General features: G+C 43.8%; 12 protein-coding genes across 14 annotated transcripts in view; 5 read left to right on the forward strand and 7 right to left on the reverse strand.

Moving 5' to 3' along the window:
• LOC131294228 (esterase B1-like) overlaps positions 1-2,137 on the reverse strand; it is a 3,071-nt gene extending 934 nt beyond the window's left edge. The window contains exons 1-4 of the mRNA XM_058322273.1: positions 1,574-2,137; positions 1,369-1,496; positions 1,125-1,261; positions 1-33 (exon numbers count right to left, since the gene is read on the reverse strand). The exon at positions 1-33 is cut by the window's left edge and continues 559 nt beyond it. Of these exons, the coding sequence (XP_058178256.1) occupies positions 1-33; positions 1,125-1,261; positions 1,369-1,496; positions 1,574-2,137 (862 nt within the window). The remainder of the gene's footprint in view (positions 34-1,124; positions 1,262-1,368; positions 1,497-1,573) is intronic.
• A 919-nt stretch (positions 2,138-3,056) lies between these two features.
• On the reverse strand, positions 3,057-5,050 carry LOC131294230 (carboxylic ester hydrolase-like). Its single transcript, XM_058322274.1, has 4 exons — positions 4,826-5,050; positions 4,215-4,702; positions 4,005-4,141; positions 3,057-3,943 (listed from the first exon to the last, which is right to left on the reverse strand). Exons 1-4 carry the CDS (start codon positions 5,048-5,050, stop codon positions 3,057-3,059), a joined length of 1,737 nt encoding a protein of 578 aa, XP_058178257.1.
• A 9,382-nt stretch (positions 5,051-14,432) lies between these two features.
• On the forward strand, positions 14,433-74,323 carry LOC131294231 (DNA-binding protein D-ETS-3-like). Its single transcript, XM_058322275.1, has 10 exons — positions 14,433-14,437; positions 15,770-16,027; positions 16,114-16,265; positions 16,386-16,667; positions 41,383-41,433; positions 46,858-46,910; positions 53,353-53,404; positions 64,147-64,336; positions 70,980-71,185; positions 74,187-74,323. The coding sequence occupies exons 1-10, from the start codon at positions 14,433-14,435 to the stop codon at positions 74,321-74,323; spliced, it is 1,386 nt and encodes a 461-aa protein (XP_058178258.1).
• Positions 74,324-74,364: 41 nt separating this feature from the next.
• LOC131294232 (UDP-glucosyltransferase 2-like) lies at positions 74,365-82,482 on the reverse strand. The gene is made up of 9 exons (XM_058322276.1): positions 82,376-82,482; positions 82,069-82,298; positions 81,701-81,992; positions 81,075-81,624; positions 80,632-81,002; positions 80,214-80,302; positions 77,408-77,513; positions 74,426-74,738; positions 74,365-74,391 (listed from the first exon to the last, which is right to left on the reverse strand). The coding sequence occupies exons 1-9, from the start codon at positions 82,480-82,482 to the stop codon at positions 74,365-74,367; spliced, it is 2,085 nt and encodes a 694-aa protein (XP_058178259.1).
• Positions 82,483-83,750: 1,268 nt separating this feature from the next.
• LOC131294233 (uncharacterized) lies at positions 83,751-90,023 on the forward strand. Its single transcript, XM_058322278.1, has 11 exons — positions 83,751-84,397; positions 84,466-85,015; positions 85,086-85,474; positions 85,673-85,682; positions 85,932-86,494; positions 86,556-87,105; positions 87,162-87,528; positions 88,275-88,368; positions 88,428-88,940; positions 89,013-89,562; positions 89,640-90,023. Exons 1-11 carry the CDS (start codon positions 83,751-83,753, stop codon positions 90,021-90,023), a joined length of 4,617 nt encoding a protein of 1,538 aa, XP_058178261.1.
• Positions 90,024-90,750: 727 nt separating this feature from the next.
• Positions 90,751-92,628, forward strand: LOC131284075 (pyrimidodiazepine synthase-like). 2 transcript variants are annotated; one of them, XM_058312933.1, is made up of 4 exons: positions 90,751-90,898; positions 91,305-91,894; positions 91,966-92,087; positions 92,598-92,628. In XM_058312933.1, exons 1-4 carry the CDS (start codon positions 90,871-90,873, stop codon positions 92,626-92,628), a joined length of 771 nt encoding a protein of 256 aa, XP_058168916.1. In that variant the 5' UTR covers positions 90,751-90,870. The 2 variants fall into 2 exon arrangements, with proteins under 2 accessions (XP_058168916.1, XP_058168924.1); XM_058312941.1 differs by lacking the exon at positions 92,598-92,628 and having other exon boundaries at positions 91,966-92,307.
• Positions 92,629-93,641: 1,013 nt separating this feature from the next.
• Positions 93,642-96,747, reverse strand: LOC131294234 (uncharacterized). The gene is made up of 5 exons (XM_058322279.1): positions 96,684-96,747; positions 95,951-96,551; positions 95,731-95,827; positions 94,243-95,595; positions 93,642-94,182 (listed from the first exon to the last, which is right to left on the reverse strand). The coding sequence occupies exons 1-5, from the start codon at positions 96,745-96,747 to the stop codon at positions 94,069-94,071; spliced, it is 2,229 nt and encodes a 742-aa protein (XP_058178262.1). The 3' UTR covers positions 93,642-94,068.
• A 5,654-nt stretch (positions 96,748-102,401) lies between these two features.
• LOC131294235 (uncharacterized) lies at positions 102,402-105,468 on the reverse strand. Its single transcript, XM_058322280.1, has 8 exons — positions 105,066-105,468; positions 104,783-104,992; positions 104,448-104,666; positions 104,127-104,348; positions 103,925-104,045; positions 103,723-103,819; positions 102,961-103,653; positions 102,402-102,898 (listed from the first exon to the last, which is right to left on the reverse strand). Exons 1-8 carry the CDS (start codon positions 105,433-105,435, stop codon positions 102,701-102,703), a joined length of 2,130 nt encoding a protein of 709 aa, XP_058178263.1. The 5' UTR covers positions 105,436-105,468; the 3' UTR covers positions 102,402-102,700.
• An 840-nt stretch (positions 105,469-106,308) lies between these two features.
• Positions 106,309-109,237, reverse strand: LOC131294836 (myoneurin-like). Its single transcript, XM_058322884.1, has 6 exons — positions 108,471-109,237; positions 108,200-108,326; positions 108,034-108,130; positions 106,953-107,963; positions 106,598-106,880; positions 106,309-106,524 (listed from the first exon to the last, which is right to left on the reverse strand). Exons 1-6 carry the CDS (start codon positions 109,207-109,209, stop codon positions 106,376-106,378), a joined length of 2,406 nt encoding a protein of 801 aa, XP_058178867.1. The 5' UTR covers positions 109,210-109,237; the 3' UTR covers positions 106,309-106,375.
• A 2,741-nt stretch (positions 109,238-111,978) lies between these two features.
• Positions 111,979-114,681, forward strand: LOC131294829 (uncharacterized). 2 transcript variants are annotated; one of them, XM_058322875.1, is made up of 7 exons: positions 111,979-112,277; positions 112,385-112,515; positions 112,816-112,903; positions 112,976-113,072; positions 113,146-113,997; positions 114,108-114,243; positions 114,327-114,681. In XM_058322875.1, exons 1-7 carry the CDS (start codon positions 112,066-112,068, stop codon positions 114,389-114,391), a joined length of 1,581 nt encoding a protein of 526 aa, XP_058178858.1. In that variant the 5' UTR covers positions 111,979-112,065; the 3' UTR covers positions 114,392-114,681. The 2 variants fall into 2 exon arrangements, with proteins under 2 accessions (XP_058178858.1, XP_058178859.1); XM_058322876.1 differs by having other exon boundaries at positions 112,819-112,903.
• Positions 114,682-115,317: 636 nt separating this feature from the next.
• Positions 115,318-118,271, forward strand: LOC131294236 (uncharacterized). The gene is made up of 5 exons (XM_058322281.1): positions 115,318-115,559; positions 115,629-116,110; positions 116,354-116,450; positions 116,517-116,613; positions 116,681-118,271. The coding sequence occupies exons 1-5, from the start codon at positions 115,333-115,335 to the stop codon at positions 117,926-117,928; spliced, it is 2,151 nt and encodes a 716-aa protein (XP_058178264.1). The 5' UTR covers positions 115,318-115,332; the 3' UTR covers positions 117,929-118,271.
• A 1,064-nt stretch (positions 118,272-119,335) lies between these two features.
• On the reverse strand, positions 119,336-120,539 carry LOC131294237 (uncharacterized). The gene has a single exon (XM_058322282.1). It carries the CDS (start codon positions 120,537-120,539, stop codon positions 119,337-119,339), a length of 1,203 nt encoding a protein of 400 aa, XP_058178265.1. The 3' UTR covers position 119,336.
• Between the last annotated feature and the right edge of the window lie 1,391 nt (positions 120,540-121,930).

Here is a 121,930-nt window from a genome sequence, read left to right on the forward strand (position 1 = left end):
CCAGTTCCTTCACCGGCACCTTCTCGAGCGTTTCTGTGGGGAGGATACATTTTGATTAATGGTTGCCTTTAACCAAACTCGTCCACGCTGTTGGTTTTTTGTTGTTTCAATGGCGTTTTTGGCGGACCATAAAGTGATGAAGCATGTCTTCAAAAGAAGGAGCTGAAACTAGAAGTCGAACAAGTTCGAGGAAGAAAAGAGTAGCATTGAAGTGACACACAACAGATTTTTGTGTATTTGTGTAGTTCATAAACACTTCGTTTTTATGAAGCACCAAAGCATTCAGCATTTGGGATCTTTTTCGTAAAAAGGTTTTAAGGTGACCCGAGCTTATAAAAAATAAAATATAACAAAATAAAGGATAAAAACCAACCCATCGAGAAGGGGGTGGGGGGGGGGGGGGGGGGGGGGAATCATAAAGAACTCAATGCAGCAGGTGACTGTGAAGTCACGTATTCTGAAGTGTCCATGTTAAACACCCTTTTTCCAGATCCCAGCGCAATTTGACAACTGACTGATGCAGTACTTGAAAGTGAATTCTTCTTCTTCTTGGCGTAACGACCTCTTGGTCATGCCTGCCCGTTAAGGGCTTACGAGACTTGTTTCCCTGTTGTAGTACGTGGATATAGTCAGTCCTCTCGTACAGGAGAGGGTCCGGTCTCGGTTGGGATTCGAACCCACGCCGTCGAGGTGGTGAGCCCCGGCGCTCATGGGCCGATTTTCTAACCGGCGCTACCGCTCGGCTGTCGCAGACCCCCCAAAGTGAAAGTTAATTAAATGTACCATATCTGCAGCCAGCTTGCAGATATTTAAAGTACACTCACTAAGTTATTAAATGATAATTTGAAATTTACATACTCTGTTGATACTACTGATTCCTATTAAGGTCCCCCCTCATCGAGATATCTTAAAGTATGTAGATAAATTAAAACTTTTCCTAATCTTTTAATAAGCTACACATATCGCTTCCAAACTGACTGATTCTGATAAGATAAGAAGTTAAGGTAGTCAAGTCAAGCAAACATTACCGAACGCTACCCACGATAACGTTGGATTATATTCCCTGTAGTCCCTATTTATAAAGTGTTTACCGTTCGAGTGCGTTGACTTGTACATAAACTTACCTAAAACACCCTGATCGCTGTCTCCGGTGTAACCGAAGAACCGTGCCAACTTCCGAGCCTTCTCCACCGGTTCAACCTGGAAGAAGGCATCCGAGCAGGCGACTCCACTTTGGCATATCACTCGTTGGAAGTATTTCCTAAAGCCAGCCGGGGGAAGAGAAGGAAACCGTGACTAGGCAGTAGATAACGCCATACCCGCCACATGCTACGTATGCGCGGCATTGGCCGACCTTTTGCAACTTACTGTGAGTTCGGTGAAAGATAGTGCAAATACGCCGACATGCTGCCGGCACTTTCGCCGAACAGTGTCACATTGTCCGGATTGCCACCGAACTGGGCAATGTTTTCGTTTACCCATCTCAACGCCAGTAGCTGCGTGTGAGCACACAAGTTAATTAAAAGAACAAGCAGTGGTATTTGTTGTTGCCCGAAGACATCCGGATGCGTACCTGATCCTTGAGTGCCGCGTTACCCGGGATACCGGCACCAGGGAGACAGAGGAACCCGAGTGGTCCGAGTCGGTAGTTAAACGTGACAACGATTACATCCTGCTGAACAAAGTAGTCCGGATCGTAGAAGAAACTGCTGCCGGAACCGCTTTGGAAGCCACCGCCATGGATAAACACCATCACGGGCAACCGTGGGACACCCTTGGTGGCGTCGGCTTCACCGGGAAGGCGTGGTGTAAATACGTTCAGGTACAGGCACGACTCAGCCCCACTGACATGGTTTGAGAGGAAATCCTTCTGCATGGCGTTGGCCCGTTCGGCGTAACAGTCGACGATCGGTTTCCGGAAGCGTTCCAGCGGTACGGGAGGCCTAAAGCGCAGCTTCCCAACCGGTGGTTCCGCGTACGGAATACCCTTGAAGAAGTGGTACTGAGCCCCATTGGAGAGGGTCGAGGTAACGCCACGCACTTTACCCTGCTTCACGATAACCACGGGGCGCACGGATGGAGGTAGTAATCGAATAAGCCGATGCCGTACGAAGAACCCGATCGTTCCGCACACCATACACAAAATTGTGTACACGAAGTCAAAAAACACACGCGCCCTGGTTAGAACCATCGCGAAGGGTTTACAGGGCAGAAGAAGGAACTTGAAACCGGATAGGACCTCAATGTCGAACAGATCCGTTTCCGCGTCGATGTAGAACTAATCGCAGGAATTGCAGTACCACGCTCCAGACTTAAACTCATCGACAGCATTCGCCGAGTGCCCCCCCGCCGATCCGTTCGTCGTGTGCCTTCAAGTGGGGACATTCCGCGATATATCCGTCTCTCTCTTGCGCCAACAGCTACATATAACCCAGGAACCATTATCTTATCGGTACCCACGGCAAGCAGCCTCGATGGGGAAGCATCCGTACTCGCTGTAGCCGCCCGGCGTTGGCAAGGAAATAGCGGGGGGAGAGTGGCGGCATAGCAGGAAGGGCGAACCTAAGCGATTAGCGGGAGCACTTGTTTTGCGCGACCGGTTCGATGACGCCGGCTGATCAAGCGGTTGGAGCTCGGTGGGGGGTTTTTTTTTTTTGCTTTCCGGTGCCTTCCCAACACACGCTACGGCAGGTCCAGAGTACGCAGAGTTCGTGTTCGTGGATGATTCAAAGTAATTGCGTCGCGTTAGAAGGTGGGAAACGAGTGGAGTAGAAGGGGTTTGCATGAGAGGTAGATAAAATTAAATACACCTCACCAAGCGTGGTACAGCAGCATGTGACGGGGCATGGTCCAACCTGACGCAACAGTGTCGTCAGAAGGCTTCTTTGAGGTTGGATAAAACGATGTAATTACAGCCGGTTCCTCAGAATAAAAATCCAATGAAATAGGATCTGTCCAGTTGGAGTTTTCAGATAGTTCTCGGCAGCATTTCGATTTCACTAATAAAGTTATGTTTATATTTGAAAAATACTGTAAATTGTAGTAATTCCTTAAACCTAGCTGGACAATTTCCGGGAACTATAACCATAGGCGTGGAAAAGATCCCGCCAGAAGGCACACCTTCGCCCGAACGGATCCGATGTCATCCTTAGCGTCCGATCAATCTGAAGGCAATCCAAACGGAACCGCTCACGCTGCCCAACAGCTACTGGCTCCCAAGTGGGTAATTCCACGTCCCTGGCGGCCGGCGTGGGATTCCCGTGGCGCGCAAAATTTGTCCACAGCTTAACGATCCACTGGCGAACCCGGTTTTCATCTGCGTCTTCAGGTAGAGCGCCACAGTTTAGCGCCGAGTGGAACATGTAGAACACATCGTCACCGTGGCAGACGCCCGGCAGGTGAGACATGTTGAGCAACTGCTTGGTATTCCCGTACCGTCCGTCGAAGCTGAAGTAGTAGCAGTAATGGGGCACCTGCGGTTGATACCGGGACATCAGTTCCGCCGCGGTTACCGTCGCCATGAGGTACTCGTTGTCCGAGAGCAGATCCATCAGCTCTGGAAGCGTCTGCGAGCTTATAGGACGTTGGTCGAAGTAAAACTTCTTCACCTTCTCCCCGATGCCGATGATCGTGTCCGTCTGGAGGCGAATGCTGGCCGGCACCAACCGTTCCGGGTGGCGGTTGTACTGGGTGAGGTTTTTCTTCGCCTCCACTAGTGCCACCATTCCTTCACCACTGTTGCATCCGGTTATGATAGGGATTGGTGGTTCGAGTATGCTCGATCGAAGCGCGTCGAGCGGATGCTCGGTTACGATCGCTTCCGGGTAACTGCCTTCGACAACTGGACGGAAAGGGAACTTTAATTCCTGGAGCTGTTCACTCGCGTCTAGCGTTTCCATCTGGTATCGTATCAGTTGCGCAGCGGGTGCTTTCCGAAGAACATCTGAGGGAAGAAGCAGTAGGGGGTAAAGTAAACCCACCGTAAAAACTCGTATTTTACTCACCAAAAGCCTCACTGTCGGATGATCCACGGTAACCCAAACAGTTGGCCAGCTTTCTGGCCTTGCCACTCGGGTTTACCTGCAAAACAAAGTCTGAACAGGCAACTCCGCTTTGGCAGATGATGCGATGGAAATATTTCCTACAAGAAGTAACACATTTGTATAAAACCCACAATCTCTGTCGATAGATGTAGACGGCGAGACACGTCTTACCTGGACACTGGAGAGAGATAGTGAAGATAGGCCGCCTTCGCACCGGCACTCTCTCCAAAAAGTGTCACATTGTTGGGGTCACCACCGAAGGCGGAAATATTCTGCCGGATCCACCGCATTACCAACAGCTGGTCCTTCAGGCCAGCATTCCCCTCGACGCCGGCTTCGGGGAAGCTAAGGAACCCTAACGGCCCGAGCCGGTAGTTGAACGTTACCACCACTACCCGGTGCTGCAGGAAGTGTACCGGATCGTACAGAAACGAATCTCCACTACCGCACATGAATCCTCCACCGTGTATGTACACCATGACCGGCATCTGGGCCGTCATGCTCCCATCCCGTGGTAGTTCCGGTGTGTAGACGTTCAGGAAGAGCCCATCTTCGGAGCCTACTAGCACCTTGAGTATCTGATCGTACTGCAAACATTTGCTGCCCTCCACAAAACAATCCACTACGGGACGTTGGAACGACTCCAGGGGAACCGGACTCTGCGTGGATACGAAGAAGGGAAAGACGTCATTAAGCCAATGCCAGACTGAACCTAACCCATCACTAACATCGCGTCGATCGACGATCGAGCGTTGGTGTGCGTGTACGTGGTTCCAGCTTACCTTAAACCGGAGCTCACCGACCGGAGGCACGGCATAGGGAATGCCCTTGAAATAATGGTAATGAACACCCCGCGGACCCCGCGCCCTAACGCCGCGCACCTTGCCCGGTGCGATCGTAACGGTACTGGTGGTCCGTGGTGGCACCAACCGGTACCAAACTCTTTCGCACCAGACGTACCAGAGACCGACGAGCAACCGCAAGACGGCCGCCAGGAAAGGTAGCATTTTGATGACTGAACAGGTTGTCGTGCCGTATGGGCCATCTAACCCGGGCCCCGAGAGAGCCATACGAGCGTTTTCACACAACGCCACCTTGGCTTGGGGCGGCGGTAAATATGTGTCTGTTTACAAGCACATAGGCCGTGAATTGTTTATGTGTCCCACAAATAGACTTTCCATCGGTAGCGAAAGTGTCATGCCGTTTGTTTTGCTGTGGCGGTTCTTCTTCCACCGGCCGACGTCGCTTTTGAGCCGTTCCGCGGCGAAGCACAGGGGGGTTGTAAACTTCCGGAAAAAATTGCCTGCGGAAAATGGAGGAAAATAGAAAATGTGTGCAATCTGTGGGCGGGTTCAGCTAAAGCCATTTAGCTTGAATGAGTTGCAGTAAAACCATGGAATCGATTAAATTAATTACTTTTTCGTACAGCGTTTCAAACAGACTTATCCGATGTCTGATCCGATGGCAAACAGACTTATTCCTGTTCATGTTTTATTTTTTTAGTCAGTTGTTTTGAAGGGTTTTGAATTTCTTGACGTTATGGTGGACTGATTAAGCTCCTACTTGGATAATTTTACGCAGCAAATTGGTGCAAAACTTCATCTTGGTATGGAAAAGATCGAAACGTTCATCGCATTGCATATCGTTGATTCCCATAGCAATCAGCTCGCTTGAGGAAAATGAAAGGATGCTTGGATAACTAGAGTCATTGCCAATTAAATCAGTAAGCAAAAGTAGTGTTTAAAACGATTTCTGACAAGAACAATTAACCAGATAGAGCCACGCAGGTTCTCGTCAAATGAAAGGTATGTGTGTGGAATTTAAAAAAAGAATGATATGTTTATTATTTTGGTTGCTTGGGTAGCAGGTAGGCCAGTTGGGTCGATTTTTCCCCCAATAAAATCCCCGATTCATCTCAAAGATCTGCATAGAAGAGGGGGATCTGAACTAGCTGAACGGCCGTAGTTAGTGAAACGACTAATGTAACACTTGTTTGTATGCCTTACTGTGATACCACACACAGTTTATTGTGCTGTACTTTTCTGGTAGCATAGTAAAGTGTCGTACAGCATCACTATTCGTTCAGCAACACCTTTCGAATGTTGCCGATGTTATTTCATGTATATTTGTATAGTATAATTTTAACTTAAAAGTACAGCTAGTGATGAAATAATAAAAATTATTTCATTTCTTATTTATTCATTATAGTATGACGGACGTTGCCGTATTGTAATTATTTAATTTCTACTGATGAATTCTCTTCTAACCCTCTTAGATATCTTTTATGGTCGTCATAAAACATACTCTTAACGTTAAAATTCACTCGAAATTATGTTTGATGAATAATATTTGTGCTATTTTGCTAATTGTTAACCAATTTTTCTCTTTTGTTTTTACATCGCCGGTCTATGAAAATACTCATTCGCATAGCACTGATGGTGCCGATATGCAAAGTGTGCGTTTCATTGGTATTCGATACAAGATTGGAAAAAAGTTTTCTCCAACTTCCACCACGCAATAGGTGTTGTACACTTTATAGGTATAGCGGTATGACTCTTTATATTGTACTACCACATTTGATTTTAAAGTACGTTTGTGGAGCCACTCTTTATTGTGCTTCGTGTGTTGGGAAGCACAGAAGCACACGATTCAACACTACAACATATTGAAATTCCTATTGTGTTTGAACAACTCTTTTCATGCATGTTTTATATACTTATATTACCACATTTTTATTTCTTTCTTTACTAATGCTATATTATCGGAAAAAGACTGGTGTAACCGAACCTGTTTAGCTAGTAATGATAAAGTTTTGTGTTGAATTTAATTTGCATTAAGAACATACGTGACACTCTTACGAAAATACGAATATACAATACGAAAGGTCATTCTTTTATCATAATTGTGTATAAATTTCTGTTTAAATACTCATATTCAGAAAGTTTATCTATAAATAAAGATATAGGCATTACTTACTTAATCAAATTTTCTTTAACACGTTAAGCGCTACGTCGGCCCCGTGGGGCCGACAGTGTTCTTCCCCGTAAGCCGGCGTCGGTCTGCTCGGGCCGACAGAGCCCGTTGGGTAGTCCGGCGTTTCTACGAATCGCTGGCAGAACGGGAAGTAATACAATTTGCGCGTAGCGCTTAACGTGTTAATTAAAGTTTAGATAGTGGAACACATTTGACATTCATCAGCTTAACGACTCCATGAAATTTGAATTCTATCTTCTCACAAAAACAGTACCTTAGTAACAATGCAGATCTGAAATTCGGCAAGTTGAATAATATAAATAAAATATAAAAAAGGTGGAAAATCATACCGATGAAATTTTGCCCTATTTTTTAATTAAATCGCACATGACAGTATTCAAAAATAAATAGTTTAGAGCTGTAGCTCTGAAAAACTTGAAAAAACTAACTATGCAGTTTTTAGCATTTAAGAAAATTCCTAAATAGTTTCAACGGAGTGAATTTTTCAATAACTCCCAGTATCCAATTCAATCCAAACCTCCCTTTTTCCTATTATTAATGCCGTAAAAATGAACGGCACAATTGAATCCTCTGTTCGTTTTTATAAACGAAAAGTAACGTAAAACCTTTCATAAATATCGAACCCTTTATCTGGAGATTTATGCACAAGCAATAGCACACCATAAACCACCCGTGAAATGGATGGATCAAGAGATACGAACTTAACGAACAAACGGATCCACTTCTAAGGCACGGGACCGTTGGATGGAATAACGCATGGTACAAAGTGTACGTCCCTCGAGAAAAAAAACAGTGTAGTACAACTGCTTTATTGACACTTATCACGTGATCGAAAACTCGCCCACCCAATATTGTATCGACCTCGGCCACCTCATCTAAACATACAAAACATTCATCAAAGGTGATGTAAGGGATTTACAGAGGGGAAACCGACGAACGCTTACCGTAGGGAGACCACAGATCGTTCCACAGAGTACGTTACCAACGGTGTAGCGGCCACTATCGGCAACAGATAATCGCAAGAGATTTTAACAAAACATTTAAACTGCCTATTAGCGCACCCTCCGCTCCCCTAGCGGAAAGGCGGACGGATGCAAACAGGATATCACAAAAAAGGGGCCAAGGATCGGGTGCGACCCCTTCCCGAGCCGCAAAGGTAGCGCGTCACCGAGGGTTTATGTGCGGTTTGGCTTTTCGGGCGTTGATTGAGGGGTTGCCCGCCGGGACATGCCAGCAACTCTATTTCAGGGTGTTTGGCATGGAGTTAAACGTGCATCGTCTACACACGTCAGCCGTCGCTTGTACTTGCCCAGTTATACAGGTTTACCTACACTTACTAGGTCGCTTTATCTTGGTATCGCATTGGAACCGTTAGGAAATAGTCCGAGTAAGTGCCCTTCTTGCGTTGTTCTTTTGAAAGCCATGGATCTTTTGAAATCCAACATAACCACATACTTATTCTTCTTCTCCTTTGCCACTTTCAAAAAAGTTGCGTACCATACCATTTCAGAACCTGAAGAAACCCAAAGCATGTACTCTTCGCATTGGTATCCTTGTACGCTCCGACAACATCCGAACCTCAGGAGCGTCCTCAGGAGAGATAGCGTAAGGCCACCTGATAAAACGCACCTCTCGGACGTGGCAAGTAGGGCACAATTTTCCGCGTGGCTCCGGCTCGGATCTTTCAACTCGGTACCTATAAACCTGCTTATTATTGGGTCGTAAATTGAACGAGTTGTGGGCAAAAGGCTTTTTAGTATGTTTGGTGTTGTTGAAGATGGTTATAAAAAGGGCCGCTATACAAAAGGTAGAGTCCTTCGGCGATTACCAAACGGTACGCACATGGTTCGAAGTAAGCGTTCTGGTGCGTTTGATGTGCCTCGCCCTTTTCTGGTCCCTCCGTTTCGCCGTACCGCACCGAAGGAACTTCTTCCGGATGTCGGGTGACAGGCACGGTTGAAGTGATTCATGTCGGGCAGCCAGAAGGAACGAGATGTGACGCACCGACACAAACACCCGTCATGAATGTGAGCATAATGTGGAGTGTTTCTGCAGGCTGGCTGCAATGCCCAAGGAGGTTCCTTACAAGAATTGGACCCGTTTGAGAGAGAGGAAAAAAATCCCTTTAACTACCAACAGTTAACGACAACGAGCACCGGTTTGAAGTATTCGCATCCATCAACGAAGAGGCATCATGTTTATGGAATGTCACCGAGCGTGGAAAGTCCTTGTCGACAGTGCGGGCGTCAGTCAATAATGTCTTCAGGAGAGCAACGCGTCGTTGAAACTTTTTCTATGTGTGTTTTTTTTTTGGTTTTGTTTTGATAAGTCACGCATAAAATTCGTAATTGCTCACTCCTAATGACGCGCCATCGCAATGAGGGGGACGTTCTGCGCGAATGCTTCTGAACGACACCGGATGAGGAGCTCGCTTTTCAGTTCCTTTTTTGTTTGCTACTCTTTCCAGTTGTTGGACTACAAAGATGCTAATAGAGAAAAGAGCTAATAGGGAGGGTGAAGCAATTAGGCTTGCAAATCAAGACAAGTTTTTCCACGCTATGTTTCACCGTGGGACATGAAACTATGTGGAGTTGGTTCACATCTTAACATTATTAATAGCTACTAACTGTACCCTTACAGGACTTGCTAAATTAAACGGTTGCCAGCATACAATCTTACTACTTCGATTAGATTCCACTAAGTAAAGGGCTTTGATGTATGAAAACCTACCAAAATTTTGCTACTTCAGCATTTATCGGTTTTTCTCGGTGAATTTTTAACTGACATAAATTAATAAAATAATTTGTAGCTCAAACAACAAGTAAAGAAACATTTTTTATTTATCATTTTCAAAATAAAATACAACTTAAGTATTGAAAAGCTAGAAACTAAAGAAAAATGTCAAATGTCAATAATCAAAAACTGAATAAGTTCTTCAGATAAAACACAAAGTTATTCTCTTCAGGCCACAGATTCAGCATACTGTTTTAATAATTACTTGAAGTACTTATTTAAATGTTTAGGATACTAGTTGTTACATTTCTTTTTTATAAAACATTTACAATTCTTTTACAAGATGATCTCGTTGCCTTCGTAGCAATTCTACGCCTTCAAACTGGATCAAAATACTTTAATTTTCAGATCGCATGTTCAGCTGTCTGGGATTTTTCTCAATCTCCCCTTTAATACATCGATTCCGTTCAAAATGATCCACATAACCCAGTTCAACGTACCGGAAACCGGCTTAAACTTCAATCGTCCTTCGTTGCTGATGAGCAAACGCCACCTTCACCTCCCACCGAGCAGAAATGGGAAACCCACCCACAAGCGGTGACTGACGAAAGACAAATATCGGTTGTAAAAATCGGAATCGGCAAGCATATCGCCCGGGACATTGAAACAGTTTCGAGCTTGGACTGTGAGTGGTTGGAAATCGACATATACTCGGGAATATGTTCGCTCCTGTGTGTTGTGATTGTGGCGCAATTTATGCTCGGTTCAGCCCAACGTAGTGCATTTTGCTATTTGGTTTTTAGCTTTCGACCAAGTGTCGTTCGGTTTGGTAGAACGAAGGGCTCGAAAGGAGTGCAGCGGAAGCAAGGATAGTGGGGCGTTAACGACATGTTTCACCCGTTTGCTGGTGCAAAATAAAATAAGTAAAGAAATAACATTCCACTCCGTTTGCAGCGAAACGACACGCACGACAAAAGGCCTGAAGAACGCCGCAAGACGCATCCTTCCAGCCTGTTGTCGAACAAAAGTGAAATGAAATTGTTCAGTGTGGATGTACTGTTTTTGTTTTTTTTTGTAGTTGCCCCGTTTTCCACCGGTAGACAGCAGTGTTTTATTTTCGTATATGTGTATCGTAAACGAGCAACCTGTTCATCGCCATCCGAACGCCATTATGCCGCCACGGGACACAAACAGGTTCCCCGGAATGGTGTTCCAAGCGCCAGGGCGAGGAGTTGTACCCCTGGGAGGCAAGTAGGAAGGAAAGAAGGAAGGAAGGAAGGATGAGTCCTGCGAGCGGAGGCCACAGGGGCACCGCTCGCGTGTGTTGGTTTGTGCGAGGAAGCTGTGACGTTGTAAGCCGTTACCATCGTCAGTAGGCCACGCCTTTAGTGTCGTTACTATGTCGACATCCCAAAGGAAACAATTTGCGCGCCTGCTCTGCTAGAGCATCATCTCGCTCTCGTTTTTCCTGTCTCACTCAAGTTTTCCACCCTCTACTGTCCCTCTCTCTTTCGCTGTTTCTCTCGCTTTCTCGTTCGGGAAAACTCCCGGCCGGGCGCCATGATTGAACCGCGTGTCTTGCGTGGGGGAAAAATCGTGCGTGGTTGAAAAAGGATGCTTCTCCACCGAGCGCGTCGTCGGCGTCGTCGTCGGAAGTGGCTGAGGTTTTTCCAAGACAGTGCGCGCCGCTGGCTCGCTCATCCCGCCTTGGTGCCACCGGCGGGTGCGAAAGAGTCGAACCCAACGGGACGCACGCCTTACACGTGCAGTTTCCCGCGAACGGGAAAACCCACATCGAGTGGATGATCCTTCCTGTCGGTCGGTCGGTCGGTCGGTCGGTGCGGGCCTTTTTGGAGCGGATATCCACTTTACAAACGCCACCACGGGTCGGTCCAAGGTCCCACGCGAGCCAGATCCGGTGGCGTCCGACATTGAAGAGTGCACCGTGTGCTCGTGAGGCTGCGTGTTTTTATCACTCCCGTCGAAGCGCATCCCGGAATCCAGCGGGAAAACTCCTGACCGCGAACGGTGGCAGTGTACCTGGTACGTGTTTGTGTGCGCTCGTTTTTCGGTGGCGAACTCCCGACGGGCAATTTATCGGAATCCTGTAGCTTGCCCTTTGGGGTTTTTATCCCGGCGGACGGACTTTTCCGGTGTGCTTTTTCTTCTGGCCGGACTTTCGAAGTGAACAAGTGACCATCCAATCTCGACCAATTTTGTCGTCCCTCGAAGATGCCCATAATTGTCCTGTTTGTTCCTGTTCCGTGAGGTGGCTCTGCGTGAATAATTTGCCGTGTGGAAAAAACCCGTACGTACCGTCCACGAGAGCTCCATGCGCATTGGAAAACCCAATTGAAAGGAAGTAGAAAACAACAAGAACCAACGGGCAGGGAAAACAAACAACACGACAGAAACATAAACCAAGTGGGCAATAGTGTTCCGTTCTGGTGGAGCATCGGAATCGAGATAACCTCCGATCGATCGGGATGCTTTTGGCAAAGGTTATTTATTAATTGCCAGTTGTTGCACATACCGCGGTTCCTTCGGTCGGTTATTGGTTTCGTTTGTTTTCGTTTCCTCCTTCCGTTGGGTGGTAAGTGTGGTGTCTCGTTGGCAAATTTGGTGACCCGGCGCGCCTTTCGATAGTGATTGTTGGAAAGTGTAGTTTTTGTAGTGCAAACACTGTCGAACAGGAAGATAACACCAAAGGGAATGATAAAACAAATTGTGGGCGACACATCTCCACCGTTTAAACGGTAGTGTATTTTTGTGCGCAGAAGGTACATATAAACGATGAATAAACTATTCGTAGATGGTACAAAGTGCTAACCAGATTTGACATAGCGTTTGGTGGACAATCGGTGGCAAAAACAGGTGCTGAACTTAATTTAAGAACGATTCATTGAGAAAATAAGGTAGGTGCATCTTGTTATCTTGTGAGACTTAGTTCTTAAAGCCCATTTTATGTTCGTCTTTCTAGTGAAATTTAAATTAAGCACGACTAACCCCACCTTAGCGATTCTTACCATGACAAGCACAATACGTTTAAGTTCTGTTTAATAGTGGATTTATTCGTTGAAACAAAAACGAGTCGAAGGGGGTGGTTAAAGCATTTACAGATTGTTTATTAAACATTATGCTCATAAATCACACTAACCCCAAGCCGACGTAAACGGCATGTAAAATTACAAACCGTGCCCCTTTTCAAACGATTGTAGGCTAATAATTTATTCATTTCCTAAATTGTTTTGTGTACTGGAAGGTTTGTTACATTTGAAAGTAAATGAAAAGTTGCAACAAACGATAAACTGCCATCAAATCAAATAAGAAACAAGTTTAAGATTTAAAAATCAATTCATTTTATGTTTGTCCAAAATCCAGAGATTCAAAACCATACAGAATGGAGATTCAGCTTTAAAATCAGGGCACAAAAATGCGAAATAGCAAGTACTTTCAAGTTTTTTTTAAGAAATCCAGTTTTGATTGCCGCAAAGGGGGGGTCTTTTTAGACCTGAAGTGTTAGGGGTTTTTTAAACATTTAAAATAAATAAATCTATATTTACCCTCTTATACATTTAAATTATAAAAGGTAAATATAACATTTAAAATAAATAAATCTATATTTACCTTTTATAATTTATGGCGATTTTTAGGAAAGTCAAATATTTGGCAAATGTCTATTTATCTATTTTATTTATGCGAAAAAAATAAGAAAACTATTGGTTGTGGATAAAATATAAATGAGGTTTAGAAAAGCGATGTGAACATAGTATGGAGTAACAGATAAATAAATCTTTTTGAATTGTAAAATTCAAAAATAATTACAATGGAGACTAATCGTGTAGGTTGGCGTTTTCTTATGAAATTTCTGTAACATAGTCAGCATATTGGTGGTATGCTTGACTGTTTTTGTTGATCTAACCGATCTAGCAGATTTCCCGTAAATCCAGAAAAAACCGATCTTCAAATACAGTAGAAAAAAGTAGATTTTACTATCGATTCAATGGAATTACTTTACGATCTCTTTGCGTTAGAACCATCAATCTGTCAACCACGATCTGCTCGGTTTGCTCTGTTGGATACTTTGGCCACTTGCTAACCACAATTGCAGCGCGTGTATATGGGTGTGCAGCGCGAAGCAACCCAAGCACACAGACTCGCGTAATCGCTGATAAAAACCCAGCGCCATATATCGGAAGATGGCGCGTTTGTGCTCGAAATTCGATTTACGTCCGGCACCGGAAGCACTCAATTGTGCAGCAAAACATAGTGTGCACCTCCCCGCCGAGCACTTGCTGTTTGTTTGTTTGTTGCGATGTTGAATCTGCCCACAGCTTTTTTTGTTTTGTTTGTCCTTCTGTCACCTCAGTTCCTATCCGGCGACCGCACGAGATACGGCGTGTGCGCGGGTGGCGTCGTGTACTTGTTGACTTAGTTGTTTGTTTTGTGTTGCTTTTTCTTCAAAATATTGTACTGTTTGATAGCAAAGTTCAATGAAGAAAACGATCCCAAAACGACGTGTTATTTAGTTTCTGACTGAGGTCTTACGTGAATTTTTAGTGACAAAAGCAATGTGGCAAAGGATAAGCTTTCATTATTTTTCGTATCAAGGCAAGTTTGCAAAGAGTGGTGTGAAGTTGCTAACCTCAATAACCGTTAGAAATGAGGTGAGTTCATAAGCTGAGGATAAACAATTTCATGCCTCTTATCATTTCATACATCATATCGAAATTGATGATCATGTCAGGCGCAACATCTTTCCATGTCACTCGTCATAAAGTGCATTAGAAGTTAATTAAATTTATCCACCCATTTCGCCACAAGAGATCGCCCACAGCTCGTTCAGCACAATTCAACACATTATTGTATAGCTATGCTTGCTTCATTACTGGATTTATCTCTCACCAACTCCACTGTAACGACCATAAAGCGCTCATCGTCCTTACGGGTCATTATTGTTAGTCGCCCACCGACCCTTCCCCGTCTATTGTAAATCCCAGGGCAAGAGTTGGCTTATCTACCGGTGCTAATCGTTCCACGACCTGTTTCCAATTCATTTGCTCGCGCTCAGCCCACCGGAATGCATACGCACATCCGTACAGCACGTGCAGGTGGTGGTCGTGGTGAGGTAAACAACGTGGACAGGACACATCGGATGTGGACACATACATTTTGCTTTCATGATCATTAAATCGGAACGCCACGGTGGATCGGTTTTGGCCGCGGTCGTCGTCGTCGTCGTTGTCGATCGCCCCTCGGAGGGGCTAACTCTTGAAGGATCCAAAGTGCGCCAATCGAGTGAGTCCCGTGTGTGGGGAGGAGATTCCTTCCTCCGAATCCCCGACAGAGCTCACCCACACGATAGACACTGAAAACGGCATCCCGTCGTCGTGAGGTTGAGTCAAGCGTGGCGCGAGGAGATTTATGCACGTAAATCAAACTTTCCGCTTCCGGTGGTATTTTGAATATTCATGATAGGACGAGAAAGGCGAAGTGGGGGGAAGCCGGTGGCAAAGCTACCACACCATTTTGGCCCGGTGAATAACGGGCTTTGTGAACGTGGCCCGCCTAGCCTAGCTGATGGTAGGCAGAAAATGGCAGATGGAAATATATCATCATAGGACTGGGGAGACCGCGGATGACGCCCAGAACTTTATCTTGGCTCTTCCATCTAGCGTAGCATGGTTTCGGACAATGGTAGTCATGTTCAGCAGCGTTTGTTGAACGGTTACTTGGCCTGGGAGGCCTTTAATATGTTGGATGTAACTTATACCTTTAACTTCCAGTATCTTTGGGTAGTCACCGTGAACATGATGAGTATATCCACTTTATAGCAATTCTATGGTTGAGTCGGTAACAAAATTTGAAAACTACTTGTTGTGAGTTACAACCAAACAAATCGATATTCCCTTGAGTAGTATTTAATACTTAAGCTTAATGACAATTGTACCAAAGAATTACTGTAGAACACACCCATTTATTTCCATCCTCTTGATCAGGGTCAAACGGCAGTACGGCAGCAAGATGTACGAAAGCTCTTGTTCGTACCAGACGGCGCTCGATCTGAAGCGGGGCGCATCGCCACTCGTAACGCACCAGGTAAAGTCGGAGGACTGCCTCGGTCTGACACAGTGCACCGATTGGGGCACGTACCGCTTCCATCAGTCCACCTTCGAGCAGCTGAAGCAGAGCGTCGAGAAGGCGAAGGCAGCCCTGCAGGACAGAACCTCCTTTCTTGGCAGTTCCAGCGCGTTTAGGTAAGTACTAGTTACATAGAACACAGGCGAAGTTTCCCAACTCTGCATGACCAACTATCGCAACTCGTTCGTTTCCTCCACCTTAGCGACATTTACTCCTCGCCCCGGTTGACGGAATCGTTGGAAAATGTTATTTCACATACCAGCGGTACCAGCAACAACCACGGCACAGCGGGCAGTGGCAACGGTGCCAACAACGGCAATGGAACCACCACCGAAAGCAACCCGGCCAACAATGGTGCCTCGAGTAACGCCAGTAACGCCACCAGCTCCATCAACGTAACGGCACCGAACGCTGGCAGCACTGGCAGCAGCCATGGCGGCGTTACGACAGGCAGCACGGGTGTTGGTGCTGGAGCTGGTGGCGGTGGTGGTGGTGGTGGGGGTGGTGGTGGAAGTAGTGCGGGCGGTGGTGGCGGTGGAGGTAGTAGCAGTATCAGTGTGATAAACGCCACCTCGCTCGTATCGCCGTCGAATCTGCTCGGAAACGGGCTGTCGAGCCAGCGCCACCGGAGCGATCTGCTCGGTGCGGCCAACCTGAACCTCGTCTCGTCCACCCAATCGCCCACCACCACCTCCACACCATCGTCAATCCTGTCGCAGAACCTGGAGTCTCCGGTGGACGCGAAATCGCGGCAAGGTGAGTCACTTCAAACAAGTTTCTTTTTAATCCTAGAGAGGGTTTCCTTAGGAGATTTTTTTTTCGCAATGTAGAATATTCCCAAGGGTATTATCATTCCACTTACACTCCCCCAGAAGTACTTGTTGGAGCGGATTGTAACTCCTCCTTAAAATTCTTTCTCCGTAGTGCAGTAAGCACACGAACAGCGAATCAGTTGCGTCGCGATTGTCGTGCCCGAAGCGAAAGGATTCCTTGTACGCTAGACCTTCGCCAGTGCGCATGTTTTCTCTTTCGTATTATCCAACATTGTTATCCGAGGAACTGAGCTCACTTCAAGAAATTCATCGTGAAAGTGAAATTTAGTTAACAGTTTAGTGGTTTTCTATTGTCAAGTCATTTTCGATGTAATGTATGCAATGTTTTAATATCTTCTATCAAATTCCAATAACTCAGCAACACATGGAAACAGAAGGTAATAAGATGGCCGACGTAAAGAAACGTCCCATGAAATTTGATTCATTGGATCAAAGTCTGATTTTGACAGGACTCTTTCGTGTTAAAGGAACTATGTAGTCTAACTATAAAACTTCTTCACTTCATTCCTGGCATTGAAATTGAAAGACTATCATAAAGTTTGTCTGCGTATGTGTGTTTGTTTTCTTTTTCATAAAATAAAAACGAACCCCAATGCACTCAACCTGAGCACGGGGAATAAAAAAGCAGTAGATGTCTTGCGGTCTATTGATTGACCGTGTCAAACCGGGCATCTTTTTCCCTCGCCTAGTAAACGTCTCGGCAAACAACATATTATGTTCCGTGTCACCGATAATCCCGCGGGTTTTTTTTTCCCATCCTCCCCTCCTCCTCAACATTCCCTCTTTCGCGCGCGCTTAGATAAACAAAAGGACAACTCCATCAAAGACAGTGAAAACACATGTAGCTTCACGCCAATTAAACAATTTGATAGGCTACACCCTATCAATTACGCGTGTGGAAAAACTAAAGCCCGATCTAGTGGAGGGGAAAGTATGGAAGGAAATAGGGAATATGATGAGGGGGGGAATGTGAATGCCGGCTTTCCTTTCACTTCCGTAGCGAAAACGAACGTTCTCGTCCTTATCGCGAACCACACACGAAGGACATGCACTATCGAGAAACATATCTGGTACACGACTTTAGTAACAATCGGCTTATGGAAAACACAGTTCCCGAACTCGGAACGTTTTCCGGGTGGTTCTGGTGTTTTGGGTAAAATTTCCCAACTGGTATCTGACAGGAGGCAAAAAAAAGCTACCGGGATGTTTTCTCTCACCATTATCACCATATTCAGCTAATCCAGGATAAACGCTCTTTCCATCAAAGAGGGTGTGGTGCTGCTGTCTTCCCCTTCACACCCATACACACTCCTTTTGCGACGTTCACGCGCCGGAGGCCGTTTTTCCGTAAAGGGATCGCACGCCGTTTCACCCTCCGAAACCTACGGAATAACAATAAAAACTTGCCACCAGTTTTCCCTTCGTTACCCGCCCCGGGAGTCGGACGGACGGACGCACACAACTTCCGCCGATGATGGCCTTTTGTCCGTCCGGGTTTCGGGCGTTTTTTTTTTCGGCTTTGTTTTCTTCAAAAGATCCCGTGCAGGCTGGTTGCACGAGGCATTTTTATTGTTCCGCTATCATTTTCCGATACACACACACACACACGCGCGCAGACACGCGAAATTGATGCGTCCTTGTGGGATGGGTGGAAAAATACGTCGTTTTCACTTTTGCTGTGATTGCGAGAAAGGTGGAGAAAAAAGCGATGCGAATGCCTATCGATTTCCGCCTTTCGGGGGGAGTTAAAGTAAACGATTAAAAATAAAAAGACCAAAGCATAAACATACGTTAAATCTATGTTGCTGCCCAGTGTTGGGTAACCAACTGGATCCAACACACAAAAGACACACACACACACACCTTCAACCCTCCCCACCCAACAGTGAAACGAAAAGCTTACACAGGATCAATGATGTGCATTTCCTTCGCCCACGGGTCACGTGCGTGTCTAGTAGTTTTGATTGGTTCGGGGCCCGACAATCGATGCCGTTGGATCTTTTCCGGCTGGAAGCAACCCGGGGAGCCCTTTTTCCAAGCACAGAAGCATAACTGCGACACCGTTCCAACGTCGAGCCACGTGTGCCGAGTTGCACTGATAATTTATGATCCTGGCGATCTTTTCACATTCTTGTTTATCTTTTTTTGTCGTCGGAAAATCCTTTTTGAAAGTTACCCATCTGTGAAGAGGTTGGCTATTTATTACTTTCAATTTCATTTATTTACTCCACGTCAGGAAGAGGACTCTCCCATCAATTAGGTTTATACGGCTTGTTGTGGGTAGATAGTTTGGAGATTTAAAACATAGTTATGTTGTGACACACAAATTTATTTTGCACCTTCAACACAATAGTTGAATTTTAAGCAAACACTTTGTTACAAATTGTGAAAGCTTTCCGCGCAAAATACACTTCAACGATAAATGATACGATAAAATTTTCCAAAATATTTAAAACATTCTTATAAAAAAACATACTTTCCGCGAGGTGATGGACGATCAAGTAAAAAAAAAAAACCGATTTATGTTGAGAAAATTACAAATGATGTAACTATCTCAGCCATAGGAGAAGAGAGGTATCATTGTTATTATGTAAAAAACATTCAAGTATAACATTGTTGCAGGAAGTTTAAAATATGCGCTTGGATTTAAACTATAAAGAAATCATGTGGCATTAAAAAAAAAAAAACAAAAAATATGAAAAACTGTTTTGATAGAATTATAGCTTTATAAGCTAATGGACGCTGTTAGTGTGTTTCTATGCTCTTGAAAAAAAAAACTATTTAAAAAAATTGTACAATAACGCAACATTTGTAATATAGCTGGTTATTTTTAAATTATTTTAGAATCTAGAAAGTCTGTTTCGATTTACGAAAATTTGTTTCAAAAAGTTTCAAAATACGGATTTGTTACCAAAGGCTGGAATTATTCTCAAAACTTACCAATGTTTGTTACAAAAAAATTGTGCGTTAACTTAACCCAAACGTAACGAACAAACCAAACAAATAATAAACAATCCACAAAATGAACATTCGATCGCTTTGGCGCGAAATGGTTCTTTGTTGTAAACATTTTCCCATCAATAACCCCCGATCCCGATTCCCACCAGCCACACGTTTCAATAATGCACCGTGCATCATAACAAATTAACACCACTTCAGGTCCCACGATGTTCGTCGGCACACGTCCTTCCGCTGAGTACCAGGGAGTGGTCGTGAGGTTACAAAATAAAAATCCTTTTCGATGCGCACAAGCCGCCATTATTCACGCTGCTTGTGGATTACTGTTGAGGATAATTAAGTCCGCTCCGAAAACCGAACCGTGTTGCATTTATTGTCATCGCTTCAAAATGAGCCCCTGGTTTCTCCCAGGTTTGTTCGTGGATTGAGTTCTTTTTAGTTGTTGGAAAACCTTTCCACCATCGCGGAAGGGATGGTGGGCGTTACTAATTGAGAAACGTGCGGTATGAAGATTTCCGTTATTTGTTTGTAGCAAAAGGCTTTTGCTGCCTCCTTTCGAAAGCTAGAAGGTCTTTTTTCGGCCCGAGCCTTGGAAAGAATTTCATGGGAATAGAAAATCGACCAAATCGGGGCACCCGGAAATCTCTTTCATCGTTCCCAACCGGTGAGTTTTTACGACCTCGAACGACGGGAACATTTGCATCTGAAAGGCGAACGAATGACATTTGCTTCCCCCTCTACCTTCCCGCCTTCCCCGTCCTCTCACATCCACCGAATGACCACCTCGCACTTCTCGATTCACCTTGAAGTCGTTTGTTTTCCCTCCGAGGCGCGAGCGTTAAGGAAAAACTGAATGGTAATGAAAAGGTATTCGAAGGAAGTCTCTATTTACAACCGACGGGCACCGGACCCCCCCCCCCCCCCCCCCCCCCCCCGAGGAAAGGGCCCGCGACTGGGAGACAACCGAAAGGGAAAGGTGGACGAAACGTATCGGATGTAGGTAATGAATTTTTATGTCTTCTTCTGTTTTGAGCGTCCTTAGCCGATTGGAGGTGAAAACAAAAACACAACCGAATTGTTGGACCCATAAAGGACACAGAAATTATTCAAATGACCAGCATTGCCAAAAACGACCCCCGAGGGATGGGGGGCGGGAAGGGACCGGGTGGATAGGCAAACGGTAATAATAGCGGTTGAAAGCAAATTCATTACTCAACCACGACGATCAAACGGTCACAAAGCGTAGGCCGAAGGGAAAGTCTGGAAAGAAAAACCCCAGGCACCGAAAAAGGAGTCACAAACCCGAACTAAAAATTTACATCCGACATTTTGCCAAAAACGGTCACCCAAACGTCCATTCTACTGGTTTGACAGAGGGAAGGCGGTTTTTTTTTTGCTCCAAAACTGCACTCTCTCATTACTCCGAGGTTTGGTAATTTGAATAAACATTTTCCAATGGCATGTTGCAAACATTTTGGTTCCCTTTCGGGAGTTCATTTACATTCTCCCGGTGGAAAAAAATTGAACGCTGCCAATTTTACTTTTTTGGGTTTTCCTCTGAGGGGTTTACTTTTAAATTCATACTTTCTTCACTCTGCGTCCTCGTTCGACTGTTTTACATATCTGGCGCGTCCAGTTGCAGTTATTCAAATTAGTGTGGAAAAATAGCTCACAATGAAGTATTATTCGTTTGTATCCATTTCGATGTAGAGTCCCAATGTGATTAATTACACTGATTTTTTTTTCTCTTAAATTTTAAGTTCAGCAGCACGACGCGTTATACAACTTCAAACTAACTCAATAAAAAAGTGGTAACGGTAGCGAGGGCATGATAAGTCACTTTAGTATTTTCACATAACTACTAACTCATCACTTATCTTTTTTTTTCAATGCAATGACAAATGATCGGACCAATTGGGAGGAAAATGTTTTGACAGCTCGCTTTTCGTGTCGCGTGCTTCATTCCGCACAAAAGGCGCATTTATTGGGTCTCTTTATTCGTGTGTGTTTTTTTGGCTGTATGCCATTTTCTCCATGTCGTCAAAGTGATGTAGTTCATTAATCATGTTTCTAACCACGAGAAAGTGACCTTTCGCGTTGCTTGCTCGTGCATCCTAATACTAGGAAAAACCCTTCATTTTCTTACACAAGTTTTACTTGTGTGCTTTTATGCTGGAAGGTTGATGAGTGCGCGATGATGAAATTGAGTGATCATTCTTATTTATATCTGAAAGAGATGTGGAATGTTAAACATAAACAGGACAAAAAAATAATACTAAAGTTGCTACGTGATTCGTATTCCTCCCGATCGATTAGCGCCAAACAAAATGGCAGCTGGGAAAGGAAAACCGATTTTTCATTCCATCCCCCCCTCGCACGATTCGGAAACCGAAGAAAGGTTTCCAGAAGGCAACTCCGTTACGCTTCGATACGAAAAGTGCGAGCCGAAGGGAGGAGTACGCTCCGAGAGATCCATTTTGTGCTATCTCCTCCCAAACCGTAGGTCACAGACCAAGGATTCCCCAAATTTACTGCCGTTCGCGTTTTGCACACCAATAATAATCAACCACCAGCAGCCGGAAACGGATCCCAAAGATCCACGATACAGACGAAGGTTGGATTCGACGAAGGAGCACGAAAAGAGAATGTCGGAGGGAATTATCAGACGCTTGGAATCCGTCCCTCCGAGTCACCGGGAGTACTAAGAAATAGATAAACTACTCCATCCAATGGATCCAAGGGATAAATTTTGGGTGTGTGGAGGACGGGTCGCTTAAGAATTATGTTAGGAACTTTTGGATAAGGGTAAGATAGGTATAACATTCCAAAGCGTCCTTAGTACCAGGAGATATCGTGGGATATTACTAACGAAAGGGCTTACGAAAAAATAGAAGTTCTCTACCTGTTTACCTTGTCTATACGGGGTTTTCATACTTCAAACTCCTGAGAGAGGCATTCCTGCTGAGTATAATGGTTTCTGACTTTCGCCCGAGGACCTAAGACTCAGGAGGACCTTCAGGAATCTCAAGAGTTACCCAATCGTTGCTCCTTTTCTCATTCTTTAACGCAGCATTACGACTGCCACACAAACACGACTAACTTTCCGCCAGTCAGTTCCTGTTCGATTTGCTTACTCCCTCAGAAAGTCATCACGCCCCCGCACGTCGGTCCCTTGCTTCCGCACGGTGCGGCCTATTATTTCCCTGAAACTGTTTGCCATAAATCATCTTCACTAACAATGATAAATGGATAGCACCACCCCTTGCCCGGCTCAAGCTCATCCTTTCGGAGCGTCCTATTGATGGTTGGCTGATTTGCCTATCCCTCTGTATGCCCCAGCATGGACACAGACCCTATTACTGGTTCGTTGCGTTTTCTTCGACGGGTTTCCCATGCAATCGATTAGCTTCTCGCCATCCATTTAGCGGGCGGGAAAGTCCAACACTTTTCACAGTGACCCAGCAAAATCGTCCTTCCTTGATAGGGCTACGGACTATTTCTTTTCTTTGCTTTGCGTACCAAGGTTGGAATAATTGGAAGTGCTTTTTCATGCAAGAGAATAGCGGGGGGTTTTTTGTGGGGGGAAGGAAAATGCGGCCAGCACTCGCCAAGAAGACATCAGCTAAAATGGAGCCACGAAAGGAAATATTGGATGAAGGATTGGTTCCAATCAATACTAATGGCTTCGGTTTCGTTGCAGTAAAGAATATAGGGAAGTTAACTTTCTATCAATCGGTCAGTCACGGAAGATTTGGGTTCACTCGTTAGTGGATCGATTTGCTCCGCATTACAAATCAAATTGCATATGTAATCGACTTATTTCGAATGTTAGTTTTAGGTATTGAATTTAAGCTTCAAATTTGATCATGGATATGCATTGAGACAGTCAAGTTTTGCGATTTAAATAGATAAATTACTTAAATTACGCGATTTGGTGTGTGACTTTGCGAAAATATATACTGGTTGTTGAACAATAAATGTTGTCATCTATTAAATTGCGCATTTAGTCTTTTACATAAACTAAACAGTAACATAAACTTAACAGTAGTTGATCTTTTTCATACTTTTCTGAAAATTTGATGAATGATCACAGTAAATATTTTACTGAATGTGTCATCTATTTTCTTAAACTTATTCCTTTTTTAATGTACTTAATGAACTAAATAAACTTAACATGGTAAAGCATGTTCTATTTTCATTAAAACATGTTCTTTCCTTTCGTTTATTTAAACCAGTCTAGACTATAAATATTTAAGTGAAAGTTCATTAATCTATGTATTATATTTTTTTAAATTATCACCGTTTTAAAATATTTCCGGTAAAATGGTAAAAACGGTTCAAAATTGATTGTCCCTAAACAAAACGGAAGCTTATGCATTTAGTAACACATTTAACACCCGAACCCGCAAAAAAACCAAATTAAACGTTTGTCAACTGGCTGCACGCATAAAACGGTATCCTTCTTCGCACCTTCCTGTGATCCTTTCTGTCCTTGTCGAGCGTTAAAACATTCACACCAACACTCACCCTACGAAGACGAAAAATCGTGGCCGATGAATAATTAGTGACGCTAAAAACGTCCCTGACGTAATAATATTTACGATTTTCCGCGAAGAAGTGTTAACATAAATATTAATAAAACGGTTTCGCAACCACCTGGTGGTCTGTGTGTATGTGTTTATGTGTTTGTGTGTGTTTGTGTTTTTTTACCGTGAGTAGAAAATAGCATCAACCTATAAACGTGTTCTGGGGATGTTTAAGGCTTGGCTTGCTTAAGGTACCTCTCGGGAAAAACGCGAAGTGTTCGCGTTCGGAAAGCGTGAAATGAGCGGAAAAAAAGTTAACCCCCGCTCTAGGGGGTCCTGCCGGACGGTGGACAACAGCCAACAAAAGAAAAAAACAAACCACACAACATTCTGCGACCCCGGCATGGCGCGTTGGTCAGTTTTGACTTTTGCCTTCCTTCCCGGGGGCGAATCGGTTAAACACTCTCTCCACCTTCTGATGCCGATCCTGGACGATTCCCACACCCAGACTGAATTAATTAGTCACCGACGCCGTCGCGAGGCCGGGATCTTGATGTAGCATCGGCACGACACCGTGTTTTCCATATTTCTGTTGACCATTTTTCTTGTGTGTACGGTTTTCCCCGTTTCCCTTTGTTTCTGGCACCGAAATCAGAACCGTGTCGTGTTTGATATGCTCGAATCCTTCCTGATGGGTGGAGAAGCAAGAGAAACCTCCCCAGCAAGCGGCATAGGATGGTGACCGGTGGCCATAATTTCACCCCAACCCCTCGAAAGGGTTAAATTTTTCAATTAAATACAAAACTGTTTCTACCGGTCCGGGACCCCGGATGAGTTTCATGTGTCGTTCATAAATCACAAACACACACACAAACACACCCACCCAAAGTTAGAAGCAATATGAAGTTAAACCACGTGCCGAAAGAACGGGTTACGCCTCGACACGCGAAGGCATTTAAAATTCATACCCATTAAATATAATTCAATTTTTATCTAACACCTAACCCGGCCTCTAATCTCCGGGGCTCGTGTAACGATTCCAATCGTCTCAGTCAGCTGCAGTCAAACGATGATCGGTATGTTAATGATGTTCTTATTTTTCTCTTCGTCCATCGGGATATGATATGATTAATAGTCATTTTCATTCTGTGCCCGTTTTACTCATCGACGAAAGCAATAGATCAACATTCTGTATATTCCTAACATCCTAAATAAGGCCTCATTTTAATACATCTCATATAAAAATGGGTATGTCTCTTTTAACCAACCCCTTTTTTAGTATTACTTATTATTCTGTGTACTACTTTTTTTTTTTTTATGTGGCACGACATCCCCTAGTGGGACAAGGCCTCTCTCCGAAGAGAGTTTGTGTGACCGAAAGACGGTATATTATAGATCGGTGGTCAGCCGTTCGTAATACCGGGGGGTGCCAGACTCGAGATTCGATCCCACACCTGTGGCGTGGTGTTTCCTCGCGCTACCGCTGCGCCATGGGCACCCCCTATCTGTGTACTACTATTATTATAAAATTTTAAAACACAGCAGTTTGTTCAAAAATAATACAGTTTCCAAGAAAACTCCCTAGATGACGCTAGTGTGGCACATGAAACATTTCACCACAAGACCAGTTTTCTAATTTGAAACGTAACGGGCAGTAGATTATAATGTTCATTTATTCCCAAATTTATTAATCCCAAAAAAAAACATTCCGAAACACGAGATTGTTTGCAGAATAAGTATTAGTTCCTTTGAACCTTCGTTCTATTCTCTAACCGCAAAATTAGCAAAAGCTAATCGTAAACATAACTGCCGCTTGCGCTCATCTATTCGACATAAAGATACGAGGGTTGCCTTTAAAGTTTCGGGATTTGTAAAAACTGGTGATGCAATCTGTTAATTGACAATTTTATCGTAAAGTTTGACATTTTAGAGGTTATCCGTTCTTAGAACGTTTTGACACACGAACGCTGTTTGTGTTGTTAAAAAAATGTTTAAAGTTTCAATCGACACGAGTCTTTTTTGAGAGAGCTTCGCTTCTTCAGGTGTTGAAAAACGTTGAAATCTCAGTTTATTTTTTACGTACGGGAATTCAAAGATGTCATTTGGTGCTAGATCCAGGACTATATGGCGGATGACTCATTAAATCGATGTTTTGAGTACTTAACAATACAGTTGTTTGAACCGATGTGTGAGAGCTCGCATAGTCGCGGTGATGGGTGATCCGTCGACAGCGGTTGAATTTCCTGATTTCTTGGAAGACAACTGGCAAACAAATGGTTATGTACCACTCAGAATAGACTGTTCTGCGTTGTTCTAGAGGTTTGGTTGCGATATATCCAGTTTTTCCGAAAAACATGCGACTATTTGCTTGGAAGTGCTTCGTGCGTGAACAACTTTGGTTGGATTCGACTCATCTTGAAACACCCATACAGTCCATTGCAGTTTAGTTCCGGGCTCATTCGCGTAAATCCACGACTCATCACTTGTCACGATATTAAAGACGAGTTTTGAAGCACCGCAATCGTATTTTTCGAGCATTTTTTCCGACCAATCGACAAGAGTCTTTTTTTTAGAGATTGACAAATTTTGTGGAATCCAACACCAGCAAATTTTTTTGACAGTTAAATGTGCATGCAATATTAAATATATGCTGGTCCCAGTAATACCTAAGGTAGTCTCTATCTCACAAAAAGTCACATGACGATCTTGCAATATCCGTTCACGCACAGCATCAATTGTTTTCGGAACGACAACTGATTTTGGACGACCTTCACGAAATTCATCTTGGAGTGAACTCCGACCACGATTAAATTCTCCAAACCATCGATAAATACTGATCATTGATGGAGCTTCATCACCAAAAGTTGAATTAAGTTCATTCATGCACTACTGCTATGTCAATTCACGTCGAAAGTTGCAAAAAATAATCGCACGAAAATGTCCACGACCCAATTCCACAATTTGCCGGACATTGACACTTTAAACATTTTTTTAACAACACAAATAGCGCTCGTATGTCAAAACGTTCTGAGTACATATAACCTCAAAAACGTCAAACTTTACGATAAAATTGTTAGTTGGTAGATTGCATCACCAGTTTTTTCAAATCCCGAAACTTAAAAGGCAACCTACGTATTAAACGTGGTACCCAATTCGGTAAGGTTTTCGGTTAACATCAATTGAGAATTTTTAGAAAAGTTTTTAAATTAGCTAGAAATAATTTTTCCGCATTTTTATTGTTCGATTTTCGTTTGAGACCTTTGCTAAAACCTTTAAGAATATTAAACATCCCATAGATTTAGTGAATACGTTGGAACATTTTCGTTCGTTTTTAATCCACGTGAATTATTGAGTGAATTTTAGATCATCTTTAAGCTCGGTCAAATTTGGGTAAAACAAACGAAATCACTCGCAAATGCTTTTTCAAAATCGAATTACATGTTTCATTCATTGTTGCTCCGCGGTCCATGTACTCGGCACCAGCCACCGATCCTTTCTTCGCTACGCTCGACAGAAACCTTTTAACCCGAACCCGGAAACGGAAGATCGTTACTTTCCCACAAACTTCCTACATCCCGGTCGGAATGGTTTCGGTGGCGCGATAAATCGCTCGCTCGTTGAGTCGATCGCATGGCAAACGCCAATCGGCACCAAAACGGGGGTCCCGAATTTTCCGACTGATAATCGAACCGAACGCGCGCGCACGCACGGTGTTCCTCCATCCGCATGTCGTCACGGTCGAGCGGTCCGCAAATCGTCAGCCCATGCCCGAGGCCCTGGTAAACAGGACGCAAATGGTAAACAATAATTAAAAGTCAATTGTTCGTGACTGCAGGACCGGGAAAAGCCAGACCAGTCACCGAGATCGAAGGGGTCACACTTCAGTCAGTCCTGTCCCTTCATTCCAGTTCGATTGCGTGATCGCATTTGCTGGCCTTTTCCCTTCTCGGGCATCGGGAAAGTATAGCCGACAGGGTTGTCACTCCACTCGCAATAATAATCACTGCCGGGTCGAACTTTTCGGTGCCTTCTAAATTACTGGCACACTTCTCCGGTGGCATAGGTTGAGCACGCGTTACAGTTCCTCGCATCCCTTCCTTAACTATCCCTCATTCGCTCGTTCCAACCAGTGCATTCTGAAGGTAGTTCGCGGTTCCCACGCCAAAATAACGCAACACTTCAGATTACAATCGCACCGACAGTGCATTATCTGTTTCGGTGTCGTTTGTTGACACTGCACCTCCTCTGGTGCACTCCCCTTGGCTGATTTTATTGCCAATATTCCATTACAGTTCGGAGCGGATTTTGACAACCATTCTGGTAAACTATTTGCAGTAGATATAAATGTTTTGTATTCAAGGTATGGTATACTTCTATGAAACAATCGATGGTTTTAAATTGAGTACTTCAAATTTTTTGCTTGATGCATGAAGTATGCTTGATTGACACTGCTACATAATGAGAACATAATCACTTAATGAAACGATAAAAGCGATGAGTGAAAAGAAGGAAAATTTGTAGCTGATTTGTAGCGATTTAAATGAAAAAAATTGAAATTTGTTTAGAAGGTGGCTTTTACCATAAATATTTGCTTTCGAGCGTACTCTTTTACTGATTTTACATACTATATTTAATAAATAAAAATAAGAGTTCAAAACAAACAAGTTATGGCGTGTAAAAAAGATGGGTGTTCTCGGAACTGGTCGAGCAGAAACATATAATTTTTTTAGATGTATCTTTGGATTCTAAAAAAACATTTTGTTTACATATAGAGTCGTTTAACAAATATTAAATACAACATTTGCGTAGCGATAAAAATGAGCGCTGTTTGGATTATAGCGTTCAATTTTAAAATTTCTGATTTTTAATAAATGTTTCAGTCTTGCGTTCCCTGAAACAAAGCATTTTATACACTTTTCTTTATTTTTTCTTCATTTATTTATTTTTCGATTTGTCCATCGGATTGTGATTAATTGAATATTTCAACCAAGTGGGCTTAAAATTTAAAATTAAACCTAAGTTATTGTCAGGGTTTATCTGCTATGACAAATATAAATCCTTTTTTAGTGTCCCATATCAAATGTATTATTACTTTTTTTTATAAAAGTGGACTATTTAACAATATTACAAGGTTACTACTAAAAATTTCAATAACTGTTTTAATAAGAATTATACTTTGAAGAGTAAAATAAACCAAGGCTCGTTGTTAGAAATGTATGTCATAGTCTGAACGACGCAACCCGACGAAATTTGGAGCTCACTGTAGTCATTGCATCGTCACCGGCCATAAGTTTTCCTTCAGTTCAAAAAACAAATCACGCAATACCAGTAAACGAGGGGTTGCACACCACTCAGGTCCAGCTCGCTTTCCCAGGCAAACGCGTTCTACACCCCTCCAGGACGGACTCAACTCAGCCGTCTTCCTCAATTGCAAGCGAAGAAAAGGACTCACCCTTGCCGATCGAGGCGCACCGAAACACGAAAAACTCACTCACTAATCGACGGACAACGTAACAATTGACGCGACTTAGTGAAGATAACTACCCCCTTCTTCCTCCGGACAGGAGTCAATTGTTCCCCGGTGAAGTTCTCGGTCGCTAAATCACGCACGGCACCGATTGTTCGCAGACAGTGCTGTATTGTGCTGCTGTTTCTTCTCCCTTTCCTACATTTTTCATTTTTTACTCGTGCTCGGACGGTGAATAAAAGGGGTTTGTTTTCTTATTTAAAATCAACTAGGAAGAAGTGGTTTATTTTTGAAATCCCGAAAATGATGTGCTCTGTAAACACGATTACTGTTGGCAGCAATCACAATAAACAAGTAATAATGGAACCAGCAGTTGTCAAAGCCGGGATCAGAAACGTCGTTCCACATGCAATCGATTAGAGGGCCAGAAGGAAAAATACTGTACAGAGGAATGTTTGTGGGATACAATAAAGCTTCCTGTTGCGGGGAAACCAGTGTGTGACTTTTCCACGCTTCGGTTCAATGAATGTAAATGTCCCATATTGATTTCTCTGGTAACGTACAACACGGCGTTACACATCACCGTTACGCATGTATGAATATTTACTGAGTTGGAACACATCAACATCGACCAGAAAGGAATCAAAGAATCTTCTCCAACCGTGCGAGGGGGAGGTGGAAAAAAAACCGTAAAGCTCCAAATCAGGCCACTCCATTTTATGTGCCACCCATCGTTAGAAATGTCTTTGTACGAGAAAAAACAGAAAGGCGACAGAAAACTCCATCACATTTATGTTGCGCCGTGTTGATCCACCGAAAACTCGTATCGCACCGTAAACGCATCCGTTGTAATAAAAATGGCGAAAAATATGGCACATTCTTCCATTGGGGAGCATGGGAGCGTTAAAAAAAGGGACTGAAAAATGACGCCTTTCAACCAGCACCATGTCTTTTTTTTTGTCAGAAGAAAAGTGATAAATATTTATATATTTGTTATGAAAATGTCTCAAATCGAGGAGGCACAGACAGGAGGAAAACTAAACCCAAGGCAAACTGAAATCGACCACCATAACGCACACGCACCCCGTCGTCTCCTCCCCGACACGTGTGTGTATGTGTCACGGTTGGACACGTTCGGGCAAGAAAATATAAAAATTTATTGTTTACTTTGAAGATGTCCCGCCATGGAGAAAGGTGGCACGAAGGACACCCCGTCGGTTTGGTACGGAATGAGGTTTTTCCTTCTGCGATTTTCCATCCAGTGACTCGATTTGGAATTTTTCCGTCCGAGTTTTCCGAGAGCCCAGATAATCATTACCCGGGCACCGGGGAATGGCGCACGAGACCTTTCACCGATGAGTCGGCAACCTTTTGGATAATTTATCTTCTCGTGTTATTTTTCGTTTTGCTGTTGGTGTGTTTTCGGGAACTGCCCACCATCCAGCCCAGCTTCCCCTTGCTGCGACTTCCAGCCCCGTACACCGACGATCATAAGTGGTGATGTGGAAAATATGTTACTTAATATTTATGATCGGAACCTACCGCTCGAAGTGACAACGAGAGAAGGAGAGCGGCTCGAAGGGGAATCGATTTGTGTAGACACACACACACACACACACACACACACACACACACACACACATAAGCGTGCGTGGGACTTTTATCGCACCACCGCTCGGAGACTCCTCGGGAAAGTCATCACTCCACTCCACTGCCGGTGTGTGACTTTTCTGGGGTGTCACTTTTCCTTCGATGAATTATTGCTCACTCGGTGGTTCGTCGGAAACGGGGCAAGAAGGGTCTTTTAGGGGATGATCCAGCTTGTCCGGCGCGCATCTATCTCTCTAGGGTTGTGCTATTGAGTGTGAGAAAACTATATCCCTAAAATCCCCCAAGAGGCCGTCGATTAGCCGGTGAGCCGATGAACGACGATGAAACTTGATCGGTTTCGCGAGGGACAAATAAAACCCATTTTCCCAAAACCAGCAAGGGTGTCAAAAGCCGAGGATTACCAACGGATTTGTCGGAACGATTTTTGATTGTCTCGTTCTTGGTGATAATGGTCGTTGACATCTTCACTTCACAGAAAGACAGGTACAGTTTTTGAGGTTAGGTTGAAAAGTGGAGTTTAAATGCCATTATTTATTTATTTGCTAATTTGTGTGCAATCCAAAATTTCACATTTCTGTTTTGGAAGCAATATACAGTTATTTTTCTAAAAACATAATTGAAATACAATGTGAGATAATTTCTTGATTTGTATATACTAAAATAGTGAACTGTGAACTGTAGAAAACCACTGCTACAAAAATGCTTACACTATCACTGCAATTATTTAAACGATCCAAGTTTAGCAAAACAAGTGTTGAAATTCTTTAAGCAGAATTTGTTAATGTTTTAGCATCATTATTATGTTTTTGGTAAAAACAAAACTAGCGAGCTTAAAATAAGTAAAATCTTAAAGGATGTTTGTATATCTTTTTCTTTTTAAAAATAGATCTAGTGAATCAACGAATGATTCGAAGCAACATTAAACCTTGTAAAGAGAGAGTAAAGATAGAGTGTGTTAAAGTTGAAAAATATTTTTACAGCAAAGTTACCTTTCGATTTCCATATTCCTTTATAGTAAAGATAAAAAGAATACATGCAAATTTTTAAAAAGAACTAAATGAAATCAAGTGTTAAATATATTAAAAGAAAACTGCTACAACAGAAAACATTGTTTTCAACTAACTCTTATCTTTTAATTCATCACACTAGAAAAACTTTGGCAGCGTAAAGCCATCAAGCGGAGAACAAGTTGTACGAAAATGCCCACCGACCAAGTTCTATTATTCTGCTGGACGGTGTAATTTCCTGCAAATTTCTTTAATTAAAAACTCTCATCTCTGGCGGCCTTTGTAGTGCACCGATTGAATTACTGATTACGTCTCGGCTCGCCGCATTCTCGGATCCTAGACCGGTGCCATTCTTAGGTTAAAGCTTATCCGATTCGAGGAAGGAAGGAAAAAAGAAACACAATCGTTGCTCGAAAACCGTGTCAGCAAGTTATGATTGGATTAGTAAGAAAATTATGATACTCTTTTGATGATCGCTCGTCCGGTCCCGGTCTCGAAATGGGAACAATCTTAATCGTTTCCCGGGCGGCACCCTTCAACTCCCATGGTGCGCTGCTAGCCTTCGGAGCCCCTTTTCCACATCCCAAACACAAACACCGAATTCATCACCAGCAATGATTAATTCTCGCTTTCTCACTCCTGCTACCCCGGGTCTCAACATTCTCAAGTGTCCTACAGATGATACACACTTTTGGGATTGCTCATTCTCACCAGCAGGGCGTACCATTATTTTCGCATTATCACTTTCATCCTCGCGCGGTTTTTCCACGCAGTCTAGTTCCGCACACTTTCCACTAGCTAGTATCGGCGAGCAAAAAGGGGCCAAAAGTGTTTTCCCCTCACGGCCGAAAATAGTGCGAAACCTCGTCGGCGACGTCCTCGAACGGCGGGCGAAAACGGTGACATAATCTCGGTAATGATTTAATTAAAAAAATCTCTTCACGCGAGAACCATCGAGATTGGCCAAGCGTTTCCCCTGCGCTGTTTTTTTACTATTAGTTTACATTACTGCGAGACGTAGGAAAAGCGAGCCCGCGCAAGGCAAAAGGGAGGGGAAACTGTTAAAGCACCCGGTAGCATATTTTCCACGTTGCATTAGCTGTGGTAATAAATTCAGGGGCCAATAATCAACTACCATAATTTCGCACGTGGCTCCCGCTGACGTATGAATGACGCAACACACGAACGGTCACGTGCGAGGACGCCGGGACTCGCGGCCATCGACGCCTCGGACGCGGATTGTGCATTTCGACTACAGTGAAAATGAATAAAATCAGAGAGTTAACAATTTCTACCGCTTTCGCTTGAAGGGTTGTCGCATAGAGCCGTAGTGCACGTTGAACTGTCACTTTTAGATGTTTTGTTATGATGTTTATCCTAAAACCGTAACCATCGCAAAGCGCTGCGAGTGTTCCCTAGTTTGTTGGATTTGTTCGATGTCAAGTTTGTTTGACAAGCGTGCAAAAGACTAAAAAATCCATATTAAATCGCACAGTAAAGGGTTCATTAGTTGAAAATTCATTTAAATATACAAAATGGAAACAGAACAGATATCCCAATTCAAATTAAACATTGATATTCAATTTTGCGTAAGCAAATGGAGAATGTAGTTCCATTTGTTGACACACACGTTACAAGACTTACCACTTACACTTTATACAAAAATAAACATATATTGTTTTTTTTTATTTGTAATGCAATGAAATTCGAGTTCGAGAAAAAAGGCTTGACCTGATCTAACTTGGTTTTTATCTTACAGTACAAACTGTTCCAACATAAATGGCTGATTTGAATTTTATTTATAAACATTTTGTTTATGTGCTCTTAAAAAGGTGTATTTGTAGGAATTAAGGGGATGGGAAACGAAGCGTAATCGCTAGCGTAATCGTGTTATTCCATTGGTCAATCTGTCAAAAAGAATTTTGGCTTACCTACCCTATAATCGCATGCGTAATCTTGTCAGAACGTAAACAAACGAATCAATAGTTCATTCATCCGCGATTATTTATCAAATTTCTATGATTGTTTAGTGTAGTTTTTGTATTTTCAACAATAAACAACAAAATAAGAGCAGTAGCTTCAAGAAATGTTGCCATTTTTACCAAATTGCAAAACATAAACAAAGCAAAGATGACGCTTGGGCCGATTATCGACGATACACGAGAGACCAGCGATTACGCTTCGTTTACCGTACCCTTTATGAATTTACAAATAAATACTAGGCAAATACAATGAAAATGAAAGTAGATCATTATGATTAAATTAACTTCTAAGCGTTTAATGGCCCAAAGCTTATGTTAAATGAGATTTAGCATCCTTTTGAACGAGGAATATTAAAATTGCAATTGAAATGTTTGGTCAATCATATTGCAAAATAACATTTAATTTTTAAAACAAATAATTTTGTTTATACCAGAAAAATGTTTCTTCACAGTCATGTTAAGCCGAGGGACTGAGTTTGATTTCAAATAGTGATGTCTATATTTTAAAACCGGATTTTGAGCAAATTCATTTACAGTTTTGCTCCCTACGTTAAAGGTGCTTTTAAAAACCTCAATGTAAATAAAGAAAAATTTACCAGATGTATTTGAAATGAACATCGGATACACCCAATTGAATGAAAATGTCGAAAACATATGCTTTTGCAAGTTCTAACTGACTACATATAACACCTATAAGAAAACAATGCTTTGAAAACAGCATCCCAGTATTTTAGTATTTGTTCCGTATTGACGAAAACTAAACCTATTGAACTGAGACTATTGATTTGATACAAACTTGAAAGCCTACAAGAAAGCATGTAATAAAAAAAAGCATTGTAAACACTCCTTTCCAAACAAATTGTTTATGGTAATTTACACATCAAAACTTTCCGACATGTCCTCGCTTCGGCTCAATGCAACCATGCCGTCGGGAAGCACCGGGGGAAAATCGCTGGTCTAGTTTTTCCGTCGGCACTCCAGTAATAATCCGTCGGAAAGGATCCATCAAAACGCGGAAAACCACGTTTTCCGCCGGAATGCCGGCCCACTTCGTGCTGGTGGAGAATTTTTTATTCCCTCCCCTTCCCCACTCCACTTGCAACCCTCCCCCCCTCCAACACACTTTGAGACATCTTTTTTGTCAAACCTTCCTTCCGTTTCGTGTCCACTTCCACACCGTAGACGGGCCGTCGGAGGAGAGGGAATGGGAAAAGGCAAGCTGAACTAACTTGTACCGATCTCCGCATTAAATTAGTTGCGATTTCTTCGATGTTTTTTCCCCCCCTTGTGACACTAGTGGCCACCACTTCAGCCCCCGCACCTCACTCACACGTTCTGCTTTGTAACAGGTTTTCCCGGGTGAATGCGGTGGAACAAGGCGGCATTTTTCTATTTTCATTTAATTTTATTTTACTCGTTCGAGTACCGAAATGGCTCTTAGCTGGACGGCTTTCCCGATCGGAAGGAACAAGGAAACAGGAGGTCATTCCAATGCTCACCGGAACACGAACACCGGAACGCTCGTCGGTGCTCACGGGGCGGCACCACCGCGCTGCGATCCCTGGCCGCCGGAAAACTCGCCTTCCAACCCGGTGGCCACCCGTAGCACATCCTGCCGCCGGTTGTTATCTGTCTCCGGTTTTGCGGAAAGTGTCGGGCCGTGTGCCCCGCCCGGGGTTCGTTTGAAATCGAAAACCTCCGAAAAGGATATTACGTACGTCCGCCGCAACCGACCGCGCCGAAAGAGGTGCGCCATTTCCCCGGGTGCGAGGAGGACGGGGGGGAGAGGCCAAAAAGGAAGGCAGCAATCATTCCATTCATTCATCCATCCATCCGAACCGGGTTCGCCATCGACGACGACGACGACGATGACGGGAGCGTGACACTCTGTTGCGCATTTTTCGGGACAAAAAAAAGGAAGAAACAGGACGCACCCTGCCGGTGCGAGCGGGACAGAAGAGTACCCGAGTCCCGACGCTTTCGGGTTTCCCACCCCCACTGCTCCGCAAAGTGCGACCCGAAATGGCCCCGAAACCGAACGTAGTGTGTAATGACAAATATCCTTGATATGCCCGCGGCGGACCCCAAACCTGTCGCTTCTTCCACCCATCCTCTCCCCTCTCCTCCCGCCACCCCACCCCACCCAACCGGAGAGGAAGGAAAAAGGAAGTGGTTCCAGGATCCGTCTCTTTTCCGCACAATTCATCAACACAACTCTCCGGTACGTCCGTTCCGGACACGGACATTTCCATTACTTGCCTTTCCCTTTCCCATCCCAGGCGGACACACACACACACAGCTAGCTTCAACCAGGCCCAGGAAAACCCCACCCCCGCTCCCCTCGCGTACCGCGTCATTCCACAACACAAACACACAAAGGACATTCCGGGGCGCCACACGATTTGCGATTGGCGGTTGCTAGGGAAAATTTATAGCTCCGCCTCCGGTTTTCCTGGCACGAAAGGGCCGGCACGATGTGATGTCCTGGCACCACCAACACTAGAGCGAAAGCGCACCACCGACCGAAACCCTACTCGCTTGCGCTCCTTGCAGTTTCGTTGTGCATCCTGTGTGACCGTTTACAAGCGCGGATTATCCACTTGAAAACTAGCGCTCTAGCTGGTGGTGTTGGAGCGGGTGTGCGTGGCCGGAGCAAAAGGTGGAAAAACCGAACAGAAAATTAAACTATCGTCGTATCGGTAGCGATGGAAAATATCCTGTAGGTTGCGGGGTTGCGGGGTGGTGGGAATCGGTAAAGTGAAATAGGAAATGGATGACGTTTTGTTTTGATGTGTGATATGACCCGTTCCGTCCTTTCGTTTTCACGCGCGCTCACCTACAACTACACACACACACACACTTGACGGGGGTGGAACATCCCCTGCTCGAGCGGCCTCCTCTCGGCGAGGGAGCGGAAAACCCGAAGGAAAAGCGCATCCGTCGTAGGCACGGTGCAATATACGTACATCGCCGACACTCTTGGTGCCCGTGCACTCACACACACACACACACGTAGAGCGGAAAAGGCGGTCGGGCAAGCGGCGGGGAAGGATAGGGACGCGCCCAGCCAACCAGCGCAAAGCGAAAGGCCCCCGAGGGGTTGCATATCCTTCCCAGGGGGAGGATGAGATTTTCCCTAGCGTGCGTGCATGTGTGTGTGTATGTTCCGGAAGAGTGGTTCCCGTTGATCCGCCGATGGAATGGCAATTCGTGAGGGAGGGGCGAACGAGAGCGAACCACGCTTTCCACCGTCCCCAGTGGAAGGGAAGGAAAGGCAAAGCGGAACCGGAAAACCGGGACGACGGGTGGACGGATAAGGGATTTTTGTTTTATCGCGCGCGGAGGGTTCGCTGCCGCCAGCAGCAGGAAAACGCACTTAGTTGTCACCACGCGCTACGACCATACGCAAGCTCTCAGTGTCCTCTCGTCGCGGGAAATTTCGCCTTTTTGCCGACCGAAGGACCTACACCGCCAGAAACGGGAGTCCGTGTGCCCACGGCCTTGTGTTCCGGTGCGTGTGTGTGTGTGAGTGTGTTTGTGTGCAAGCGGAAGAGAAAATTTTTCGCCACCAGGTCCGGGAGACCCATTTTTGCGCCCCGAAACGACGACGACGCCGACGAAAGGAAGCTGGCTGGATGCAATAACAACATCCGCTTCGGAGGCAATTGTTATTGGTTTGTTGCTCGCTAGTTTAGTGAACTTTGTGTATGCTGTTTCTATTATTTTTTTTTTTTCGTGGCGAGTCTAGTTTTTGTTCCTCACCTCGTGACATTACCGGGGAAAACTCTAGTGGTTTAAAAAAAAATTTTTGTGAAAGTAGGTGGTTGTGTGAACATTTCGAATAGAAAACTTGAAGGATCACTTCCTTCTTTGTTCTCCGAGGGGGAAAACAAAACTTTACCCATTCCTTAAAATTCTTTCGAGTGCTAAGTTATGTAAATTACGTTTGTAGAAAACAAAGCAACGCAAGGACTGACTCCTTGATCAACTCGAAAAGAGAAACAATAAAGAAGCATCGAGTCATTTCGGAAAAGTATGTTAAGTGTGCTAAGTGGATTAAAGAAACACTATTCTAAAGTTAAGAAACAATAGCCAATATTATGTTTGACACAGTTACGTGTACAGGCATCGAAAACTTACCAAAGAAAGTACGATGGACATCTAATCCAGCGATACTTACGCCTAAATGTATGCCATAACAAAGTGTGCCTGTTGAAATAAGGGAAAACGATGTTGAGATTCAAGTAAGCACTGTTGAGTAAAGCCGAAACCGTCTGTCCTAAACATGAAGAATGAATTTTTGTCATGTAAATCGACGTTTGGCCTCTCAGAACAATGAAAAACACAGTGTATTTACCATTCCACCTAGTCCCGAAATGTGATTTTAGTAACTAAGAGTGATTAAACACTACATCCTGAGATCGTCCCCTACATCCAATCGTTGAGTTGAGTGCATGTAGAACTTTATTGTGTTTAATATGTTATAATATTGCCAATAAAACTTTCCCGTTATCTTTCAAATTGCGTCTACGGTGGGCTGCAATCACAGCTGAAAGACTCGACTCGTTAGTTTGCTACCGGTTCTCGGCAAAGGTTCAACTAGTTTTATGCAAATTCGCACCTCTCTGCCTCTCTCTGTCTCACACACAAACTGTGTGTTTTTTTCCATTCCTCTCCCACAAGCAAACACCCGCTCACGTGACCTTCCGTTCCGGTGTGTGTTCGGTTGCGGTGGAAATATGGCTCTGTTTTTCGCAACACTTTATTTTATTTAGTGCACACACACCCAGCGCAGGCCGGATTTTCACCGGATCTGTGCCCGGATGTGACGGACAAGTACAAGTATCGCCCGCCCCCGGACGAAGGGCGAAACCTCGGCGAGGCTCGGTTTGCGGAAAAAAAGGACCCCATAAAAAACGGAAGTTGTCGATAGGGTCCTCAAATGTGAACTGGCGAACGGTGGGGGGAGACGTGCCCGCTTTGGGTACACGAGCGCACTTTGCCGTGGTATTTGTGCGTGAGTATGTGTTTGTGTGCACTTTTGCATGGGCCTCGCCGCCACCAGGATCCTGCGCAAAAGTAACGTTGTTTTTCACTGTAGTGGAAAAATGAAAAAACTCCAAGCGGATACTCCCAAAACCTGCCTGTTGTTGCAGGACTTCCATTTGCTTTTTGCGTGGCTCGGGGCCTTTGCTGCTTGATCGTTCGATATGTGTCCACGAGAGCTCACGGAGCAAATGGCTGAATGAGTTGGAAATGGCCAGAGTTGGTGCCATCCGAGCGCCAGGAAATCAAAGTGTCCGGTGATGGTAACCGGTCAGTTCCGTTAGGCTCTTCCTGTACCACCGGACGGCAGGTTGGCGGCCTTCATTCTTTGCCACCTAAAGGTCACAATTGTTTTCCCGAATTCACCTGCCACACCGGTCGTGATGTGAAAGGTTTTACTACATTTTCCGGTCATCGACGGGAGCGAATGAACTACGATGTTTTGATTTGCAAAACGAGCAAGAAAATCTTATATCGGTTTTCATCGGTTAGCTCTATAGGGGTTTGAAGTTTTAGAAAAACAAGAAATAAATGAATTTGAATTGAGCCTCTGAGAGACAAAAATATTACTTTTTCGATTGCCCTGTTGTTAATCTTTGCTCCCTTGCATTCATCGGTTTCCTTTTGAAATAGTTCGATTCATCCGACGGTAAAGTGAAAAGAAAGAAATTCACGAAGCGAAATCTGTGGTTCCGGTAAAACCATTCCAATTAAACAACGTTTTAGAAAACCATGAACATTTTTCATCCATCGGCAGATTGTGTGAAAAACGGTGAGAGTTATATGAAAAAAGTGCAATATAATTAAGCATGAAGTAAAACATTAAAGCAAGCCTTGAACAACTGCAAACAAATATCAAATCGACAAAAAAGGGTTCATAAACAACAAGAAAAGATCCGTTGGAGGGCAAAAACATACCAACAGAACTAAAGCGAAGCGGAAATCAAACAACACACCAGAGACCGGGTGCAATATAGTGCAGTGACGTGCAAGTGATATCGAAGCGACGGAAAAAGTGGCCGCTGTGGTGGCAGGTAGCTTCGCGGTTGGTGGTGTGTGTGGCGGTGGCGGTGTCGTCATCGGGCACGGCAGCGGCGCTGGTGGTACGGCGAGTGCCGGCGGTGGCGGGGAGAGCGCGGCCAAGATTCGACTGAAAGCTGGAAAACCACGGCCGGGCAGCGTTGAGGACGGTTGCAAAATTATGATCGATATCAAAAGCTCGCCCGATTATCTGAATCGGTCCTCCGGTGGATCATTCGGTAACTTTTCAATGTTATTTGCTGGTAATTATAATGCTATGTGAGCGCATGCAAATGCAAATGTATGATAGGCGATAAGAAGCGGGAAAGGTAGAATGCATCCCACGTTCGGTATGATGCTGTTCTTTATATTAGTTTCTTCTTAAAATACTTCACGATTAGCATCGATCGCAATTCGCAAACATCAGTCTATGTCAATTGAAACTTATATTGGGAATTTTGGGAAACTTATGGTTGGTGATCAAGCATCAGGATTTTGTTTACACATTCAAAATGAAAGTGATAAATTTATGATAAATATTTCCTCAGATTCATTCGATATCTCAAGACTTTCACGTGATAAAAGCTAACAAGAACTGTAGTTGTTTGTAACCTCAGATGAGACGTTTATCAATAGTTTTCCATATGTGTCGTAAACCTACAAATGATAAACCTAGATTAGACATCAATTTGTTATACGTACTCCGAATGAACATCGTTATAATCATAAGCATTTCGCGGATGAACGCTAATTGTTCAGGATTAGTTTTTGTACTCAAGTTCATTTAATAATTGCTATCATGCTAATATCATCTTGACGCACTGTACATTATTTTTGTTACCAACAGAAACCCACATTTCATGTGGTGAGAATAAACCCTTGTATGTTATAGATTTTAGGACAACACAAACTACGTGAAGCAACGGCTGTTCAATGCCATACTGAAAACATTTGTTTAAATAGATTGCTTCATAAATACTCATCTTGTATCTTGTTATTGTTTGTTTTTTTTTTCTTCTAGACTCGTCCTACAAGTCGTCATGGGGTTCACACAGCTCGACCCAGAGTCAAGGTAAGAACTGTTTGCTAGTTGTCCTACATACACCACACACCTTGTTGTTGTTACCTTCCCCCGGCTTGACTTTGAGGCTGGCCCTGGCACGTCTCGAACAGTCTACAGTTTACTTTTCAGTGGTTTTTTTTTTCTTCCCTCCCTTGAACAAATCTGACACTAACTGAAACCTCGATAACTTGCCGCCATCCTTCGGTGTGACGCAATTGTGCCCGAAGTGGCTGCAAAGTCAGTCAACCGAAAATTTCATTATCTCTCGCCTCGCTGTGTGGGTGTGCGAGCGATCCTTTGATTACTCCTGGGTGCGCACACAACGAAGGCCCGAGGCCTTCCGCCCAGGCACACAGAACCGCCACACAAATACGGGAACCAGATTCCAGAGCGCAACATGGCACAATCAGCGAATGTGATCCGGCTTCCCCGCTAACCTTTGCACTTCCACCGAGACCAAACTTCGGCCAACCCAAAACCCGAGTGGAGCCCGATGGGATGATGCACAATCAAAACTAAACTAATATCCAAAACAAATGTCACGCTCCCGTGCTTACCCCTCATCCCCCAGCTCATTGCTCTTTTCGCGGTGCGACGGGGAGCTGATTTGCGACGGGGAGCTGTCAAAGTTCAAAGCGCGGCCAGTTTTTTTCGTCGAGTGCCCATTCCGACGGCACCACGTTGAGATGAGCCCGCGGGGACGGCGAAAAGTGTCACCGACTGTGCGTGTCCTGCGGCTCTGTTGGGAGTTTGTTCTTTCGACAGGAAAGACGCCACAGGAAGAAGAGCCGAACGCTCTTCTCGGACAGCTTCGCTTCGTCACTTTGTCACGGTTAAATAATTTCGTATCTCGCCGCGAGCGAGATTCTTTCTCGCCCGGGAAACTTTCCGACGCCACTTTGAACACAAGAAAGAAAAACAATGGCTGCAGATGTGATAGCGTGAAGAAAATTGTGGTTGGAAGAGGACATGGATGATCATCCATTTAAAAAAGTAAAACAGTACATTATATGTTTTATCGAACGCCAATTTTGCTTAACGTTATTTCATTTTAAGTTATAAATGAAAGATCTTTATTTGATACATCGATTAACAAAAGGTTTTAATAATATCCTTTTCTATATAATTTTTTTTTCTCTCCAAGAATAAGTTCTATACAACGGTCTGTAATACCATTTTAAAAGATTTTTAGGATTCGACGGAAACAAACTATGGGAAATTCCAAAAATTCACAGCTGTTAAGTCAATTTGTGGCGTCATTAACGTCATTTGTTAGCTTAATTTGTATGAAATTATTTTTTTATAGTGACTTAATGAAAATGAAAATTCACGAAAAAAAACATTCGGGCCTGGTTAAATTAATTTTTGGAACAGGTCGAACAGAACAATCTGAAACGTTTTTCTTCAATCAAACTATGGATTTAAAAACAACTCTGTTTTTTAAAAGATTCAGTCGTTTTCGAGATATTTAAAACGAAAATTGCGTACTGGTCAAAAAGACCGCTATTTGTAAATTAGACCAAGAGGTGAAACAGTGAAAATAATATTCTCAAAATCCCCTTAAATTGATAATTCTGAACTAAATTGTAAGGTAGCCTTTTTTTATAATTTTAACCGACGATTAAATGGCGATTATAGCGCACTAAGTACTGTGAAAATAAGCGCGATGCAATGCTCAAGATGAAATGCTAAAAGCTTTTATTGGTGATTTCGAAAAATATGAACAACAACATCAACAATAAATCTCATATCCTCTTCGCTACTAAATTCAGACAGATTTTCGATTCTCTACCAAAGCAAATCAGAAATCTGTTGCTCCCACAAAGACCCATCCCTATTCTAATCGTTCATCCCTAATTGCTCTATAATTGATAATTTACGAAAACATCTCCTAATGCGCATCAAAACTCTGCAAGAACCAACCCTTCGATTCCTTCGTGGTCCACAGGCAGAACCACTCACGTACGGACACATCTCATCCAGTCCTAGCCACGGTTCGTTTCGCAGCTTCAAACGACATTCCGGATCAACCGCCCCCCGCAGGGAGGTTCAACCCTTCCACCCTACCATTCCTACCTTCCTCTCGGTTGATGGGGGGTGGTGTTACAAATTACACCCCGCGGCGTGTTTCGGGGCATGGCATTAAAATTAAACTTTCGCGCAAACGAACCCACCATCCCGAGGTGTGGTACGCAAGAAGGCAAGAAGTTTTCAGCGACAGAGAGAAAATACAACATCAAGTAACACAACAACTTCCCTCCGGCCGTTTTTGGGTCGGTGGTGCAAGCGAACCCAAACTAACTCGTGTGTGTGTGTGTGTGTGTGTGTGAGTTCGCCCGAGGCCACTAGCTGTTGGATGTCCTGATGTTTAGCAGCAGCGGCAGCAAGAACCAACAACCGGTCGGCTTCCCGTTTGGAAAATTCGATTTGAGTTTGATCAAAAAGTGGTTTGATGATTCGCACTGATTGTAAACAATAAAAGCGCGAACGTACACTGCCTCATCGGACTCGGATCGCCCGCGGGAAGAACTAACAGAGAGGGAGAGAGTGAGAGACCGTATCAAAAGAGGTGCCGATGTCCTTTTGACAGCCTGGCCGCGTGGCCGAAACACTTCCATCCGGGCTTTTCGAACGAGCATTCTTCGCCCCGGGGGGGCGCGTTCGTTAAGAGGATGGTTAGACGAGGCGATTGAATTGTCGCACGATTTGAAATTGCGTGAAGAAATGTTTTTCTTCCGCTCGTGTGATTTTGTCTGATTTGCGGATGATTGAGCGTCGTGCTGGAACCCGAAAAGGCCGAGGCGAAAAGTTGTTGATGCCGCTTGGCAACGGCGAGGTGGACGTCGATGGCATAACCGCACGGTTCGAGGTTTCGTAGGATCAACCCGTGCATGCGGAACGATTTGTGGTGTTCTAATGAATAGAGGGACGTGAAGTGTTGATAGGAAAAATCGGCACAATAATAGCTCGGGAGTTGGATGGCAACGAAAACATCTATTCTTTAAAGAGGGTATTTGTTTGAAACGGCTAGAGTCGGAGTACAGATAAGAATTCCTTACTAGCTCTATCCATCTGATATGATTGAAAAATCAACGAATTTGATAGACTTTGGGTTGATTAAACGTCTCTTCAGACATCCTTGAGACAGATAAGATTTCCGCCGTCTAATCGTCCCACAATGGGAAATAAAAGAACACATAAAACGACCATCGAACACACACTTTTCCCACCCAGCGCTTCAACGCAGCTTCGGTAGATGCGTTCCTAACCCTCGCCAGGCGATGGCCCCTGCAGTATTCAGTAGCCGATACCGGTCGCCTAGCACTGACTTCGACCCGTCCCGAAGGCAAACAAACCAACCATCAACCCACATGGTCGGGCGGTCGATGTCCAGGGATTTTTCCCGCCAGGGCCACCGGTTAATTCGGCTACGGCTTTTAATTATGTGCGATGTGTGTTTGCCAACTTTCCTACTTCATTATCGGTCGCTCTGTTTGCGCCCATTTCGCCGAAATTGGTGTTTATTGGCGGGGGGGAAGGTTCTCTGGCCAGGGTCAGGGAAAGACATATGACTCCGGTTGATAGACGGTGTGGGTCCGTTGGTGGAAAGTTGATCCTGTTTGCTTGACCAGAACATTAATGTGCTCTAGACGAGTTCCCGATTGCTTGGAAAAGTGCAAGTCGGGCTTCTCGTGAAAATGATGTTGAGTCATAAAAACCAAATCAAGGAGCGCTTCCAAGAAACCCGATTGGTATTTATTTGATAAAAAGAGCTTCTTTTCTTTTCAAATCAGCTCGTTATGCTCAATATCTTATGATTTATTCAAAGGATCAATCGATTCCGGCGTTTATTTGCCCAAATATCGAACGGTTGAACGGTTGTTGCAACAGTTGTAAATCTACTCTACAGTATCGAGAACGTAAAACAGAGAAAACGAACCAGCCTTTCCTTTTGTGGCCAGCGACATCAAAAGACCTACCAGAGATGCCAGAAATAAAGACCGTCGCACAGGTTCGTTAGGTTATGTTTCCGCTCCGGGGTTCGACATCCTGTTGGGTTCGGGTGATGCGATTTGAACATGGGCGCATGTGTGTGACAATCCGATAAAAAGAAAGACACGGAAAAGAATAAAGCCAGATTTTGGTAACAAATCTATGCAAACATGCCGCATGTTCCGTGTGCGTGCCTTTTGTACTTTCGATGCCACCACCTCCCTGCCTGCTTTAGAATCGAACCATCGGTTGTCCTTTTTTTCGTGTGTTGCTTCAATTCCTACGACCGGTCGACCCCTTTCCGGGATTAGGCGTATCCCTGCTTTCACGGGAGGGCTCGTTGGATTTGTAAAGCGGACCAAAATCACCCAGTCAAGAACGATCTTCCGGTAGGGTTTTATATTTTGCAGAAGAAATAATACACCTCCCAAAAAAAAGGCCAACAAAAGGATTCGGCAAATATCGCCCGACGAGAGACATATTTTGTGCACACGAACATATCTTTTCTGCACACAGCATTGACCTGCTGGTTTGTTTTTTGGGAGGTTTTCAGCTAGTTTTGTTTAAAAATCTCTCGATCAACTAACGAAAAATAAACATGTACGCTACAATCGTACTCACCCTCGATGATGAACTGGCCATTCTGGCAGTAGAAAAATAGCTAGTTTTACATTATCCTTGCGAATACTAATTGGAAATGCAAATAGACACATTTTTGGGCTAAAAAGAGGCGTTTGTGAAGGTTTGCTGCGTAGTTTGGAAGTAAAGAATTTTACTTTGCAGTTTAGGTTGTTTTCCCCCTCTGTGCAAGGATTTGCAATCAATCAAATCTGCTAAGTTTTGTTAAATAAGAAGATTTGTAACACACCTTAACTCTTGGGGGAAAATTTATACATTTGTATTTCGAAAGGTTGTAACTGCTTTCGGTAGGTTTTACTCTTCACTTTCAATCCATTGTAATTTAAAACCGTCGCACGAACACTCCTCCTGATTGTGCTGCCCCATTGAACCGGTAGCAACACTCCGGCTTCTGTCACAATATTTCGAAAGGACAATTGCGACCCAAATTTCCCTACACAACTCACATTAAAGCGTCTCAAGCAAGTGTGTCATAAACAGCCGCCTACTCGATTGTAACCATTGTCGGGAACGGGCCAAAAATAAATCGTATGCAAGATCCTTACCGGCCGATGAGGCTCCTCGTAAAACGCTCCCTTTTACAATCCCGTAAAAAGAATGTGTATAAACCTCGTTCGATGGCCCTTCATATCCCTTCCACGCCGACGAATGTCGCCAACGAAAGTCGTTCAAACGATCTCTTTCCACCCTTAATTGAATATATATTATTCGCTACGTTTCACGGACACCGCTTCCGAGACGCTCCCATTTGACGGCCACCGAAGAGGTGAAGGCAATTTTACACACACAAAAAAATGTCTCTCTACCACTCTGCCCGGAAAACCACTCAAAACGCACAAACACACTTCCGTCAAGTGATCCTCCATCCGTTGGTAACAAATGTATCGATGGACCGAATCCCGCTGGAGTGCTTTTCCTTTTTTTGGCCATGCACTTTTGATTTCCTCGACCAGAAAAAAACCTCCAAATGCAGCCACTCAGTAACCGCTCTCTAACTCTCTTCACGGGAGAAGGATTGTTCAAAACAATAGACGATCGTTACGCATTCCGTGCAGATGGAATTTAGATCCGCAACTATAACAATAAAATATATTTGTTTGTTTTTTTTTTTTTTGTAGACAAAAAGCCCGTTAGTTGTCGTCTGATGAAATAAAAGTAAAATTTAAAACACTAACCCCGTGCAAAAGGATTCGTTTCGTAGTCTCGCTGTGGGTCGGTGGATTCGAACGCTAATTACGCTTTGTGACAATTGATTCAACATGCATCGATTCAAATAGTTTACCCTTTTTTCGTCCCGTTTCTTCTTTTTCAAGGAAACTTTAAAGTGCCAGTAAAGAGTAGATAACTCAACCCTCAACGACTTATTGTTGCTTTACATGCACTTAAATTTTAATAAATTTAATTGCAAAAACAGAATCATAAAATGATGATACATATTTACGAAAACATATTACAAATTGTAGCGTCTTTTTTAACATGGGTTTACTTTTCCGGCATGTTTTGGCGATTGAAATTAATTTAACAGGAACTATCAACGATAAATTAACAAGAACACATCTATGAAAACAAATCTAAAGAAAATCTTCAATTCTATGTTCTGTAATACATATCATTAGTTCTAATTTGTTATAATTGCTAACCTATTTTAACATCCCTTTAATTTTAAGAATAAATGACGAACATTTTTAAGGAAACTCGATAGTGGGATCGAATTGAAGGAGACTAATTAAGAGTTTTAACGTTTAAGACTGCTTTCTCAATTAAACACAGTTGTAAGTGTTTATAATCATTGGTATGGGAATCATAAACTCTGTGATCATAAACACACGCGATTCCCGTTTCGAAGCGGTAAAGAAAATCCTGTCCACAATTCGATAAAACAATCGTCACCACCCTGTGACCGGAAAGGGTGAAAACTTTACGAACCCGAGAGGGTCACTTTTATGATCCCCCTGACGATGGTTGTTCCTTCCGAAAGTGGACATAAATTCAACCCCGACGCAAACAAACCCTTACAAATCCACAAATTTAATTCTTTGCGCAGAACCATGCAAGCAAAACGAGAAAAGGAAAAAAAAACCAACCGACAGCCTATGCGTTACTAAAATATGCAAATTATGCGACACTGCACCGCAATGAAAGCCAACGACAGAGCGACACTGTTAACTCATTAAATATGATTAAATAATTATCCTCCCTTTCTTTCCGGGCCCGGAACGATGACGCCAACGCAGCTTATTTCTGGCCGGCTGCATGCGTTTCATTTTTACCCGAGCCAAACCGAAAGGAGCTCGATCCGTGCACGGATGTGTGGCCGGAGGAGGAAGTTTTTTAAAATGTGGCGTTGTTGCTCACCCACTCGTGCCACTTCCGGTCCATGGTCAAGGAGGAGCAAACGACTGAGAGATTAATTATAATATTATGCACTTTCGAGAGTGCAGCTTCACATTCTCGGGAGGTTGGCAGGATGAGAAAGTGGTACAATTAGGTGCCTTTTCTCGCTACTCCAATCTCACACGAGTTCCAGGTCGTGTCCTCGTTTCCGGAGATCTGCAGCCAGTGGGCATCAGTTTTAAAATTGTGAAATTAGCTTGGAGCTTTTAAAAAATCCAATAAGAATCAAACCGGAGAATCAGAATCCCGACGACATAGCGAAGAAAAATGACGTACAAGCACACGTGCAAACGGAAGCCGGTGTAATTTAATTTTACGATTGTGAAAATGTCTATATTACTGTTTCGGTATACGCCCTTCGATAATGTTCGCTTTCCTTTCGGGTGGCGGTTTTATTGCGTCCCTGTTCCGATGAAGGTGCTTGGGGTTTGGCGACACGAAGAAAGCAGAAAATCAGGAACAGGAAGTTTACGAGTGCATGAGAGTGCGACTCTGGAACACCACGTTGGACCTATGGGTCCACCGTGTGGAGTCCGGATTTGAGCAAGTTCGGTGGAAGGACGTCTGATGACGTTGCCTGACTTCTTCGACCGGCACGGGGGGGGGGGGGGGGGGGGGGGGGGGTTCCACCTCACTGCCAGGGACAAAACTACTCTCACCACACTCCACCCAAAACCGGTCCAGAAGTCAAGTGGCATTAACTACCTCGACGTTCATATACCCTTTCAGAAAGCGTACGGTGTTTCCCTGTGACCTCCGGAAAAGCATGTCCTAGAGGAAAATAACAATTCGTACCTTAACGCACATACAATACACACACACATATGCATGCGACACTATAGCAAATAGCGACCCCGGGTGGGTGTTGGTCCACTTCGTCTCCGGTGGTGCGCGCCCTAACGACTTACGGAAGGAAGAGGGAAAGAAAAGTTGAGAAAATATTTAATAATAACTGGTTCCTGGTACATTCCGTCTCGCCGGTGCCAGCGGGAAGGAAAACTCCTTTCGGGGTCACGATTGTTTCTGCAAGTGGCCCCGGGTGGAAATTCTTGACTTGAAGTCGTGGTTACGACACCAAGCGGAGCGCAAGAAACCGGACTACCAAACGGGGGTTTTCTAAGTCGGAAAAGGGGCCGGAAATCAGCAGGAAATAGGGGAGTGGGGGGGGAGAATGAATAAAAAAAACCAGGTAAGAAAATAAGGAACGGAATCAGGCACCTCAGGTGAGAAGAAGAATGTTCCACTCATTTAACTATCGCAAGGAGTGCGATGGAGCGAGCGCGAACGGAACGGTTACTACCGGACGGAAATGGCGTGACTTGGCCGGATTTGGCAAAAGAAATAATAATCACGCGCGTAACGTCCGCTGTGTCCGCTGGTGGTGGTGCGAGTAGCGAATGGTGGGGTCTCTAGGATACACTTTGCTTCGATGGCGATTACTGGCAAAAGATGCACGATCGTATCGGGAAGGAACAGAGATAAGGAACTTACAGCCAAGCCGCGACGAACAGTCAAACTCCTACTTCCGGAAAAAATACCCCGGATGGGTCAGTTGAAGAAAAACTTCAGCACAAAACAACCCACGGGAGAAACGGAGTTCGATTGATCAGAAGAACAAACAAATATCAGGGATCGGTCAACAGCCGGGCACTGTGCGAAGTCGTTGTTGACAGTTCCGAATCTAATAAACGTTCTACCGGTTCTACTCGTCAGCTTAATGCTTCTTACCATGGTTTGGACTTAGTCCGACCAACCGTCCGACCAATCCCTCTGCCATAAATCTGGGAACAAAAACGACCCTTGCGTGGGAGTCCTCGACACCTTCTTTTATATTTCCCCAGAGTCCAGTTAGTCTGGCGGTTTGTTTATCTTCTTTTCTGTTTGACCAGTGTGATTCCCGATGGGAAGTGAACGACGCTGCTGGGAAGCAGTAATGGGGCTAGATTCTGCGATTGATTTCTTCGCACGGCTTCGGAAGTTCGAAGCCGGGGTGTGTTAGTTACGCTGTTCCACAGGCTGCCCTTTAAATCCCTTGGAATCGACGATAAGGTAAAAGACTTTAACTTAAAGCATTAAAACAATAAGAGAACCTATTTTCATAAGGCAATCCTTTGAGATCGTGTGTTCATAACTGTTATCCCATACTTAGACCCCGAAAAAATCATCGGTAAATCAAAAGTTTCAAAACGCATGAGAAGAAAGTTTGGGAACGAAACAAAACTGAAAAAAACAACTCGGGCACAATTTTTCCCATCCGTTAAAAGCGGAGTCTCTCCATCAAATTGTCGCAGAACAATGGTGCGCGTTGGAAATTGTTGTGAAACATTATCCATTGTTCCGTCCCGGGTTGCGGCCACGTGGACGTGCATGTAAATGCACAAAATGGGACACGCGCGGACGTGTGAATGTCAAACCATTTCGCAGACGTAGCACTCGGCCTATTGTTATTATCATTATTGCTATTGGTATGTATTTTATTTAATTTCACCGCCAACTTCCTGCGTCCGACATGCTGGGAGACGAGAAAAATCATAGTTGAATTGGGGAAGAGAAGCGGCACAATATAACAATGGACAAGAGCACTTCAACGGAGCTTCAAGAGTGCATTAAAAGTTGTTGGGCAATAATTATTGAAATACAGTCCACAGAAACACATTATCCTTTCGAAGCCAGAGCAAATGTGTTCAAGTGTAAGTGTACATTACGTAGAAGAACAGGGTTATTTTAAAATTGCGCTGCATCTGATTTCATTTACCGAGAAAATAGAAATCAATAGTCGACTTTACATAAAATAAAATGTATTTAAATTTTAAAACCAATTCTTTCGACCACTACAAAAATGTAAAGCAATTCGAACTAGTCAAATCGATTAGTAAATGTACACGATTTGTGAAAGTACGTCAGATATTAAATTAATCGATCAAAATCCGGGCGTAGACTAATATGAAAATAACATAATCGAGGACGACGATATTGGTAACATCTTTGGAAATTTTCTTTGGAATAATTATTAATTTAAATGTATTACACACTACACAGTGTTGTTTGTTGAACACTGATAATTTTGAAATTTTGCATCTTTTCGATTTTAAATTATTTTCTTGACAACAGAATTTTATCGATTCATCATGAGGTTTATGAGTGCAATCATCTAAAACCACTTGCTTAAACGGCTCCCCAGCTGTCCTAATCATTGAAATAAATGCTACATGTATCCTCTCATTATACCGAATTATATTGCTGGACACCAAAATGTGGTTCTCGTCCATTGCGGGCAATTTTGGGCTAAATTCCTTCACGTTAATATAGGCTGAGAAATACCATTCCTGATTGTACAAAACCTGGGCCTACACCCTCCAATGCAGTTCTTGTTGTTGCAGGAAAATACTGTTGCTCGAGGAACCGTACACTCTCAACTTGTCCTGTGTCTCGGAGGACAATTATAGTGCTCCAGTGTGACATTCATATGCACCATTCTTGTTTCCTCGAAAAATACGGCCTATGCATACGAAAGCCACAAAGGCTCTTTAGCAGGCGGACATTAAAATTCTATCTGTGAGTGTTGAGTTTTTTCCCCCTCCACCTTCCTTCTTCTACTCCTCCACAGTCCTACATCCGCCCACCACGGGTGCTCCACAAAATCCTACCAATTTTCCGGACCATTTTCGCAACCCCTCCCTCTCCGAACGCCGGCTCTACCGAGAGGAGGATCGACCGACATACCATTTTGAAAACTGTCGCCTGAATGTTAAAATGTGCACCTCCATTATGCTTCTATAATATTTTATACAATTCATGCAAACTGTTGCCCCGCATCTCGTACTCTACCGGTCGGCCTTCTCCTCCTGCCCGTGCTCCCGCTGGTGTTCTTCTATTGTTCTCTGGTGTTGCGAGTGCAACGATCTACATATTTTGTGCAGTCTCATTCTGCATTTGCGTTCGGATTTTTTTTTTTTTGTTATTTATTCATTTTTTATTTTACGTCATTTTGCTTCTTGACATTTTTTTTATGTTATTGAATTCATTTTTTACCATTGCGATGTATGTTTTTTCTTCTGTTCCACTTTCCATGCTTCCCTTTTTTTTTTTGCACTCCTACGGGGATCAATTTTTGCAACGAGAGCCCATTGTCCTGCCGCCATAGAAAATTGCTACATCGCGCATATACACGGCAGCACAGCGTAGTTATGCCGTTGCATTTCCATACGCCATGTGTGGGCACCTTTTTACTCTGCACATTTTTTTTCTCCCCCCGCTTCCACGTTGGAATACCCACCGCACATTTCCCACCCGATATTACTGCCGAGTCGCATTTATTATTATTATTTACATTTCGTTCGCGTCCAATCAGTTTTGCGTTTTCGCAATTAAAAAACGCTTCATACTGCACAATGCACGTCATCGGCGGTGGTAAGTGTTACGACACACCGGGTTGGTACCGGGAGCGTTGCGGTTCGCGGGACGTGGGTAGGATATTTAATTTCTCCCATTTCCATTGTCCACTGCCACGCGCGAAGTGTTTTAAATCATTTGCTGCAACAATGCGCATAACGCGGCGCATAAACTGGGTGCAGTTTTCTACCAAATTGATGCTCGCTGCAAAAACTATCATTATCGGTAGGAAAGGTAGTGACAGAAATGGGAAAAAATCCCATGTACATATAATCATCACATGCGGGTTTTTTAAATTAACTTTTTTTGAACGCTGCAATCGATTCATAATATCTGCGTTGCAGGTAATTTATTGATTTCGCTCAATATTAACACAAAAAGCTCAATTTTTACATCTATTTGTTTATTTTTTATTTTTCATGTGTTTCTTTTCTATGTTGAAATATGTTTGAGATATTTTTTACATTTTAAACCCTTCACTGACTTTCCTTTTTTATGTCTTTTATCGTTCCAGATCCATATCAGATGTTTGGTCCAACTAGCAGTAGGTTAGCGAGTTCAGGTAAGAAAAACATAATTTTGTTTGTTCTGCAATCGAATCCAACTGCATTTCTTAACGGAGGTTCTTCTACTGAAAATTGTGAAAATGTCTTTCCTTCTCGCACCTACACATCAAAGCCTTCGTACCTTCGTCGTGGTTCTGTTGACACGAATCGATTGTGAAGGTAACGGCGGCCCTTTCCGTCATCCGACCCACTCATAAAGCGAGAAGGAAGCGAAGAAAATCGATAATTTTGCATAGTCCAAGCCTGATGACCTTTCTTGGCTGCATACTTCCGGGGTTGATTCCGGGGCGAGCTTGCACGGCATATTGAGGACGATTTTTCCACACTTTCCCCGGGTGGAGGGCATTTTTTCCTTACAAAAAAAAACTATGAGAAAGAAAATTTCACTGAAAAAGAAAGCAAACGAGCGCACAACCAAGGAAAAATGCCGATCCACGGTCTGGCCCGGGCTGGCGTTTCGAAAGCAACAGCGCCCACCGGAGGAAATGGGCCTTCCGATAGGAACCCGAACTTGTACGGAAGCTTGGGCGGAAATGCCCGAGAAACGATGTTGTTGTTGATTAATTACTACTTCCTTTATGGGTTAGAAACACATTACCGGCGTGGCTGGGTCCCTCGGCCGGGCTTTAGTTTTGCTTTTCCGCGTGAATTTGAATGCCAAAACAGATTCTTCCGTAACTCTGTGGCCACGCTTTCCACCGTTCGGGTGCCGTTGGGTAGCATTTCCACGGATAGATTATTCATAAATGCCACCGTCCACCACGGGTCTCCACGCGTAAACACGGACCCACAACCCCACACACACACACACACACACACACAAACATACTTACACGCTGTCCTTTGTCACCTTGTCCGGTTCGTGAGGTGTTTCTATATTCACGAAACCCAAGCGAACATGAGCACCTTATGAACCGATTTCCTGCCTACCTTATTAGTTTTCCACTGTCCCACCCAAGACTCTCCCCTCCTCTCACCGGGCTTAAGCTCAAAAAACAAACCGACAAGAAAACAAAATACAGTTTCCCTCGCCCACGGCTAATGTCTTGGACGGAGGAAATCCGGACCGGCGGGGGTGGAGAAGAAAAAAAAGCAGGCTCGCAACGAAAGCAGCAAATTATTTGACATTAAAACGAAAAGTCATCAATTTGTCCCGCCTCGCACGGACAGGAACAGCGCGTTTTTCGGTCGCTTTCAACGCCACCCGAAAACGGGAAATTAGCATTACGAGCGACGCCCGTCCCCCCGACGGTTCTCTAGATAATTTATGCCATACCTGGGAAAAACTCAGGGGTCGAGTGTGGCGCCGAAGAAAGCGTGGACAAATGCCGCTGCCTGTCGACATGATTGGAAATGTCTTTTTATTGTTCATTGCAGTTTCAAATGGGACAGATGCAGATGATTATAATATTTTTATTCCTCGTCCATCTAAGCCATTTCTTGTAGCACCTCTATAGTAGTAAACCTGAATAAGTAGAAATATATAAAAGAAATAAATAAAGAAAAGTAAGACCGACAAACTTTTGTCTTTACTGACAATTTTAAATATTAAGAACTAAAAGAAATAATACAACGCGCTTGTTAATTGCAATAAAGTCAATCTTAGAAGTAAGATACTATAAAAAGACAGGTTACATTCACGTGTTTTAATATTAAGTCAATCGCTAAATTGCATTTTAATGTGCGTGCATGTGCTGAGCAATTTTTGCATATTTTTTATTGCTTGTGATTTCAGTTTAAAACGTTCAGTGATTTTTTTCGCTCCCAGTAATTTTATGATAAAGAAAAGCGATTGTTTTGTGTAGATAATGAAATTTATGAACATTTTGTCATCAGCAATGCATCGCAAATGCCTGCTTAGCTTTATGCTTTACAAGAGTTTCATGATATTTGAGATGAAAAAAAGTACGTCGTACAAGTAAAATCAACGTTTTCTTTCCATTTTTTTTTTGCTTTGATTAAATTCTTGTGAACGTGTAAAAAACATGCTATGAAAAGTCTAAAATGAAATTTGCACTGACTTGTTGGGAATATTTTTAAAGCACCCTCACCAAAGTGGAGATTATGTTTTTCCCATTTCCTTTCATTCAAACGCTGTTTTAAAAGGAAAAAACAAAAGCAAAATTGCTTTGCACCATTATGCGCCAATCGCACAATGTTTCCTTACACTACTGGCAATGGAGGAATTTGTATTCCAGTCCGCTCGGTACCTTTCTCCTCCTCCAATCAATCAATTCCCTAATCATCGATGGACGAACGCAAATCGTTCGCCAGAGCGTTTTTTTTCCCCCGTTTTCGCCCCTAATGGTCCTGCTAACTGCGCCGCATTACTGTAACCGGGTGTTTGGGTGTGAAAACACAACCGATTTGTTACACATTGCCCTCCCACACATGGGTTGGCCGGATGGTTCGGTTGGCGTTTAGCCTCTTGGTAAGCAAATTATACTTCTCCGTCTCCCGGTCCCGGTTATTACTATTTATCGAAGTCGCTATTGCTCCCCGCGGACGTGTCGAGCAAGGTTCGGCAAAGGAGAGAGAGTGAGGTGGTGGTGCAATCAAAACTATATTGTAACCAACACGTGTCAAAACGTCGTCACGGTTTGCTGGCGTATGACTTTCCCCGGCGCTTTCCCGCGCGTGCCGTTGTGCGTTTGTTTGATTGTTACTCCGCGCCGTGGCAATGGCCCCGGCTCGGGAAGAAAAGGAGTTCCTAAGTAAGGCTGCAATCGATGCATTTTCGGTTCCCCTGATCGGCATCGAGGTAATGGAACGGGTGCGACTTATTAATATGTTTCGTAAAACAATCGACCCACAATGAATCATGCAAAATTGGTTGAAAAGCGAGCAGTCCAACAAAAAAAGGGGGAAACATAGTTCAACGTGTTTCCGGGAGGGTCATTTGCCCTCTTTTTTGTTGTTTTTTTTACCTTCCCTCCCTTCTTTGCCCATTGGTATTGTAAATTGTTTGATTGAGATTTTTTAACACTCCGATCTAACCCTCCGATTGTTGGTCGGAAATTTGTTCCAACTCCTGGAAGAAAATAAACCAAAAAAAAGGGACATACACACAGCTCTTAGTCCGACCACCATTGGCCTTGAGGAACCCCACCCGGGCGGGTGTCAAAGAGTGGAGAGTGTCCGGGACATGTAATAAAAGCAAACGCACGGTGCCTGCTGACCCCGAAATGAAAAATCCAGCTGAACCCCCGGTGCACGACTCCACTATTTGCGCTGCAAATGGAATAGTAAACATAAAACCCAAGCCCCACACGTCCAGGGGGAAGGGGAGAGGCGTACCGTAACGGCGTTTCCAGCTTTTTCCAGGTCCGTTCTGGTTCGGGAAATCCCGACCGTACGCGCCGGACCGGAACCGACACCAAAGGCCCTCCAAAGGTATCTCTCCACCGAATCGAACTCCCGACACGCTTCGGAACGTGCAACCGTTGACCGGGACGTTCACGACGGAGTGGAAAAGGTGAAGCAAAACCACCCGAAAACGGACCACCCCGTCGCCTTGTCAGGAGCACTCGGCAGCCGAGGGGCACCACTACGAGTGTTTTCCCGTTCGTCCTTTTTATACAGGCTTTCGAGTGAACTCATGAAATATTCATCGGTTTTAAGGTTAAAGTCATGTCGCGATACCTACCTGGCGGCTCGACGAAGATACGGGCGGGGGGAACGTTTCACGCAGAGTGCGTGAAAAGGTGAGCTTACTTTGGCCCCGGGTAAGTGACTAACAACAACGACCTGACCACGGGAGGGCAAAGTTGAAAACAATTAAATGTGGCTTAAAGTCACTTGTCTCCAAAGTGCGTCTAGTTGAATGAAAAGGGAACGCTGGAAAGGGAAGAAAAAACACTGAAAAGAAGTGATGCAATTAAGGTTAGTTTCCGGGAAAATTGAAAAAGTTTCAAGCAAACTATAACTAAATTGAATAAATGTTATAATTCATAGATCAGATCAAATAGGACAATAAACAACGAAGAATCTAATCATAAATTTTATTGTTTTCTGATTTAAGAATTGAAGTTGCTAGATGAACTTAATTAAAACTAAAGTGATATGCTACATTATTTTGTCTATTGATCTTTTTTTTACAAAACTTAACTAAACTACTAAGCTATAAGGCAGCTATTCCACATAAACAAGTTAAATATTCCGGAAAATCACTTCTCGCAATTTACTCTTTCCTTATCGAGCCTGGTGTTTGAACAAGAATTGACTCAACTTTGCAGGATTCTATATCATACGATCTTATGCAGTATATTGGCGGAAGTCGTTGAAAAATAAAAACATTTACATTCAATCATCCTTAGCAATAATTGTTTTCAAACTTGACACATTTCAACTTGCCACACAATAGATATTCTGTAGAGTTTTGTTTGAGTATCTGTTTTTTGTTTTTGCAAGAGTGGTTCAACTACTTTTGAAACTTTTATATTTCGATCAGTTTTAAAAGCCTGAATGAAAAAATGAAAAGTACTAGAAGAACCAAAAGTTCCATTACAATTTTTACAATTATTTTTAAATATGTTCAAGGAATCTAGATGTTTTTTCCTCACGCGAATGCTTAGTATAAATAGTAAATGTAAAAAAGATGCATAGAACCGTATAGACATTATTCATTCTCATAGTTAAGCAAAAAGTATGGTAGAACTTTTAAAATTGAAGATGGACTAAGCAGTTATCATTAGGGTGCTTTTCACACCAACCCCCATCCGTTTTCCACCACTTCGACGCTTCGTTGAACTATTCATCCCCCAAAACGAAATAAACTAATATCATAAGTCACTCCCCCGTGCACACGATAATTATTGTCACAAAAACTTTCCCCAACCATCCAAGGGTGGGTTGCATATTGTTGTTGTTGTTGTTTTTTTTTATCATTTTGTCACAATTTCCCATTCTGTCTTCGACAGAACACTCTCCTCTGGGGCCATGCGCCTCTAGTTGGGCCCGTCGTCACTAATTAGCAGTTTTGCGTGCGATGATCATTCGTGTGGCTAATTAACCGGCTAAAACATTCGCGCACAGGCCTCCATCGTCCCGGATGTTGGCGGAATGAAATAGAGGGAAAAAAACGGGCGGCGCAAAAGCAGAAGCCGACGGAAGGCGTTCACAGTCACAAGCGGCGGAGTTGGAATGCATTTGGATTTGTTTTATTTATAAATGAAAAATTTAAAAAAACAACGCCACAAACCACGAAGGATGGTTCTGTACACCACACCAAAGTGGGCTTCAAAGAACCGCCGAAGGCAACCTCCTGGAAGCAGGCGATGGAACAAGGGAAAGTCACAGGCACTCGAAGGAAGGAAAACGTTGGTGCCGAATGAATAATAAGCCATCGGAACGCGGTTGCGGCCGCCCTATTGCCGTCGCATCCTTCCGACTTTTCCGGAGCGCACCGGGACCTTTCCGTCGATGGCCTTCGGGTGTTGCCGGCGTCAGCGCGGAACCAACCACCAAGGATGGCCACAGTTCTTCCCGCGAACCCTGCGGCTCCCAAACGCAAACATGGCGCCGAGCGGAGAAGCAAAAAATCATGTTCACTCGTTTGTATTTATTAATATTTTTGCCTACATTGGTGGGGCTGGCCAGAGCTGTAAGCAGACGGTGGAAAATCACGGTACCAACGTGTGAAGGGAAAAGAATTTAAAAAAAAAGCACAGATGAACGAAGACAAGAAGAAATATAAAGCGTTTAATTAAATTTCCGGTGCGAGTGCGCGGTGGATTTTCGCCGGTGGGTTTGTGGTGCCAGGTTATGCAGGTCCCCCCCACCGGGACCGGGAGCTGCCAGATGGCAGTTAGAATATGCTGTCGAAGGAGTGGTCCTTTCATTTTGCAGCCCCGTTTTGCTATTTACTGTTTTTTTCGTTTCTCTTTTCCTCTCTGTTTGGTAATCAGTAATGTGGCGGATTTTTTCCTGTTGGGTGGAAAACGCCAGGACGGAGTCCGTTCCGCAACGTAATCCAACGAGCAGGGACACGGTTGTTGTAATTAGCTAGCGAGCGGGTGGATTTGGTAAAACAAAAAGCGCCGTGAGCAAAATGGCGTATCAAAACATGGCCATTACGATGGAAATCGTTGCATATTGAAGAACTTCCACGGGAAAGCAAGGACTTATTTTCTAAGAAGTTTTCTTTTCCTAACGTTATCGTAAACTTTGTTTTAATTACAATCTTTCGAATGTAATACAACCAATTTAATATTGATTCTAAGCCGCGAGAAGTTGTAAAAGTAAGAAAAAGATGTGTTTCAACTATAGGCCAGGGTTTTTTCCGGGCTCTCACCCTTTCCATATCCAACATTTGAACATTCAGCTTGCCTTACACATGAGACAACGTGTTCCGCGATTTTATTTTGTGCTGTTTTTTTACTGTAACTCCAACTAACTGTTGAATATTACTGTAGATCATCTGTTTTCAAGTTTTAATTTGTAAACCCTTCACGGGGCTCATATACAGTACGAAGTATTGAAAAATAAGTGCATAAATGAACAAATATTTGGAATATGCAGATATAAACACGAAACACGAAGGTGCATTGCATTGTAGTTTGACGCTTTTATCTGATTCTGAGATTGCCTAATATCGGATAATGCCGTTCCTGCTAATTTTAAGCTTGAAACAGCTCTAGACTACAAATAACTGAAGTATAAATAACAAAGGTTAATTATTTCTTCACCTAGTCCAATTTTGCTACATGTTTCCAATTTCGACAACTGAATTTCGAATCAATATGGTTTCGAAAAATCCAGAAAAAGATTGGTTTATTTATGGCAAAACATAATTTTCGAAAACAGTATCTCATGAAATCAATAAAACGATCGACTTATCTATAGCCAAACATAATAAACAAATTCCATAAAAAAATGTATGAGCATCTTTCATCTAAGCTTTTGGGTCCAAGCAAAGTGCTCTAAATGTTTTACTTTAAATCTATGTTTTTAAAAGGCCTCTAACAGTAGAAAATAAAAAAAAACACTCGAAGTTGATTCAATTGTAGCAAGTAAGAAGTAAAATATTATAAAAAAAAACGAAGTAAAGCATCTGTTTCTTGGAAAGCTCAACAGTCTTAACCAGCTCAACGGAACGGCTGGTCGGTGGAATCCACTTACGCTTGTCCATCCGACACCCACACAACCGAACCAGGAAGTCCTAAATCAACCCTCTCTCGCAAGAAAACCCCTTCACTCGAAAGGGGTTGATTCTTTCCTTCCTTTCCATCGACGAGCAGCCGAACCGGCAAACGGTTGACTGTATTTCGCCCTCGCATGTCCCGGCACAATAATTCTCGGGAAATCGGCCCGTAGTCGAGGGCTCAAACACTTACATCACCCCCACCTAAGCCGAAGTGGGTCTTTCAGGTTCTTTGCTGCCCCTCCAGCACGCCTCAACTCGCCCGTATCCGATCGATGTTCCGGAACCTCCTTCAGCAAGCGTTCCGTCTTCGAACGCGAGTCGCCATCAGGTTCTAGCTGTCCTTGTTTTTCCGGGTTTGGGGCTGAGGAAAACTCGACCCCAACACGTCGGTTGAAAGTGAATCGTGTTCACCAGATCTTATCGCCCGTGCCCTCCGGTCTCTCGGCATGCCTTCGCGCGACGTTCCATGCTCCGACGCTCCGACCGACCGAGTCGGGCCGATAATAAAGAAATAAAAATAGTACAACCTCGAAGCCTCCATGTCTGGGCGATGTTGCCTTGTCGAAGCCTATGTGTGCAGGGCCCCTTCAGGAAAACAAGGATGAAGGCGCGATAGGCAACAGGAAGCCACAAAGCGTCAGCAAGCGAAGGACCACAATAAGAGGGAAAACCCGCTCCTCTTGGACACTTTCCGACATTTCCACACCCTGGGCATAACGCCACCGTGGGCGAGTTCCTTATCCAGGTGCCTTGTCCAGAAGACGGATGACCTAGTAACGATCGGTACCTGGACTTGACTGAAATCCCCGTCCACCCGACAATGGCATCAGTTCCGGGAGCGGTTTAATCCAAAAAGAAAGTGGGAAACACGGAAAAACACCCCTTTCCCGTGGGGGTGGTCATTACTTTTCTTTTCCTAACCCTTATCGCCCACACACGCCAACAACCAAGTGCTTATAGAAAGGTACCAGGTTCCTCCAATGTGCCAGTGTGAGTGTGTGTATGTAGAGGACCGTTTGGGAGCTGCTGTGTAGGCTCCAAAAAAAGTAAAACAAAACCAACGACTCCCTCGCACTCTCGCAGCAACAATAAACCATCGCCAACAAGTAGGAGGAAATGGACCTCAGGAAGCAGGAAGGGCGGGAAAATACGGAAAAAGGTGTGAAATGATCGGAAACCGGCAACAAATTTAATCAAGGGTCTGCTTCGTGCCCGGGCAACCGCGGAAATACCCGATTCCGCTTGCCGGTATGGCACATTTACCTGTTTATATTTTTTTTTGCTTTCTTCCGCTAGTAGTGGCTGGTGATACTGGGGGTTTTCGCTTCATTCGCCACTATGGTAACAAACTAAAATGTAAAAAAATGACTGTTACTACATTACACAGAATAGTAATAGAGCCGTTGATGGAACAACAAATTTATTCATGGCTACTTTGTGTTGGGAATAAACAAACATTAAGTTAAACGAATCGCAAATGGTTTTGACATTAACCGATCCTAATTTCTTCTACTAATTTTAACCATGACCATCATTGCTAGCCTTGGAAACAAATCGAGGTAGCACAAATGTAATCTTCGAAGCAAATCTCGTAAGTGAGTCAAACACATGCTTTATTCAGTGCTCACAAATATAAAAATAATTTAACACGTTGCGTACCAAGCGTTTTTAGCACAATTTTGAGTACAATCTTTTTATTTTAAATTTGTTTAAAATATTTGTTAAACCGATGGTTTTCGAAGGCCAAGCAAAAACTTAGCTTCCTAAATAGCTTATTTTTAATATAACTATAATTTTTATGTTACATTTTCATTTATTTATGGGTCTCAAACTTTTTAGAACTAGTTGCTGCTGTCACTCACTTTTGGGTGACGTGGTACGGAACGTGTTAATAATGATGTGATATGTAACATGAATGTTAAAAAAAAACATAAAGCTTAAGATTTGCAGGAATATCCTGCCCGATTGAAACACGTTTACTTTTTGCACTTTTGCCTCATAGTTTTCAGAACCAGAATACGAAACATTTTGTCTTCAATTTACGGCCGAGATGTTACACGATCTTACGAATTGTTTAAACCTTTTTTCGAAATTTAGAAAACCAAAGCTGATTTTTAATAGATTATTTAATAGAATAAAGTAATGGTACCAACAATAGTGCCGCAATGTAGTCATGTAGCTAACAATAAGAAGTAATTAAAAACTTTCAAGAACACAATAATTGTTTCCATATAAACCAGAAGACCCCATAAACCAATACATTTTGCAGTGCCTAAGGAAACCAGCATATTAGTACAACCTGATTGGAAAATATGAATTTTGGAGCCTCTATAATACAGAGTGGGAAGGTTCATCTTTTGAACACTCCGTAGAAATTCGAAGAACATTACGTACTCCCGCTATTGTATTTATACAATACCAATATTGTATTTATTTCATCGTAGAGCTAGGGTTTTATTCCATTACAACCATTATTGGTACTAGCATAATTATGGGACTACTTACCCTCCGTGTGTGGTTTTTGAACACGACCTTATTTTTGGGGGGGTAGCAAAACTTAACAAAACTTGAAAGCTGTTATCCATTCAACCACGCAACACAAATATCAGCAATTTAATATTCTAGAACATATTTTTTCATTTAATATTGCTATGAATGTATTATTGAAAACTCACACCCAACCTATCTGCCATGTAATTAAATATGCAAATCACAAAAGATGAACATTCGTACATTTACATAGTTATAAAACAGTACGTTTTGATAGCACAACATGTAATTATGGTGCTTCCTAGTCTATTGCCAATCGATTACGGCACCGGGCGGCTGTGTATTTTTTATTGCGCTCTCGTATTTATCGCTTACTGTTCCCACCATGCGCCGTGCAACAGTGGATTTGCTAATGATGAATCACATATAATCCGTGCAGATTGAATCGACCGTGGCCAAAACATGACGAGGGATAAAAACACCCTTGTCTGTTGCAAAAGCGAAGAGGGAAACCTAGATCCCTTTTCCACAAACACTGCACGGACGATATGACGACGCAGCGGGGGTGGACCCTTTTGTAGAGGGGTGTGTGTGTGCCGAAAAAAGTGGGTGTTATTATTGATGATGTTATGATAATTAGCCCTTTGTTGCCCATCGGCTTGTAGCTGCGAGCCTTTCTGTTTCCCGGCGAAACCCCGAAGGGGACGATTACTGTCGCCATTAATGTTTTCTCTGCTCCGTTGGTGGTAAACTCATCGGTTTAACGACGGAATGTGTTCACAACACCTCCACGGGAATGGCCGGAGTTCTTGTAAGTGGTTTGGTTCTGCAAAAGAGTTCGGTACGGTGTTTCGTACACTTTTAGTACACTGTATCTAGTGTGAACACGCTTAGTGAACATTAGTCGCCCATTTTTCCGGTCGTTTCGCCATTGCCACCGCGCGCCGCCTGGGGAGCTGCGCGCAGAAAGGAAAATGATTAATGTCTTTCAACAACGAACCGAGCGAAAAAATCGTCCCTGTTGCTTTTAGATATATTTATATTCATAACCGTGCCCATATTTCACTAATTTTCCTACGCTATTTTGTTTTTTTTTGCTTGCAGGCTCGGGCCAGATCCAGCTGTGGCAGTTCCTGCTCGAGCTGCTCAGCGACTCCGCCAACGCCACCTGCATCACCTGGGAGGGCACGAACGGCGAGTTCAAGCTCACCGATCCAGACGAGGTGGCCAGACGCTGGGGCGAACGGAAGTCCAAGCCGAACATGAACTACGACAAGCTCAGCCGAGCGTTAAGGTATGTGTGTATCTGTGAGAGCCGGCGGAGAGGGGGAGGGGGCCCAGAATAAAACCGAGAACGCACCAACATAATTTATGCTTAATGTTCTTTTGATGTCACTTTTATTGCAATTTTCACTCAATTTAGTTCTGTCGTCGCAAAATTAGCCACAACCGTACAAATCGTTCGCCATCGCTTTTGCGTGTTTGTGTGTGGAGGGGATGACAGGGTGGGAGGGAAGGGGTGCGGGTGCTTGAAGAAATCTGTTACAACAAAGCCCTCCTGCGTGCCTCAGCACGAAACACTCGAACCAAATAAAAAAAAAGAGGGCTAGAATTAGGATCATCATCGACTCAGGGGGCGAGGGGAAATCATTTCCACCGAAGGAAAACTACTTGCCAAGGGACGTGACGGGGACGCTCGGGCCAACAAAAGAAATCATCACAGTAAATCAAATTGTCTTTAACGATCACCGCCCCACGACCGGTACGCTGATGCCAGGGAAAAGGGAAAAATCTCACCCATCCCTTGCCGTTGGTCGGGGTACCCGATTTTCCGGATTGATTTTTCCTCTGGCCATCGATGGCGAGGGGTGCAAGCCGGTAACGCTCTGCACGTCATCGGCCCATCGAACCGTCCGGGATGGAGATAGTTTTCCCCGACCGTGCTGTGCGTGGGCTACGCGGGAAAAGCTGTTCACATTCGGTCAATCGGGTTTTTTCCTACCCTCACAGCAAACCTTGCTTGGGTAATCTTTGACCCGTAATGGGATTTGCCGGTAGCTCCCGCTCGGATAATCAAGCAGAGTTAGGCGCATCGCTTTTTCCAGCGATTAATTCTTCGACCAGTTGATTGAGAGGAAAATTGGATCGAGGCGGAAAAATCTGTGCTACTTTTTTGTGTGAGGTTTTTTCTGCATCTGCACCGATAACATCGTTCCAATGCATTAGAAATGGATGGAAACGTGCTCGATGTGTGTGCTTCGAATCAACTATTAACTATTAAACGGGCAGTGATCGAAAACATACCAACTTTTCCCTACAACCATTTCCCACCCTGCCAAATGCACCTCTTCTGAACGTGGGTGGATTTCCTTTCCAGAAGGGACCAATCGAAGGAAGATAATGATACACTTTTTCCCTTAACTTTTCGTCGGTCACAGAAGCTACTTCTTCAAACTATCCTTACCAAACATAGGTTACCGTTCGAAAAGTTCTGTCGAAACTGAGCATGATGATAGTTTACACGTACTACCATATCAATTTTACTTTTCTTACAGCATTAAAATACACTTATTTTCTTTTGCAGTTTTGAATATTTACTGAGAGTTAGCTCTTAAAGGTACATAACAGTTCGAGTTCGTATTGAAGATTCTAAACAAATTATTGATTCCCGAATCGATTGTATTTTCGTAGGTAAAAAACATCTTACTAATCAAATCTAACGGGTATTCTTTTGTTTCTAACCCTATTCAACGTTTATCTAGAGTACGATTTGTTTATTTTGTTAACACCAGAACTACCGGACCAGTCAAAATGACTGCACTTTTCAAATAACTGTTATTTCTTTATCTTTATTTCTTTATTAAGGTTAAACAATTCTACCAAATGACTTTCACAAATCCAATGGAATGTTAATTTTTATGTATTCCAAAATAAAATTTTCTATTTAACATTGAAGTAGAAAATAGGGTAGAAATGCAAGCTTCAAAATCGCGGTAGTTCTAGTGTTAAATATTGTACTTACTCATCCTTCGAAGGGTTAACGTGATATGTTTGAAGAATTATCAAGCTGTGGCTTAAATTGGGTAGTAAGTTTTCCTTGCTAAAAAAGACATAACAATTTTGGCAGCCATGTCAGGTACCTGGTGACGTTACAACAGCAGCACCTACCGATTACAAGAAAACTCAGTGTCGTTCCATGCATCCTCCAATTGGAACAGACTTGCCCTTCGTATAGTTTATCCGAATTTATCTAATAATTTCAATTTCGTCGTTCGTATTCATTCGTACGAATGATTGAAAACAAGCTGGCAGACGGTGGCGTACGAATGGAACTAAGTGTACGACGTTTCCGGTGTTCCCGGAGCACCGCTCCGGCATGCCGTTTCCACTCCCGATTGTTCCTTTTCCACCCCGATGTTGTGCGTTCCACTGGCTGATAAAAGTTTTCCCAACCACTCTCTACCATGGCCATGGTCGATGTGTTGCCGTTGCTATTCGAAAAGGGTCCAGCAGGTTTTCCCTCGGTGCAAACCACCTCCCATAATCTGTTCAGATCAGATACCGACCTTACATTCCATTAATCCACCGCTAGCATTGGATCTGCGCTGCGTTTTCCCTGCTGAGCCCCGGACGAAAATGACAACTTTGGCGAACGTTTCCAGTGATTTCCTTCCAGCGCCAGAGTTTCATTTCAAAACCGACATCTGGCCGATGCTGGTGGGCGGGAAATCTGCCGGCTTCTCGGTGGAGGACACGCTGCTACAACATGGGAATTTCCATCCGGGATTGCAATAGGCAACGTGCTGAGATTTTAGAACGTAAGGACTCACTCACCCGTTCTCTCAGTCGCAAAACCCAGTCGACACAGACAGGGTGGAAAAGTGAAGTCAAAACAGAGTAACGTGAATCAAAAGCGCGCCTTCTGCAGCGGAGGAGGTTTCATGCAATCAAATTTGTAAATTGAAAAATAACAACATTTTGATTTAGCCAAAATCTAATAGACTTCTGTGTGCGCACAGCTTGCGTTTTGCAAGCCAGGTACGGCGCAAAGGAGAAAGAGGGAGCAAAACAGAGAGGGAGAGAGATGGATAATCCATGGAAACACCCTTTTGTGTACGGAGATATCATAGACCGGTCCCAGAAGGGACAAATCTAAGAGGAGTGATTCATTCCGATGGTGAAAATGTTGTGTTGGTATTTAAGTTTTTCGTTAATTTAAAGCTTACATTTTTTATTAGTAGTTGTACTGTTTTCTCCAATTATTTAACAAACAAACAAACACTCACAACAAAGTATGGTGAGACATTAAAATTGATTGCTATAAATCAACCAAGACAAAATATTTTGTTTTCAAATCATAAATAAATCGTTTCATTAAAAAAATTACATCAGTTAATCAATAGCATAACAATTGTTTTCTTGAAACTTTAGTGTTATTGTGTAAACTGAAATATTTTCTTCTATAAATCAAGTGTTAAAATCAGATATTCACAACAGTCAACCAACGAAAATTGACCTGATTTGATAATTGCTTTTTCATTGCAAACGATTATTGGTTCAACTTCCGTTAACTTCCGAAAAAGCAAATGTTGCCGTATGGTCGGTTGATTTAATCATTGTTGCAAAATTAAAATATTTTTTCACATTTCCCCCCCCCCCCTGTCGCGACCCCCTGTGAACGCCACCACCTAGAGAGTGTAATATTGCCGTCCCATCGGGAGTGATGATTTTCCATCATCATCTCCCTCGGGACAGTCTCGATTGTGTCCGGGGAGGTTTTTGAGTTTTCCCTCCCAATTGCTTGTCGCACACGACAACACGATGCCGGCCGATTTTCACATTTCGTCACATTTAGATAATCGTCCGCCCATCGCTTCATCCCAGCCCCTCGCCGCACCTCATCGTAGCGGTGGAGGAAAATCCTGAATCGAAGAACAACACCGATTCTTTTTGACAACAGACATCGGTTGTACAGTCATGGCACACACACATACACACACACACACGCCCGTGCCGACAAGTGGCAATAAGCATTGTCAAGGAACGGAGGACACGAAGGGGACATCTGATGGCGGAATGATGATGGGCTCACACTTGAATATGTATGTACACACATTAAACCACTTGAAACCGCTCGAACGGTGGCCATTTCTGGCGTGAATGGGTCTCGAGTTCCACCCCCGGGGGCGGGGTGGGGGTTCGGCCTGGGGTGGGTTCGAGTGGCGCAAGAGATAGCTTCTTCACACATTTGCATTTGCTGCGGATGAGTGACAGCAACACGCCCGGTTCATTTTATTCCGACCGGGTGCGCTGCTGGGAAATGCTGGCGGCCGCAAAGAAAATGCGGAGGACTGGTTTTTGGGGACCGTTCCATTATCGTGCCACTCCGCTGCGATGCTCCGATAATGGGGGGCTGGCTGGGTAACGTGGTAACGATGATGAGGATAATGATTGGGTGGAGAGTGGCCGGGCAGTGGCTGGAGATGAACCGAGATGAACACAATCGCTTTTCCAGTGGCTTCGGTTCGGTGAACTGACACACTCGACACGTCGCATGTGTCTGACGCGTACGAATTTAATGGATGTAATTTTGCATATTTTCAAGCAGCAGCAACAACGGAACGACAAGAGATTGGAACCGTTTTCGCTTCGCTCTCATAATTCCCACCTACCCTTCACGTTATCCTTGGTTGGTTGTTCTTTTTTCGTGTATTTCGAAACCATCCGTAAAGGTTGAAGGCACATGCACAAGTCATTTAAAACTGAAGCAACGATTTACACATTTATGTGGAGCACACGGTTTTTGGGTTTCTTCTACAGTTTTTTTTACACATTTTTTGGGTTTCTTCTACAGAGTTTGTACAATTTTCCCCTTAAGGATTATGGTTTGGTTTACATTTAAAGGTTAATAAAGACCTGAATATTCAATCGAAGAATTTTCTAATTGCATTTAAAGACATCGTATACCGTGTTTATTGATAATAGTTTTTCACGTCTATAACATCACTTCGGATCAACAACAACTATTGTTTATAAAGCTGTACAGTAAGCTTGGTTTTATATACGGGAATTTGTTTCTTTGTTATCTTTTGCTTTTCATGCTCAATTCTCATCATCAGAAAACGCATATGATTTTTAAAGGGAATTTTTGTTGAAAGCACTTATGTGGAAGAAAAAGAGTGCAAATTGTTGAAAAAATTGATGAAAATTCAATAAATGAAAAATGTGACCAAAAAGCTCAGTGGCAAATCTGGCAAATTTAAATTTAAATAAAAAACGAAGTCGAGCATAACAAAAGTAAAAAACAAACTGTTCAAATAGGTTAGATGAAAACCCACAAATTGTTTTTCAATCAAAGAAATTTGGTCAGTTTACTTTAAGACTACAGATATAAAAATAACTTCAAAAGAAATTCTGTCTTGATGTTGTACAAAAAAGGTGTTATTAAACGCGTAAGCAAGCTACATGTTTGGAATTTTTTTCCTGTTTAATTTAGTTTTGGTAACGTATTATTTAACAAAAATCATTTCTGATCTCTTGCATTTATAGGTTTTTTAATGTCTTTCGTTTATGCTATACTACATTTTGGTTGTAGGTTTTGTTGTTTTATTTGTTTTTTAAACGTAATACAGAACATGTCTACTCGCATTCAGCATGACGGCTAAGAGACATTTTCCTTTTTTCCCGTCCTTGGCGGAAGAATACCTTTTCTTTCACTTCGATTTCGGTTTGCCTTGTGTTTTTGCCTCGTTCCAAATAAAACTCGCATGTGTCGAAACGTTCATTATTTTAAAACACCTTTCCATATGTTCCACTTGCTTGACATGTTGTCATGTGTGGAGCTCTGTTTGTTTCCAAATATGCTGTGCATTCGAAATTAACCTGACACCGATGGAGGCGCCTGGTAGGTCACGGGGTAGGCAGCTTGGATGCATTTGAAAGGCCGACGTACTGCTGTCCATCGAACATTCAACGATAGGCCTATTTAAGTGACTAAAAGAGTGAAAAACGACGAGTCGATTGGTTTCCTCGTAGCGAACAAAAATGCATATGATTTTTGACAGGGTTTTCTTTCGATCGAAAATATCCTTATCATCCACGTGTCTCCGAGGTGGCATGTGTCGACGGACGGGGGAAGGGGCGAATGTGGCGTGTTCGATAATCACACATTGTTGTACACATTCGACCCCCTACGCAAGAGACCCTATTGTTCTCCGAGAAGCTGTCATCCATTTTATGACAGTACGCCATAATAGCACAAGGCTGTTGGAATTGCCGAAAGTGAGGTTAGGTTTTTTTTGTGTTCGCCTTCCGCTCGATTGTCACGGAACAAGTAGACACAGAATCGTGACCGTCCCCGTAACGTCTTCGTCGTCCGATTGCACCCTGCCCGAATTGGGCGAACACGAACAACCCCTTTCCCGCTATTTCCCCCGGAACCCCGGAGTTCCTGCCAAGGGTGTTGTGTCCTCAACCCAATCCAGTAGCGCGTGTTTGCGCGCGGTTACGTTACGATTTGTGTATTCCGATGGCAACAATCGTAGGGAATATTATTAGCTGCCGCGTGCACTATCGCACACTTTTATCGAAACCGACAAATCGGAACATACAACTTCACTCCAAGCGTTACGCACCCTACACTTCGGCGAAGGGGGTGGAAGCGAGCATTGGGACAACGCACAGTGTTAGAGGGGAAATAGTTACTTCTGGGTTTTTCAAGACGCGGCTCGTGGGTGCCCGAAATGGATATTTTCTCCGTCTTGATTGAGACACTTTCTTTGTGGGCCTTTTTTATGGCTTTTGGCGCCCCTTACTAATCCAATCCCTTCTTTTTTCCCCATTCTTTCGCCACCGTTCTACGCCACACAACACACACTTCCCGGCCCGGACGTGGGACACCAACACGCACCAACCAACCAACACCGCAACAACTACAGATATTACTACGATAAGAACATTATGACGAAGGTGCACGGCAAGCGGTACGCGTACAAGTTCGACTTCCAGGGGCTGGCGGCCGCGACCCAGCCGCAGACGGACCCGACGTACAAGTACCAGAGCGACCTGTTCATGTCACCGTACCATCACGGGGCCAAGCTGAGCTCGTTCATGAGTCCCCACCACAGCATGACGTCATCTTCCGGTAGGTACCCGTTGAATTGTGTTTGGGACGGGGAGGGCAAACGGGCAACACCTGGTGGGGGGAGGTCCCGGAAGAAAATGTCAAGAAAGGAAATCGTCCTCTCTCACTCTCTTCCACCCTCCAGACAGTTGGGAGTTAGAGTTTTGGTAGGCTTTTCGAGCTTTTGTTTTTCTCCTTTCCGCCTTTTTTTCACTAGTCGATTTCCTTCCTTCCTTCCTCGCCGACGGCACTCGAAATCTAATCGCCATTTCGCACTCCACCGTTTAGAGATATTTCCTTTCCCAATTTGGCTTATCGCGAACGCACCTTTGGCGGGCTTACGGGCGGCGTAAAAATAGCATAACGATCTGGATAGTGGCGTCGTAAAGCGCGCTTCCGCGAGTCCTCGACGCTTGGAGGGCGCATCAAATGAAAAGGGTTTGAGTGGAGGTCCAAAAATAGCACCACACATTTCCCACAATATTAAAATCTTTCGACGGATTTTCAGTTTGATAAAGACCTAGGAATGCCACCATACGATACAACAAATAGCTCATAATCACAACAAGGGCAAGTGTGTAACACGAAACAAACCGTAGATCAACGAATATATGTATGTGGCCTATAAAGAAGCTTAGTTAAGCATTCAAAAGGACCAATATATAGCGAACAAACCCGTTGCGTTGAATAACGGACACCGTCACGACAAGACAAATACGTCTCTCAATGATGTCATTTTGGATCCATAAAATGTCCAATTTCGTCTTCAACTAATTTTCAAAACCAGTTCGAATATCTCGAGTTAGTTCGTTGCAACTGTTGTATTTTTGTGCATTAAATTTGGGCTAAACAGTCTCCAAAACAAATCAAAACATTAAGTTACACACCGTATATTTCTCTTTGTAATATTTTCTTATCGAAAATGTCACTTAAAAATTGGAATAAGAATTGAAATGAATGTATTTTATTGAAAGACTACAATTTTCTTTTTTAATCTGAAAACAATTACTGACAAACATGTCATAAATGTTATCATGAGATCCTGTGTCAATTTGTTATAGTATAAATATTGCACAAGAATCTTAGCTTTGATATTTTAACGATGTTTTTCGCAAATATTTTAGAACAGAGGGTTGCGATTGAAGTAACATTGGCAAGGACCTTTTTTTGAATTCTTATGCAAACTACTGTTTTTGTTCAAATTTTTTTAGTGGGTTTAAATCAGACTGAGACAATTCCGCACAACAACCTATTGAACACTGGTTAAGAATTAGATGAAAACAAACTTGAAAGATCTTAAACTTTCCTTTTAAAAATGAAAAGTGTGTACACTTAATCGAGTCCATATTGTTTAGACTCTGGCCTACGAGCTTTAAAAAGCAACGTCGAAGGTTTCTTACCGAACTTTCCGCTCACGATCTCAAGCGTCGTCCTCCATTGCATGGCGTCGAGTGGCGTCATCGTCAGCCAATCCGATAAGCAACCGTTTGCACGGCAGCAGCCCCTCCACAAAAAGGAAGCAAGGAAGACGCTCGCGGATAATCGATGCTCCATGTTTCCATCGATTTTACAACACACTCAAACCGAACGCTAAATTACACCCACACTGATAGCGGGAGTCCTGATAGCTACAGTGCTGTGGGGATGTTTTCTTTTTTGATGTTTTCCCTGCTGTATGCTTGTCTCTTTCCCTCGCCGTTGTGCTTGTGTTGGTGAACGGAATGCGTTATCACCATCTTGTGCAGCAGAGCAGGATGAGTAGTAGCGAGCGGACGGGTCTTAAGATATATGCACACAGTTTTAAAACCCGGCCGCTGCCCGCCAAACCCCCATTTGTGAACGTGGTCGGAACGTGTGTCGGAAAAACACGGTAAAATCCTTGCTTCGGCCTTCGAACTACTCCACGACCGCTAGCACGAGCTCATGCGCACGTTGTGCAGTAACGGAAGACATCGGGATGTCCTTCGTCGTCGCTACAGCGTGCTCGCTTACTCCCTCACACATCTCTAACAAAACGGTTGATTCGGGCGTGATTAACTCCATCGGGGGGAAGGAAACGCCCGACCGGTGGTGAAATGGTGGCAGAAGTAAAAAAAAAAGGAAACTATCGCCGACGTAGGGCGGAAAATCTCAAGTATCATCCCTTTCCGCTTCCAACCGAGCGACCACCAACACGCCGAGCGACTTTTCCAATCGCTTCAGCCTGCGCTCGATAAAAAAGGCTCCGCTGAAGGATTCTTCGGAGCTCGGAGGAAGCGGGAAAAAAGAGAAAGAAAATCAACCATTCTATGAAACACTCGACAGAGGGCTCGGAAAATGGGGAGCAGGAACTTACACGCTTCGTCCTCCCCCACCCGGAAGAAAAGTGCCGGGTGGAAGTGAAACCGTTCTTTTGGTCTAATTTCTGTTTCCCTAACTAGTTCCGTTTCGGAACGGCTTGTTTGTTAGAGGCTTCCGAGCGGATCCCGTAGCGCTGTCGGGATGGCAAGAGCTGTCGGGGGGAAAAGAAAGGAAAAAAGTGGCCGAAAATTGACAGAGGTGGAAATTAAAGCTAATAAATTCTGCCAACCAAGAGTGCCGTCCCGAGACGGGGTTTGCTTTTGTTCGTCGATTTTTCCACTTGCCCCCAAACCCCCTTTTGCATTTCCTTTTCGCTTAAGGAGCTATATTTAAGATGCCAGCCTTTCCATCCGTGTCTATCGGTAGTGACAAGGACAGGTTTAATTTTAAAATTAAATTAAAACACTTCAATTAAAAGCAGCATAATAGCCAAGCTAAGTCAAACTAATTTCCTGGTGAAATAACAATCACCCTTCAACCGCCAGACAGTGCAAGTAACCGACTGCTGGCAAAAATGAGGGAAATTGTGAGAAGCATAGAACCACGGACGAAAATGCAACAATTTTGACAGTTCCAACGTACGATTGAGAAATGGTTTAAATAAGCTTTAGTCAACCTGTGTGAGCCTTTTCTACATCCTTCTTATATTAACGTGCACTGTCTTGACTCTCTTCCTGCTTAGCCTCCATCTTCCCGTCGGCCGCCTCCTGGGGCAACTGGGGAAGCCCGGCGACGAACCTCTACCCATCGCACACGATGAGCCACGTGACGCCGACGCACGTCGCGCCCCATCTGGGCTCGTATCCGCACTACGCATGACCAACGCCAACGACCACGGCCTCCAGTCACCATCACCATCATCACGCGCAGGTCGACAACTTCGACCTCTACAAGAAGCTGACGCCGTACGAATAATAGCACCCGCCGTATCCGCTGTTTCCGCAGCAACAGCTGCAGCAACAGTCGCAGCAACCGCAACACCACCAGCAGCAGCAGCAGCAGTATGCGACCCACCACCTGACGGGCACTCCAGAGATCCTGCTGCTGTCGGCACGCTCCGTGGACTACTGTGGGCTGCAGCCAGCGGCTTCGGGCGGCAGCGTCGCCAGGGCGGGCTCTAGCGGCATCAACTTGAATGAAGGTGAACCGGAAGGCGTAATTCGTGGTCCCGCGTCTACCACAGACACTACCGCAACTACTAGTACTGCTACACTTACTACCGCTACTATCAATGCTAACCAGTTAGATAAATGTATTTTAGACTACTTAAGGAATGTCTCCACTTTTAAATGAAACACAAAACAAACAAACAAACAAACAAACAAACATGGAATAAACCACCCCCGGGGGATAGAAAGAGCAAGGCAAATATTTTTAAACCAAAAGCAAAACAACAAACCCAAATACGATCAGTGTATAATTAGCAATATACTTGTTGTGGCACGGCGCGTGGAGGAGGAAAATGCGAAACTCTCGCATCTCCTGCCGAAACGAGAAAAAAACACAACAAACGAAAAGCATATAAAATAGTAGATAAGCTACACTCTAATGAAATCAACAAACAAGAACGAAACAAAAATCGGCGCACACCGAAACCCTCGCCGCACGATGGCGGTTGGGTTAGTGGACGGTTAGTTACCTTTTGCGAAAGTATTTAAAACGTCATCTAGTGGTAAGGCTAATATCGTTGTACTTCTTCGGTTTGATTTTGTCCTAAATATTTTCACCTAGAAAAGAAGAGAGGGAGAGAGGAGAATGAAAATCCCACAAACCGTTCCCACCACGTGCACATAACCAGTTCGAATCGGTTCCTATAGGTTGCTTCTTTTCCGATGTTCGAATCACTGTACATACATTAGTAGTGATAAACACTTACGGTCACTTTTAATTTACGTTAAGCAAAGTAGTTTTATTTAAAAAGCATGCGACGGAAGGAAGGTCAAGAAGGACGAAGAGCAACCAAAATACAAGATCGAAATAACAAATCTAGTCTTCTATCAAAGCAATCGTTTGCCTGTGAGTAGATGAAGTCCTGCGGTGCACAGTCTTTGTATGGGTCAAACACTATACATATTTAAAACAACAACAAAAAACACCAGAAAGGAAAAACATTATCAAACATGGAGCTAGCTACAAAGTATAATGTTCAAAATGACAATTTCTGCAAAAGTATTTCAAAAGCAAGGTTTTTGTTTATGTCTAACCCTACCGTTCCTGAACCGGAACAGCTCGGTGTCACAACCGGCAAAGGTGCAAGTGAGGTTAAAACCAAATCAAAACCAAAACCAAAACCAAAAAACCACCACTCACCGAAAACACACAGAGACAGATGAGACTATAGGGACAACCACTAACGGGCAAACGGAATACTCATTTAAATTATATGGAAGAACAAAAAAAAGCAAATATTTATACATATAAAGACTGTGATAGTTAACGACACTTGTTAAAATTTTGTTCTTGCAACAACTTTTACATGATGAAGAGGGACGAGGAAAAAAAAAGGAAAGGAAACTCGAAGGTAGCGCGCTGCCCTGCGAGATAGAAGAACATCCTTCGATAACTACTACTTCTATTTGCTATCATCTTATCGGGCTATATTTTCTTTATTTCCCATTTTATCTCGTTTCGTAACTCGAATGGGAAGGTTCCCTGGTCAGGTCCCCGGGCCTCGCTATAGCTGCTCCCATTCATACCCCCGAACAAATTAATAAATGTCTGTAAATAATATAAGTGTACCGTAAAATTATCGATGTGTATATTGAAGCTAGTCAAAGGAGTTTCTGCAAAAAAAAAACAAAAAGTTGCCGAAACGTAAACGCACACAACAGACGTCAGTTGAGCAAGTATTAGATAAACCCATGAATACCCATGTCTGGCCTGCGACCTTGGTGGATCTGTCTAAAAAAAAAAAAGGTGCGATATCCAGGGCGTATCGGAAACAAACAGCCCGTAGTACGCGAGTGTTTGATTGGAGCAAACAGATAAACCGCACACCGATCGTCATTACGTGATCGTGTCGGACGTGAGGAAGCGCAAAATGGCGAACGATTTGCGAATGATCGGGAGAAGATTGTTCAATCAGAACACAAGCCACTTGTAAATAGGGTTTAATATAGGTCACAAAACAACGGCGGTGACGAGCCGCCACGAGAAAAGTCAAATAAACGGTCGTCTGATGAGCCGATTTTGTGTGTGTGTGTTTTAGGAGCAAATCCTTTCATTATCTTGCAGGCACTACAGGCTAGTCAGGAGTAACACAGATGTCGATGTCGTATATATAAATGTGTCCTTTGAAAGTGCTCATCCACACACAAGACCCACATCTTATGTTTCCAACGACGAACCGTCACCGTTGGAGATGCCGCGGAAGAGAGTTTTCCCACCCCTAGGGGGTTGTTGGAAAGGTGTTGTCGCAACAAGTGTTTGTTATAGGGGGCTGGCGAGGAACAGGAGAACAAGATAAAACAGAAGTGGGACAAAAATAACCCCTTTCGACGAAACGTACGCGACCTTGGGTCGCGTTTGTAAGCTCTAGTTGTGTATCTCCGATGAGTGTCTCTGCATGTGTGTGTGTGTGTGTGCGTGTTTATGTAAGATCTAAGTTCAATCATTGTCTTCAGAAATAACGGATACTTTATGTACCACGACACATTGTACATTCCCTCGAACTTGCGGACAACATTCAGTACGCTGGTAATACAAGCAAAAAACAACAAAAGAAATAACTGAATTAATAAAATTCGTATAAATGTTTCAAAAATCTATCATCAAATCGAGCGTCCGGTTTGGCTTTGAATTCTTTCCCGTTACAATGTCTCCAAATGTCAGCAACACTAATTCCTTTATCGACGTTATCTCGTTCTCTGCTCACATTCAAACGAGATCCCACTGGTTACCTACATTTGATAGCACAGCCAGTCCGGTTCATCCTTTGCTTGATACGTGGGAAGATTGCTAGAATCTTTACGACCTTGCTTATCGCCGAAGCAGTTGAAACCCGTATGAACTGTAAGTCCAGAATGGCGGTCATAGTGTTACAAAGATTACTGAGAAGAAACGTCATCCCAAGCATGCATGCGGTTCGCGGTACTGTGTCGTGATGACAGTGATCTTATACTCCTTGCGATAACAGGCAAAGAGGCTGCCGGTTGTAATCTCACACCAAAGAATACCCTATAGACGCCGGCAGCAAACGTCCAACGTCTCAGTTCACTTTTCACTTTCGGAAGACGTACGACTACGGCACGAAATGCTGGAGAACCTAGCTGTGGCGAGAGGTATCTTAGTGCTTAGCTTCCTCAGTCCCATACAGTGTGCAAATATCCTTGTGTTGATGAGTGTTCCTTCAGAGAGTCACTTCATATGGTACCTATGGCAAACAGTTCGAATTTCAAGCGTGGATATAATTATTTTCGGAAAAACTCCTCTAGGATACGACCGATCGTGAATCGCTTAGCTGAGGCTCATCACAATGTGACGATTCTGTCGGTTAACGTTGACCGTGCTGCACAGGCGAACGTTTCCTATATTCACCTGGAAAACAGCTATTACACCCTGTACGGCAATGGAACGGCGAAGAATGACATTTTGAAACGATCTAATGAAGGAGCAATGAAGGCTACAATATCTTTCTACCGGTTTGCACTGCTGGGATGCGAAGGTAATACCCGAGAACCCTACAGAAGTGCCTTAGTTTATTTTACATATTCGTTTACTTTCAGGCGCTGTCACCTCAGATGGATTAAAACGGATTCTCCAATATCCGCCCCACTTTCGATTCGATCTCATCATCTACGACTTTACCTGTGGTCCTTGTCTGCTCGGTTTGATGCACAAGTTCCACTACCCGCCACTGGTGAGCGTCACTGGGTTCGGTCTGCCACAGTTCACCGAGAGTTTAGTCGGTGGACATAAGGCTTCCTCGTATGTGCCACACTTTACGCAACTCACCGATAACCCGATGCCGTTTGGGCAACGTTTCGTTAACGCGTACGTTCACCTGTTTGATAGTCTCTACCGGAAGTTTGTTTTCCTGCCGGAACTAACCGCAATCGCTCAGCGACCTTTCGACTATCCTCTGCCCGATCTTGCCGAACTGGAAAAGCGTACGCTGATAATGCTGACCAACTCTAACCCGGCACTGGATCCACCAGAATCACTGCCACCGAATGTCATCCCCGTCGGGGGGCTACAGATCGTCCCAGCCAAACCACTGCCGGAAGAGCTGGACACCTTCATCTCGACCGCCCCGAAGGGCGCGATCCTGTTCGCGATGGGTACCAACTTCAAGAGTAAAATGTTTACCCCCGAGCGGCAGCTAATGTTCCTGGAGGCATTCGCGGCCCTTCCCGAGTATCACATTCTGTGGAAGTTTGACGACGACCGGCTGCCCAGGCGTGCCACTCCGAATGTGCTGGTGCGTCCCTGGATGCCGCAGAACGACATTCTAGCACATCCACGTTTGCGTGCCTTCATTACACACTGCGGACTAATGAGCACACAGGAGGCAACGTACCATGCGGTGCCGACGATCGGTATTCCCATCTACGTCGACCAGCATCTCAACCTACACCGGACGATGCAAGCCGGGGCCGCCGTCAAGCTGGAGTTGGCGACCCTAACGAGTGCCAAAATCGTGGAAGCGCTCCGGGAGGTGCTGGAAAACGACTCGTACCAGCGGGCGATCAATGCACGATCGGCGCTCTTTCGCGATCAACCGGAAAAGCCGCTCGATCGGGCCATCTGGTGGATCGAATGGGCCCTCCGGCACCCCCGGGAGGAACGACTTCGTTCGAAAACGATCGAAATGCACGCTTTCACCTCGAGCGGGTACGATGTGGCATTTTGTTCTTTGCTGTTGCTTCTTGCTCTATTTGTTGTTGTCAGGAAAACGCTTTCGAGGCTATTTTCCAGAAGTAAAAAGACGAGCAAAAGTAAAATGTCCTAGACTTATACTGTAGATACCGTATTAAGATTCAAATGAAATGTTGATGAAGTTATTTGTCGAATTGATCAAAAATTGGTTTTTGAACCTCTTATCGTGAAAATCTCTACCGTATATAAGGAACTGAATATAACCTTCTACTGAATACAAGGCACTGATCAAAAACAGTACGCTTCTCGGAAGTCGGATTATCTACGGTCGTTTCTGGTTTTATTCTAAACGTTGTTTACTGTACTGTTGAAGTTCTTTCCAGAGGACTGTGAGAAATTTTACTATCTAAAACCACGTTTTTATATAAAAAAAAGCTAATTATTGATTTGTTTCCTAAATTAAATAAAAAAACAATTTGGTGTTGTTTTCAATTAACTTCTACTTTAAATGATTAATATTTATTTACTTTATGGAACGTTTTCCGTATCATCGCGACATCCGTCCATCTAATGCCAAGGATGAAATCGACAGTCTATTGTGGTTGTTTTCTTTCTGAGATTATTCGCTCTAGCTTCTAATCACGTGATTCCAAAAAGATAATAATTTTAAAGAAATATCGCTTTTGTAGATTCACTTATTAACTTTATTAATATTTTCCAACATCTTTACGGAGCGCATGGCAAAAAGAGTCACTAAAGCAGTTAGTCCACGGATATTGCTTGACTCGCATTTGAGCATAGGTGTCGCTGTGCCTTAAAAGTAACCTCTACCGTTCTCTAGCTTAAGGTGGTTAGCACAACGGTTGCGTGAAATCGTATGTGGTCGTTATACTTTTAAAAGCGTCACAGTACTGTTTCAGCAGTTCGCCGTAGTTATCTTTATTCTCCACACCGCACAGCACCGTCGCCTGGGCCGATATCCTGGCGACGAGTAGCATTAGGCAGGCAAAAACGAGCAGAACTGTCGGTACACGGCACATTTTTGGTAACTTAAAACTGTATGAACACGGGGCACGAACTGAGATTTAACTGGTTTAACGATGTCTATGGCACGTACTTTAAATACTGTATCCCATGGTCGGATATTCAACACCGGGCACGTTACAAATGCCGGGATAGAACTATTTGAGCAATTGGTTTCACTCACTACTACGTCACGGATCCGAACGATGCCGTCGCTACGACCTTCAACGGTGCGCGTCTGCGTATGGGGGAAAACAAGTACCGAACGATACTGTCGGAATTATTTTCGTTTCTTGTCCCCGTCTACCCCAGACGGTACCCTTCGGCACAGTTTCGATAGCACGAACAGACCAAGTATGGGAATGGCGGCGAAAAACAGGGCCACGTCTAGCAGATACGTTCGAACAAATCCGAGCCGCAGCACCGGTGACTCAAGCTCGGTAGTGTTGGGATGTCGTAGCAGCCACTCGATCCACCAGACGGCACGAGCTAATGGCTTTTCCGGCTGGTCGCGGAACAGCGCCGATTGGGCGGCCATTTTGCTGCGATACTGGGGGTTCTCCAGCACCTCCCGGATGGCGTCACGCAGCTGCCCGGTGGTCATCGTTTGAAAGGCCACACGTTTGGCTACTCCCGAGCGAATGCAGCGTTCGAGGTTCTATAAAAAAAAAATCAACGCAAAATGTTTAGTACATTTTCGGTGGTTAAATCACACCCGTTCCGATCCTACCCGGTGCTGATCGGCAATGAACGGAATACCGACGATTGGCACTCCGTACCACGTGGCCTCGTGAGTGCTCAGCAGACCGGCGTGTGTGACGAATGCTTTCGTCCTCGGGTGCGCCAAAATGTCATTCTGCGGCATCCACGGCCGGATAAGCACATTCTTTGGCAGTGGAATGCCCAAGTCGGATTCAAACTTCCACAGGAAATTATAGTCGGGCAGCTGGCGGAATGCTTCCACGATCATCTTCTGCCGTTCGGTATCGAGCTGATCCGAGCGCACGTTGGTACCGAGGGAAAACAGGACCGTACCCTTGCGGCTTGCATTCACGAACTGCTCGAGGTCCTTCGGCAGGGCCAGCGGTTCGCGGATCTGCAAGCCACCGACGGCAATCAGGTTCGGCGGAGCCGATTCCGGAAAGTCGATCGAGTAGTGTGCATTCACTAGCATCAGCTTCGAACGTTGGTGTAGCTCGGGGGCGTAGGGCATATCCTCGTAGGGGAAGTACTTGCGCATCATGGCGTCTATTCTCGGATTGGAAACATAGTTCCGGTAGCTTCAAATGACGAAAAGATAGAAAGTCATGCAAGCTGCTCGCTGCCGATCATCTACTACTCCCCCGTCATACTTACAACACATCGGTAAGACTCAGCAAAGTGTTGTGGATTCGCTGAACGAAGCTCATATCCGTATCGTAGCTGAGCGAATAGAACGGCACGTACGAGTAGAACTTATGTCCTCCGATCACCTCCGTCGAGTAGGGAGGGTTATTGAAGGCGGTCACACTGACCAGTGGCGGATACTTGAACTTATGCAGCAATCCCAGCAGGCACGGGCCACAAGTGAAATCGTGCAGTACCAGGTCAAACCGAAACTCGTCCGGATAGTCCATTACCGTCCGAAGTCCTTTCGATTTCAGCGTACCTACCGAAGATCAAACAACATTCAATGCGCATCTCGGTACGATCATCAACAACACAACCTGTCGACTCACGCCTACCTGCACACTCATTCACAACAAAGTCGCGATAGAATGAGATGACACTTTTGAACAGATTCTCGTTCGCCATCTCCATCAGATCGAGCGATTCCGGACCCGTGTAGAGCGTTGGATAGATCTCCTCCAGATGGACGTAGTGCACATTGGTCGGCTGATCTTTCTCCACGTCCGCCGACAGGATGGTCAAGTTGTGACCTTCACGGGCAAGGGCATCCATAATGGCACGGTTCCTATAACATCAGGATTGATAACAAGCACAAAAATCCCACATCGAAAGTACTATTTCTTTCGCAACCCTTGCTATTACCATATGTGATGACTGGGGCTTGCGACTCCCATCAGACATAGTATATTTGCTCCATTAACCGCATAACCGACGGAGCAAAGTACCAACAACACTAGTGACTCACGCATGTTTCGGGACAGACACGGCTATCCAGATCAAGGCAACCCAAACGACTGAAACCGCATTTTGGGGACTCAGTCACAGTTTACATCATCGGTGGTCAAGTTCACCAAGACACACACACTAAATATAGAAATGGTACGGCCTCGAACAATGTCATCGTGCCCCCGCTCCCCCCTTGCGTCGATGATGGAAATTGATGCGCTAATGTTATCGCCACCCGGACGCGCACGATTTGCTCCCGATGCCTCATAAATGACACCAACGATGCCATATCGCACCGTGTATTATGCAGATTTGAATTTGAACCATGCACACAAACAACCATGTCTCCAATCGGCACAGTCAGTTAACGGACCTTCCCTTCCTTGACATCATACACCCTTGCTTCCCCGTGCGACGAGAAAACCAAACCTATCATCTTCAATTGACTTTGAAATATTGTGCACCGATTCAGTGTTGCTTCCGTTTCGTCTGATAACTGCCTGGAAACAACGCGTTCCTACACAGTTATCAGATATGTTTAACAAAGATAAACATCATGGCGCGTATCTTTAGCACCTCAAAAACGGGATATGCTTAATGAATCAAATTGTCTGTGATGTTTAAAAAGCAACCACGATAAGCCGTTGCCAAGGTGATAAAACCGCGGAACGCTAAAGGCCAAGCGTTTTTGGGTAGATTAACCATTGCGCGGGTGAAATAAAAAAATATGCAGGATTCGGAAAGGGATTTGAGTATAATATTTCCAAACCGTATTTTTTCGGAAAACCTGTGAAATTTATCAGACTTTTGTTTACAGATGTCTTTTAGTTTCATACGAACTGTTTATGCGTGGTTTTCAATATTTACACAACAAGACTTTTAAACATGAAACATAACTCTCTCAAGAGTATCATGTTTATTGGAAGCGTAAAGAAGAACGTGTTGTTTTAACACAACAAACGAGGTATGACTTCCAAGGGTTCATAAAGCCATGTTGATAAGCGATAAGCTGTTATAAAATCTAATTTTTAATAGCAAATAATTTTAAGCACAGCTTAGCAATTCGACGCCGACAAACGCGTCTCATGGCGAATCTAGAAAGCAAACACATCGTTTTGCACAATTCTGCTCCATCATCTCTCCAATTGAAACGGCTCTCTAGCGTTAAACCGGCAGTTAGTTAGTTTAATTTACTCAACACACGTGATGACGATCGCCCGGAGAGAAGTTTGCTTCGACGCCGGTTGGCGGCAGACGCCGTTATTTGATCGCAGCTCGTCGCAGCATAAGGATGGGTCAGCGGGTGAGGATCACAACGATCGTCGCGGTGATACTGGGAGTAAGCTATGGGGTGAATTACGCTTGCTGTGCCAACATCCTTTGCCTCATGGGGATTCCGAGCCCCAGCCATCACATCTGGAACCGTGCGCTGGTAAACGCTCTGGCAGCTAACGGTCACAACCTGACGGTTGTATCGCCGGACATCGAGCTGAAGCCGCACGTAAACGTGACGTACATTCATCTGGAGGAAACATACAACGCGATCCACGAGGGTTCGACGGCGATCGACTTCTACGAGATGGCGCAGGCGGGCGTGGTGGATAGTTTGAAGATATTCTACAACTACGCTATCTCGATGTGCATCGGGATTCTCGGCTCGAAGGGCTACCGGACGATCATGAGCTACCCGAGTGATTATAAGTTTGATCTGGTGCTGTACGACTTTACCTGCGGTCCGTGCTTACTCGCCGTGTACGACAAGTTTGGGCAGCCACCGATGGTTGGTGTCACCGGGTTCAACACTCCACCCTACACGACCGATCTGATTGGCGGGCACAAGTATTACGCATACGTTCCGTACTACACCCTGGACTATGACACCAACATGAACTTTTTCCAGCGGTTCTACAATGCGGTCATCCATTGGATTGATTATTTGTAAGTCTGTTTCTACTGTATGTTGTATAAGACCGCTAACATTTGATCTCGTTAAACATCCAACACAGCTACAGGAATTACGTTTTTCTTCCCGAAACGGATCGCCTCGTACGGGAGCACCATCGGGCAACGGATCTTCCATACCTTGCCACCTTGGACCAGAAGATGATGCTCATGCTAGTCAATTCGCACCACTCCGTGGACTTCCCAGAACCGGTCCCGCAAAATGTGATTCAGGTCGGAGGCCTGCAAATACTGCTCCCTAAACCACTGCCAGCCGACATCGACCGGTTTATACGGGCCGGCAAGAAAGGATCGGTACTGTTCTCCCTCGGAACCAATGTGCTAAGCAAGGACTTGGGCCCGGAACGTATCCAGGCGCTTCTGCGCGCCTTCCAGCAGATGCCGGCATACAACTTTCTGTGGAAGTTCGAAACCGACCTACCGTACGAGCTGCCGTCGAACGTGATGATCAAGAAGTTTCTCCCCCAAAACGATATCCTGGCGCATCCACACATCAAGGGCTTTATGACGCACGGGGGCTTGCTGAGCACACACGAGGCAACGTGGTACGGTGTGCCGATGATCGGCATCCCCGTCATCGCCGATCAGTACCGAGTAAGGGAGTAAGCTCCCCTTCTTCTAAGCCCAACCAATTAACCTTTTTTAATCTTCTCCTTTCCTCAAGAATCTTGCCAAATCTATCCGCGCTGGTGTTGCGGAAAAGGTGGACCTTTGGGATATGAGCACCGAGAAGATCCGCAACACTGTGCTACAGGTACTGGAACAGCCCAGGTACCGGAAGGCTATGGAGACCCGGTCGAACCTGTTCCGGGATCAACCGGACACTCCGCTCGAACGTGGCGTATGGTGGGTGGAGTGGGCCCTGCGCCACCCGAACGCAAAGTCCATAAGATCGCCCACCCTCGACCTGGGACCGTGGAGAAGCGAACTGTACGATGTGAAGCTATGTCTAGTGCTGGTGGTGCTGTTTATTGCCTGTACCTTGAAGAAAATACTCTGCACGCTTTTCACGAAAACGTCCAAACCGAAACAAACGAAGAAGAAATCACAGTAGTAAAGTTTATCTACAGTTGAGCACCCTCATCTCAGCCAAAGGAAGAGACTAATGTTAGCGAGACGAATGTTAGCTATGATCAAGTGTGAATAAATGCAACGGAACCCAAGACGAACTCAGAACAGAACTTAGTTAGTTTTGCTCACGTAGCGCTTTTTGCCATCAACTTCTAATTATGTATCATTTCCTGCACGAAGCTGCATGAGAGTATACACGTGCCATGCTAACTTGCCTTGTAGCATCGACAATGCGTTTCATAATACGTTACTTTCAAATCATTCTAGAGTTTATTATATGAAAAAAAAACCGCAGCAAACAGATTGAAGTGAGTGAATAAAACTCTTCCATCAGACCTATTCAATAGTCATTCATCAACAGCGGCGTACACTACCGACAATGGCACGTTGTATAATCGTGTTCTATCTCTTGGTAACCTTCGGTGTCCGGTACCTGCAGTGTGCAAATATTCTCTGTCTAACGCCCGTGCCGAGTCCAAGCCATCACATATGGAACCGGGTGTGGATAGAGGCGCTTGCTGCACGCGGCCATAACCTGACCGTCGTTTCGGCCGATGTGGAAAAAACCACGCACCCCAACGTAACCTACATCCATCTGGAGCATGCCTATTCGGACCTACACGACGATCTCGATCTGTTCGAGATGGCAGGCAATAGTGCGCTGCTCGGCATCAAGGATCTGTACGCTTGGGGTATTGCCATGTGCAAGGGAGTGCTGCGATCGGAAGGGCTCCGGGCGATTCGTTCCTATCCGAACGATTTCCGCTTCGATCTGGTCATTGCCGATATCACCTGTGGGCCGTGTTTGTTTCCGCTGATCCACAAGTTCGGTTATCCCCCGTTGATCGCCGTTACGGCGTTCAACAATCCACAGTTTACGATCGATTTCGTCGGCGGGCACAAACACTACGCGTACGTGCCGTTCTTTACGGTGAATTACGATTCGGACATGGGGTTCCTGCAGCGGTTCCACAACTGGATCTTGCACAACGTTGATCATATGTAAGCCGCGCGATCATGACGTCGTATACCATTGCTTAATCATCCAATGTATCCCTTTCAGATACCGACAAAACGTGTTCGTACCTCATGTAGAACGAATGGTAAGGAACCACTTCCGCTACGAAGGGATGCGATCACTGGCGGAAATCGAACACGGTACCTTTCTACTGCTGGCAAACTATCACTATTCTGTCGATTTTGCCGAGTCAATTCCACCGGCGCACATTCCGGTCGGGGGGCTTCAGATACGACCACCCAAGCCCTTGCCCGACGATCTCGCTCAATTCCTTGCGTCCGGCCGAGAAGGTTCGGTTTTGTTTTCCCTCGGTACCAACGTGCTCAGTGCGGATCTGGGCGAAGAGCGCATCCAAATGTTCCTCGATGCATTCCGGCAGCTACCGCAGTATAATTTTTTGTGGAAATTTGAAGCCACACCTAATTTTCCCGTGCCACCGAATGTTCTGATGCGAAAATTTTTACCCCAAAACGATATCCTGGCGCACCCGAACGTGAGGGCGTTCATCACCCATGGCGGTATGTTAAGCACACACGAGGCAACCTGGCACGGTGTCCCAATGGTTGGCATACCGTTCATCTGCGATCAGTACCGGGTAAGTAAACGTTCCACTCTCCTCCGATGCTTGACTAATTCTTTCATCTCATTCAGAATCTGCACAAATCCGTCGGCGCTGGAGTGGCGATACGTTTGACGCATGATTCTTTATCGACAGCAGCAATAAAAGGCGCCCTCATGGAGGTGCTGCATAATCCTAGCTTCCGTGACAACATGCGGCAGCGTTCTGCACTACTACGGGATCAGCCAGAGCATCCACTCGAGCGGGCCGTTTGGTGGATCGAGTGGGCACTCCGTCATCCGAACGTGAACGCCATCCAGTCGCCAACGAAACGATTATCATTCTGGCAGTACGAGCTGTACGACGTGAAGCTGACACTACTGATGGTAGTCATAATCGGCGCTTATCTACTGAAACACATTATCGTTAGCTATGTCATGCAACCGAAGGTGGCCCAACGTATGGGAAAGAAAAATAACTAGCACAAAACGAACGAGCAACGAATGTCGTTAAAGTGTACGGTAATTTATGTAATGAAAAGCTTTTGCCCAGGGGCGGAAAACCTTTTTCTGAAGGAGGCCAGATTGAAGGTGTGAAATTAAAAAATGCCGAAGGAATTTAAATAGGATAAGACAAAGTGGCACACCATGGATGGCATTGCTTCCCGTTTTAAACAGTATGGGAAATTGAAGAATGAAAAAACAAAGAGATAGACAAAATGAGCATATCTTTAAAAAGTTTAAAATTTTAGAAAAACATACTTGTGCTACAATTAATCAAATTTTTGAGAGAGTACTACCAAAAATAAACCACATGAATGAGAATGATATTGGCATTTGAACAAAATACAACATAAGTTCTCCATTCTATTCTATTATTTACTCAAGATAACGACTTGAATTAGTCTTGTCTAGGGGTTGCTGAACCCTGCTTTGCAAAATGACATAAAAACAAGGTCAAGCACATTTTTTGCGCCTTCACGCATACCTAGCTCGCTGATAATGGAGGCTGAACAAATCAGCGGAATCATGTTAGACACAATTTTATACGCTGTCAACCATCATGAGCAAGGCAGACTCTATCTCACCAACACAGAATCGTTGCATTCATGCTAATTAAGGTACGCTGTAATGGGTCCGAGAGCTAAACCTCAGTCGATAAGATTCCAACAATGGGGCAGAACGGATTCCTTCGCTTCGCCCTAGCCGGCGTGGCTGTCCTATCGGTTTGTGTCAATTTGAGCCATAGTATTAACATTCTGTGCATAATGACCGTCCCAAGTCCTAGCCATCATATTTGGTAAGTAAAATTGATGGTAGTATTTTATGTTTGAAATACAAACAGGTTCCGTCTTCCAGGAACCGTGTCATTATGGAAGAGCTAGTCTCGCGGGGACACAACTTGACCGTAGTCTCCCAGGATGGTGATAAATCCCGCACCAATCTTACCTACATTATGCTGGAGAAGGTGTACCCCGCCTTGTACGAAGAGGATGGGTTGGATTTAATAGAAATTGCGAAGGAAACACCGCTGCAATCGTTGTTCACCTTCAAACAGTTTTACCTGGGCATGTGCCGTGGTGCGCTGAAATCGGACGGCCTGAATGTGATTCTTAACTATCCAGATAGCTTCCAGTTCGATCTGGTACTGTACGACTTTGGATGTGGTCCATGTCTCCTGCCACTTTTGCACAAGTTCCGTTATCCACCGTTGATCAGCGTGACGCCATTTGGCAATCCTCCTTATTCGGTCGACGTCGCCGGTGGTCACAAGCACTACGCCTATGCGCCACACTATGCCCTTCCCTTCGGTGTTCAGATGACATTCATCGAAAGGGCTTACAATACAATTTTAAATCTGTTGGATGCTGGGTAAAATTTCATGCATAGCTACAAAAATTACAACCATTAGAAGGTATGATCCTATTTTCCCAATCCTTGCAGATTTAGAAAGTTTGACACCATGCCCCAACTGGATAGGATGGTGCAAGATCATTTCAAGTATACTGATCTGCCTTCCCTGGAGGATATCGAGCAACGAACGGTTGTTATGCTGCTGAACACTCATCCAACGATCGATTCCCCGGAACCGTTGCCACCAAATGTGATACCTGTTGGAGGGGCACACATCAGGGAACCAGCACCCTTGCCAGGGGATTTGGAAAAGTTTATGGTAAGCGCCAAAAAAGGTGCCGTTTTATTTTCCCTCGGATCGAACGTACGCTCTGATATGATCGGAGAGGAACGGCAGCGCATGTTTATCGAGGCATTCCGACAGATGCCGGAATATAATTTTCTGTGGAAATTTGAATCGGATCTTAAAATTCCGCTTCCACCGAACGTTATCATCAGGCCGTGGCTACCTCAGAATTCTATCCTGAACCATCCAAACATTAAAGGGTTCATAACGCATTCCGGAGGATTAAGTACACAAGAAGCGTCCTGGTTCGGTGTGCCATTGATAGGAATGCCTTTCTTCGTCGATCAACATCGGGTAAGTAACATCCACAACCCAGAACGCTGCAAAGAAATGACCGAACTGTATGTTATCATTCTTTCTACTGTTCACAGAATCTCAAGCGATCGCTGATCGCTGGAGTTGCGGAGAAATTAGATTTCAGCTCTCTTTCCACACGTAAAATAAAGGAAACAGTTTTGAAGGTACTGGAGACTCCTTCGTATCGGGAGAACATGCTGCGCCGTTCCATCTACTTCCGCGATCAGCCAGATAAACCGCTGGATCGTGCAGTATGGTGGATCGAATTTGTCGCCCGTCATCCAGCGCCTGAGCATCTTCGATCACCGACTCTTGAGTTGGGTACCATAAGATCCAATCTGTTGGATGTGTACGCCTTCTTTGCCGGTATATCCATCTTCACGGTTTGGCTCATTATGTTTGCCATTAGGAGCGTAATTTGCCGCAAGCGATCAGCGTCGAAGAAAAAGCACGAATAAACATGTCACATAAATAAATCGATTACTTTTTTGTACTAGGTTAGATAAACAACTGAATACTTTCCTCCTACGTCACGTTCTAAAACCATCCTAAAATCATTCTTCATTTCATTTGCTCAAATCGATGCTGTTGGGATCACTTACCTTACTCCTGGATCATTCCTAGGCGAAGTTTCTTCAACCACTTTGTGGTATGTTAATTGTTGCAGAACACTTGTTCACAAGACTTAATAGTATTTCACTTGTTCAAATGTTCAGAACACATCGATTTCACATCACAAACTGAACAACTTATTTCTAATAAACACAGGCGGACGGAAAATAATAAATTCCAGTGCTGCGTCATCGTTTTAGTCGGTCACTAGCGCAACACACCATCTTGGTTGAAAGACAAAAGGCAGCCTACCTTGTTCCTAGTAGTAAGCTGTGGAAGATCATTCACACGTTATTTCGGAAAACGCGAGACTACGATAGAATAATTACTTTCATTCCATTTGCTAAAGGCAAACGACTATTAAGTTGTATTAAAAACTTCTAATTTATTTATAAAACGTATTTTTACTACCTGCACGTACTAATTTTGATCACATTATGATACTCTTTGAGGCCACTGTCCAACGTCGTATTGTGTCAACATTCCATGACGTCACCGTTGAAGCTGTCAACCGCACTGTCAACCGAACCCGGTTCCGAACACTAAAAAAACGCACGAAAGGAAATGGAAAGACACATTCGGAGTTTGGATTCCAGCAAGTGCAGGTCGGACACGCCAATCTGTTGATTTGTTAACAAAACTCAAGTGTCGCCGGTCGACAGAAACAGAACCACCACTCGAAGTGCATCCATCATGAGTAACGGAAGGCATTTGGCCAAGGGTAAGCGCAAACAGCAGTGTTAAATTCAACGGGCGAATGCGATTGCTAGCACAATGTTCGGTGAATTCCAAAGCTCCAAGAGGAAGAAGCATCCATGTTTAACATGGGTGAGGTATATTTAGCACCGAGTTCGGTGATGTCATCAGTTGATCTTCGATGAGGTATACTAGGGCCTACCTTAACCCACGATGTGATACCGTGGCTGATAAAACAACTATCAGCAAGATAGGAGATGCTTCCGGGAACCCATCTTCGATTCCGATAAGTTAATTGCGAAAGACAATGACTTGTGTGATTTTATTTCTGTCGGTGTCGCTGTGCTATCGATCGGCGCCGAGACTGTTCCAGAAGGCTGATTTTAGAATGCTTCTGATTGCTTAATGGATTATTCTTCTTTTTTACGTAGGTTCCTCGGCACCGGTTCTACCCAACGATGGAAAGCTGGTGCTGTACTCGATGCGTTTCTGCCCGTACGCCCAGCGTGTGCACCTGATGCTGGACGCCAAGAAGATCCCATACCATACCGTCTACATAAACCTGAGCGAAAAACCGGAGTGGTACTTTGAGAAAAATCCCCTCGGCAAGGTGCCCGCCCTGGCGGTGCCGGGCAAGGAGGGCATCACGCTCTACGAATCGCTGGTACTGGCCGACTACATCGAAGAGGAATACTCGACCCAACAGCGCAAGCTGTACCCGACGGATCCGTTCCGTAAGGCGCAGGATCGTATTTTGATCGAGCGCTTCAGCGGCGTCATTACCGCCTACTATCGTATTCTGTTTTCCACCGACGGCATCCCGCCGGGCGCGATCACGGAGTTTGGCATTGCGCTGGACGTTTTCGAGAAGGAGCTCAAATCAAGGGGCACGGCGTACTTTGGGGGCGATAAGCCCGGCATGATCGACTACATGATTTGGCCGTGGTGCGAGCGGGTCGATTTGCTGAAGTTTGCGCTCGGTGATAAGTACGAGCTTGATAAGGAACGTTTTGGTAAATTGGTAAGTGCAGTAGTAGCGCCGGAAATATGTTGCATTTAATCTTACTGTGCCTCATTTTTATTTTACTATAGCTGCAATGGAGAGATTTGATGGAAAAGGATGATGCCGTGAAACAGTCTTTCATCTCGACCGAAGACCACACCAAGTTTTTGCAAAGCCGCAAGAATGGCGAAAATAACTACGATATTTTGGCGTAAGCATTCAGTGCCCATAATTCCATCCAAGATCCATTTAAATGTATGACGCATAACACGAGCGTTCCGCGGATAACATTCAGTAATGCACCCTCTGTATCATCACATTTCCTAACCGGCAAACAGTGTATTATTAACCCTTATATATGTTAAAAAAGTGGCATCAAATGCAAATATCAAAGCTTTTTAGGTTTGATGAAATAAATTGATACATTCAAAACTGTATATGTGGTTGTTTGGGGGAGTGTTTCTATCGATTCGGCCTATGAAGATGTGCTCTGGTGTGACTAATCATTGAATTCTGTTCTAAAATTTGTGGACTATCTGTGCGCTTATGTCACCCCACACGCAAATAATTCTTCGAGCACAAATTAAACACCACCGGTTTCAGCACAGCAAAGCGTGTGGCATTGTATAACTTATCATCTATAGATTTGTGCAGAAACATTTCTAATTTTTCATCATTAAAGGGGGCAGTTTGTAATGGTTTGTAAAACGGCTTTTTGCAGAAACGACGCTAAGAAACCCAGACTGGAGTGAAGGAATCTACAAACGGCGTGGAATCTTGCGGCTGAACTGAATTTAGTATAACGCAAAACATTCTCTTGCTCCGTAAACAAACTTCCACAGCGCAGATTTACTGCAAGGGATGGTTCTGTGAGTGAAAAAAGATACTGCAAGGTGATATTTTATCAACATTTTTCCGATAAATCCAAGTGTTCGTGTTCAATAAAACGTTTTCATAAAAGATCTTTTCAACACCACAAGCTTACGTTTTTTGTAAGTAAACGAGTTTATCTAAATGAACAGTATTAAAAACTCTTCCAAATTTGATAAAGAGGTGCGATCTTCAAAACTTATAATCGAACCAATTTCACTAACATTTATTACATACAAACGAGTGATTTTTACTATCTGAAACTTTTTTATTGGGAAGTTTGATTGATTTTCGATATTCAGGAACATTCAGAAAGTACCCCGAAGTTTTCGGATTTCAGTGTGACGCACAAACGCAAACCAATGCCACTGCACTTGTAATGAAAGGTTCAATTTTATTACTTTTATTTCACATCATACAATAAGATCGTGGGCATACCAGTGGCATAGAAGACATTGTCTTGCCATACCTTGACTTAACCATGAACCACAATAATTCCTCGACGTACGGCCTCAGAGCAGGAATCGTCAAAGTCTAGCTCGCGGACAATCCTTAAACCAACCCAGAGTATGAAAGTACGCTAGGTAATGACAAATTACTCTTCAAATGATTTACGTCGTCCCTGGCAAAAATGGTTCCCATAAATAGATCCCGTCAGTGAAATGAGACAAACTTAGTAGGATCGGTTTTGAATGTTTTCAAAAGAAATTATCTCACAATTATTTGATCTACACTTTTTGGATGCAATTGTTATCCGTCGCCAATAATCGATACTAAGTAAAATAGTTCATTAAATAAAAGATCAAACACGCACGTTTACACCTAAATACGTAGAAGAAAAACGAAATCTTCAGCAAATGTTTTCACAAAATAATTCAAAGCAACTAAACTTATGATTCTATTCTTAACGTTAAAGTTTAATTTTGGTCAATTTAAAAGTGCGGGGCTAAGGTTGAGCTGTTTTGATAAATGTTCAAAAGCTCGGCCGTACATCGAGGCGATCGAGGTCGTACGCAACTGTTAATTCCGAACCATGAGTTCCACGGCTCCGAACCATTTTTTTCCTTCCTAAAGAGACCAATCCTCTACAGATTTCCCGTGCTACACGCTGCCACAGGAAGCATTACAAATTGAAATATATATATCTAGCGCCTTCTCACTCTCTTTCTTCGTAGCCTTTTGTTTGTTTGATTCCTATATAAAGCCTATTTATCAACATCTACCGTTTACGTTACGTGAATTATAGATTAAAATTGTGACGAAATGAATCAGCACATCAGTTGAGGGGGGAGGGTGTAGGTGGAAACGAACGTCAGCCCGTTTTAGGCTCCTTCGTGCGCTTCCGCTACGTGCGATTGCCAGTCGTACGCCGATATGAAATAGGACGAGCACATGTCGCACCGAAACGCCGAGTCGAGCGAGTTGCCATCGTTGCTCTGCAAAGAAAAGGTACATTAGCGGTCTCATTCAAGCACGGTTCGCGATAAATGCCTTACCGAGATGCGTCTCCGTTTTACCAAACCCTGGTCCATGATGCAGTGGCCCGACACGTGCTGTACCCAGCCCGTCGGCGTGGTGAAGGATTCGTGGCATAGCTGACAGTTCAATCGGGAGTAGACTAGCTGATCGAGCGGCGTTCCTAGCTGATGGTCGTCGTCCTCGTTGTCCAGATCAACGCATGGCTGATCGTCCATGGATGTGTTGGGTAGATTCAGCTCGTCGTAGTCGAACTCGATCAGCGCTTCCAGCTTCGAGCCGTTCTCATCGTTCGTACCGATCGGACTATTCGTGTGGGTGCTGAAGGGCGAATTCCTCGAGCCGGGAGATTTTGTTACGATTTCCATCATCGACTCATCAGACGTCAGCGTAACCATGTTGTCCAGCTCCTCGATGATGTCCCTTGGCGGGGAACGGATTTTTTCGGGTGACTTGCGTTGACTCAGTGCTGGCGCGGGCGTCGGCGTTGGCGGAGGTATCGATATCGGTGTCGGGGGCGATGCTGGGCAGGGTGGCGTGGGGGCTCGGGAGGTACGCGAATAGGCCGGCGATGGTGGCATCGATGGCGGAGTATCGGGATGTGGCGTCTCGGGAGCTGTTACAACAGGCGGTGGAGGCACCACCGCCGGCGGCAGCTTCTCCGTCTTCGAGACCATTTTCTCTTTACTGGGTTCATGTATTTCCTTCTCTTTGTCCGTCTGTCCGTCACCATCGATGGCCGTTTGCTTTCTTTGTTCGGTCGTCACATTTAGCTGCACGCTCGGACTCTGTTTGGCATGCGCCGTATCGTCCCCGATTTCTTGCTTCGGTTCTTTTTGTTCCGGCGGAGGTGTGACTGACTTTTCTGCGGGGCGCACAACGGGTTCGGCTTGCTTCTCAGGTACGGGCAGTGGCTTTTCGGGAACGATCGTCGGCTGCGTCGCCGGGGGTGTCTTTTCACCGCGTCCGGAATCCACTGACGGCGGGGGCGTGGGTGAACGCGACGGTGTTGGTGTCGGCGATGGCGTCGGTCGGGGGGAGATTGTGTTCTTGCGCTTCCGCGGATTGCTGACCGGTGGCGTCGGGTCCATGCTGAGATTTTTCGTCACCGAAACCAGCGGCATCGAGACGAGTCCCGGATGGCCCTTCTGGGACAGCATGCTCGGTGCCATCTTTTTGCAGAATCCATAGATACGCAGCAGCTCGCCGCACTGCATCACCTCGTCCAGCATTTCGGCCGGCACGATCGCCTCACCGGTGTACATGTACTGTAGTAGGCAGTGCGTTGCCGAGCGTGTTATCATCGGAGGCAACACGATCGGTATGGTTTGCAGCGACAGCAGGTTCGCCTTTTCGAACACATTTGCAAAGTACTGAAAGAAAGAAAGTCATCCCGATAAAAGGGGGCAGAAAAAAAACAATATGGAACATTTATGATGAAACTTTTTCACCGGGAAGTTGTACGACATTGCAGCGGGGAAAAAGGGAAACAAAAACAAAAGTCCTACCGAGCTAAACGTTCCCAGGATAAGTCTATGTGCCGGAATGGCGATGGTATCTTCATCGTTGCAGACAAACAACAATACGTCAGCATACCGATCATTTCTGTGGGGAACGGAAGAAAGGTTGATTGCGTTTGTTGATCGACGGTCGGTTGATTGGTTGATTGATTGAAGACTTCTTCTTCGAGCGGCCACCACCGTTCGAAACGTGACAAACGCTACTCACTTGCACAAATTTGCCAACGAGTTGTTCAGATTTGGCTGATATTCGTTCAGCTTCAGGTGATACTTGTCCGGTATCACTTGTCGCACCGGCGAAACGTGTCTCCTATTGATGTCGTAATTCGCACCGAATGGTATGCTTGCGCTGTACTTGTGACGCTGGTAATGATGATGTTGATGGTGATCGTAACCATTGTGGTAGGACTGTGGGCTCGGCATGCTGCTCATGCTGCTACCGCTTACACTCCGGATCGTCGACGATCGTGAGTGATAGTTCGTCCCGGTGACGTTTCCCATCTGATGCTTCTTCTCTTGCCGCTGCTGATGCCTTTGGTGGCTGAGTTCAGCCTGCGCTTCCTTAGCGTCCCTTTTCTTTTGCGCGTCGGTAAACAGATCGTGCAGCAACGGGAAGTAGGCACAGGCACGGTGTGCATTTTTGTTGCGGGATCGGGACGCTTTGAAGTATTGCTTCCGCAATGTGCGCAGCTTTGTTCGGATCTGATCCGGCGTGCGGTACGTCCCAATGATACGCAGATCGTCCGCCACGACCTTGAACGTGTCCAGTGCGCGAGACTTTTTACCCTCCGGTTGACACAGTATTTGTCCTGCAACGAATGAAAACAAGCATCAGCGTTGGTTATCACACCGCGTACCTTGAGCTAGCCGTATCAGGTGGGCCGATTTGTCAGCAACACAATTTCACAAGCCACCATAACAACGCGACGTCATTAACTCACTTTCTTTCAGGATGGCGATCAAATCTTGGACCTCCTCCTTTGACCAACTGTTTTCTTCATCCATGCCAGGTCACCGAATGCTGCGGGACGTTGGAATGGGAAAAACAAACACTCCTTTCGAAGAAACTGATGCCCTTCTAGAACGCACGTTCCCAGGGAAAATCCGAGCACCGTTCAAGGATCTGATGACAACACACTTTTCACTTCACGCACTCTGATTTCACTGCTCCACCTGCCGCAGTAGAAGCGTTGGTAGGGTTTCTTCCGATCGGAAAATAACTTTCACGGTCACAGGTAAACTTTACTGCCAATCAATGGTCGAGAGAAGCACTACTTTATCCACCAAACAATGGTTTTACAGGAGAATCTTTTCTACCCGAATCGTAAATAACGCCCCCAGTACAGCTCTGACGTACGTAACGCGAGCGGTGATGGTTTTACCCAAAGTGTATGCAAGAGGAAGGTCTATATGTAGCTATACACTGCATCGCTATAGTTTTGGCATTAGCATCTCACTTTATTTACAAACAACGTTGAGGGCTTTTTTACTACATAGTCTTTGCGTCATGTATGTTGATGTTATTCAGTTAATCTACTTTCTGTGCCACTAAAGGACCTTTAATAACCATTACCTTCTGTTCACCAAACTCATAACCGTACATTGTTTCCGTTCAATTGAATTAATTAATTTTACGAAGTTCCATGCTTCAACCTGCTTTTTACACAAACCTCCGTCAGGATCAACGGTGAAATGTTTCACAATAAAAATCCCAAGTGACAGAAAACACGATTTAGATAATTTTCGCCAGGCTTAGAAAGGGGCTGCATAGAAGATTAATAGCAGTCTTATTAAACCAAAATTGCAAGTGTGTGCGTGAAAAATGAACCCACCGTGGGTGCACTGATCCGATCCTTACTATTAAAAATTGAACCCTTCCATCCCAACTCCGGAACTGACAGCCATCAAATCAAAACAAAATATATATTCGAAGGTTCATATCCGTTTTATTCAACGACTAGTACAGTTGCTCTGGAATATTTTCTTTTCGTGTATCGTGTTCTCGCAATTCGTAGTATGGAAAAAAATAAGACGAAAAGGTAAATATAGTTAAGTAAACATATACAAAAATAAGATGTTAACGTTTAACTTACGTTTGTTTACAGAATAATCTTCCCCGACGAGCTGGAATCCGACATCACCGCAATCGCTGCACCACCAAACATCACCAGTGGACCTGCACCAAATCGTGCTGCTCGTCTTGTACTTCCTGTGTCGCTACCACAGAGAAGACCTGGTCCTGTTTCACAGGCTGCTCAGTACCTTCCGATGATCAGATCGCCGTCTCCAACAGTATTCCATTCCTCGGCGACGCAAGCATCAAATCTAATTGCAAACTTGGGTCTACCTGCATCATTCCGGCTAGTACGTCCTGCCCCGTTGCCCCAGATCAGACCTGTTTCCTCGTCGACACAATCATCGGAAATAATAGCCAAGCTTGGTTTACCAGCATCATTCCGGCTAGTACGTCCTGTCCCGCTTAAAAAAACACAGCCTCTACAACCATCCTCCAGAAATAACATCCTCGGGAAAGTAAACGCTGCAGTTTCATCACCTTCCAACACCCAGCCATTGTTGTTGAAACCTGCTGCACCATCATCATTCATCGTTGTTCGTCCACCATCCACACAGCCCGTCCAATTGACGCTTAAACCCGTTGCGACATCGTCCGAAGTATCGTCGAGCGCAAACTGTGGACAACATGGATGTAAGGAATTCCAGCAAACGGTGCTAAAAAAATTAACCAAACTAGAAAATACTCTTGGCAACCTTCGATCTCAAACGGATTACCTCGCAGACCATAGGTGTTGCACATCACGGGACGAAAGTTCTGCGATCGTCCTGCCAACGATTAGGACTCTAGAACAATTAGACGAATTCGACAGACAACTCTGTGAAGAAGAAAATTTTAACAGAATAAGTCAACATTTAAATATAAGAATAGTTTGCTGTGATGCTAAAAATCGAATGAACGACGCTTTGCGTTTGTTGTTCGACAGAGGCTTTCTAGTCGAATGTAGCTGGATGGGTGGTAGAAAAGATCATAAGAAGATTGCTTTCAACAGCTATATAAATGTATTAAAACTGTTTCGACATGTAGGTGCAAATGATAAATTTATAGTTAACGATATAGATGTAGAGAAGTTTATAAAATGCAAGTTAAAAAATGCTAAGAGTAGCTTTAAAAACTATACAGGGCAGCGGAAAAGTACATGCAAGGCAAACCATAACCGTAGAGTTAAGAAACAATAGATATATTTTAATAATTATAAACGACAATCTGTGTTACCCAAGTGCAATGCAATAATAAATGTTCCTATTTTCCGTGATAAATGCTATTATTGACGTTACATATTGAGAAAGTTACATGACTGTCTATTGTTAATATTCGTTAGTTTGGTTGTAAAGTATGTAGAAGGGGAAATAACAATGTTGTTCCAGGTTGGGACGGTGAATGAACTGCAACTAACTTACATCTAATGTGTGTTACTGATATTTGTACTTCCTTTGTTGGTATTGCCTCATTAACTTCATAAATAAGTAAGTTTGTAGATGAAAATAGCAAATCAGAGTCATCTTCTAGTCTCGAGTCTAGCTCAAAATTAAACATTTCTATCGCAAAGTGGAACTGTATACCAAAAATAGTGTAAGGAGGATTTCGTAGCACTTTCCTGAATTTGATTACGGCATTTTGTTTTGACAAAAACCACTGGTCTCTAAATGTTGGTCGAAGTAAAAAGTGCGTATTCACGTATATGCCAGCACGATTTATGGTTAATTTGGGATACCGCTGTACACTACTCCTGCCAGCAACATCCCGGTTGGCCTTTTCTTCTGATCGAGCAGCAACCTGTACTGCACATCTGAATCCCGATCTCACCCAACGCTTAATTTTTTGCAGATGATTTTCAAAACAATATGATGAAAAATCATCGAGAGGTCCAAACTTAAAAACTTCCGCAGCCACATGTTGGATGTTGTGGACATTGCTCGTTAAATGTTCACGGCCATAAATTGACCCAAATTCGTTCACAAATTTTTCCAGAAACTCGCCAGCTTTAGGCCAATATTTGTAATGGTAAGAAGATGACAAAATCGTAACACCACAAAAAAACAACAAAAAGTGATCAAAAGTCGATTCACTCACTAAGTCTTTCAGGATTACCAGACTAGCGTAATGAAGAAAAGATCGGTATTCCGTACCTTTCCAATCTTTCAAATCTTTGAATCCCCGCATTCTACGATGCACCTCAAACGGGAGCTTCATTTTACGTAAAGCTATAGAAGCTTGTTTTTGGGCTTGAAAAGACCAACGGGGAAGATTTTTAAATTTCCCGTCCAAAAAACCTCGCAGAATCTTACGAGTTACACCCAAATCTATCAAATGTAGACGATCTCCGACTACAACATCTTCAACAATATCAAAGTTTACGAGATCTTCAAGTGGCGATCGCCAGCGTTGATGATGCTCTGGACATTCTCTGGATCTAAAACCAGAGTCTGTCCGGGGGTTAGCTCCAACAGAATCAAAAATTACTTTCCTGTGTTGTTTTGAATACTGTCCAACACACGAGCACTTCAAGCAGCCATGGAGTCCGTTGAAGCTGGTTACAGCTATGTATAGGAAATCAAACAAATTAAAACATCTATATACTACCCTTTAAGTTGTGCTGACTTACTTACCTTTTAAAAACGCCCGAGCTGGTGAATCGGCGATGATTGCCCGAATATTGAAGTGAACATTCCTATCTCCAAACTGAATGCCTCGTTGGCTCAGCTCATTCGCTTCAACAACAAACGGCCTTAAGAAGGGTTCCAGGTCATTCGGTTTAGAAGATCCACAAAACATAGCTATCATCATAATCGGAGCCTCTGGTATTTGTTCCATCTTCATTAATATCGGCCAAACCTGTGTTGAGGAACTTTTATGCAAAGGAAGTCCGTCGACCGACACCTGCACCGAAATACGATCCGTTTCGGGTGTCGCTGATCTTAAACAGCAAAGAAAAGGTATGTTACAAATTACAACGAAATTCAACAAAAAATAATGATAATCAAAACACTCACCGGTAATAGTTGCGTAGAACCTTCTCTATGCCTTTGTACCAATATTCTCCACCAGCAACCGCTTCAATTTCTTGTCCAATGCTGGTGGAGGTTTTCATCAATGTCCGCGCATCTTTGGGCAGCTCATAATCCGTTCTTATGCGAAAGATGGCTAATATTTCATTAACCGATGCGCGGGATTCCTCGTGATCGACTGCCCAGTCTCGTAAACAATCATTCACGTCCTCGTGATTGCTGCAGTCATGAGCATTCCGATATTCGCGCTCAACCCCTTCTTCTGCGGCATGAACATTTCCATAGTCCGATTCTGTGCCCAAGTCGTGCATTCCTTCATCGCTTCTGGTGCTTGATTCTAAAAGTAAAACAAAACATAAATTAATGGTTTTGAGCGTGGGCATATTTCTACTAGACGTAAATACACATTCGACTATAACAATCCATCACAACGCATTGATTACCACATTACCACTGCGTTCGCATATATTACACGAACCGAATATGAAGAGCTCATGAAGCACAAAGTCAACACTTCACGGAACATACGCGATTTATCCATATGCAAAACGGTTTCGAAACATTGCACATGCATCGAGCTTTGAGCTCACTGATCATTCTTCACAATACATAGTTTCTCCTCAATCAATCAAATTCAAAATCAAATCAAAATCCTAATCAAATCGCAGAAACACGGCAGAATTAAATTAATAAAACATCATTTGACTTACCAACTTCGACAGCCTGCATCATAACAATCCGGCTCGGCCCTGGGCAAACGTCCTGCTCGTCTTCAAGTTGATCAAAATCTACTTCAGCTTGCTGTTTAATGCGCCTTCTGTATATTTTACCACTTTTCCTGTTGTCCTGCGTAGACATTTCGCTTAATAAAGTTGATAAACTTTTATTAACGTTGAACAAGTCCGAAAGAAACAAAGTCGCGATATGGAATGAAAACACAAATGACAGCTCAAAACTGATGCACAGCCATTTTAGAAACAGGTACAAGAAGAAAACATTCATCAGTCCGTGTCTGTACACGGCGATACGAAATTCCGCACCCATACATTCAAGCATCGATGGGATTTAGGTCAATTTCACTGCATTTTTCAAAAATAACCGTCAATTTTGTCACCTGGGAAGACGCGCGTGCACCGCGGTGCACGTCAATATATGTTTGATTGATTCAGCGCAAGGTGTATATGTAGAACAGAAAAGCGCGTCGCTTCGAATGGTAAAATTTGAATTGTAAATGTGTAACTGTGGAATAAAGTATTCGAAACTAATGTGAGAATACAACAGAATAATTTGCAGAAACAAACCAAATCCTTTATGCGATAGGACGAGACATACATTTGGTAGTATATCTAAGGATACGTAACTGATTACTGGCATTTTCGAGAGCTCGGTGTCATCACGTGCATCTCCGGGCTATGTAGGTCGATAAATTTTTAGTGATTACGTATAGGATAGTTACGTCGCGTGTCATCATAAGATCATTCTACAAATAACGAACAATATGGTCGAATGGTCGATTACTAACACACACTTATTATTAAACTGTTCATATTTTACTTATTTGATTGAAAAAAGCATGCAATTAGTATCATGGTTATAGAAAGCCGCGTCAGAATAAAGAGTAACCTCTTAGAAATTCAGAATTGCTTTCCAGTTCAGGTGGGAATGCAATCATTGTCAATGCACTTCCTACATTAATTTTGAATGCTTTGACCCACAAAATTACGCGCATGACACTGGATAAGAGTATCATCTACGAAAATCCTACTAATACAGTCGAGGCCACAAAATAAAGAAAAAAAATATCAATTGTGCGGAATCTAAGAAGACTGGTATGTGTCTAGCTTGTGTTTCCACTTTAACAAGGTTCATCGTCACTTCACGATGCTTCCTGTCCTGTCCTGTCCTCTCGAGACAGAGATGGACGAGTTTTTGGTGACAAAGTTCGATTACTTGAAACAGCCAGTTCTGTTTCCGTGTGGGTATTCTGTAAATGAAGTATCCATTCGGCTGGAGTTGCATAAAATGTGGAGCACAAACCACATTTTAACGGAGCTGTTTCATCGTTGCTGGTTCCCTATAAAAGGAAAGAAGAAGAAAAATTAGCGATTGTTTATATACGGTTTACTGGTTATTTACCTCTTGTCGTGGTCGTTTTGATGGATGATATTGAACCATTTCGCTATGAACTTTGATGTGCCGTACTAACTCGCTAGGGGTAGTGAAACGTTCACTACACAACTCGCAAGCCAGTGAACCTTGGAATGTTGGTTGGTCCGTAGAGGGCAATGGTGATCTTGAATCTTCGGCAGTACAATCTTCTAATTTAATGGTAGCCTCCGAAATAACCAGTTCTCTGCTATTTGCTCCCATTGGCAGCACTTCATTGTCAGTGGGTCCTAAATCACCGGCGTCATAATCGTTCCACTCAACATTTTCCATTTTCACATCCATTAAATTGAACTCCTCCGCGGTACTGCGATGTTCTTGGATAGTGCATGGAGGTGTTTTGGTTTTTTCCATTGCATGCTGTATTTGGTTGTTCTGCCGAGGGTGGATGTTTTGGGAATTTTGTTTATTGATGCCAGATCCCCCTGTGTACCCACCGGTGCGAGAGATCTGTGCTCTCTCGTTTGCACAGAATCCACGAATCTTGAGTATTTCTCCACCACGCAATACCTCGTTTAGAATATCGTTCGAGATGGTCGATTCTCCGGTGTACATGTACTGAAGCAATACTTCCATCGAACGATAGGTGATATCAGGAGGCAGTACTATATAAGTCATTGCATTCGATGGTACGATGCTCTTATCAAATATGTTTGCAAAGTACTGTTATATAAATAAAAACAAAGTATTACACAATCTATTTGTCAAAGCGATCGATAATTTCTCTCTCACCAAACTCGCAGACCCAAGAATGAATTTGTGGGCAGGAATTGTATAGTTCTCTTCCCCATTGCAGGTCAACAGCATTACGTCGGCGTAGCGATCATTTCTGTAACATGCAGCAAAACCGTTACATACGTGAATTTATCAACGTTATCATATTCATATTATATTTGAATTTATCATACGTTGTATCTCCACCATAACTACTCACCTGTAGAGATTTGCGAGCGACGCATTTATGTCCTGCGGATGCGAATGCGATTTGAGGTTATATTCTTCAGTATCGTTCCGTAACGTTGTATGCGACAATGCTGGTTCGAATGATGTCGGTGCTGTTTTTGAAGGAATCGTCAAAATCATGGTATAGTTTTATCATACACATCACATCGTTCATGGAATATCTGGATACATACCTGGTTTATAGGAGGTTTCGTCGAGTGTTGATGATGGCGGAGATGATAACTGTTCCGTGACCATTTCTATATTTGGATGTTCTTGAACCAAATGCATCTCCAAACTGGAAGAGGAACCATTCGTCATAGCAATTTTGCTACTACAGTACACACATTCTGCAGATATCCCATTATCAATGCTTGTAAAGTGCTTCCAAATAGAAGCCGTTGTGGACGAGGATGCTATTTGTTTTAAAACGTAGAAGAACATTAAAAATGTTTTGCTAAACTATTGCAATAGAATAATACTATTTTATCGTTTGATACTAGTTTCCTACATACCTTGTCTGTCGTCAACTTCGGTTAATGCATCACGCGCAGCAAACATTCGCTTCATGTACATGATGGCTTTAAGGTGCTTGATTTGTAAATGTCGTTTGAGGTTCGATGTTCCCGAATATTTAATATTCCTTCGACAGTGCTTACAGTTGGCCACATTCTTTTTCTCCGTTCGAGTGTAATGTTCCCAAATTGAACTAGGCCTTAGTGGAATCTTTCTTACTGAAAATTTAATAAAGCATCATTCGGCTAAGTTACCCAGTCCAGGTTCATTCAGTTGTCCCACCTATTGAACACACAATTAGCGTACACGCGTAATGGTGGGATATACAACGTACCTGTTGCTTGGACAGACTCATTCGTTTCATCGCGTATCGAAGTTACTTGTTTACAGTCCACAAAGATTGAGGGATGAATTTTCACCAAATGTCGTTTCAGGTTGGATGTTGAACCCCTCGAGTACACAATGTCCCTTTGGCAGTGATGGCATTTCGCAGTCACCCCATTTCCGCTACGCGAAAAATGACTCCAAATGGGGCTGGTTTTTGCTAATGTTATAAAAAATCAAATTATTCGTGTTTAGAAAAAGTACCTCCATGGGATAATGAAGTATTTACATACATGGTCCATCGATAGGTGCATTCGATGTTTCCTGTACTTCGGATATAACTTGGGAGCGATTCATCAATATGGATGGGCCTACCGAAGATCTGGAGAACGCGTCTACAGAGGGTCTCACTTCTGATATAATTTGCGTTTGCGACGTTGATGGGAGTTCAATGCTTTTGTTGGCTTTACCTTGCCCGTCGGCAATGTTTTGCGTATCATTTACAACTTGCATATATGTTGGATGTTTATTCCCCAAATGGCGCCTTAGATTGGACGAGGATCCTTTCGTGAACGCTATGTTTTTGCCGCAGTACAAACATGTTGCTAAATTTTGTTTGTCCGTCCGAATGAAATACTTCCAGATGGGGTTGTTGACCGCCATGATTGAAAGAGGTTTGTAACAAGGAATGTTTTATCTAGCTTACACGACACAATTCTCACACAAATATTTTTATTTATTCTCTGTAATGTACGATTACTTTTCACGGAGAACTGATCGGGCAAAACTCTGTTGTTATATTTTGATGTTGATGTTGCTTTGCATGTTTTGCTAATTTGACATTACAGGAAGATAACAATTAGGCCAAGGTTATCGGAACAAAGCAATTCTTTTGTTTTGGCAGGTGCAACGAGCAACGGCAGTCGTGAAACATTTCGAACATTTCCCTCGTTTGAATATGTACGTTGGGATAATCCATCCTTAAGTAATAAAACGAAGAATACGCGATTTAACGTTGATTTACGGAGCATTAGTTTATTCAATCAATACCCACAATGAAGAAATCTTTTTACATGTATACAAATTCTGGTTAAACTATACCCCTTTTTAAAATGATCCTCATCAGCCATTTCTGTTGTTTATAGTATATCTATAAACAAAGTCTAGTCCAAAAGTTCAATCAAATAATAAGAAAGAGGATAAGCACAACAGGTAACGACTGCATTCTGTACCTGGCATGGTGTCCTTATCGAAAATCGCAAAAAGTCTAGTAAACCTTCTTCTTCTTCTTGGCGTAACGACCTCTTGGTCATGCCTGCCCGTTAAGGGCTTACGAGACTTGTTTCCCTGTTGTACGTGGATAGTCAGTCCTCTCGTACAGGGGAGGGTCCGGTCTCGGTTGGGATTCGAACCCACGCCGTCGAGGTGGTGAGCCCCGGCGCTCATGGGCCTATTTTCTAACCGGCGCTACCGCTCGGTTGTCGCGGACCCCCATCTAGTAAACCTCTGCAGGGTTAATCGCAGCCGATGGTCGTTAAGGAGAACACGCTGAGAGTACAGGTAGTGCCATTAAACCAGAACAGATTGAGCACTAGCCATCGACTTAATCAGAGCTACAACTTTCACGGTCGGTTTGTGATGACATTGACTCCAAGTCGTCCTGCTGATTGTGCAGTGTCCGCATGTGCCGAACGAAGTTAGATTTGACGTTGAAGCCCTTGTTACATATTTCGCAGTGAAATGGTGTTTCGCCTGCATCAAGGTAATAAACCAAAAGACAATCGTTATACAATTGCATTCCGTTGACGAAACATTTCCTACCTACCGGTATGAGTTCGTTTGTGGATAGCCATACTAGCATACGAAGGAAATGATTTTTTGCAAACAGTGCATTGTTTCTCCTGCTCCGATGTGGTCGCATCGCTAGCAGCGGCTGTTGACGATCTGCGACTTTTTGTACGACGTCCTGGAAGAACGCGGTTGTTCGAGGCGGCCAGTTCGGTTTCCGTGTGCGTGCTCTGTATATGGCGGACCCAATCGGCGGGCGTAAAATAATATGTCGCACATAAATCACACCTTAATGTGGCCGTTTCATCGGTATCCGTGGCCTACAGAGAGCGTGAGAGGGAGAGAAGAACGAATTATTCATCTATTTAAACACTCAATATTCGTAAGCTCACCTCTTCCGTTCGACGGCGTCGTTTCGGTCGATTTTGTGCCGTTTCGCTATGACCCTCGATGTGACGGACCCATTCGCCGGGGATAGTAAACGTTTCACTGCAAAGCTCACAAGTTAGCGGAGAGTACGTTAGTGGTTCTGTGGATGGGGATGGGGATTGTATCCACGATGATTCCGCATTATCCGTAGGAACGTCGTCACACCCTTCAGATTTAACTTCTGTTCGCGAATCGAGCTGGTCACCATTTCTTTTTGCAGCTTCATCGGTTTTCCCAGGTGCTTCTGAACTTTCAGGTAGAACCAATTCTCCCGCGTGAAGATCACTCCACTCAACCGGTTCCGCCTTTACGTTTAGAATGCACAATTCCTGCGGTAAACTGTTTGGTTCCTGTGTGGTCTCAACGTTAGCAGATCTTTTCTCCACATTATTATCATTGCCAGGATTTTGTTTATCGACATAATTTCGTTGACAGTAGCGATTCTCATGCGACGTGCCTTGCAATCGTTGCTGCAAGCTATCATCCTCACCTTCACCTTGCGTTGAGTGATCAAATCGCTGACTCGAGTTTTCTTGATTTTGAACAGAAACTGTCCGCAACCTCGCGCCTTCCGTAGATGTTGCTCGTCTCCTTCTGGCCGGATCGATTGCGACATCGCGATTTACTTGTATCAACGGAGTAGCCTGCGACGGTTTCTGTTGAACTGTGCTGTGGGATGCCTGTTGTGCTGGTAGCGTTACGGTGACCGGGCTGACGAACCGTACGTTGGACTCTCCCACGTATCCATCCGTGCCAGATGTTTTAGCACATTCGTTCCTCCACAGTCCATGAATCTTTAGTATTTCTCCACCACGCAGTACCTCCTTTAGAATTTCGTTTGAGACAGTCGATTCCCCGGTGTACATGTACTGAAGCAATACTTGCATCGAACGATAGGTAAGATCAGGAGGAAGAACTATGTAGGGTATTGCATTCGATGGTACGGAGTTCTTATCGAAGATGTTTGCAAAGTACTGTTAAATTTACAAGCAAACCATTACAATGCAATCAAATTTTCTATGGAATTGAGCATTTGTTCCTCACCAAACTGGAAGTCCCAAGAATGAGCTTGTGCGCAGGTATCGTATAATTCTCATCCCCATTGCAGGTCAGTAGCATTACATCGGCGTAACGATCATTTCTGAAAAACATGATCGCAGCGTATTAAAAGAATAGAGCTTTGTTTAAGCTCACAAATATTTTGACTCACTTGTAAAGATTCGACAACGATACATTTATGTTCTGTTGATGTGAAACCCATTTTAGTTGATACTTCTCGGTACGGTTTGGTGCCATTTGTGACATTCTTTGGACGTCTCGTTCCGGTGGCGTGTTTTCTGTGATGGAAATAATAGCGAAAACAATTGATCAACATCGTCCTGCTGATAAGTCCGTTACCGGAGATCGTTGATAACTTTCATTCGGGTGCCTTGAAATGATTTAGATATTAGATGGATATTTTTAAGAAGTGAAGTACGTACGATGTAAGCGCGCAAAACAATCCGTTTCGGTATTGCAGCGCGGTTTAGCAGTGGTTGAGGAACGGCTACTTGTAGGACTACTTTCGGCAACTGTTATTGGACTTGTTGAGGGGGTCGTAACAACATCGTGGGCCGTAACAAGGACATCGTGCTGCATATTGTGCGCCACCATTTCGTGATCACTTTCTGCTGACGTTTGACCGGTTTTCGGCACAACCGGATCACGCGAAACGGACATGCCTGCATTCAACAGCTCTTCCTTCGGTTTTACATCGATCTCTTCCTCCAAATCAGATGCGGATTCATTCAAAAAATTTAGCTCAGGTATGCATTCTACATCCTCCTCATCACTGCTATCACTCATGTCAGCGACCGTTTGAATCCACAGTTTCAGGGTTTTATTTTTCGCCTGATGCGACGCTTCCTTCACGTGATTCAGTTTCGTGGAAGTTAGACAATAAAAGTAGGAAATTCCTCGTTTCCCCCACACATCATCTTCAGAGGTGTTGAAGAGCAGGCAGGGCCAGCAGTAAAGCTTCTGTTCTCGATCACACCCGGTCATCCAGTCGTGCTCGGCCAGGTCGATGTGTACGTGCCGTGCCCGCATAAGGGGCATCTGTGCCGTTGGCCGTCCATTCCGTACGATTCTCTGCTGGCTCTCTTTGCTCAGTGAAGTGAACGGTATCTTTGCCAGCGTGCAAACAATGCAGTGAAACGGGGACGGTTTTGCACAGCTCATTTTGTTTTACGAACTAAACCGAAACACCGTAAACACCATATACAATCAATGATACGAATCGCTTTCCTTCAGCACCTTCCGCTCAATCCCGTTACCGTGGGTCCACTGTAAATTGTTTTTGCTTTGCCAATGCCCGATTATGAGCAAAAGTCTCACTTATTTTGAATAATGATCGATTTCAACGCGTTGCCAGCCAAATCGCACTACCGCGAACCAAACTTGAGTCGTCGAATGAAGAACTTTCCACAATTGCTTGGATTTTGGATTCTCCTGTTTTATTTTGACAGAATGGGATGATTGGAGATGGGCAACTTCTTGTTTTTATTAACACGGAGTAACTGGCTCATTGTTTACAGCTCTTTGACTATTTACTTAGCTACTTGAATCCGGATGTTCTTGCTTCGAGAGCGCTGCGATTTGCGTTTTACGAGTACATATTAGCGATCAAAACTCAGTGACTCAAAAAAGGCTGAAAATGTATTCTCAAAACAAGCCCTTTGTTAAAATCCAAAGCTACACCTAAAACAAAAAAAATAGATTTTTCTGCCGATCAGATCCGAGAACCAAGTTGACCACCCCTATATTGCTTTTTAGCGGTCATTTTGACCGATTTTTGAGACGCATAACTTTTCTATTTTTAAAGATTTTTTAAATCTATAAACGGCTTGGGTTTATAGAATACATTGTTTAATTATAAAAGGCGCGAAGAGCTCAAATTAACTCTTTTTGCGGCATCAAGCTAGCGGAATGATGACCAGGTGCATCAAAAAATTAAACACACTAAAACATAACCAACAAATAGCTTATGCGAATTCTTGTACTACAGTATAATTATAATTAGCCAGACATGTAAAAACACATGTACAGATGAAAACAAAAAGAATTGAAAGGAACCGAACCGTTGGCGTGAATGAAAATTGACAGTTAGGATCGATCGTATTCATTCGAATAAAAAACAAAAAAATATGAATCTTTCGTAGAAAATTGTGATTTTCAATACAAAATTGTTTGTTTCTAGTCCTACTTTTCAGGATTTTCACTTGATGATAAAGATTGCCAAAGCATGATAAACATTGCTCGACGTTTTTATTTTAAATCACAAGCAAACTCAACTTCTCCTTGCTAACGGTCGGCGTAACAAAATAGCAATTTTAAAGAGTTTTTCTGCGTTTGGCAAATATTTCGTCACTGCCAATAGTTGATATTCTATGGTAAATTCAATTTCGTATGATAACTTTACTACAGTATTATTTGATCATTATAACTTAATATTGCCATACGACCAAAATATGTCACGAAGTTATTTCGATGTTTTACTTCCGTTGCTTCCTGTGTTAATTGCATGAAATTGATTAAACAACCCATTTTATCCATGGTACTTGTAGTATCCAGTCAACCGATGGCTGAGTGGAGAACAGGAGTGTGCCTGGTGGCTTTGTTATTTTCTCGCCAAACTTGTTTAGCCACATCGCGCCGATATATCGATTGATTATCGATTACTTTCGCCTGACGCATTGCGAACGCGGGTGTCTCGCAAAACAATTTTCGGGGGCTAGGCCAACTAGTAAGACAATCTGTAGTTTATTCAATTAGCACAATCACATTCGGGTTTTATGCTCAATTAATACATATTTTAAATGTATTTACGAAAGGGATGAGTGTGCAGCTGTTGAGAACCATTTCTTGGTTGTACTAGAAAGGAAATAAAACTCCGTCCCTCCCATCAGCTACGGATACTGATAAGCTATCAGCACACTGTGTTGATAGGTTCAAATGCTTCTGATTTTTCATAAAATTTAGTTAAAACGACTACAAAATATATAAATGAATAAGGGAAATAATGCCGGTCATAATGTTCCTCGCAATACACTGCTTTGCACAGTTCCCCACATTTGTAGCACCGTTTTGCCCCTCCCTCATAACCATACTTATACTGACCTATAATTAGTGAAAGGACTTAAATCTCGCACAGATCCTTTGGAAGCACTATCACCGGCAGTAGTTAGAGAATAAGTTACCAATCCCGCCTTAATTCCATCGCAAACAGACCACAGTATCAAACAGGATATGCACACTAGACCTCCCGCGTGCCACTCGCAGGGATCCGAAGCGTTGGTATCATAATAAACAGAGAGAGAGAACTAACAACAGAGAATAATATTTTCTTTTGAGATGAAAAGATGAGTGCAAAGGTGGGGTGGATGCCTCCGTTGAAAGATTTGAATAAATGTTTATATTTTAAGATGAATGGTAAAATGAAGATGCAGTACTTTGTTGGCCTGTGGTATGATAACAGTAATAAGTTGAGAGGAGGAAAAAACTAAAATTGAATGAAATTCCTACGTTGAAAACCCTTTTCTTGTATTTGTTTTTTTCTTTAACACAGTAAGCATTTTGATTTCATTTGATCGCCTAGTGTCAAGGCAAGTTCTGTTCTGTACCACCCTGTGTTGAGAAAACGCTTAAGACTCGGTCTGCTACATTGCTTGTTGAAAGAACTAAAATTGTCTCGAAACAATTATTCAATAACTTTACAATTTGTTTGACAGACTTTCCATAATCAATCTCTTATCATTTCGCTACATTTTGTCGTTTAAGCTACTATACCTGCAATACTTTGAGGAAATTCTGGGAATCACAAACTTTCTGTCCAATCCGGATCGGTTCGAACCTACACAGCAGTGTCGAGCGATTGTCAGTGGACTGACGAATCGTTCAGTTTGCATATTTTGTTTATGTTGTACCAACGCTTGGTTCGGAGAAGGTGGAAGCCACTACGCGTGGGACAAAAAAAGAGCATAATTAGTGAAGAAAGAATTGCAGAAGTGTGAAATTCATTGTAGCATTGTCGCCGACATGGAAATGTACAAGAAGAAAAAGAACCGATGGTCTATTTCTAAGATTGAACTGCTGATCGATCTGTGGGCCGAACATTACCGTGAGCTAAAGTCGTGCCGAAGAAATGACCACGTCTTCGTGAAAATGAAGCATAAGCTAGAGAAAAGTGGCTGTAAGGTCACGGTAGAAGATATTCGGATAAGGATCAATAACCTTTCGGCTAAGTACAGGTACCTACTGGCGATGCATAGTACGGTGTTTTCGTTGGCCGCACTGATCCAGACAATTATCCAACGTAAGATCGATTAACAATGCCTAATTACTCGTGCATTCACAGGAAAGAGTCGATGCTAACGCTGTCTGGTGGGTCACCCTCGAGATGGCCACTGTTTAATAAAATTCACAACATTCTAAGCAACGACACTACGCTGGACGAAACTAACGAAACTCAGGAGGAAAGCATGGAAGGTGAGTGAAATGTTGTGCTAGCGCGATACAGATTGCATGGGACAGCATAGTGTATGCCATTGTTCTTCACGCATCAAAGCATGTCATATTTAATGACCCCCTTTTCAGTAGGCCGGGTAACACGGCTTTAGCGTGGAAGAGTATTCTTATTCATTGCACCTGTTCCAGTTATATTGAATTGGAACCACATTCCAAAAATTTTATTTCGAGCATTTTGATTACTCCATATGATATGAAATTGTAGGTATTATTATTTATCTAACTATTATTATTATCGTTATTTTTTTTTCTCCGTGTCAGAAGTTCCGGACAGCCGGTCGAAGGTGTATCAGCTGAAATGCAACTATCGGCAAGAAAACATTGATAACTTTTTCACCGATCTGTATTTGTAAGTAAATATAATATTTTTTGTTACTTCGGCCAATGCTAACACTAAAAATCCTTTCTTATTATTTTCCAGCAATCCTCGTTACGCGGATGTAACTCTAGTTACCTGTCATGAAGGAGAAACATTCGCCATTCCGGCACATAGAATGGTGTTGGGAAACTTCAGTATGGTGAGCATCGTCCGCAAGACGATTGGCAATCAGGCAAAGGCTAAAGTTAAAATCGGTTTTTCTTGGTTTTCAGTATTTTGCAAACATTTTCGAAAAACTGAATGTTCCCCAGAACTCGAATACTTACATCGTGCTGCCGGCGAGCGTTTCCCACCAGACGATGCAAATCCTAATGCAGTACATGTACACCGGTCAGTCGTCCGTTCCGGAGTACAATGTAGACGAAGTTCTTCGCAGCGGCGAATTGCTAAAGATTCGCGGCTTTTGGAGCGAGAATAAGACGACACCCAACATCCAGCAAACCTCAGGCGCAGGTCAAAAGCGTCGCACACCTGGCGTGGAACCTCGTAAAGTGCATAACCGCCAGCCAGGTACCTCATCGCAAGATACCAGCGAATCTAGCCGACCGCATGCGGCTAACAGGCCAGCGTTGCAAACCGATCTCCACTCGGAAGTGGCTTCTGATTCGGGGACGTCGGCTCTGGACTCTCTGGATGAACAAAAACGGCTCGCTATAGCAGCGATCCAGCGGGATTTGCACGCCAGTTCGATGCGAGCGATGGCTCACGGTGCGGCAGCGCTCTTCAGTAGCAGCATGTCCGACGTGAAGCAAGAACCAACGGAATGGGACGACCTGGACGATGATAACGACTCGGACGAAGACGTTATGATTCTACCGGAGGAGGCTATCAAGTCGAATGATACTCAAGACGGAAACCAGCAGCAACCGTTGCAATCGATGGCGATTGAGAAAGGTCAACCGCAATCGCACTCGTCGACGCAGCCACCACCGACCGTATCATCACTCGTCTGCGATCTATGTAGCCTATGCTTTGGAAATACCGACGAATTACTCCAACACATCATTAGTTCTCATGGTGATCCCACGGAAGTACTGCGTAAACGAAGCCGCCTAACCGAAGATGTGAGCAAACGGTCTTTCAGAGGCACTTGTTTTATCGTCTCCATTTAATGGTGATGGCCCAATACGTTTCCTTCTAATAATATGCTGTTTTTTGCTTTGTTCTCTTGCAGGAAAATCCGCTGACTAATATGCGCTGCGATTTTTGTGGGAAGTTCTTTTTGTCTGCCGTTGACTGGGCACAGCATGTCATGCAAGCGCACAATGATCGTACCGGGGAGCTGGAACAACAAATGGCACAGCTGGCTGGTATGATTGCACAAAATGGTTTATTGCCCTGATGATCCTTCATTGAAAATCATATTGTTTCTTGTTTTTTTTTTACCAAACAGAAGCCGACCTGCTGCCCAGTATTAGCAAAGTTCGCTCCATCGCATCCACAAACACTGCAGAGTAATGGACATTTACATGACGTGCAAGACGCGCAGAAGAAAGATCACCTCGAACCACTTTTTATATACTCCATTTTAAAGAATTTCTTATAAGTTGACTCATTATTTCCCTACGTTTTTAACGGCTATGAAAATTGCTTCTCTAGAACAGTGGCTAACAACAGATTTAAACAAAAGTTACGAGTAGATAATTTTACAAAGCACTAGATTTAAGCATTACAACCTAAAAATGTATCTAGAGTAGGACAGACTCATGCACAACTGTCTTCGAAATATAAATTTTATTTGATTCACGATAAAAGAGTATTTGGATTTGATATGAAATGAGAAGGGGAGCCTTCCTTTCTTTTGAATCTTTTTCTTTTTTTTTTTTTAGAATTATAGGCATCTTGCAAGCATTGGGCTCTATCCTGATGTAACCTAATCTTGCAATATAAAAGTTCTAATCGCCATTAATTCGAAAACAATTAAAACTTTCTAACGGTCATTTTTAGCAAAGGTTTGCTATGAGGAACAATGAATTTAGGAACCAATTTGTAATTGTTTTCAATGCAATCATGTTGTGTGGATGTCAGTGTTGCCAAACGGCGTAACTGGCTGTAGTACGGAATATCGTGATTGCCCACAAAAATACTCTCCGTGACTAAATTCGTTAAGTCCGTAATCATTGTTTATCCCTGTGCAATTATTCTTCATTGCTTAAATTATCAACATTTTTCACCATTCTACATTCTCTACGATTGAAAGAAAGTAAATCTACACAACCATTTTTGTTTACCATATGAACCACCCTGTGCCATGTTTCTGCTGTCAAATCGCGGTGCTCGAAAACATAGCGTCTTTCAAGTGCCATTCATGTCGGGACAGTGAATTGTTTGTTTTGTTTTACTACTTGCGGCGAGTTTTGCGCTATAATTTAAAATTAGTGAAACAATTTTAGCGAATAATGAGTGCTGAAGAAAACGTTAGAATTAAAAAGAAAAATCGGTGGACCCAAGCCATGCTGGAGCATTTGATTAAGCTCTGGGGCAAATACTACCCAGAGCTGAAAACGAATACTCGCGGACACGACAAGGTATACGCCAAAATTATCGAGGATTTAGCGATGATTGGTTGGACCGCGTCCATGGAAGATATCCGTGGACGGTTCCACAATTTAGCTGGGAAGTATAGGTAAGGTGGAGTGGTTGGCCTTGTGGTCAGAATGTAGCATAAATCTGCTTTTTTTTGTCTTTGTTTCAGGAAGGAAGCAATCGCTCAGTATATGACAGGCAGGCAATCTCAGTGGCCATATTTCAGTAAGATGGCTCAATTTTATGAGTACACAGTACCAGCAAACCAGCCCAGGCTGTACGACATGTCCGAATACCTTGAGCTGGATTATATGAATGAAGACACGCTGGACTTGGAGGAGAATGAAAGAGTGCTTGTACAGGAAGGTGAACTATCCGATGAGGAACATCTCGAAGAGCAGTTTGAAGAGGGAAGATCGGAGATTGATGACTGGCCATCGGAACAACTTGAAGACGAGAACATGGCCGATGAGCAGCTAGCTGAGGAGCCGCTTCCTGAGGTATCACCCATAGAAGTGATAAAGGAACCATCCGAACCAGACGTTGATGTTGAACCGAGGGAAGAATCACCGAGGGCCGAACGTTCCAGCACGCATGATGAAACGCAGCATGTTGACAACAGGGAAAAAGAGGCATCCGTGAATGTTGAAGGTACGCAAACATTTTTTTCTCGGTTTGAAATCTTTGATGTTCATTTGCGTTGGACAATTGTTTGATTCTCCACGAATATTCGTTATGAAAGCATGCGTGGCTCGGTCAAAGTGGAAGCTGAGTAGAATTTGCTTAGTTCGTATTTAATTATACTTTGTTTTTGTTCGATTTTAAAAGTTTTAACTTTTATGAAAATCTATACATATTTGATCTCAACTTATACCGATAATATATTATTTTTAGCTGAATTACTTGCATCATCTCAGAAAGGGAAACTTTATCAATTGAAGAGCACTTATCGCTACGAAACTATCGAGGATTTTCTACGTATTTTATACAGGTATGACAGAGTAGTATTTATTGAGTATTTGTTTGATCAACTGGTTGGATTGTGGTCCCATTTTAGCAATCAATTATACACCGACGTTTCAATCATTACCTGTCATGATGGTGAAATATTTACGATACCGGCCCATCGACTTGTTTTGGCCAATTTTAGTCCGGTAAGCTCTGTTGAAGTGTCTTCGACTTATACAAATTAACACTACAATGTTACTGTTTTTTTCGTAGCATTTTTCCAATATATTTGAAAAACTGAAACCAGTCGCAACGGTCGGAACGATATCACTGGTTCTTCCACCGGATATTTCTCATAAGGTCATGCAAATACTGTTGGAATACATGTACACTGGCTTTTCGCATGTTCCGGAAGAGTTACTGGATGAGGTGCTGCGGTGCGGAATGCAGTTAAAAATACGCGGATTCTGGAGCGAAAAAACAGGAAAACTAGCCGTCAAACGACCAACAGGGAGCGACGAAGAAGGAACGAGCAAAAACCCAAATGAACGAAGGGCTGCTCGTTCGCGGACCGATAGTTTATCTTCAGCAGTCCACGGAGGACCAAGTCTCTCCGGTAGACGATCGTCTTGTGACCAAGCGGGAGATGAATTGGATGCGCTAACCGAGGTGTCGTCGAACATTGGCGATGATCTGTTGCGCTCAGATGTAGAGGATACCCGAAACAATGACGATGATGATGATGATGACGACAACGATGACGATAATGAGCATGATCGTAGACATCGTGGAAAAAAATTGGTTGACGATGACGACGAAGACGATGAAGACGACGACGAAGACGACGATGACGACGATGACGATGATGACGATGATGACGATGATGACGACGAGGACGACGACGAAGAAGACGAGGACGAAGACGACGACAGCGACGACGAGGACGATGACGACGCGAGACTGTTTGAAGATCGGCAAAAGCACCAACAAAAGCAGGAGACTAAAAATACACCTAAGACAAAGATTCCCACGCAGGCCATGGATATAGAATCGTTAAAACGAGTGGAAAATCTCGATTGCAACGGAAAAGCCGAGCCCAAACTCGGTGAATTTAGTAAACAATTGAAACGAAACACATCCGCCACCAACGCAACCGAAGAAAGGGTGCCTCCAAAACGTGGCCGGAGAGCTTCCGAAAATGCGTTGGCCTCACATTACCACCCTCCAACCTTACCTTCCTTCCCTCCAGACGGTGAAGGTAAAAACAGTAAGCCGATCAAATTGAAACGGCACAATTCGTTGACCTGTATGATTTGCCGCGAACGATTCGCGACCGCCGACGAGTGGATAGGCCATATTGAAGACGTGCATGCGAAAGAAGTTGGTGTGGTGGACAAATTGTCCACAGACAAGCACATAACGATGCTACAGTGTGACCTGTGCCAGCAGTATTTGGCCTCCGAGCAAGGCTGGTTGCGGCACGTGCTGCGGAAGCATACAGATGAATACCCGGACTCCTAGCTGAACGAGATGGGGGAAAGAGGAGGGCCGTTTGAAAAAATTTCCTAAAGTCGACTGGACAGGCGGTAGCACTTACAATCTGAGTGAGGATCAAATACGACGTTTTCACTAAGGGTTAGTAGAATAAGTTATTTTTAATTCAATAGATTCATATATATTTTATTTTCATTGTAAATCGTACATTGTACATGTTTAAGGAGGAGACTTTCCGACATCAGGACAGAAGGTGCGTGTGTTTGGATGCGAATCAACCAACCACGTTGCTTTCTTTACATGGTGCTCTAGCAAGACTCTAGACAAAACGTACAAAAGATCGTTCGGATAAATATAGAAGACAGCAATGTTTTCACTGATAAAAAAGTTTTTATTGCAAATTAACCAAAAATTGTTAAGATGACTCTTCACACTTTGCAAGGTAGAGTAAGTGTACCGGTTTTGGTCTACCCCTAATGAATGCTTGTGTCCATCAGAAAACTGTCGTATTGTTAGTAAGAATTCGTTTTCATGAGATATTCTTTCTTTAACTTTGTACTCAAAAAGTTAAGAAAAATTTATATTTAGGGATATTTTAGGGATTACCAAATATCAATATAAACCGATGGATCATATTGATGTACTTATATAGTTCAAATAACTTTGCAAGCTGAACTTGTTTTTTACAGTTCGAAGACAGTTCGTTTAATCTGTTGGAAAACAACAGTTGGTTGCTTTTAATGCGACGAAATAATTGAAAATCGATTAACTAAAACATATTGCTCAAACGATTCAAGCAAGCTCAACTTTTTTTTACAGTTTCAAGAATTACAATTCTTATTTTGTTCCCTTTAATTCGTTGAGTAAATTCCTTCCATTCGAAGACATAATTTAAATCAGATAAAAAAAAGTTCTTAATTAAACAGCACGAAAGATTCTCGAGCGTTCTACTGATATTAGTTGAGACAAAAATGGTACACTTCCCCAATTTGTTGCAAACGTCGCTTTTCATTGAATTCTTTGGAATTATTTTTATAATGAAAGTATCGTAAGGCATCGTTGTTGAAAAATGTTACGGAGTGAGTAAAGTTAACAATACGAAAGTGCAATTTACCCTGAGATAAAGAGGGGGCAGTAATATGAATGGCTCCCACTAGACATTTCTAATGGTTTCGCTCAAAAACTCCTCAGTGCGACCAAAAAACTTCTCAACTTTGTATGGGCCGGGCCCGGCTGACACAAAATTTGAAAATTTTTCAAGCCTTCGAGCAGTTTTTACAGTAGAATTGCTTTTTTGAGCTCCTAATTGTGTGTCAGCCCGCCTCGGCCTATACAGAAATGAGAAGTTTTTTTTTCCCGTTAAGGAGTTTCCGAAAAAGAGAAACCGTTAAGAATGTCTAGCGGGATAGCGTTGCCCCTTGGCACGCGACGAAACTTAGAGGTTGTCGTTGGACTCTTGGCCTGGTACTGGCTTGTGGGTTGCTTCATTCCTACGCTTCAGGAATATGGCTACAAAAACACCGACCCCGATAAGCAAGATGATCGCAAAGATGACCGATACAATGACCACCGTTGAAGAACCGCCTTCTCCACCTGTTTCCGATCCCGGTGAAGTTTTTGGTGTGTCTGGCACAGGTTGCGGTGCTTTAGTAGGCGTAATTACAGGTGGGGTAGGTCTGTCTTCCGGTTTTTGTGTCGGTGGTGGCGGGGGTGCATAACCATCATTTTTGCAACATAATCCGTCCATCACTTGGTATCCTATATTACATTGCGTCGAAGTTGTAGTAGATGTTCCGAGGATCTCAACATTCTTGTCTTTCAGTTCGTCTAGGAACGCTCTCATAAATTTACACGCTAAATTCATTGCTCCAATGTTGATCTTCCTCAGTGCTGGTAAATCATCTCGAATATTGGGACTCACGGATAGTTCATTCATCAATGTGTTGTACATGTTAAGTTCCTCCAATTTTGGCAGGCTTCTGAATATAGACATCTCGAAGTTTGCCGGAATAATTGGATTGCCTTGTAAGTCCAGCACCTTCAGGTTTGGCAGCACGACAGCCTTCTCATTTTCAACATAGTGTATCTGGTCGTTGGCGAGGTTCAGCACCGTTAGATTGGGCATATGCGCGAAAGCACCAAAGTCGATAGTTTCCAAGCTTGAGGCAATGCCCGTTTCACTCAAGCCCAACTTCTCCAAGCCAACTAAAGCGGATAGGCTAGCTAGATCTTTGAAATCGGAGTTTTTACCTAAATACAATTCCTTCAACGATTTTCCTCCATCGACAAGCAACTGCCCAATGCTGTTGCCTTCTGCGTACACCTCCTTCATACCGTTTTTGATCGTCAGCTGTGTTAGATGCGCGTTGTTGACCACCATAGTTTCCAAACGTGGAACCTGAGCGAAGAAGCTATCCGGGATGCTGGTGAGATTCGAGTCCACGAAGGCGACCCGTGTTCCGATGGGTTGTTCGAACACCGGTTCGGCGACGCCACGGTGCCAGGTGACATCACGAAAGACACAAAAGCGGTTTGTTTCTGTTGGCACGTGCGTAAGTATCTCCTCCGTACATTTGATCGCTTTCGATGATGGTAGGTAGAAAAACACTGTTGTTACAAGAATTGCAAACCGAAACATTTTGCCTGATTTTTCGCTAAAACACTTAACATGAAGCGAAACCGCCCCGGAATATTTATCGCGATCAATGCAAATGACGATGACTCATAGGAATTTCTGTCATTTTTAGCGCAAGCGTCCCTTCGGCTTGGCCAAAGTTTGGTGATAGGAAGGTGGGTATAGAAGGTTCCAATCTACAGGGTGTATATACAACACCCGTAAAGCATTAAGCGATGCTAACGACCGAAAATATGGTTAACCGATTATGTAACGCTGAACTTATCAATTATCAATTAATTTATGAATGTATGATAAAGTAAAGGGTTTAGTAACGTCACGGTTTCTTTTTTGAAACCCAAAATCAGCCCAATGCCGAAGGAAAATTTGCATTCAATTCGTTATCATGCTACCGCGGATCTACACGGCGCTGCGACAATCCTGCGAACGGGAGTTGTAACGGATAGATCCGGCTCAGACTAAGATATGTGGCTGTGACTCTGGATGGATCACCTTTTTTGGTCCTGTGTGGACTACGGAGATGCGCGACCTTCTTCGACCGATGCAGTAGAGGCTTTGGGTAAACAGCCGGTCGTGCCGATCCGCGACATCCTTGCGGGGAATGACCGATCTATCTTAAAGTAATTTTCCACTTTGCTCCTTCCCTCTATGTATTACCACCCACCACAATGTGTTCTCGTTACAGCACCCAGCCTGAACGCTAAAACAACCGAAAGCGGTCCAAGGCAAACACCCATCACTCCAGCAAAATAGAACAAGAGTTGGAAGCAGAAGATCCCTGTCGAGGACGATAAGTAAACCTAAGAACTTCTACAGACGGTATACAAGGTATACAATACTGCACGTACCGTAAAACTAGAAATAAAAAAGCCGTTTGAATTTAGTTTTCAACACATCTTCAAAGGATGTCCAACTAACTTAAACGAAGAGTGTGCAGAGATATCCCCGCAACAAATAATATGCAAGTTGGTTGCTGTTCCTGCCAGAAACCACGAAGAACAAGAAACAGTATTTTTTCTCTTGTTGATATTACAGAAGAATAAGAAAACAAAAAAACAAAGTAAATCAATAAAACATCGAAATGAATACTTACTTACTTATGTGGCGCTACAACCGCTGAGCGGTCTTGGCCTGACGAAGCTCCATCCGAAACCGCTCACGGTCGCTCGCCACGCTGGTCCAATTCCGTATCCCGGCTTTATTGGCGGCTTCGTCTACGCCATCCTTCCATCTCAATTTAGGCCTACCACGCCTCCTCTGTCCTTGGGGACAGCCTAAAAGGACTTTACGGGCTGGGTCGTCCGGTGCCATTCTCATGACATGACCAGCCCACCGGAGCCTGGCGAGTCTAATTCGCTGTACGACAGTAAGGTCACCGTACAGCTCGTAGAGCT

Source organism: Anopheles ziemanni, chromosome 2 (assembly GCF_943734765.1).
Source record: "Anopheles ziemanni chromosome 2, idAnoZiCoDA_A2_x.2, whole genome shotgun sequence".
Classification (NCBI taxonomy): Eukaryota; Metazoa; Arthropoda; class Insecta; order Diptera; family Culicidae; genus Anopheles; species Anopheles ziemanni.

Bases quoted from the DNA above. Each gene is read 5' to 3' on its own strand.
- LOC131294230 (XM_058322274.1), bottom strand. From the start codon at position 5,050: ATGCTACCTTTCCTGGCGGCCGTCTTGCGGTTGCTCGTCGGTCTCTGG. The intron at 4,703-4,825 runs GTAAGCTGGAAC...GTATCCACGCAG, and splicing joins TCGGTGAGCTCCGGTTTAAG to AGTCCGGTTCCCCTGGAGTC. The intron at 4,142-4,214 runs GTAAGACGTGTC...TACTTCTTGTAG, and splicing joins TATCTCTCTCCAGTGTCCAG to GAAATATTTCCATCGCATCA.
- LOC131294231 (XM_058322275.1), top strand. The intron at 16,266-16,385 runs GTGCCTCGAGTA...TTGGTGCTGGAG, and splicing joins AAGCAACCCGGCCAACAATG to CTGGTGGCGGTGGTGGTGGT. The intron at 46,911-53,352 runs GTGATCCTCCAT...TCTTTTATCGTT, and splicing joins CACAAACACACTTCCGTCAA to CCAGATCCATATCAGATGTT.
- LOC131294232 (XM_058322276.1), bottom strand. From the start codon at position 82,482: ATGCGTGAGTCACTAGTGTTGTTGGTACTTTGCTCCGTCGGTTATGCG. The intron at 81,993-82,068 runs GTAGGCGTGAGT...GATCTTCGGTAG, and splicing joins TGTTGTGAATGAGTGTGCAG to GTACGCTGAAATCGAAAGGA. The intron at 74,739-77,407 runs GTAGGTAACCAG...CTAACTGGTTAG, and splicing joins GACTGGCTGTGCTATCAAAT to CATTGATAGTAGCGGTAGTA.
- LOC131294233 (XM_058322278.1), top strand. From the start codon at position 83,751: ATGGGTCAGCGGGTGAGGATCACAACGATCGTCGCGGTGATACTGGGA. The intron at 88,369-88,427 runs GTAAGTAAAATT...TCCGTCTTCCAG, and splicing joins AGTCCTAGCCATCATATTTG to GAACCGTGTCATTATGGAAG. The intron at 88,941-89,012 runs GTAAAATTTCAT...CAATCCTTGCAG, and splicing joins TTAAATCTGTTGGATGCTGG to ATTTAGAAAGTTTGACACCA.
- LOC131284075 (XM_058312933.1), top strand. From the start codon at position 90,871: ATGAGTAACGGAAGGCATTTGGCCAAGG. The intron at 90,899-91,304 runs GTAAGCGCAAAC...TTTTTTACGTAG, and splicing joins CGGAAGGCATTTGGCCAAGG to GTTCCTCGGCACCGGTTCTA. The intron at 91,895-91,965 runs GTAAGTGCAGTA...ATTTTACTATAG, and splicing joins AGGAACGTTTTGGTAAATTG to CTGCAATGGAGAGATTTGAT.
- LOC131294234 (XM_058322279.1), bottom strand. From the start codon at position 96,747: ATGGATGAAGAAAACAGTTGGTCAAAGGAGGAGGTCCAAGATTTGATC. The intron at 96,552-96,683 runs GTGAGTTAATGA...CATTCGTTGCAG, and splicing joins GATCGCCATCCTGAAAGAAA to GACAAATACTGTGTCAACCG. The intron at 94,183-94,242 runs GTAAGGCATTTA...TTTTCTTTGCAG, and splicing joins TAAAACGGAGACGCATCTCG to AGCAACGATGGCAACTCGCT.
- LOC131294235 (XM_058322280.1), bottom strand. From the start codon at position 105,435: ATGGCGGTCAACAACCCCATCTGGAAGTATTTCATTCGGACGGACAAA. The intron at 104,349-104,447 runs GTATGTAGGAAA...TAAAACAAATAG, and splicing joins CGAAGTTGACGACAGACAAG to CATCCTCGTCCACAACGGCT. The intron at 104,046-104,126 runs GTATGTATCCAG...CTTCAAAAACAG, and splicing joins CGAAACCTCCTATAAACCAG to CACCGACATCATTCGAACCA.
- LOC131294836 (XM_058322884.1), bottom strand. From the start codon at position 109,209: ATGAGCTGTGCAAAACCGTCCCCGTTTCACTGCATTGTTTGCACGCTG. The intron at 108,327-108,470 runs GTACGTACTTCA...TTTCCATCACAG, and splicing joins TTGTTTTGCGCGCTTACATC to AAAACACGCCACCGGAACGA. The intron at 106,525-106,597 runs GTAGGTAGGAAA...ACCTTGATGCAG, and splicing joins CCACAAACGAACTCATACCG to GCGAAACACCATTTCACTGC.
- LOC131294829 (XM_058322875.1), top strand. From the start codon at position 112,066: ATGGAAATGTACAAGAAGAAAAAGAACCGATGGTCTATTTCTAAGATT. The intron at 112,278-112,384 runs GTACCTACTGGC...GTGCATTCACAG, and splicing joins AACCTTTCGGCTAAGTACAG to GAAAGAGTCGATGCTAACGC. The intron at 114,244-114,326 runs GTATGATTGCAC...TTTACCAAACAG, and splicing joins ACAAATGGCACAGCTGGCTG to AAGCCGACCTGCTGCCCAGT.
- LOC131294236 (XM_058322281.1), top strand. From the start codon at position 115,333: ATGAGTGCTGAAGAAAACGTTAGAATTAAAAAGAAAAATCGGTGGACC. The intron at 116,451-116,516 runs GTATGACAGAGT...GTCCCATTTTAG, and splicing joins TTTCTACGTATTTTATACAG to CAATCAATTATACACCGACG. The intron at 116,614-116,680 runs GTAAGCTCTGTT...TTTTTTTCGTAG, and splicing joins TTTTGGCCAATTTTAGTCCG to CATTTTTCCAATATATTTGA.
- LOC131294237 (XM_058322282.1), bottom strand. From the start codon at position 120,539: ATGTTTCGGTTTGCAATTCTTGTAACAACAGTGTTTTTCTACCTACCA.